Genomic DNA, 144,179 nt, shown 5'->3' on the forward strand with positions numbered 1-144,179 from the left:
AACCATATGTACTTTTACTAGATATGAAATAGATACAGAATTCTAAGTTTTATCCTTTTCACGCTTTAAACATATGATTCATTACCTTGTGGCTTCTAGTAAGAAGTCAGCTGTTTATGTATCATTGTTATCCTATCTACAATGTGCTGCTTTTTCTGGCTCTTTTAAAGATTTGTTTTACTTTCGTTTTCAGTAATTTCATTACAATTTTCCTAGATGTAGTTCTCTTTGCACTTATCCTGCTTAGAATTTGCCAAAATCACATATTTCACCAAATTCGGAAATGCTTTGGCCATTACTTCTTTAAATTTTTGGTCATTCTCTCTCTACTGGGACTCCAGTTACACATATTTAAACCTCTTAATATTGTTTAACAAGTCACTGGGACTCTGCTCATTTTCTCCCAGGCTTTCTTCTCTGTTTTCTTTTTTCAAACTGGATAACTTACATTGATCTATTTTCAAGGGTACTAATTCTTTCTTCTTTTATCTCCAATCTGCAGTTAAGCCTATCTAATGAATTTTTAAATATCAGATACTTTAATATCTAGTTCTATAATTTCCATTTGGTTCTTTTTTTTTTTTTTTTTTTTTTTTTTTTTGAGACAGTCTTGCTCTGTCACCCAGGCTGCAGTGCAGTGGCATAATCTTGGCTCACTGTCACCTCTAAATCCTGGGTTCAAGCGATTCTTGTGCCTCAGCCTTCCGAGTAGCTAGAATTGCACATGCCTGCCACTATGCCCAGCTAATTTTTGTATTTTTAGTAGAGACGGGGTTTCATCATGTAGGCCAGTGCCACCACGCCCAGCTAATTTTTGTATTTTTAGTAGAGATGGGGTTTCACCATATAGGCCAGTCTGGTGTTGAACTCCTGGCCTCAAGTGATCTGCCTGCCCTGGCCTCCCAAGGTGCTGGATTTACAGGCATGAGCCACTGTGTCCAGCCTTTTATGGGTGCAAGAAATCCTCCTGCCTCAGCCCCCAAGTTGCTGGGACTACAGTCACACACCACCATGCCCAGCTAATTTTTTGTACTTTTAGTAGAGACAGGGTTTTGCCACGTTGCCCAGTCTGGTCTCAAACTTGTGAGCTTAAGCAATCTGCCCACCCCAGTCTCCCAAAGTGCTGGGAATCACACGCATGAGCCACTGCATCCAGCCTGGTTATTTCTTTACGGTTTGTTTCTCTGCTGAGATTTCCTATATGTTTATTCATTTAAATTATGTTTTCTTTTACATCCTTAGGTATAATTAAAATAACTGCCTTAAAATCTTTGCTAATTACAATATATGAAGCATTCTGTGGTTGGTCTCTAGTGACTGTCTTTTTCTTAGAGTGTTGTTCGCATTTTCCTGTTTCTTCTTATGTCTAGTAATTTGGGGTTGTATCCTGGACATGGTCAGTGAATGATAAATTGGAGAAACTCTGGACTCTGTTATGTTCTTCTCAAGAGTATTAATTTTTGTTTTAGTAGACAGATAACTTGGCAGAACTCAAAATCCATACTCTACCCCCTCTATGTTGGGCAGTAGCTGAAATCTTTGTTCCATTCTTTTAGCCATGTATGGGCTTCTCAGGTTCTGCCCTGCACAGGGATAGTGCAGGAGTCAGCCAGATTTTCAAGCAGATTTTATATTCACAAACTGGGGCTCCTCCTCTATGGCTCTCTCCTTTCTAGAATCTTCTCCCTTACATTCCAGCTGTGGTTGCTCCAAACTCTGACTCTTAATACATAACCTGTATGATTATGAGTCTGTGAGCATTAGCTACCCTGTGCAAGGCTTGCTGGAGCCCACCCTTAGGTAAACAGTCATAAGAAATGGGAAAACTCACCCAATGTCTTTCTTTTCCTCTAAATTTGATTCCTTTCCATTTTCTGCCTACTTTGGTCCCTTCTCAATGCCTTCATATTTTATATATACATATATTTTGTTCAGAGTTTATAAGCATTACTTGTGGAATGTGGAATGGTTGGTCTGATACATGCTACTCTCCCATTAATGGAAGTAGAACCTCATTTTTTTTTTTTTTTTTTTTTTGAGACGGAGTCTCGCTCTGTCGCCCAGGCTGGAGTGCAGTGGCCGGATCTCAGCTCACTGCAAGCTCCGCCTCCCAGGTTTACGCCATTCTGCTGCCTCAGCCTCCCGAGTAGCTGGGACTACAGGCACCCGCCACCTCGCCCGGCTAGTTTTTTCTATTTTTTTTAGTAGAGACGGGGTTTCACCGTGTTAGCCAGTATGGTCTCGATCTCCTGACCTCGTGATCCGCCTGTCTCGGCCTCCCAAAGTGCTGGGATTACAGGCTTGAGCCACCGCGCCCGGCCCACTGGTCTTGAACTTCTGAGCTCAAGTGATCCACCTGCCTTGGCCTCCCAAAGTGCTGGGATTACAGGCGTGAGCCACCACGGCCGGCCAGAACCTCATTTTTTTAACCAAGAAAAATCTGCTCCATATTTAGATATTTGTATCATATTTATATATTTAAATCAACCTGATTGCTCCAGGTTATCATGTTATACTTTGGAGTTTTTTGTTTTTGTTTTTAATCTTTTTTTTTTTTTTTTTTTTTTTTTTGAGACGGAGTCTCGCTCTGTCGCCCAGGCTGGAGTACAGTGGCGCGATCTCGGCTCACAGCAAGCTCCGCCTCCTGGGTTTACGCCATTCTCCTGCCTCAGCCTCCTGAGTAGCTGGGACTACAGGCGCCCGCCACCGCGCCCGGCTAATTTTTTTTTTGTATTTTTAGTAGAGACGGGGTTTCACCGTGGTCTCGATCTCCTGACCTTGTGATCCGCCCGCCTCGGCCTCCCAAAGTGCTGGGATTACAGGCGTGAGCCACCGCGCCCGGCCTGTTTTTAATCTTTTAAAGATAAACTTTTTGGAAGGAGGACTATGTTCCCCCTCATGTTGTGGTATTCTTTTCTAACTTCTCTGCTGAAAAAAGTAACAAGGCAACCTCTTCTCCAGAACCTCCACACTAATAGGACTTTTGCTTGTTCTGACTTACCCTTCAATTCTACTCCTGTGGATAAGTGAGTAGAAACATTATAGACTAGGCATTTTTTTTCCAAGGTTAAGGACATTGCTGGGAACATTTCCAAGCATCATGTTCAATTATTCTCTTTTTATTGATGAGGATTTTGTCCAGCGTTTTTCTGGAGGTTTGAACAGTAAGTTTCTGAGTTAAGGGGATTTGAGTTCACATCCAGTGTCATAATCTGAAAGGAAAAAGGATTGTCATTCTGGGACAAATGCCAGAGGAGCTGGTAAACACTGCAGAGGGACCCAACCAGGCCACATAGTCAACTTAGTCAAGAAGCCTTTATGTGCCAAACTATGCTGGCCTCGGGGAAAAGACATGAGAGTATACTACAAATGGCTTTTATAAAACAGTTTTCTTAAGATATAATTTACATATCAAATTATATATGTTTTAACAATGAATAATATCTGAATGAATGAATAAAGAGCTCTTTAAACAACTCTCTCAGTAACTACTCAATTGCAGATAAAGAAGGAAATGGTGCCTTATCTCCTCTTCCCAAGTACAATTATTGGAGATGCCCTTGTACATATTCAAAACTGTCTGTGGTGGCATCAACATGGGTGAGTTTCAAGCCTAGAATCATGAGTTTAAAAATGAAAAGAATAGAGATTCGGCACTCAAGGAACTCATTTTGGAAGCTGTCTTTCATCAAGCCTTCTTGAGATGAGAAGAAATCATCTCTGCTTTTTTTCTGGTCAAATCTATATACAGCAGATATATACAGCAGTTATCTCTTTCTCTAACTCCAGCAGCTAAATTCCAGACCTAATCATTAATTTTCTTCATTGGCTATGCCTTTTTCTTGATATCTGGTCTTAATAACAGAGCTTCAAGAGACAAAGGAGGTCACACATGGTTGAATTCTCCATCATCAAACTACTGTTTATTTTAGAGTTTGCAAAAGAGAGGCATTTATCACATGGAACATTTGAAAAGTAACAAAATAAAATCTTACCAGATTTGGCAATCTGTAATTCACTTTTTTTTTTTTTTTTTTTTTTGGAGATGGAGTCTCACTCTGTCGCTCAGGCTGGAGTGCAGTGGCATGATCTCGGCTCACCGCAACCTCCGCCTCCCGGGTTCCAGCAATTCTCCTGCCTCAACCTCCCAAGTAGCTGGGATTATAGGTGCCAGCCACCACACCCAGCTAATTTTTGTATTTTTAGTAGAGATGAGGTTTCACCATATTGGCCAGGCTGGCCTTGAACTCCCGACCTCAGGTGATCTGCTCGCCTCAGCCTCCCAAAGTGCTGGGATTACAGGCATGAGCCACCATGCCCAGCCTTAAGTCACTTCCAATAATAATTATTCCTAATTATGTAGCTTAAATGTTTCCTTCTTCTTAACAACTTTCCTAACCCTGTTCACCTCACTCCCTGGCTCAGGCACCATTTTCTGTGCTCCCTGTGCATATTTACATTATATTACTTATGACATTACATAAAAAGTGCCTATTTACTTACCTCTCTTCCCCATTGGACAATCTGCTCCTTGAGGACATGCTCTGTCTCTCACTCGACTTTGTATGTTGGCCCTTAGGTCAGTACCTGGAATAAAATAGATACTCAATACATACTTGTTGAATAAATAAATGAATACAAGACACAACTAACATAGGAACATTAACTAACATGCTAAGCAAACAGGCCATGTCCACAAAAATTTCAAGGGAAAGATTTTAGGAGCAAATATGATTTCACGTCTCTGAAACTGACTTTCTCTTGTAATTTGTGCTTGCAATTAAAATTTGTACCTGGACTTCTAAAAGACATTTCTGTGATAAGTCATGATGACTATGGCATTTGCCATCTTTTAACAGATTAGAAATGCAAGACTTGTCCCTTAAAGGAAATCATTTTTGAACTGTGGCTTCTTCATAGTAAAAAGGATTCTACTAAAATCTTTAGAAATGTAAGAGAAAATATTTAGTCTAGTAACCCTTTCTCTAATTATTCATAATGTGCTACATAATCAACTCTATTCATTTCTCTCTCAGAATCTTGTCACTGATTAGAAAAGAGAGAGGTTGAGGCCAGGCACAGTGGCTCATAGCTGTAATCCCAGCACTTTGAGAAGTGGAAGTGAGAGGATTGTTTGAGCCCAGGAGGAGACCAGCCTGGGCAACATAGTGAGACTCCATCTCTATCTAAAAAAAATTTTTTTAAGAGGGGTTGGAATGTATTAGTGGGAACCTGTTTAACTTACTGTGAGGTTAATATTGGATACTTAGTTCTGATAATTAGCTGGTCTCGGTTATTACATCTCACTTTTCCTCATAGCAGTGCCATTCGTAAGTTATGTTTTGCTTTAGACTCTGGGGAAAAATATACTTCTGATCATCCAGCAAACCTTTATCCACTGTCACCATGTCAATGTAAAACCAGTGTTAGCAGCAGGGCCGAGAAACTGAGTTTTTAATAGTAGTGGTAGGCCGGGCACAGTGGCTCAAGCCTGTAATCCCAGCACTTTGGGAGGCCGAGATGGGCGGATCACGAGGTCAGGAGATCAAGACCATCCTGGCTAACACGGTGAAACCCCGTCTCTACTAAAAAATACAAAATATTAGCCGGGCGTGGTGGCGGGCGCCTGTAGTCCCAGCTACTCGGGAGGCTGAGGGAGGAGAATGGCGTGAACCCGGGAGTCCGAGCTTGCAGTGAGCTGAGATCCAGTCACTGCACTCCAGCCTGGGCGACAGAGCGAGACTCCGTCTCAAAAAAAAAAAAAAAAAACCTAGTAGTGGTAGTGGTTGGGCCAATAGATATGGCCTGAAAATAGGATTGTTTTCCTTTCTGGAAAGAACTTAACCCCATCCTTTCACTTCCCAAAAGGTTTACCTTTTAAAAGTGAGATGCTGGTTTTTGTCCCAGAATAGTAAGCCAACCACTTCCCACTCAATTTTCCAGCAGATAATTCTGTATTACCAGCACATTCTGTGGAGGAAATTCAGTTTCTGGGTAGAAAGGGGAGTCCTCTAGGGAAATGGGAAGGAAAGAAGTGAGATAAGAAAAATTTTTCTTTTTTTTCTCTTTTTCTTTTTATTAAATACGGACAGGGACTCACTATGTTGCCCAGACTGGTCTCGAACTCCTAGGCTCAGGGGATCCTCCCTCCTTGGCCTCCTAAAGTCCTGGGATTACAGGTATGAGCGACCATGCCCTGCCAGGTTTGTTTGTTTGTTTGTTTGTTTGTTTGTGATGGAGCCTCACTCTGTCACCCAGGCTGGAGTGCAGTGGCACGATCTTAGCTCACTGCAACTTCCGCTTCTAGGGTTCAAGCGATTCTCCTGCCTCAGCCTCCAGAGTAGCTGGAACTGCAGGTGCATGCCACCATGCCAATCCAATTTTTGTATTTTTAGTAGAGACAGGGTTTCACTATGTTGGCCAGGCTGGTCTTGAGCTCCTGACCTCAAGTGATCTGCCCCCCTCACCTTCCAGATTACTGGGATTACAGGCATAAACCACCGCACCTGGGCCAAGTTTTTTTTTCCATTTTCTTTTTGTTTCTTTGTTTGTTTGTTTTTAAGGAAATGTTGATGGAAGAAACAAATGAACTTGTATATGTTGGCAAGTAAAAAAGAAAGCAACAGGCCAGGTGCAGTGGCTCACACCTGTAATCCCAGCACTTTAGTAGGCCAAGAAGGGTGGATTACTTGAGCTCAGGAGTGCAAAACCAGCCTGAGCAACATGGCAAAACTCCATCTCTACCACAAATACAAAAATTAGCTGGGTGTGGTGGCACATTCCTGTAGTCCCAGCTATTTGGGGGGCTAAGACAGGAGGATCCCTGGAACTCAGGAGGTCAAGGCTACAGTGAGCTATGACCATGCCACAGCACTCCAGCCTAGGTGACAAAGTGAGACCCTGAGGTCGTGTCTCAAAAAAAAAAAAAAAAAAAAAGAAGGCAACAAAGAGAAGGAGAAGAAATTAGACAATAGGTATTATGTTACATAAACTGTTTAAAGATAAAGTAAAGACTTATTTTTCAATTCTCCCCACCATTAGAAGATGTATAATGTAGGGGTTCTGTAGCAATGGTATCTAGCTCAGGTGCCAGGCCATTTTAGGCTAAAATCTTCACTCTGTTGGGAGGCCAAGGCCGGCAGTTCACTTGACAGGAGTTTGAGACCAGCCTGGCCAACATGGTGAAACCGTGTCTCTATTAAAAACGCAAAAATTGGCCAGGCGTGGTTGTGCATGGCTATAATCCCAGCTCCTAGAGAGGCTGAGGCATGAGAATCGCTTGAACCCAGGAGGCACAGGTTGCAGTGAGCTGAGATCATGCCACTGCACTCCAGCCTGGGTGACAGAGGGAGACACGGTCTCAGAATAATAAATAAATAAATAAATCCTCACTCTGCCACTTGCTAGGCTTCCCAGATCCTCAATTTCTTCATTTGTAAATGGGGTGATAATAATAGTTTCTACTTTAAAGTGTTTTTTTTTGTTGTTGTCATTTTTGTTTTTTTTGAGATGGAGTCTCGCTTTGTTGCCCAGGCTGGAGTACAGTCGCACAATCTCAGCTCACTGCACCCTCCGCCTCTGGAGTTCAAAAGATTCTCCTGCCTCAGCTTCTTGAGTAGCTGGGACTACAGGCATGCACCACTACACCCGGCTAATTTTTGTATTTTTAGTAGAGACAGGGTTTCACCATGTTGGCCAGGCTGGTCTCGAACTCCTGACCTCAAGTGATCTGCCCACCTTAACCTCCCAAAGTGCTGGGATTACAGGCATCAGGCACCGTGCCTGGCCTGAAGTGTTGTTTTAAGGATTAAATGAGATAATGTACATGATGATATTTGCAAGTATTCAACAAATATTGGCCATTATTATTGTTTTTAGGTATTCTGCCATATGGTCCTTAAACATTGGTAGTCCCCTTTTTATTTCATTTCCTTGGAAGTGAAAAGACTGTAAAGGAAGAGGCATAAATCCATGAACTGAAGTTTCTTGAGAATCAGGACCATATCTAATTTATTATTGTATTTCCAGTTTCTAGCATAGTGTTTAGCACACAGACAGTAAATATTTCTTAAGGAAATGGAAGAACCACTAATATAAAACATAGCTTTGATTGTAAGTGTTATGGTTGAATTGTGTCCCCTCAAATTCCTATGTTGAAGTTCTAGCCCCCAGTACTTCAGAATGTGACCTTGTTTGGAAATAGAGTTATTGATATAATTAAGGTAAGGTCATGCTAGAATAGGATGGGCCCCTAATCTAATACGAATGGTGTTTTTATTAATTTTATTTATTTATTTGTTTTTGGGATGGAGTCTCACTCTGTCGCCCAGGCTGAAGTACAGTGGCGCTATCTCAGCTCACCACTACCTCTGCCTCACGGGTTCAAGCGATTTTTGTGCCCCAGCCTCCCGAGTAGCTGGGATTACAGGCATGTGCTGCCACACCCAGCTAATTTTTGTATTTTTAGCAGAGACGGGGTTTCGCCATGTTGGTCAGGCTGGTCTCAAACTCCCAACCTCAGGTGATCCACCTGCCTCGGCCTCCCAAAGTGTTGGGATTACAGGTGTGAGCCACCGCCACCGGCCTGCTGTTTTTATTAAAAGGGGAAATCTGGGGACAAACATGCACACTAGGGAGAATGCCGTGTGAAGATGGAGGCAGAAGGTAACGCATTTGCAAGCCAAGAAATGGGAAAGATTGTCAACAAAGCACAAGGAGCTAAGGGAGAGGCATGAAACAAATTCTTTCTCGCAGCCCTCAGAAGAAACAAACCCTGCCAACACCTTGATCTTGAATTTCTAGCCTCCAGAACTATGAGACAAACTATTTCTGTTGTTTAAGCCACCCAGTGTGTGATACTTTGTTATGGCAACCCTACCAAACTAAGACAGCAAGTCAGTACTGTCATCATCTTCATAGGCTGTCATTTTGACTGGTTTAAATCTAGTCTGAAAGAGAAGGTTTCATCTATATTATTTTATATAAGCAGGCATTATTCAAACCAAACAAAAGCAAGCACAAAGTGAAAATGCTCTTTGGTTAGGCACAATTCTAAAAGGTTATCTAAGTAAGTTTTTTGGGGACCAGCATCATATTACTAAGTTCTGTGCCAGGAACATGCTTAATTCCTGACATAAATGCTAAATTTGTAGCTACAGTAAGCAGACTGAGAACAACAACAGAACAGTTTTCATTGTTTAATTTTCCTCAAGTCAAAATTCTATAACCACCTTTAATACTATTACAAAAACATTGTAACAGGTTTACAGGGCAGTTAACACAAGTAAACAAAGCTTCTGATTATGGCAGTATTTCCTTTTAATTCTTAAGAATAACGGACTATAAATGTAACAATAAACTATAAAGGGCTGGGCACGGTGGTTCACGCCTGTAATCCCAGCACTTTGGGAGACTGAGGTGGGTGGATCACCTGAGGTCAGGAGTTGAAGACCAGCTTGGCCAACATGGTAAAACCCCATCTCTACTAATACAAAAATTAGCCAGGCATGGTGGCGGGCACCTGTAGTCCAGCTGCTCGGGAGGCTGAGGCAGGAGAATCGCTTGAACTCAGGAGGCAGAGGTTGCAGTGAGCCGAGATGGAGCCACTGCACTCTAGCCCGGGTGACACAGCCAGACTCCATCTTGAAAAAAAAAAAAAAAAAAAAAACTATAAAGAACAGACCAACTTCTTTGACTTAATCCTTTTTTTGCATCGAATCGCATTTGAATTAAGCAGATGCTTGGGTAGAGCATTATATAGGTTTGACACTGATATGAAATTAGAAAAGTTAAATTATTTTCATGAATATTCTAACTTCGAGGGGCATAATGCCAAAGAGTGCCCAGCAAGTGGTTATCTATAGAAGACAGTCAATAGGTACTGAATGAATGAATGAAAAAAATGAATGGATTAAGAGAGCAGATTACTTTAGAAAAAACTGTGTTACCTAGGAGTAATTAACAGGAATTTTTGTGGAGTAATAATTGTCCTGGAATCATGTTTGTTATTTCCATCCTTTTTAGGGCAAACTAGAAGACTCAAAGAGATAGCCAGTCAGAAAGAACATAAGAAACTTAAGAGAAGATCTGGTTAGAGATGCATTACTAAATTCAGCACTAATTCGATAGAGTCTATCATCATTGAAAAATCTTCAAACTGTTAATGCTAGAAAGGTAGAATATTCCAGCCCAATGCAGCCAATAGATTGCTGAAACAAACACAGTGGCGCAGTGTGGCTTCCTTAATACCTAAGAGACCTGCAGAGCTAGTTAGACAATAAGTTTCTGAGATTTAAAACAAGTCTTACCATGAATAGAAACTCATAATGAATGATGGATTTCCGCATTGTAGAACTCTTTAGCATTAGAAAAAGATTCAAAGTTTCTGAGAAGATTCACTTTGCAAATATTTTAGCACAACTACTCATTATATTAGCATTCTTGTCTATCATAGAAAAAAATGTGTTATTTAAAACCCAGAATGACTATAGCAGCTTCATTCTTCTCAGGTGGAGTGGCTGAATTCATATCAATGGGAAAATTCTTCTCTATGTTGTTTCTTTCCATTTGCAGAGGCAGGTAGAAGAAGAAGAAAACAGAGATTGAAATTTCAAAGTTTGGTTTTTTTTATTTGCTTTTTGTTTGTTTGTTCGTTTTGAGACAGAGCCTCACTCTGTCATCCAGGCTGGAATGCAGTGGCACAGTCTCAGTTCACTGCAGCCTCTGCCTCCCACATTAAAGCAATTTTCGTGCCTCAATCTCCCCAGTAGCTGGGATTACAGGCATGCGCCACCACACCTGGCTAATTTTTGTATTTTTAGTAGACATGAGGTTTCACGATGTTGGTCAAGTTGATCTCAAACTCCTGGCCTCAAATGATCTGCCCACCTTTGCCTTCCAACGTGCTGGGATTATAGGCGTGAGCCACTGTGCCGGGTCTAAATTTCAAAGTTTCTGCCAATAATTCTGTGCCCCAGAAAAGTAAGACCCAAAGTAGATGTCCTCTAATTTAGCAGAGCATGTGATGAGTTTCCGTTTTTGTTTTTGTTTTGTTTGTTTGTTTGAGATGGAGTCTCTCTCTGCCGCCCAGGCTAGAGTGCAGTGGTGCGATCTCGGCTCACTGCAAGCTCCGCCTCCCGAGTTCACTCCGTTCTCCTGACTCAGCCTCCCGAATAGCTGGGACTACAGGTGCCCGCCACCACGCCGGGCTAATTTTTTGTATTTTTAGCCAGGATGGTCTTGAAATCCTGACCTCGTGATCCACCCGCCTCGGCCTCCCAAAGTGCTGGGATTACAGGCGTGAGCCACCATGCCCGGCTCATGTGATGAGTTTTGATATGCAAAAGTAAACCAGAGTCCCTAAGTAGGTGGAAAAATAAATTAATTAGAAAATTAAGCAGTGGGAATTGTGTTGAAGTGCTTTTTCCTGAAGATATTAGCCTGGAGAATGAAACCAGAGATTGCTGACCATGGAAGATGACCAGTAAAAAATTCCAGTAGATGGATTTGCTGAGGATGTCAAAAACAAGAATATCTAATGATTCATTTTTAAGATGTTTCACCAGAGTAATATAAAATCTATTCCCTCAGTCTGAATCTTCAATAAAATTTAACACACACAAAGTTTAGTGTGTATTATGGGAGTGGATTTTTTTTTTAAATAAATTGAGATAAAGAAGTCATGTTCCACAGCTGGATCTGCACAGTGTTCAAGAGTTCAGTATCAGGAAGTTGGATTTGCAGGAAGTCATTCTGAGGAAATTCAAAGATATATCGGGAGGATATTAGATCTTCTAACTGTGAGATGAGGGTTAACTCAGTTTCTGATATGTTCAAGGGCAGAATCTATCAATTAAGATGACTTTGGTTGCAAGTAACAGAAAACGTTAATTCAACTTGACTTAAAGAATCAGAGAGTTTAATATCTACATAACAGGAAGTATGGAGGAAGGGCAGGAAATATGGAGGAAGGGTTGATTGACGTCAGGGACACAGGTTCTTTCAATATGTTCCTCTGACATTTCCAGCTAAGAGCAAAATGGCTATAGCTGTGCCTGTCAACACATCCACACAGAACATCCAGAGGAAGGAAAGAGGCCATTTACTAACATCTCCTTTTGAAAACTGTGGAAACCTTTTCAAGAAGCAACTCAACAGAGTTTCTTACACATCTAATTGGCCAGAGCTATATCATATGCCTGCCATTAAAACATTCTTTTAGCAAGAGGGATTGCTCCTATTCTGAAACACCTTAATTAGCTTAGAACAATCAGGATTTACTTCTTAGTGTCACCTTTACTTCTTTAGTGTCACAAGGGGGATAAGTCGAAACCTAACAAAATCAGGGCTTTAGGTATGCAGTGTGACCTCCATTGACATTTGAGTCTCAAGGAAAACAATACATTGCAGGATGATTGTGTTAATATATATGTGAAATATTATGTATCTTAGAGGAGTTTGGGAAAGCATTTATGTAAACTACTTGGATTGGACAACTTAAAATAATATTAAGGCTAGTTTAATTAGATATAATCACAAATAATGGTTTCAGTGGGTTTTTTTCAACAGAAAACTTCTTGTACTTACATGAAAATAAGAGAAGCGGAGCCACAGAGTTGATTTTTCCCTAGTATAAAGGAGTTAGAACACATTTAAAATGTGTTCAGTTTAAGATATCACATTTTATGAAAACTGACAAAACTAGAATGTGTCAAAGAAATCATATACTATGAGGATTAGAAAAATAAGCTGGGAATGTTTAACTTGGGAAAAAAGTGTTTGGAAGAATATAACAGAATCTTCATTTGCTTGAAGAGTTGGTGTGCGGAATAGAATATAGACTTATTCTGAGTAGTTCCAAAGGTTAGAAGAAGAACAAATGTCTGGAAATTACAGTGAGATACTCTTCAGTTCAAAATAACATAGCCCTATCTAAAATAATTAAAGCTGCCCCTGAGCTTTCTCACAAAATATTGATTTCCCCATTGGAAATTTTGAAGAGGACCCTATATGGCCATCTAGCAGCAATGTTGTTGAGAGATTCTTGCTTTGGGTGGGAAACCAGACCAGGTCAAAGTGACTTTGTAAGCATGGTCTGCAACCTACTATGAGGTAGGTTGTGGTTAACCTATGAGATGTGATGGTTAATTTTATGTGTCATCTTGACTGAGCCATAAAGTGCCCAAATAGTTGGTTGAATATTATTCTGGGTGTGTCTGTGAGGTTAGTGCTGGATGAGATTAACATTTGAATCAGAAGATTGAATAACGCAAGTTGTCCTATCTACTATGGGTAGCCCTTGTCCAAACAGTTGAAGGCCTGAATAGAACAAAAGACTGACCCTCCTTCAAGTGAGAGGGAACTTCTGTCTGACTGCTTTGAACTGGGACATTAATCTTTTCTTCTTCCAGTCTTGAATTGAAACATTGGCTGTTTTGGGGTCTTGAGCCAGCTGTTTTTCAGAGTGGAACTTACACCATCAGCTGTCCTGGTCCTCAGGCGCTCAGGCTCAGACAAACTACACATTGGCTCTCCTGGGTCTCCAGCTCATTGCCTACAGATCTTGGGACTTCTCAGCCTCAATTATTGCATGAGCCAAGCTTTTTTTTTCTCTCTCTCTGTTGGTTCTGTTTCTTTGCAGAACACTATGACATGGGCTGAGAACTTCTCCCAAAGCAAGTTCTTATAGGTAAACTGAGTATGTTCTCTAGATTATCCTTTTTACTTCCTGCTGGGCTTTGAGAATGACTAGAATTATGGTTCTGCTTCAATTTTTATTGTTTCATTCATCATCACAGAGTTCTTTTTCCTAGAAAATTGAAACAGGTAAGCTACAGGGTCTTTTGCCCTACCCCCAAGAATCACGGTAAACAATTTTTTTTTTTTTTTTTTTTTAGAAATTCTCTCAAGAAAACCACTTCAAAAGTCTCCTACAATTTTAAAATCTCATTATTACATTTACTTATTGCTTCCAATTGTTTTTCTTCCTTTGGGACTTCTAGCTGTACTTTTTGTGCTCAAAAAAAGTTATAGATAAAGTTTAAGCACAAAGAATCAGAAGTAGACTAGAAGGAACAGTTACAGATTGTATTTTTAAACAACAATAAAATGGTTATTTTTAAATAACCATTTCAAAAATATAGAGACATTTGGGATTTTGACTTCAAGTTTCATTTAATGAAATTTAGCAAATAAAAGAATGCTAGTGTATTAAACACCTACGTGTGGTTAAATTTTTAGTTTAACATTGAGGAACCTCATGTACATTCAAAAGGAACAGATAATTCTATTCTCATTCTCTTTGACAGTGATTAGTTTGTGGCTCATAGCAAGAACAAAGGAGAAAATGAAACTATTATTCTGTGCTTTATAAATCTACTCCACCCTGATGACTTCTGCTGAGCATGGAGGTGGAACCGGGTGAATAGTGGTACACAGATAACATTCCAGTTGCTATATTTGTGCACACACACAAGGGTGTGCCCACAATTTTCTATCTAGGTTTAAGGGCAAATTAGAAGATTCCAGACTTAATACCAAAAAAGCACTATAAAAATCAAAATCCAAGATAGCATTATGCAGTACTTATGAGAAGCCATACGGAATGAACTATTGAATAAGTTAAAATCCAAATTTCATCAAATTGTATAACTGCAGAATATAATCATTTAGTAAACTGTATTGAGCTTTAAAAATAGTACTTTCTTGTTTCAGGGTGATTTGCATAGAGTTGCCTACTGTCATTATTTTAAGTTTGAGTCTTTCAGTAGAAAAATAAAATTTTTATTCCTTTCTAAAATGTTGGTATTTATACCAGTGCAAATTGACTCTAGTGGTTTGCTTTCTATCAACAATTACATGACATATCCAATTTCTTCTCAGCCTCATGCTCTATGAAAATGTCAAGTATTCTCTGTATCATGGGCTATACTGTCTTCAATGCTTCTCTGTTATCTTCCATATCTCCAAATTATGAGGTTTACTTAATGTCATAGTCTTTCCTTTCTTTGGGATTGTCAGGATCCTCTCCTTTATTCACTGTGGTCAATAGAATAATGTTCGTTGCCCTCCCCAATGTTGTCTATGTCCTACTCCCTGGAACCTGAGACTATGTTAGATTATATAGGGAAGGAATGAATGTTGGAGATGGAATTAAGGTTGATAATCAGCTGGCTTTAAAATAGGAAGTTATCCTGGATTATCCTATAATCACAAGAATACTTAAAAGTGGAAGAGGGAATTGGAGAACCAGAGAAATGGCAGCATGGGAAGGGCTTGGCCTGGTATTGCTGGGTTTGAAGGTGAAGGAAGGAGGCCATGAGCCAAAGAAATCAGGCAGCCTCTAGGCTACACCCTGCTGACACTGATCTGAGCCCAGTAAGATTCATGTTGGACTTTTGAATTCAATAAAGAACTCTAAGATAATACACTTTTTGTTGTTTTAAGCCATTAAGTTTGTGGTAATTGATCACAGCAGCAATAGAAAACTAATATATTTGGTTTTTGTTGTTATTGTTTGTTTGCTTTTCAAGATGTAGTCTCACTCTGTTGCCCAGGCTGGAGTGCAATGACACAACCTTGGCTCACTGAAATCTCTGCCTCCTGGGTTCAAGCAATTCTCCTGCCTCAGCCTCCCGAGTAGCTGGGACTATAGGCGCGTGCCACCATGCCTGGCTAATTTTTGTATTTTTAGTGGAGACGGGGTTTTACCATGTTCGCCAGGTTGGTCCCAAACTCCTGACCTCATGTGATCCACCTGCCTCGGCCTCCCAAAGTGTTGGGATTACAGGAGTGAGCCAGGGCGCCTGGACCTAATATATTTGTTTTGTTTTTGGCCTTTCCTCTGCACTGATTCCTTTTCTGTTGAAATTCTTAATAGCCTTCAGGCCAAATCCAAGGATCATAGAACATGTTCACCCTCCCTTGACTCCTTTATTTCTGTCAAAAAAAATTAATTAAGGAAACTACTGAATAACCCTGAAATCAACAAAGGTGCCATTGTTATAAAGGTATAAAGGTATGCAACTTTTAAAAATTGCCTTAGAAACAAGGACATAAGTGAAATGCCATTTGCCTATAGTTCTAAAGCCTTTCAATAATTTCTTTAATGCCTGTAAAATATTCAGCACAGTACCCTAAGGAAGTTAAAAATTGGGACAATACATATGGCAAAGTTCTTGGGAATACACAGAAGGCACCTGCATTGATCAAGTGACTGATGACAAGAGAAGACATAGGGATTGAGAGAGACAGGAAGTGAAGAGCAGATGGAGCAGGAGATAGAGAAAGTTTCAGGGATGATTTCTGAGAAAGAAGAAAAAGAAAAGGATAGAAAACAAAGAGAGGAAGAGAATGTGCAAAGATAAGATCTCTCAGGAGATCTGGTCTCTTGACCATAATAACCACCGAACAAGTATTTACAGAATGACTGATTTGAGGGACTGTGATTTCTTCCAAGAGGAAAGCCAGGAAATTAGCTAATTCTATTTAACATACATTTTAGACATGATTAGAGTCTAAACAAAATTTTACATTTTCTAGGATTTCATTCTATATTACAGAAGTTTATTAATTATGTATGAATTCTCAGTAACTACTGATAAGGGATCTACCAATGCTTTCCTTCAGAAAGCATTCAGATTTGGAGTGTAAACAAATGCTTTTAATTACTCTTTCACTCACTACATAAAAGACTTTGGGCTTGTAACTGAAGAAGTTATATAATTAAAACAACCAATACTCATTCTGACTATTACTTGATTGTCAGAAATACTGAGTCAGTGTTCATTTTATACCAAAGTCAAGCCTGACATGAACTTAATAATTAAGTCAGATTTAAAAATCCTTCCCATCACTGTAGAACATATAGACAATTTCAGTCCAGTATGTCAGAAATCTCACTTTCAGAAAAGCTGTCACCTTTTCTATGTACTCCGGCCCTCCAGCCCCTTTAATGTGCTATCCAAGAAAGCAGTGAAGGAGAATCACAGGATCTAATTGTGCTGTAGAAGGGGAGAATAACCAGGCCAGAGATCGGAGGACTGGAGGCCCCCAGGGGAAGAGCTGCGGGAAAAGGGAGACCCCACAGATAATGTGATGAAATATTTGGAAAGCATTAGGAACATCTGGGTAGAAAATTAGATAAGTGAAACAATAAGGCAGATACCAAAGCCAAACAACAATCTTTAAAAGGAAATGCAGTCATACTTCTCTATTAAGCCGTGGAGTGAATCATATTTACATCACTATCATGTGGGAACACTGGTTATTATTTTATCAGAAAGTAATGATGTTATCAAACTGGGAGAATGGGGAAAGTTGGGGGGGGTTGTAACAGAGACAAATCTTCGTTATACGTTTATCAGAAAATAATGATGTTATCGAATTGGGAGAATGGGGAAACTTGTGGGGACAGTGATAACAGAGCCAAATCTCTGTCTGTCCAATTGTCTATCAAAACAGGAAATCAACGGATTGGAGCCTACTGGGCTTGAGAGGCCCGCTGAGGAGCCCGGAGGTTGAGATGCAACTACGGCCGCACTCCCTCCGGTCGCCGGCCACATGGCGAGCGGGGCGACGCCGAAGCAGCCCACGGAGCTTGAGCACGAGGCGACGCTGCTGCGCCCGGTTCCCCAAAGCGGCCGCGCCACTCCCCGCTTCCCTGCCCGGCTCCGGGCCCCAGGCCCGCCGCTTCAGATGCAGACCCCACCGCGACCCTGCAGCAGCCTGCCCCGCCTGGCCGCCAGAGGCACCTTCCAACTCCGAAGCACATTTTTCAACACATAATAGAATCATTATCAGAGGTGGACACATTTAGAAATTGTTCTTAATCAGAAGGCAGCTTGTGCTTAGGAAAACCAGCCTCAGTCCTCAGCACTCAGCACCCAGTGCTCCAGGTTTCTCCTGAGTGAAGATGGACCAGCCCACCTTGGCCCTCCGGCAAGCTGGAACAATATGTACACGTCTCTTTAACTATGAAGAGAAGATTTGGGAGGAGTATGAGCAAATCCTCAATACCAAACTAGCAGAGCAACACGAGTCGTTTGTGAAATTCACACATGATCAGATTATGCGACCATGTGGGACAAGCCCAACAAACTATGTGTCTTGAAGCTTTTTGTTGCAGATCTTGGTATCAGGTTTGACCTCAAGGCATGGTTGCTATACATTTTTTGCAACTGTTTGATATCACATTTCAGCTCCAATTTTGCATCCTGAGAACATTCCAACGTTTCTGCAGGTCCATTTTATACGACTTGAAAGACCTTAAAGCTTTCTGGTGCCATAAGTATGTCCTTCTCTTCTGTTCATCCAGTAAATAGCCATACCCTACTGTGACAGATTTTTCCAAACAAAAACCTGGAGCAGCAGTTTAGCAAAACACGCCTTCAGCAGCACTCAACAAATGGAGTTTCCCCAAGCACAGTTCTGTAAGAGAAATGTGTGTGAGAGTGTGTGTCTGTAAGTGTATTTCAGATTATGGTTTGTTTGTATTGTGCAGATTTTTTTGATCTTGGGCATTCTGGCTGTGGATCTGATGCAGAAAATTATGGTTAAAAACATTTGGTCTACAGAAAAACTTTAATTTTTTGTGACTATATAAATTCTAACAGTGGATTGTTTTATGTGTAGGTATTATCGTTAAATACAGGGACTGTTTCCAGGCACAAAATAGGAATCATAAATCAGGATGCAGCCTGGGTACATAGGCTCATATCTGTAATCCCAGCAATTTGGGAGGAGGCCAAGCTGGGCGGATCACTTGAGGAGAGTTGGAGACCAGCCTGGCCAACATGGAGAAACTCTGTCTATACTAAAAATACAGAAATTAGCTGGACATGGTGGCAAGTGCCTGTAATCCCAACTTCTTGGGAGACTGAGGCAGGAGAATCACTTGAACCAGGGAGGCAGAGGTTGCAGTGAGCCCATATTGTGCCACTGCACTCCAGCCTGGGTGACAGAGTAAGACCCCATCTCAAAAAAAAAAAAAAAAAAGAAAGAAAAAAGAAAAAGTGAGGATGGCCATTACCTGTGGTTATGGCAATACAGTCAAAGTCTGTTGTCTTAGATATACAAATACATAGTGAGAAATTAGAACAAACTGGAGACCGGCGTTTGACACATGGACTCTGCCTAGCTGTGTTAGAAAAATATTTCTAACCAAGCCTTAAAATTCCCAAATGGAGTTGGTGCTTACCTCATTCACACAATCAAAGAGTTCACTGGGTCCTGAACCTCTAAAGGGAAAAGGTCTCCCCTGGAGCAGGAGTATCAGGGTTTGCTCGGGGGCATAACATAGGTGAGTGCTGGGCTGAGACAGGCTTCACTGGCACTGCTAGTTGCAGGAGCACTTTACCTTTGTATCAGTTATTAAAAACAAAATTTGAATCCTTTGGTCAGGTTCCCCGAAATTATTTTGAGGTAGCCATGTTTAAGTGTTTGAGCTTTTGTGTTGGCAACCCCCTGCCCAAGGTTGCTAATAGGGTATTCTGCGCCTTGTTTCCATGGCTGAGGAACAGAAAGTAGCCTCTTTTGTGAGGAGTTGGGAGTTAAGTGTACATTTATTTTTTTACTGTGATTTGTTCAGGACCACATTTTACAAGATACCTTGTTTTCTTTATTATTGTTTCTGGAAAGTCCTATTCATATTAATTTATTTGAATATAGAACACAGTTGTTTTTTTTTTTTTTAAATGAGGGCTTATGTTGAAAAATTCTGAGCTTAATTCAAATGTATGTCAATACCTTCCCACATAAGGTAATAGTCAAAGACAGATGTTCTGATCAAATGGCTTAGAAATAGTCCTGGAATATTCGCATTCAAAGATCCCTTATTAATGAATGTCTTTAACTTAAATCTACCCAATAATTGCAACATGGGTCTTTGTACGTTTTCATTATATGGTATTAACAAGCTTCACTGCAAACAAATAAATTACTTAAGTTATTTGTTTACCTTGCCTTCTTAGAAAAACAGGAAGTCAACAGATAACTTCTAAAATTGATAAAATAGGCTGGGTGTCACAGTGCATCCCTGCAGTCCCAGTGCTGTGGGAGTTCAAGGTAGGTGGATTGCTTGAACCCAGGAGTTTGAGACCAGCCTGGGCAACATGGCTAAACTTCGTCTCTACAAAAAGTACAAAAAATTACCCAGATGTGGTGGTGTGTACCGGCAGTTCCAGGTACTTGGGAGGCTAAGATGGGAGGATTGCTTGAGTCCGGGAGGTGGAGGTTGCAGTGAGCCAAGATGGCACCACTATACTCCATCCTGGGCAACAGAGACCAACCCTGTCTCAAAAATAAAATAAAACTGGTAAAATAAGAAATGACCATGTAAGCCTATTATTGAGAAGTATGAAGATAAATACTAGAAGAAACAGATACAAAAGCCAAAAATACTTGCCTTGGAGAGAGGGATTTTTCAATATTATTTGATTTTTTAATTTATGTGCATCAATGCTGAACAATGAATACCCTCACCTAAAGACGTTTATGTCCTAAACCCCAGAACTTGTGAATATATTACTTTAAAGGCAAAAGGATTTGGCACATGTGATTAAGTTAAGGATTTTGAGATGGGGAAATTCTCCCGGATCATTTGGTAAACTCAACGTAATCACAAGAGACCTTCTATGAGGCAGACAGGACAGTCGAAGTTGGAAAGGAGATACGATGATGGAAGCAGAAGACGGAGTGATGAGACTGCTGGCCTTGGAGATGGAAGAGGGCCACAAGTCAAGGACTGAGCAGCCTCTAGAAGCTGGAAGAAGCAAAGAATAATATTCTCCCCTAGAGCAGTGGTCCCCAACCTTTTTGGCATCAGGAACTGGTTTTGTAGAAGACAATTTTTCCATGGACGGGTGGCTAGCGGGGATAGTTTTGGGATGAAACTGTTCCGCCTTAGATCATCAGGCATTAATTAGTTACATTCTCACAAGGAGTGCACAACTTAGATCCCTCACATGCCCAGTTCACGATAGGGTTTTGCTCCTATGAAAATCTAATGCCACTGCTAAACTGATGGAAGGTGGAGCTCAGGTGGTAATCCTGGCTAGCCCACTGCTCACTTCCTGCTGTACCACCTGGTTCCTAACAGGCCATAGACTTGTACAGGTTCATGGCCCAGGGGGTTGGGGACCCCTGCCCTAGAGCCTTCAGAAGGAACACTGTCATGCCAATCCATTTTAGACTTCAGCCTCTAGAGCTGTAAAATAAAACTTTTGTTGTTGTTGTTTTAAACTACTAAATTTGTGTTAATCTGCTATAGCAGCAATAGGTGACATATTTAGAAAATAAAACCACCAGTTGTAGAATGTTAAATAAGAAAAATAAAACATGGTAAGACATGAATTATAGAAAACATGCCATCTGCTGACAGAGTAATTCAAAATGAAGGAATAATCTGAATTAGAAAGGGATGGCAATTTCAATATATTCATCATGGTTTTGTGAATACTCATGATGCATTAGGACAAAGTTAGGTAACTTAGTTAGTCCCTTGTGAGTCAATGCGTAGCTACATTCTAGTATTATTTACCACATGTACTTTTTCTTATTCCCACCTCCCTTTTCTTCTTTCCCATTCCTCTGTGTATCATCTCTGTTCCTGTCACCGATATTCTGTTGGGGTAGCCACCTGGCTCGCATTACAATGATTCTGTCATATCCTGGAATTGTCCCTGTATCAGTCAGAGCTCTCCAGACACAGATACATAGATATAGCTATAGCTATAGCTATCTAGATTTATTTTAATGAATTGATTCACATAATTGTGGAGACTGGCAAATTCAAAATCCATAGATCCACAGGGCAGGTTGGAGGCTCTGCAGGAGCTGACACTGCAATCTTGAAGCAGAGTTTCTTCTTCTCCGGGAAACCTCCGTTTTTGCTTATGAGGCCTTCAACTGATTGGATGAGGTCGACCTACACTATTGTGGGTATTCTCCTTCACTTAAAGTGAACTGATTGCAGGTGTTAACCACATATACAAAATGCCTTCACGTCCATACTTAGAGTTTGATTAAATAGCTGGTTACCACAGCCCAGTCAAGTTGATGCATAAAATTAACCATCACCTGCCCTTTGAGGGGTGGGTGGCAGGCATCATGGTTGTGCCCCATGACTCTGTCTCCTGGCTCATAGATCACTAGTCTAAGAGTGGACACATGACTCCCACCAAACCATTCAGAGCCCCAACCCAGGATTTACTAAGGAAACTGGAAAAACAAAATCAAAAGACATCTAGCCCTCTCTGGTGTGGTGGCAGCCATGAGGTATGAGGATTGGGAGATATCAGTGACCATATGGACAGTCAGTCATTCTGAAATGGAGGAGACTGAAGCAAACCTACAGAAACAGAGACAAGATTTGGAGGAAGAGTCCTAGTTCCAGTTATCACTGAGGCCCAGATATACTCCCGCATTTTCAGTTGTTGAATTTTTTTCAGTTGTATGATCTGCTGTCTTATGATTCCCCTCCCCAACCCCTTTTGATTAACAGACAGTGTCTTGCTCCGTTGCCCAGGCTGGAGTGCAGTGGTGCAGTCATAGCTCACTGTAACCTTCAACTCCTAAGCTCAACCAGTCTCTCATGCCTCAACCTCCTGAGTAGCTGGGAGTACAGCTGCAGGTCGTCCTGCTTGGCTATTTTTTTTTTTTTTTAATAAATGAGGCCAGGCACTGTGGCTCACACCTGTTATCCCATCACTTTAGGAGGCCAAGGTGGGCGGATCACTTGAGGTCAGGAGTTCGATATCAGCCTGGCCAACATGATGACACTCCACCTCCACTAAAAATACGAAAATGACCTGGGCATAGTGGCGTGCGCCTGTGGTCCCAGCTACTCAGGAGGTTGAGGCAGGAGAATTGTTTGCACCCAGGAGGTGGAAGTTGCAGTGAGCCGAGATCGCACCACTGCACTCCAGCCTGGGTGACAGCGTGAGACTCCGTCTCAAAAACAAAAACAAAACGGGGTTGTGCTATGTTGCCTAGGCTGGTCTCAAATTCCTGGCCTTAAGCAATCCTCCCACTTAGCCTCCCAAAGTGCTGGAATTATAGGCATGAGCCACCACACTGGTCTTTTATTCCCTTTTTAAATTTGAAGGGATATTTTTCTCATCATCCCTTAGCTAGATAGAGCTGGTTTTATGTCCCCTGCAAGCAAGAGTCTCAACTAAGAGGGTATGATATCATTGGGTTATATACAAATGTTTATGTTTCCCTCTCCTTCCAGATATATGGTTTGATTATCCACTTTGAATAGGCATGACATGTGGCTTGCTTTGTCAATGAATTATGAATGCAAGTATGTCACTTTAATGGCCAGTGCAAGATTTGCCATGTTCTATGTACCTGGCAGTCACCTGCAGTGACTGTGAAAACACATGTCACTTGGTGCCTCCAACAGGTAAGTTCTTAGGTAACAGTGAAAAGGAGAGAATCCTAGCAAACTGTACATGTTACATGAGCAAGCAATAAGCTTTTGTGATGGTAAGCCACTGAAGTTTTGAAATTTTCTGCTACTGCAGTATAACCTAGCTTGATTAACACATAGGGCACTTGCCTTCATAATATTTTCCCATGATTCATTTTAAAAGAATTAATATTGAGCCAATATGGGGGTAATAACAGTACACAAAACAGAGTTCTTGCCCTCCTAGTAAGAACGACAAACAAGCCATTCCAGACCATCCTAAGATCAATGGAAGTATTAAAGTAGTTTAGGCAGAGAAGTTAGCATATTTGTCTCCCAGATCACAATGGTTGCACAGTGAAGACTGAGTTTAGAGCAGGAAAAGTCTGAACCCATTAATCTATGCTGCAATAATAGTAAGGAGGTAATAATGGCTTGGATTAGCGAAGTGGTGGTAGAAGCAGAGTGAAATGAATGATATTGAGATATAATGAGGAAGAAGATTTAGCACATCCTGGTAAATGAGTGGATGTGTAAGAAGTAGAGAGAAAATTCAAAGCAAACATTTAGATTTCTGGCTTTGCTCATTTGGATCATCAGTCAGTTTGGACATGCCTAGTTTGAGCTGGGTACCTACAAAACACTCAAAGAGATATCAGATAGGGAATTAAATATATAGGCTTCAAGCTTAGGAGTGACCTCACAGCTAGAAGTAACCAATATATAGAAAGTAAAGCCACAGGTATATAAAACCATGGGTTTAGATGAGATCATCCAAAAAGAATGTGGAGACTAGACTACATTGATAAGAGCCTTAGAATTCCTTGGAGTGGCAATATTTAAGCAAAGACAGAAGCATGCAGAGGACAACGAAACAGGCATGGTATCACAGAAGCCAAGAGAAAAGATTGTTTCAAAAAGGAAACAATGGTCAACAGCTTCAAATGCTGTTGAAACATTAACAACTAAGATATCTCTCACAATAGGAATGATGTTGGTAAGTTTATCAAGAGGAGTTTCACAGCAGTATTGGGGGTAAAAGTCTAATATACAGTTGAGGGTCACCTGGAGGTGAGGAACTGGTGATAAGCAAGCATAGACAATTTTCTCAAAAATTCTCTTTAGGGGAAAGGAGAATTTGAGCAGAAGCTAGAAGGAGGATATGCATGAAGAAGACACTTTAAACAAATGAGAATGCTAATGGCAAGAAACCAGTAAAGAGCGATAGGTTGAAGACACAACAGAAAGAGAATAATTGATGGACCAAGGCCTCAAGTAGACAGGAGTAGCCAAGACCTAGAATACACATTGAATGATGACCTCTATTGTAAAAAGAATGGAGGAAGGAATGAGTATAGTTCAAAACTTGTTAATTTGATTATAAGTAGTAACTAACACACACTCTCATGTTATTATTTGAATTCTTATAATAAAGTACATAAGTATAGAAATATAGAGTAATATAAATATCCTGTTTATTAGTATTATTTTCTCTGATTCTCAAGACTCAAACTACCTAGATTCATGGGACCTAGCCAGCCATTTTTTGTTTTGGTAAGTGCCTTATACAATGTCTGAAATACCGTAAATATTTCACAAGTGGTAATTTAACCCCATTTCCTTGGCTGACTCTGGATTCAAAGAGTTAGGGGCTTCATCACTGATGATATCTGATTCTTCTTCTAGCTTCTCCATTAGTATGATCTACTCTACCTGCCAGATACCTCCTGAGGTTATAAATATCTTCTTTTCTGATCTAGCCCTACTTCTACATTTTTCCAGGATAAATCTATCCATTTATGATACAATAATTTTTTTTTTTTTTTTGAGATGGAGTGGCTTTGTTGCCTAGGCTGGAGTGCGGTGGCATGATCTCGGCTCACTGCGAGCTCTGCCTCCCGGTTTCACGCCATTCTCCTGCCTCAGTCTCCAGAGTAGTTGGGACTATAGGAGCACACCACCATGCCCAGCTAATTTTTTGTATTTTTAGTAGAGACGGGGTTTCAGTGTTTTAGCCAGGATGGTCTCGATCTCCTGACCTCGTGATCCGCCCACCTAGGCCTCCCAAAGTGCTGGGATTACAGGAGCCACTAGAAATTGATGCTGGGTTTGGGGTAATCCCTCAAAAATAATACAACTTATAAAACTGAACAAAAACTAAAATTGATGTCAATTTTCATAGTGACAGGTACTGACCAAAGGCATATTTTAAGACTTTGTCCAAATGTATCAAAGAGCATTTTAAAGTATTAAATTGGGTTCTTCACTTACCAGTAATGAAAATACATACTTTTATTTATAATTAACAAGTATAAAAACTTGTTCAAGATTGAAAAACTGAAAAAACTTGCAGAGAAATAAGGGAATAAAATAGAACCACACATATCTATTACCTCATTAAGGGGAAATATTTCATCTGGAAGATCAATCCAAACAATGACTTCTAAAAACTAAATACTTAATTATATACCAATAAGAATCAATTTTGGAGCTAGTTCAGTGATAGGAAGACAATGTAAAATACCTTATATTCTAAATTAGATAATATAAAAATACTACACAGCTACACATCCACAATTTTTTAATAAGTATATCATTAATATTTTCTTAATATGTCAGAAAAGATGAAAAGAAACAATATAGAAATATTTTCAGCTATACAAATTCAGGGCTTCCATGACAAATAAAGGCTAAAGATTCCATCTTTATTTACATACACTTTTTTCTTCATAGAAAAAGTTGATATCCAATAAAATGTTACCTAATGCAACCCCAGGCAAAGTGAATGCCATGATTGGACAATGCAGACCTATTCATTGAATGGTTATATGTAATTACCATGTGCCAGATACTGTTCTAAGCACTCTATGGATGTTAGCTCATTTAATCTTAAAACCATGTATGAGAATATGGTAAAAAAATAAATATGAAAAACTAAAATTGCTACTTTTCTCCCCACCTCTTCATCCTACCCCATCATATATTGTCAGTAAAAGGACAGCAGGAGTCCAATGAAAAGATATTTAACTTGGACTCAAAAGATTTGAGTTCATTTCTGGCTCTACTTAGGGTTCCGTGTGACCTCAAACAAGTTATTGAAACCAGAACTTCCCAAACCTGACTGATCATTGGAATTCAAGGGAGAGTGTTATTACAGTTACAGATGCCTTGGACTTCACCCAAGATTTTCTAATCCTAAATCTAAATATTTTCTATGTTTAGAGTGGGACTTGAGAATCTGAATTTCCTTTGAAACTATACAGGTGATTGTGATAAGCAGTCACATTTGGGAATCACTGATACAGTACTCTTATCCTCCAATCCCTTGACAGAAAAATTATAGAAATACGTGGTCCAAAAGGGTCGTCGACATGAAGAGGAGAATTATGAAGACCTAAACTGTCATAACCCCACTCTTTACACATTCTCATTAAAGCTGTGTTTAGATATTCTAGGTGACCCTTTTGTTGTGGGTCATCCAGACCATCTAAGCCCAACAAACATATCCAGAAGCATATCATACAGGTGACTGTCATCTCCAGCACCTACTTAAGCCTATCTCTCCAAGGCATGACATCATTAAAAATGAAGTGGGAAACTGAGGCAATGGTTCCACCAATTTAAAGCATAAACCCAAACAAACTATCTTTATATGAATGTGCTGAAAATGTGTACAACCCCCTAAAAAAGTTTCTGAGGTGATTGTATCAGTTTTTTTTCCCTAATTCAACTAAACATCACAATATACTTTTTATTTATCCCCAAAATATTTTCTGAGTACTTATTTTGGACAACATGAAGGATACAAAAATGAATAAAACAAAGTGCCTGTCTTCAAGCTGGTAAAGATACAGCCATAAACATAAGAATTGTAGTTTTCAGTTTTAAAAACTTAAGTTTGGCTGAATTTTGGAGATGCTGCAGGCAATCAAAAATAAGCCAGAAATGCTCATATTATAAATACGTTCTGAAATAACAGTCATATCAAGCTGGTGACCCTGGTATAAAGTAATAAAAGAAACAATATATTTGAGAATCTCAGGATGTGTGCTTGAGTATGCTACTTGACAACTGTAGCGAGTTTTTAAGTCTTTAAAAACTAGTCTCAGAGGGCTAGTCTTTCAGCACTCTAAGCCTACTTCTTTCTTTTCTTTTCTTTTTTTTTTGAGACAGAGTTTTGCTCTTGTTGCCCAGGCTGGAGTGCAATGGCAAGATCTTGGCTCACTGCAATCTTTCTTTGAACAATTTGTATCTCATAAAATTGTGAAAACAAAATGAAATAGTACAAATGTTAAGGTGTCATGGATTTTTTTTTTCTTTTTTGAGACAGGGTTTCATTTTGTTGCCCAGGCTAGAGCACAGTGTAATGATCACAGGCACTGTAGCCTCGACCTTCTGGGCTCAAGGGATCCACCTCAGCCTCCTGAGTAACTGGGATCACAGGTGAATGCCACTATGCCTGCCTAGTTTTTTTTTTTTTTTTTTTTTTTTTAATAGAGATGAGGACTCCCTATGTTGCCCAAGCTGGTCTTGAACTCCTGTATTCAAGTGATCCTCATGCCTGGGCCTCCCAAAGTGCTGGGATTACAGGTGTGAGCCACTACACCCAGTCAAGGTGTCATGACTCTTATAGATAATGCTCTTAACTCTAATAAATAATAAAACATGACTTTGAGTTGATTTTTCATCAATGGTGACAAATGGCTATTAACCAATTACCTTTTCATCTGGCCCTAAAACACAAAGAAGTCTTGTCATTGTTGTTACCAGATGTATAGTTAATATACATTATATGATAATTTTATAAATTGGTATATAAGCAAGTATATAAAAATAAATATGCACATTATGTAGTCATGAATATATTTAAATATTTACATTATGCATACACCTTTCTAAAGGAAACACTGAAGTCACCAATTTAATGGAAAAAAATTTCATCTACTTTAGGGATAGACATTGGACGAAACTTCACAAGTCTATATATTTCATTACGTTTCTGATTAAACAGTGATGAGAATGACAGAGTCTCACAGGAATGTTCAACTTAATTGTGTCAAACATGTAACTGTATATAAATTCTATAGGGACTGCATTATTCTATGGGGACATGAGTGATGTTTTTAATACAAAATTCCAGTTAATTGACTGGAGTAGACTAATCATTAATTCTAAAACATGCTTCTGGCAAATCCCTATCTACCCTGTATTTTCCCCCAAAGCATGTATTAGCTATGAGTAGCATGAACATAAAAGTTGTAGTTACCAAAACTTCTTTTTACTTCCCTCTTTCATTAACTATATTTGTTAATACACTAGGTTTGATCATAAATAGTAAACAGTCAATTCACAAGTTAAGAAAAAAGATCTAAGTGTATTTCAAAACAGGATCCTTCATGTTCTTTGAGTAATCCAGCAGCAAAGTCAGGAATGCTCATGAGTGCTACTGGATATTAGTGCTAATTATTAATAATATGTGCTTACAATTATGCCCTTTCATCCAAGTACCTCAAAGAGCTTTCATAGCATTAATTTGTTATTTCCTATAATATCTCTGAGAGGCAGTTGATAGAAAGTTATTATTATCTCTATTTTACAGTCAGAGAAACTAGGGCATAGAGAGGTTAAGTGACATTGCTAGGGTCATACGGTGAACAACTAACAAAAAAGGGACTCAAGCTAATTATTCTCATTTCCTGTTCAGTATATTATCCATTATATGGTTGTTCAATACACCTAAATGCTTTTTTATCCAAGGCAAATTGAGAATACTGTATTTAAATAATCTACGATGTAAGTGAATGAGTTTCTCATTTTTGTGTGTTCAAAAATGCTGCTCTATAGGGATATAGAGTTAAAAACTAATAATTAGTCTTTGGTTTGCAGCTGTAGCTATTATTTATAGGGCTTTTACTATTTGTGGTTTTCTGAAGCTCTGCTCAAAATGAACTATTCTATTTCTGACTGCTTTATGCTAGGTTAGCATAGCTGTGAGCCACCGAAAAGCAGCTGAGACAGGCTGACTAATGAATCTGAGGTTGTCTTTCATTGCATTCCTATTGCTCACTCTTCTTGAAGTCATTCTCCTTCTAGTTCTCCATTGAGCAGATATTTGTGCAACCCACCATCCTCAATCCTTAACCTATGGCCAGCTTAACTGTTGTCAATGATTAAATTTAAAATATTTTATTGGAACGGAGCAATTCCTAGAGAATAAAAAAGAAAAAAATTAAAATATTAAAATATAAACATAGATAATATTTCATTTTATGAGTTAATGATGCTATACTATTAACAGTTACCACTGTTACATCTAGTTTCTGCTAAATCTGACCTTTAGGGTCCTTAGAAGACCATTAAACATTAAAGTATTGGTCTATGGATGACACATATCACCATACTGGGTTTTTTAATGCGGTATTTCAGTAATTTTCCCAAGTAAAGGCAGGGAGAAAGGAGAAGTAGTTTTGAAACTGTGCTCAATGACGTAAGACTGCAGTCAGCTTGGATGTGGTAATGTAAACCTGTGGTGTTTCCAACTTCAGCCCCGCTCCTCCCTGAGCTCTAGACCCATACAGCAACCACCATTAGACAGCACCACTCTTACTTCACTCATCAACTCCAAAACTGACTGTCCCCTCCCAGGACTCATTCTAACTCTTCCTTATCTTATTTAGTAAAATACGCCCTTATCCTGCCCCTCCCTCAAAGCAAAACAAGGCCTCATCATTGCCTCTTCCATTCTCCTATCTGGCAGCTGCCCCTAGCAACCAATTATCAGTTGATCTGGTCTCTTGAATATTTTAGGAATCCATCTCCTTTGGATGCTCACGACCACTCACACAGGATCGGGCTTCTGCAATAGCCCCCTTGTGGGCTCTCTGCTTACCCTTCTCCTCTGCCCTCCCACCTCCACCCCGCAAGTTATATCTGTTCTCTACCAACAGAAGAATAGCTTAAATTGTAATCTGTCCACTCATTGCCTCACCAGGTCATAGAGGATTCGTGATTTGGCTCCTGTTTTCTTCTCTACCCTCATCCTTTTCAGCAACCTAAGTTTGAAATTTAAGACCTGTAATTATTACTCATTCTTCTCAACACATTATTTGTCCCCGTGCTGCATCTCCTTTCTGTTCGGATCCGGATTTGCCATCCCACCCCTTTTTTGTAGTAGAAAATACCTATTTATCTTAAAAACTCTAACCTACAGTTAGTAAAGCTATCCATTCTTTACTCTGTACATCTTGATATACCATACTTTCAATAGCAATTATTTGCTTTCATGTCTGTCTGCCCACTAGACTGGACAATACTTGAATGGCTCATACCAGGAATGTAGTTGGTACTCAATTTGTCGGAAGCAAAGAGAGATAAGCGAATAAATGTCAAGACATAAGAATCTATAGTTGCTAACTTAAATTTACGGATTTAGTGAAACTACTTCTCACAAGCTACCAAATCACAGTGCCATGAGGCCGCAAGATGATCTCAGTACCACACCGACACCCGACCCGCAGAATCGCAGGGGGGGGTCCGATACCCCTCAGAAAGAACTCGCAGACCGTCCGAGGAGGCGAATTCTCCAGGGGGTCAGCAGTTAGATGAGGCCCAGGGCAGCCACGAGACCCTCCAGCCAGGGTAGGCGGCTGACCCGCCTCCTGGGATTTGGCCCGCGACAAGCCACGTCGCCAGCTCCGCTCTGAATACCTCCGGCCACGCCACCGAGCGGCCTCAACCCTGAGACGCCCAGGGAACAGGAGCTGACCCTCTAGAAGCAAGATGGCGGACTCCGCTCTCCCCTCCTTCCCCCAAGAACCCCCTCCTGGTCCCCAAAATAAAGACAAGGACACCGGGGCGACGCCGCTGAGATCCGGGAACCTCCGCGAGGCCCGCAGCCACTCCCGAGCCCCCGGGAGATGACTTCACCTCGCCGAGCTCAGAGAGCCGGGGGTGGGGCCACCGGAAAGACAGCGCAGACAGGCCTCACCATGCAGGGGGCGGAGACCGGGCAGCCTGCGCCCTCCAAGCCATTGTTCTCCTGCCCGGGCCCAAGATCACCCTCCTCTCAGCCCACGGACAGGAAGTCGCTCCCCAGCCGCCCCGCCCCTCTCCCCAGCGCCCCGGAAGTGATCTGCGGCGGCTGCTGCAGAGCCTCCAGGAGGAGGGTGGATCTCCCCAGAGCAGAGCGTTGGAGTTCTCCTCCTCCTCCTCCTCCTCCTCTTCCAGCCGCCTAGGCTCCGTCGCCACCCGTCAGACTCCTCCTTCGACCGCTCCCGGCGCGGGGCCTCGCAGGCGACAAGGACCGAGTACCCTCCGGCCGGAGCCACGCAGCCGCGGCTTCCGGAGCCTTCGGGGCGGCGGACTGGCTCGGGGTGCAGGTGAGCGATGCCCGCTCGGGCCGCCCGGGGAGGGACTGGGGCCACCGGGGCGGCGGCGGGGGTGTGTCCGGGCGGCGGCGGGCCGAGGCCCTTACGCGGATTCGGGCTGCCGAGATTGCACATCCCGCGTTCTGCCCGGGGTCGAGCTGCGAGATGAGCCCGGCTGGAATCCGGGGCACCGCGTTCGCCGCTGTGGGGCGAGTGAGCCCCCAAGAGCGGGCGGCTGCGGAGAGGTCCCCCGCGTCCGGCAGCCCCTCTGAGTTGGCCTCGTCCGAAGGTCACCCCGCACCTCTCGTCCACGGCGCCCAAGTTCCCGCCCGGGCGGTGCCCGCGACCTGGGGCAACCCGCTGCCGCCGCAGTCCCCGCGCCTCACTCCGCCCCTCTCCCCTCCTTCCCTTTCTTTCCACTCCGTGCCCGTACTGGAGCTGCTGCTTTTTAAGCATCTCCCCCAGGGTTTTTTGTTTGTTTGTTTGTTTGTTTTTTGCCAGTTAAAGGAATGTTTTTTCAGACTAAAGTCATTAGACTGCCCGAGCTGAACTGACTACCTGGCCTTGGGCGCTTGCACAGCTTTAGCCCATTTTCAGGTAATCTAGCTTCTAAAATGAGGAAGAGAATACATTTTGGGAGAGAGGTGTTTCCTCTGTGGTTCGTTTCTGAAAGATTTCTAGAAGTGGAAGATGTGATTGGCATGCTTTTAGCCTGTATATATGTGTGTAAGTAGACGGGGGTGACGGCACACGGGTGGCAGTGTTGTTTCAGGATTTAGGGAGAATTAGGGAGTTAACTGGCCTGTGCTCGGAAACCTGAATGTCCGTACTTGTAAGAGCTCATCCAAGTGTCGTTGAGCTAGTGTGAGAAGCCCCGTGCCACGCCCTACGTGTCAAGCTGAAAAGCACCTAATTTACAAATTGTGTAGTGTGTTTTGGGAACAACCTTTATAAAACATTATAAAACATGTATCATAAGTTAATGCTTTTCCAGGAAGTAAATTGCAACTTTAATGATATTCCAGAAATTGGATAACAGATTTCATTAGTAAACTCTTACAGTATGTTTATTAATGTATTTCAGTGTGTCTTATTAGCTCATGTTTTTCTGTCCCTGGAATACAATATTATTCTAAACTGACTCTTGTATTAAAATAATAACACTATTATTGTAAAATATTATCTGAAAACACCATTTTTTGACCTTGAATTTCTTCAGGGCAGGAGCCATGTCCTACTTATCACTGTTTCTATGCAGAATGCCTTGAACATGAAGCTGTTCACACATTTCTGCACTGAATGAATGAATGTATAGGTTATCTCACAGTCACCATCCAGGAGTTGCTTATTTTTGTTGGGATAGGCTGTTCGTTTTGTTTTAGGTTCTTGCCACATACAGACTTACTTCGTCTTTACATTCTTCAGCAGAGTCAAAGAATTCTTTACCTTCCAAAAAAAACTATCCTGCTCTGAAAGGTTAAAATTATATTAAAATTGTGCTGAGCATTGTAACTTGTATTCCAGTGTTAAATGCTTACTACTTGAGCATATTCAGAGTTAGTAGGAAGAGATTGCCTGGTGATACACAGCAAGTTTATGTTTGGGGTTGATAACTGTACCCTATCTTAATCAAAAAGAGGAAATTAGGAATTATCACTGTTTGGAAAACGTGGTGCTTCCCAGAATGCTTATAGTGGTTCATTCTTCGCATGAATACATGCAATCCTCTGACATCCTGATGTGACCTTGCCATGATTTACCAATAGCCTCTTTTACATTTATTTTCCAAGATCCAGATGCTGTTCTCTAGTGTGTTTGCTGAGTGTGCAATAATACGTATCATTTATTTTGAAGCAGTACTTCATTACAACACTTTCTTCACAGGACTTTCCAAAGGAAGAAAGGACTAATTATAGAAAAGAGTCTTGTCTACCATTTGTGAGGGAATATTTTTGTCTATAGATGGTTGGATTATTTTCATGTTAGGGAGGTTCAAATAAGAAGGTGCTGATGTTTTCTGTCCTCTCCAAGTATCTGGTGGTGGTCCTGCACTGTTTTTCCAAGCTTAGCTTCTACAGAACGTAAATAAATGTACCACTGTCAATTCTTGTAGATATGCATATCAGTGTAATATGCATTTGTATTCTTTAGTAGATGAGTGGCAAGGACAATTACTTTCAAAATAACTGGAATAAGAGGCTGTGAATGTTAATGAGGAAAAATATTATGATTTTGAAGTAGATAGTTTATGATTTTCATTGTTTTATAAAATGTTTTAACTCTTAGACACTAAGGAGAGGGAAACCAGCAATTTCTTATGTCAGTGACATTACCACTATACAGAAGTTAGATTTTCCTTCTTTAATTCAGTAGTCCTCTTGGTAATAAGAGTTCTCATGTGTTGATTGCCTGCCAAGCACTGTGATAAGAGCTTTGCTTAAATTATTTCTAATCTCCACAACACTTCTGCAAGACAGGTAGTTTTCCCATACTTTATTAAGGTAAATTGAAGTTATTTGCCAGAGGCTGGGCACCTAGCTTCTGTATAGTAGAGCCTAGATTTGAAAGTAACAATTGCTGAGAGCATTGAGTATTATTGCAGTTAATCCTAAATGGCTGTGGAAAAGGCAGTTCTGACTGAGCTGGGAACTGGAGCTTCAGGAAGGCAAAGATACTGATTCCTCTCTCTTGGACATCAAGTGTGGCCTGGGGTTGCCAGTGGCCCTGGCCAGGTGGCTTCAAGCAGCAGCCATTCTTCTATCTTCAGTGTGCCTACAAATACAGTGTTACCACCTTCTATGTGTGCCATGATGGAAAAATGGTTGGGCATTGTTCCTGTCAGTGTTCTGGTAAAGTATTTGGACTCAGTTCTTTTGATTAGTGCTTTTTAAAGTAACAGAATTGTCCCTGTTTGAGAGGAATACCATAAGTCTATTTGTAGTGACCTTTCCTTGAAATCACATTGTTTTTTTAGTTCTTTCTTTCACTAATGGAAATTGGGGAGAAGCTAAGGGGGACAGTAAAAGAATGGTAAAAGAAGCAGAGATGTTCTGGGTCTGTTTTTAACATTTGAGGTCGTTAATCATTTTCTCTGGGTTTAAGATGGAGGCTTAAAGGTGGCAGAAGTCTTGTAAGGGTCTAGCTGCTATTCAGTGCTGGTAGAATTCTCTTCCCTCCTTCTAAGCCTGTGCACTTTTTAAAATGCACTTTTAAATAGGCTTACTTTGAAGAATGTGTTTTTCTCTCTCTCTCTTTCTGTTTTTTTAAAGATATACCCTTAAGTAAAAAACAGCTGATTATCTGGCCCCCATAAGTAACAGTTATTCTTTTTTTTTTTTTTTTTAAAGACATCTTTCTTATTACCTTATTGCATTCATAAGGATTTGGGTTGCCATATAGAAAAAAAGAAATTAAACTTCTATGGGTTTCTATGTATGAGTAAATTTTAGATGAGAATTTGCATATTTGATTTAATTATACGTGAAGGTGTTGACTTAGTTTCTCAAAGTCAAGAGGGTAGTCTTTACAAGCCAAAAAAGGCATGCCTCCATAAAATGATACTGTTCTTAAAGCCCTTCACAGCTAGGGTCCTATATTAGATGCAATAGATGTAACACTGACATACATAATCTCCTTAAAGTCTGGGATCCAATTTTATTACTGAATTTACTTTTGAAACTAAATGTCAGGGTTTGATAATGTTATTTTGGACAACAAGACACAGTTAGATTATAAAATGGCTTATACTCCCTGATTTATTGGGAAGGTTAGCAAAGATCCCCCAGTTTCCAAAAGATTATGATTGTGATCATCTAAGCCATGGGATCTGTTTGCTTATGTAGTCGAGAAGCTAACGTAGTACTCCATTGAAAGTGGAGGTTGCCACACTGAGCGACTGAACACTGAGTTCAGCTGCCCTGTCTAGATTATTCTGGATTACTACAGCAGCCTTATAGCCTGTGGTTGGAACTCATCTGATACTTTTCCCATTCTTATGTAGAACAGTGGTGATATTCCCCTGCTTGAAATCCTCTTGTGGCTCTTTTTTGCCCATTAATAAAATTCAAACTCCATTTAGCCTTAATCTCATATACAAAATCTTCAAGATGTGCTCCTTACCTAACTCTTTTTTTCCCCTTTATCTTTCATATTTTTTCCTTTTTTTTTTTTTTTTTTGAGACGGAGTCTCGCTCTGTCACCCAGGCTGGAGTGCTGTGGCCGGATCTCAGCTCACTGCAAACTCCGCCTCCCGGGTTCCCGCCATTCTCCTGCCTCAGCCTCCCGAGTAGCCGGGACTACAGGCGCCCGCCACCTCGCCCGGCTAGTTTTTTTTTTTTTTTTTTTTTTTTTTTGTATTTTTTAGTAGAGACGGGGTTTCACCGTGTTAGCCAGGATGGTCTCGATCTCCTGACCTCGTGATCCGCCCGTCTCGGCCTCCCAAAGTGCTGGGATTACAGGCTTGAGCCACCGCGCCCGGCTCATTTTTTTCTTACCTAACCCTTTAGCCTTATCTCTCTTCTTGGATGATCTTTTGTTCTAACAATACCCAGCTTCTGGAATGCTAGTGTTTGTTTACTTAGTCCTCCATTTCCTCTTCCTGGAATTCTAGCCTCTCTTCCTTTCCCTAATTTAGTATACTCCTACTGGTCCTTCAGAATTCAGTTTAGGTTATACTTCTCCAAAAAAAAATTACAATTAGGTTCTCTCTCTGGATCCCATCCCTCAAAAAAAACCAAAAAAAACCTTCAAGACTGGGCTGGTTGCTTCTCTTATGTCCTGTCATAACATCTGTTACAGCTCTTACTACACTAGAGAGAGTACTTTCATTAGCCTATTGTAAATTTTGTTGACAACAATCCACAGTAACCTCATAACTACACACACACGCATTCTTTCTCTCTCTTAAAGGCCTTCTTCATTGGCCTTTATCAGTCAAGTGCCCAAGCTTTCTCAATTCATGGCACCCTTATTATCGCAGTAATTTTTTTCACAGCATCCCTAGGTCAAAAGAAACACCTAACAGTTTAATTTTTTTGTTTGTTTGTTCTTTTTTTTGAGATGGAGTCTCGCTCTTTCACCCACGCTGGAGTGCAGTGGCACGATTTTGGCTCACTGCGACCACCACTTCCCAGATTCAAGCAATACTTCTGCCTCAGCCTCCCGAGTAGCTGGGATTACAGGCACATGGCACTATGTCCGGCTAATTTTTTGTATTTTTCGTAGAGACGGGGTTTCACCATGCTGGCCAGGCTGGTTTCGAACTCCTGACCTCGTGATCTGCCCACCTCAGCCTCCCAAAGTGCTGGGATTACAGGCGTCAGCCACCACGCCCAGCCAGTTTAATTTATTAAGTAATTAGGTCTGAACAACTTAATAAGTATTTATCTCCTAACAACTCAGTAGCTATGTGAAAAGATAATATACATAAACTAAAATCAATAACTTTCATTCTTAACTGCTATCGTATGTACCATAGTTTTTTCAACTATGTCCTGTTTGAACATTTAAATAATATCTAATATTTTGCAATTACAAATGATGTTACAGTGAAAAACTTTGCATACGTGTATCTTTGTATTGTTGGAGATACATCTTCAGGATAATGCATATGTAGAGTTGTTAGATACTATCAAACTCCTCATCCTATGGGGTTGTACTATTTTGCGTTCCTACCAGCAGTGTATGAGAGTAGAGTGTTTATTTCCCACAGCCTCACCAGCAGTGTTTTGTCAGCTTTTGAATTTCTGCTGATCTAATAGGTAAGAAATGGTATCTCAGTGTAGTTTTCTTTTGTACTTCTATTACAAGTGAATTGAACATGTTTTCATAGATTTAAGGGCCATTTTAATATTTCTTTTTATTGTTCATAGTATTTGCCCACTTTCTTTTCTTTTTCCTTTTTGAGACGGAGTTTTGCTCTGTCGCCCAGGCTGGAGTGCAGTGGCATGATCTCTGCTCACTGCAACCTCCGTCTCCCAGGTTCAAGTGATTCTTCTGCCTCAGCTTCCTGAGTAGCTGGGATTACAGGTGTGCGCTACCATGCCTGGCTAATTTTTGTATTTATTTATTTATTTATTTATTTATTTATTTAGAGATAGAGTCTCGCTCTGCCAGGCTGGAGTGCAGTGGCGCCATCTCAGCTCACTCCTCCCAGGTTCAAGCGATTTTCCTGCCTCAGCCTCCCGAGTAGCTGGGACTGTAGGTGCGTGCCACCACGCCCAGCTAATTTTTTGTATTTTTAGTAGAGACAGGGTTTCACCGTGTTAGCCAGGATAGTCTCGCTCTCCTGACCTCGTGGTCTGCCTGCCTCAGCCTCCCAAAGTGCTAGGATTACAGGCATGAGCCACCATGCCTGGCCCTAATTTTGTATTTTTAGTAGAGATGGGATTTTACCATGTTGGTCAGGCTGGTCTCAAACTCCTGACCTCATGATCCATTCGCCTCAGCCTCCCCAAGAGCTAGGATTACAGGTGTGAGCCACTGTGCCCAGCTCTCTTTTTCTTTTTCTTTCTTTTTTTTTTTTATTTGAGACAGAGTCTTGCTGGACCCTCCCAGGCTGGAGTGCAGTGGTGCAATGGTGCGATCACAGCTCATTGCAGCCTCAGCCTCTGAGACTCAAGTGATCTTTCTACTTCAGCCTCCTGAGTAGCTGGGATTATAGGTGCATGCCACCATGCTGTGCTAATTTTTGTATTTTGTTTGTCGAGATGAGGTTTTAACATGTTGCCCAAACTGGTCTTGAACTCCTGGACTCAAGTGATCTGCCCACCTCAGCTTCCCAAAGTGCTGGGATTACAGGCAGCAGCCACCGTGCCCGACCAATTTGCCTATTTTCTATATGACTTTCAGTCTTTTTTCCCGTCAGCTTTTAAAAGTTCCTTTTATTTAAGAATATTAGCCATTTAACTTTGACATATGTTGCAGATATTTTTGCTAGTTGTCTTGGCATTGCTTGTGGTGATTTTTTGCCATGCAAGAGATTGTTTTTGTATAGTCAAATATGTGAATTTTAAATTTACTGCATCTGAAGTTTTAGTCATATTTAGGAAGCTTTTTCTTACCTTCAGGTTATAGAGGAATTCATATTACACATGCTTTCTTCTGGTACGCATATAATTTCGTTTCTCACATTTAGTTCCATTCAGAGTTTATTTCTATGTATGATATATGGAATGCATCTAATTTTATCCTTTTTCAAGTTGCTATCCAGTTGCCCCAATGACATTTATTTAAAAAAGAAAAAAAAATTCTTGTTCCTTCTATATGCAGTTGGGTGTATTTTTTTCTATTGGATTATCTCACCATTCATGTACCAGTACCACATCATTTTAATCATAGAGGCTTTGTAGTATGTTTTAATAGTTGATAGGGCTAGTCCCCTATTATAGTGCTTCCTCTTCGTTGTTTTTCTTGCCTTCTTGTATGAACTTTAGCATCGATTTGTCTTAAGTCTGTGAAACAATTCCATTGCTGTTTTTGTTTGTTTGTTTTGTTTTGAGACAGAGTCTCGCCATGTCACCCAGGCTGGAGTGCAGTGGTGCGATCTCAGCTCACTGCACCCTCTGCCTCCCAGGTTCAAGCGATTCTCCCGCCTTAGCCTCCCATATAGCTGGGACTACGCGCGTGTGCCACCATGCCCAGCTTATTTTTTTTATTTTTAGTAGAGATGGGGTTTCGCCATATTGGCCAGGCTGGTCTCAAACTCCTGGCCTCAAGTGATCCACCTGCCCCGGCCTTCTAAAGTGCTGGGATTACAAGCATGAGCCACGGTGCCCAGCCTCATTGCTGTTTTTATTAGGATCACATTAAGCTTATACTAACTTATTGAGAACTGACATCTTTTTTTTTAGAGAAAGGATCTCCCTCTGTTGCCCAGGCTGGAGTACAGTGGTGCCATCATAGCTCATTGCAGCCTTGAACTCCTGGGCTCAAGTGATCCTCCTGCCTCAGCCACCTGAGTAGATGGTAGTACAGGTGTCTGCCATCATGCCCCGCTATGGAATTGACATCTTGATGGTATTGAGACATGTTAACCTAAAACAAACAATGTCTTTTTATTTTTTAAATTCTACTTTTGTGTCTTTGAGGAATGGTTTATAGTTTTCTTCATATAAGTTTTCAACATTTCTTGCTTATTCCTAAGCTATTTTATCTTTTTTGTTGCTATTATAGTTTTCTTATAATTTATGTCTTTTAGCTGGTTATTGTCCATGAATACGAATATTGTCGATTTCTGCATATTTTCCTGCCACCTTGCCAAATTCTTATTAAGTTGACTATGTTAGCCTCTTTTGCGTTGCTATGAAAGAATACCTACGACTGTGTAATTCATAAAGGAAAGAGATTTGTTTGGCTCACGGTTCTGCAGGCTGTACTAGCATGACACCAACATCTGCTTGGCGAGGTGAGGCCTCAGGAAGTTTTTACTCATGGAAGAAGGCGAAGAGTGAGCAGGTGTGACACATGTCGAAAGAGGAGTAAGAGAGAGGAAGAGGTTCTGGGCTCTTTTAAACAACCAGCTGTCATATGAACTAATAGAGTGAGAACTTGCTCATTACTGTAAGGACAGCACCAAGCCATTCATGAGGAATCTGCCCCATGACCGACACATCCCCCACTAGGCCCACCTCCAACATTGGGAATCACATTTCAACATGAAACTTGGAAGAGACACACATCCAAATCATATCAATTACTTTCATCATTGCTTCTCTCAGACTTTCCAGATATACTATCATGTCATCTGTAAATAGAGTTTTTTTCCTTCTTTTCCAGTGTTTATGCTTTTAACTGTTTATCTTATCTAATTGCATTGACTAATATCTCCAGAACAATATTAAATAGCAGTGTAACAGTGTCTATAATAGAGGTGCTGATTGCTTCATTGTATTACATTCATCATGGATATACAAATGTGTACATTTAAACCTAGATAATAATCTGGCTATGTATATACCTTGCAAGGGTTGCACGCAGTCCTTTGCTATGTCTTTAAGAGATGCTTATGGAGATTGACTGGGCATGGGGGCTAAGACCTGTAATCCCAGTACTTTGGGAGGCTGAGGCCAGCAGGTAGCTTGAGCTCAGGAGTGTGAGACCAAGTTGAGTAACATGGTGAAACCCTGTCTCTACAAAAAGTACAAAAATTAGCTGAGCATGGTGGCGTGTGCCTGTGGTCCCAACTACTTGGGAGGCTGAGGTGGGAGGATCACTTGAGCCCAGGAGGGGAGGCTTCAGTGAGCTGAGATCATGCCACTGCACTCCAGCCTGGGTGACAGAGTGAGACTCCATCTCAATTTTTAAAAAATTAAATTTTAACAAAAGATACTTAAGGAGATGGATGTGGCAAGAGGCAGGAAAAGTCAAACTTTTAGTGCATGGTAGCAAAATACGGTGCTTAGCATGGTAACTGCTCCATGGTTTCTCAGTTTATACAACCAGTCCTGAGTTTTCTTGCTTCTCTACACAGTTTTCTGGATTTCATTGTGTTTTTTACCCAGCTAGTCATAGATGCCACAGGGTGACCTCCTTTTCTCTTCTAGGCTAAAGCTGTCATGGGTCTATGAAAATCTAGGGATTCCCTTCTAGGCTTCATAGTCTTAAGTGGTGTGTGTGCTTTGCAGATGAGCAAGGCTGGTTTTGTATTGATATGGTGCTGCCTTGACTTCTTGTATTTCTAGATCGTATAGTGAGGTAGATGTTAGTCTGTTCTCACACTGCTATAAAGACATACCCTAGAATGGGTAATTGTAAAGAAAAGAGGTTTAATTAACTCACAGTTTCACATGGCTGGGGAGGCCTCAGGAAACTTAAAATCATGGCGGAAGGTGAAGAAGGCATGTGTTACATGTCAGCAGAAAAGAGAGAGAGAATGAGAATGCCTGTGAGAGAGCAAGAGGGAGCATGTGCGCACGAGAGCAGGAAAAACTGCCTTATAAAACCATCAGATCTTGTGAGAACTCACTCACTATCACGAAAACAGCACGGAGGAAACCGCCTCCATGATCCAGTCACCTCCCACCTGGTCCCCCCCTCAACAGGTGGGGTTATGGCGATTACAATTCAAAATGAGATTTTGGTGGGGACACAGCCAAACTGTATCATCAGGTTTGTAATTAGATGAGTTTATCCATTGGGGGGTAATCCTAGAGTACATAGCTGTGGGTGGTTCTTGACAAGTGTGTAGGGCCTGGGACATCTGGCTTTGGGGCAGTTCTTTCTCCAGGTTTTATTTATGCGGATCCAGTCATCTGGCTGGAATGATTTGTTGGTGTGAAATCAGGTGTTAGCCCAGCATCCTGCACATGTTCCATCCACATGGCAATGAAGGTGGTTGCACACCAGTGCTTGGTCTCCCAAGTTCTGGAGAGTGTTTTTATTTCACTGCCATCTAATTTATCCAGAAAGTTCAAGTAGCATATTTTCTGTAGATTCTTATAATTTCAAGATTTCCAGGTCCCTTTGTGAACTCTCAGACCACATCCTATTGCCCTTTTCTGTTATTCTATTGTTTTCTCTCCCAGGAGGGCTGGGTGGTAGGATGTTTATTAATTTATTGCCCCATATGCTAATGAGTTCCTTCCTAGAACTCCTTACAATTCTCAATCCTTGGCCTGTTGTCCATCTTTGCTGTCCCTGGAGTGCTGGTAGGTGGAGTATTTAATGATCTCTTCTTGTCCTTAGGTTGAGGAGCCTTCACTCACCTTGGTCCATTCCTTGGTCCATTCCACCTATCTGTCTTCACTTTTCCTGTGACCCATGTCACCTTTTTCTCTCAGGGTCTTGCTGCCTCACTGGTATGAAAATCAGACTTGGGTGGGGCAGACTTTGGGGTTTCCTGCCTTGAAGATCCTCAGATCTTGTCCTGTGGTGCGTGCAGCTACCCTGATGTCACGCTTCAGCAGGAGGGTGATCTTTTCTGTTCTTTTTGTTGTTGTTGTCTTATTTCCTCTGCCCGCCCCCTACCATTTTTAGCCTGAGGGAAATCTGTCTTCCATCATCTTTCTGCCTAAAATATTTAGTCCATCCTCTGAAGTCTTAGGTTTCTGGGACACCAGCCCTAGTCATTTAGTGCTTGAATAATTGGTAACCTTCCCACTACCCTATTAATCTCCAAGGTCTTCCTGTTTCTTACATCTGCATAATACAGCTAAGACAATTCTGTACCCCTGCTGCTTCATTCTTACTTGCTGCTTGTGATTTTCAGTAGCTTTCTTAGTCCCTAAGAATAAAATAAAACTTGATCATTTTGTCGCTATTTGTTGTTGCTATGCTTATTTATTTTTATGTTTTGTTTTGGTCCAGTTCATAAAACCCATTTCTTTGTCTTGTTAAAGTTTCTATTTCATTGGTCATTTGTATTTCTTAGTGTGTGAATTGTCTTTATTTCCTTTGCTTATTATTTTTTTGTAGTGAGGACTTGAATCTTCTTTATAATAACAGATTTATTGAGATATAATTCACATACCATAAAATTTGCCCTTTAAAATGTACAATTTCACCAGATATGGAGGCTCATGCCTGTAATTCCAGCACTTTGGGAGGCCAAGGCGGGCAGATTGCTTGAATCTAGGAGTTCAAAACCAGTCTAGCAACATGGCAAAACCCCATCTCTACAAAAAGTACAAAAAAATTAACCAAGCATCTCTACAAAAAATACAGAAAAATTAGCCGAACATGGTGGCACATGCCTGTCTGTAGTCCTAGCTACTCAGGATGCTGAGGTGGGAGGGTCGCTTGAGCCCAGGAGGTGGAGGTTGCAGTGAGCCGAGATCATGCCACTGCACTCCAGCCTGGGCAGCGGAGCCAGACCTGTCTTGAAAAAGAAAAAAGTACAATTTAGTGGTTTTTAATAGTCAGAGTTGTGCAATTATCACCAATATCTAATTCCAGAAGATTTTCATTACCTTCAAAAAGAAAGCCATACTCATTAGTCATCAGGCTTGATTTCTTCTGCCCCTCAGCCCCTGGCAACTACTAATCTATTTTCTGTCTCCACAGCAGTGGCCCCCAGCCTTATTGGCACCAAGGACTGGTTTTGTGGAAGACAGTTTTTCCACGGACCAGGGGAGATGGGGAGGAGGATGGTGTTGGGATGAAACTGTTCTACCTTGGATCATCAGGCATTAGATTGTCATAAGGAGCACACAACCTAGATTGCTCATGTGCGCAGTTCACAATAGGGTTTGTACTCCTGTGAGAATCTGATGCCAGCACTGATCTGACAGGAGTTGGAGCTCAGGAAGTAATGCTTGCTTGCCCTCCGCTCACCTCCTGCTGTGCGGCCCAGTTCCTAACAGGCCACAGACTGCTACCAGTTTGCGGCCCAGGGGATGGGGACTCTGCTCTACAGCCTTTCCTATTCCAAACAATTTTTGGATTCCATAAATGGAATCACACAATGTGTAGTCTTTTGTGTCTGGCTACTTTCACCTAACATAATGGTTTTTTTTTTTTTTTGAGACGGAGTCTTGCTCTGTCGCCGAGACTGGAGTGCAGTGGCCGGATCTCGGCTCACTGCAAGCTCCGCCTCCCGGGTTTACGCCATTCTCCTGCCTCAGCCTCCTGAGTAGCTGGGACTACAGACACCCGCCACCTCGCCCGGCTATTTTTTTGTATTTTTTACTAGAGATGGGGTTTCACCGGGTTAGCCAGGATGGTCTTGATCTCCTGACCTCGTGATCCGCCCGTCTCGGCCTCCCAAAGTGCTGGGATTACAGGCTTGAGCCACCGCACCCGGCCTAACATAATGTTTTCAAGATCATCCATGTTGTAGCATGTGGCAATACTTCATTTGTTTTTATGGCTGAATAATGTTCCATTGTGTGGGTATGCCATAATTTATCCATTCATCAGTTGATAGACATGTGGGTGTTTCCACTTGGGGGCTTATATTGAATAATGCTGACATGAACATTGATGTATGTGTTTTTGCATGGATGTATGTTTTCATTTCTCTTGGGTGTATATACCTGGGAGTGGAATTGCTGGGTCATGTAGTAACTCCATGTTTAACATTTTGAGGACCAGCCAAACTTTTCTAAAGCAGCTGCACCATTTTACATCCCCACTGGCAGCGTATGAGAGTTCCCAGTTTTTCCGCAACTTCACTAACAGTTGTTACTGCCTTATTTTTTTTATTATAGCCATTCTAGTGAATATAATTTGTTTTCCTTCCTCTGCTAGGATACTTTGAGCTCCCCTATGTTTATGAAGTTATCTATGTTTTAGCATATCATATATGCCTTTTCTTCTTAGATCTCTAAGTTTAAGGTCCAGTCCCAAGAACACTTTCTTTATTGTAAAAACTATAAACTTGACTTTTTGTTTGAACTTCCAGGTGGACTTTTCTTTTGATTCATTAACAAAATTTCTGTTTTACATTTGTGTATTTGATGTTATACCAGTTTGTTCTCTCAGTGCTATAAAGAACTACCTGAGACTGGGTAATTTATGAAGAGAAGAGGTTTAATTGACTCAGAGTTCTGCAAACTTAATGGGAATCATGACTGGGAGGCCTCAGGAAACTTACAATCATGGCGGAAAGCAAAGGGGAAGCAAGCACATTCTCGTTAAGGTGGAGCAGGAGAGAGAGACAGCAGGCAAGGAAGTGCTACACTTTTAAACCATCAGATCTCATGAGAACTCACTATCACTAGAACAGCATGGGAGAAACCACCCCCATGATCCAGTCACCTCCTTCCAGGTCCCTCCCCTGACACATGGGGATTACAAATTGACATGAGATTTGGGTGGGGACACAGAGTCAAACCATATCAGATGAGTTTCAAGCTGTTAAAACAGTAAATTGCTAAAAGCACACTGTTAAAATTTGTGGTGTAGCAAATAGAATGTTTAAGAGTAATGAAGGGGAATTATTCATAATGAATACTGACATTGTCTAAGTGAATTGTTAGTGCAGTGTTGACTACAAAATTGAGGAGCCCCAGTTATAGCCAAAGTAACCCAAAATGATGCTAGGTTTAATCCTGTATTTCTGTCCCTGTTAACAGGAAGGTACAAAGTATGACTAATTTTTTTTTAATGGAAACTGCACTTTTGTATACATTATCTTATTTGATCTTTATTATCAGCCAAGAGATATAGAGAGGACAGCTGTTCTTCCACATGGGAACATTTATTGACCTTCATTCAACAATTGTTTCCTCTGTTTCAGTATGTTAACACAGGTAGATCAAAAAGATGACAGTATTTATACATCAACTATGTGCTTCTTTCTAAATGCACAGAGAACTTTATTGGTGATTCCTTTTACATTTGGTTAGGTTTAAAATGAGAGTGCTATTCCCTCCCAGCTTTTTGTTTTGAAACATTTAAAACCTACAGAAAAGAGTAACATAGTATATTGAATGCCTACATACCCTACACCTATATTCACCAATCACCAATTATCATTTTAGCCACATTTGCTTTTTCTGAGTATAGATGCTTTTATTGATTGATTGATTTTTGAGCTATTTGAAAGTAAGCTGGAGAAACTTCACCTTTGTGTCCTTCAGCTTGCATTTTCTGAGAATAAAGGCATTCTCCTGCATAATACTGTTGTAATACTATTGTAACACCTAAGAAAATTAGTAGTAATTCCATAACATCCTCTAATATCTAATCCAGATTCAGGTTTCCCAGTTGTCTCCTAATGTCTCTTTCTCCCTCTCTTTTTTTAAAATTTTATTTTAAAAGACAGGGTCTTACTCTGTCACTTAGGCTGAATGCTCTGTCACCTAGGCTGGAGTGCAATGGTGTGATCACAGCTCACTCTAACCTCTAACTCCTGGCCTCAAGTGATCCTGCTGCTTAAGCCTCCTGAGTAGCTGGGATTACAGGAGTGTGCCACTTGTTCATAAATTTAGAACAATATTTAGTGTCAAGTCAGTGATTTTTCTAAGGGTATAACAGGGATCTTCATAGATTTGCCCTTTCCAGATGGTACATATAAATGAAATCATACAATATGTGGTTTTTGTGTTTGACTTCTTTTACTTAGCATAGTGTCTTTCTGGTTCATTCATGTTACAGCATGTGTTTTTTTGTTTGTTTGTTTGTTTGTTTGTTTGTTTTGAGATGGAGTCTTGCTCTGTTGTCCAGGTTGGAGTGCAGTGGTGTGATCTCGGCTCACTGCAAGCTCCGCCTCCCGGATTCACACCATTCTCCTGCCTCAGCCTCCCGAGTAGCTGGAACTATAGGCGCCCACCATCACGCCTGGCTAACTTTTTTGTATTTTAGTAGAGACGGGATTTCACTGTGTTAACCAAGATGATCTCAATCTCCTGACCTCATGATCCGCCCGCCTTGGCCTCCCAAAGTGATAGTATTACAGGTGTGAGCCACGGCACCTGGCCCATGTGTCAGTAGTTCTTTTTTGTTGCTTAGTAGTATTCCATTCTATGGATATGGATATACCACATTTTATTTATCATCATGTCTCCCTGCAGTCTTGACCCTCCTGGGCTCAAGCATTCTTCCCACCTCAGCCTCCCAAGTAGCTGGGACCACAGGCACATGCTACCAGGCCTGGCTAGTTTTTAAATTTTTTTTGTAGATATGGGGTTCTCCCTGTGTTGTCCAGGATGGTCTGAAACTCCTGGGTTCAAGCAGTCCTCCCTTTTGGCCTCCCAGAATTCTGGAATAACAGGCATGAGCCACTGTGCCCAGGCCATCTTGTTTATCTATTTACAGTTGGTGTACATTTGGATTTTTTCCACTTTTTGGTTGTGAATAATCCTGCTGTGAACATTCATGTACAAGTCTTTGTGTGGACATATGTTTTCATTTCTCATGTATATACACTTGGGAGTGTAATTATTGGGCTGTATGGTACATTTATGTTTAATCTCTTAAGAAATTGCCACGCTGTTTTCCAGAGTGGCTGCACATTATTTTGCATCCTCACCAGCAGTGTTTGAGGGCTTCTATTTCTCTGCATCTTTATGGACAGTTGTTACACAGTAAGTCCTCACTTAATGTCTTAGGTAGGTTCTTGGAAAATGTGACTTTAAGTGAAATGGTGTATAACAAAAACAATTTTACCATAGGTTAATTGACATAAACAAGAGTTAAGTTTCTGCAGCATATTTCTGGTCACAAAAACATCACAAACTTCTAAATCAATACCCAAAACACTTCTAAACATTGAAATAATTGTGAGCTATACATACCTTTCAGAAAGATTGATACAAACAAGTAAGATTATTACCCAATTTTTGGTGAATCAGTGAGTGACAGCAGTTGCATTAGTGATTGGTCAAATCAAAGAAGAAATCTTTACAAAGCGAAAAATGTAAGGAGCACTTTCTGCCACCACACAGTTCAGAAAGAAATGGCGGTGATGTGCGCATGTAGTCCCAGCTCCATAAGAGGCTGAGATAAGAGGATCTCTTGAGCCCAAGAGTTTGAGGCTGTAGTGCACTATGGTTAAGACTGAATAGTCATTGCAGTCTTAACCATGACAACATAGTGAGACCCTGTTCCTTTCAAAAAATAGAGGGAGAGAAATAATCACAAATATGACAGACTTTCTGAGCACTTTTATATCATATCCTGTGTTTTCATACATTTGTCCGATTATCATAGACTTTATAGATTTTTATTTTCTAATAATTTGTATTCATCCATTCATTTTCCAACCCGCTTTTTCCAGTTCAGGCTCTTGGATGGCCAGAGCCCATTCCAGCAACTTAGGGAACCAGGCTGGAACCAGCCTTGAACAGGACGCCATCCTGTTGCAGGATGCCCTCATGCACACACCCACACTCACTCAGGCATGGACAATTTAGACATGCCTGTGAACCTCTTGTACACATCTTTGGAATGTGGGGTTTTTTCCTCCTATTTCATTAAAACCAAATGATGTTGAACCAAACAACATTATTTGAGGACCTGCTGTAGTCTTTTTTGATGTTAGTGTTTTTTCTGTATTATAACCATTCTAGTGGGTATGAAATGGTATCTGGTTTTTGTTTTGTTTGTTTGTTTTGAGACAGGGCCTTGCTCTGTTGTTCAGGCTGGAGTGCAGTGGTGAGATCTTGGCACACTGGAGCTCAACCTCACAGGCTCAAGCAATCCTGCCACCTCAGCCTCCCCAACAGCTGGGACTACAGGTGCATGGCACCACTCCTGGTTAATTTTTGTATTTTTGTAGAAACGAGGTTTTGCTGTGTTGCCCAGGCTTGTCTCAAACTCCTGAGCTCGAGGGATCCACCTGCCTTGGCCTCCCAAAGTGGTGGGATTACAGGCATGAGCCACTGTACCCAGCCTGAAATGGTATCTTATTGTGGTATTCATTTGCATTTCCTTAATAACTGATGATGTTCAGCATCTTTTCATGTGCTTCTTAGCCATTCACATATCTTCTTTGGTGAGATGTTTAGTCAAATCTTTTTCCTGTTTCTTTTTTAATTGGGTTATTTTCTTGTTACTGAGTTGTAAGAGTTTGTGTATTACAGATACAAATCTTTTATCAGATATATATGATTGGCAGATATTTTCTCTCAGAGAGTGCTGTGTTTTTTGGTAATGATGTTGACCATGAGCCTTTCTTAATGTTTTCTAATTTCCCATGTGACTTTCTTGGAGGGTTGGGAGAAAAGCTACATCTTCTGGTCATAATTCTTCCATGTATCTATTAATAGTATTAAAGCAGAGTCAGTTAAAGAAAGAATAGTCACCTTCATCTTCATTCAACAATTAAGCAGTGAGAAACTCTTCCGCTTTGAACCATGTGAAGCAGATACTCATACTGTGGGTATTAGGACTCTACCCACAGTTGTAAGAGCCAGAAAACCAGTTCAGCAAAACAGAGTTTTGCCATTTTTTTCTCTCTTCCTCTACTTCTCCATTTTACTGGCAGACTCTCTTCATGTGGTCAGGAAGATAGCCACCTTTATCTCCAGATTCAGTTCTTCCTCACTAGCCCTACTAGAAGAGCCCAAGAAATGGAGCGCTTTGGCCAGCTTGGGTCTCATGCCTTGCTTTTGAGGGAAGTGGCGCATGCTAATTTAGTCCTGTTGTGATGGGGTAAGGAGAGGAAGGGGTGCTGGAGGGGTGCTGGGCAGACAAATCATATGTCTACTTCTTTACGGGTGTTATATCAGTTTTGCCCATTTTTATGAGGTTAAACCAAAAGTAATGAATAGAAGGTTAATACCTGTACTGTTTTCTAAAACTCACATTTATTTTCTGATTAATTTTAGCATTACTAATAGAACCATTTTTGTATTGAAACAAACACATATGATACTTGGTTTATGCTAAAATATTCCACATACATCTTCCCACCTCCCAGGGAAGGGAGGGGACCTATCTCAACATTGATAACAACTTGATAATTGTGGCTGACCTCCCCACTTCTTGTGGACTTTCTTTTACGTAGTTTTCTTTACCTCTCTGAGTGGGGTTATGACCATCTTGGAGTTCCTACATTCCTACAGATTGCTGAAATCAATTTTTTAAAACTGGTTTGCTTCCCCTCTGTGTTCATATATTTGGATTCCCAAGCTCTGTCAGTGTCCATATGTTATATGATTCATCTTTGAAGTGATTTTTGTTTTAAGTAAGGATAATTTTTTTAAGTAAGCATAATTCCCAGTTCATTTTCATGACGTTGGGTATATGATGTGGATGGTGATGGTGATGGTGTTATTGATGTAGTTTTAGTGATTTTCTTGCTCAAAAAAGGAAATCATGTTTATCACTTGAAGTGCTTCTTATCTAAACCTTTAGTAGATAGATACAACTGGAATTTGTTCATGTAGTTGAACAGATATCTTTGGATACTGTGTGGAACTTACATTTCTTCCATATAGTACTTTTTGGGATTTATTTTAGTATGAAAATTAAATGCAGAATTGAAAAATTCTGGCTTCAGATTATCTGTATAAAATGTATTATCTGTCAGAGTTGAAACAGACCTTAAGGGGTCATCTTGTGTATTTTTATACCCAAGAGGAAGGCTAAAGATCACCTCTACCCATCTTAGTTCCTCAGTTGGAACAACGGCTATAACAAAAGGCAGTTTAACAATAGAAAAGCAAGTTTATTAACATGTGCAGCATACAACACATGGGAGAAACCGCAGTGAAAACAAACTCAGAGCACAGTGGCTTGCAGCTCTGGTTTATATAGCATCTTCAACAAAGGGCAGTAAATGTGTGGGTAAATGACAGGACAAAGGAAAGGATTTTAGGCTTCCAGGAGTGGGAAACTGTGGAAAGGTAAAGATAAGGGGGGAAAGTAAAGGAGTAAGATTTGTTTGCAGATTCCTCTGGTGCTGTCTCTGGGCTGATGAGTCTAGAGTTGTCTCTAGTAACAGAGGATTTATAACCTATATCCGGCCTTTAGGTAGAAAAGGAAGAGGATAGAGATTTTCCTTGGTTTGCTATCTCTCAGTTGTCTTCAGCTAAAAAGTAATTTTTACATCAGAGAAGCATATTTGGGGGTTATATATTCTGATTTCCTTCACACTCTTTACAAAAATCCTCTCAAAGCTATCTGGCTATTAGCCATTTGTAAACCCCTGTAGTGATATTGTGGAAATCTGCTTCATTTTTGGATGTTTATATTTAAAAATATGTCCTCTTTGAACTGAAGACTGTTGTGACTTCTCGTTCCTTGGTTTGCTCTCCGGAGCAGCATTTAGTAGACATATTTTTGAGCACTTGTTAAATAGCGCAACTGTTGACAGAATTGAGAGTAATCATTTTACATATACCTTTAATCAAATAATTGAAGCTGGCTGTCGTAAAACTTTCCCACTGGTTTCCCAAGTGGTCTGCCTGTTCAGGCCACACATCATTCATTTCTTTAGTTAGTTTCTAACCATCCTGATCACAAACTTCTGAAAATAACACTGTAACATTCACTTACTTGGAGCTCAAGTTTTACAACTTACATATGGAACACATAAGGCAGGAGGAAGTGACTAGAATCTGTAGATTTCCTTCTGTTCCCATGCCCTGACCTAAGCAATTTCAGATTCATTATTTACATCTAATTATCCAGTAAAACCTGTGAGGTAGAAGATGAGGAAACTTAAGACTATACCATTAAGAATTAGAAAGTAAAGTTCAAACAAACAAAGAACACCTTTGAGCATCCATATAAATGCCAAAGTCCTAGCACTAAAGACTCTTATGTATCTGATGCACAAGAGAATAATTAGGTTATCACCCAGAACCTACTTACCCTTACTTTATACCTAGTAATAAACTTGATAGTTTATTTCCAAACAATTTTTAGGGGTGAAAGGATGTTGCTGCCGGCAGGCACATAGGCAGTAGTGATCAGCGGGGGACAACTGTGCAAGGGAAGAAAGAGGCAGAAAAACGGCCAGGTGCAGTGGTTCATGCCTGTAATCCCAGCACTTTGAGAAGCTGAGGCAGGCGGATAACTTGAGGTCAGGAGTTCGAGACCAGTCTGGCCGACATGGCAAAATCCCCTCTCTACTGAAAATACAAAAATTAGCCAGGCATGGTGGCTCACGCCTGTAATCCCAGCGCTTTGGGAGGCAGACGCAGGTGGATCACTTGAGATCAGGAGTTCGAGACCACCCTGACCTACATAGCAAAACCTCGGCTCTACTAAAAATAAAAAAATTAGCCAGGCGTGGTGGCACATGCCTGTAATCCCAGTCATCTCAGGAGGCTGAGGCAGGAGAATCGCTTGAACCGGGGAGGTGGAGATTGCAGTGAGCCGAGATCCATGCCACCTGCACTCCAGCCTGGGTGACAGAGTTGAGACTTCATCTCAAAAAAAAAAAAAAAAAAAAAAGAGGCAGAAGGACTATGCAGAGTTCCACATTCCAGGGCTATTGAATTCAAGGAATACTGCCCAGAATTCATAATACCCTCTGAGAGCGGGTTAATAATATACATAATGACTCCAGGTCCTCAGAAATCTTTTAAAAAGTTATTCAGTTAAATTGAGGAATTTATGAGAGAGAGAAAATTCTGAACTGAAAATATTTATTGAATATAACTCAGAAATTAAAATACTATTCTACCTGACTACTACTTCTGGTGGCTAAATTGATTGTTTCTTTTTGTTGTTGTTGTTGTTGAGATGGAGTCTTGCTCTGTCGCCCAGACTGGAGTGCAGTGATGCAATCTCGGCTCACTACGATCTCTTCCTCCCAGCTTCACGCCATTCTCCTGCCTCAGCCTCCCAAATAGCTGGAACTACAGGTGCCTGCCACCACACCCGGCTAATTTTTTGTATTTTTTAGTAGAGACAGGATTTCACCGTGTTAGCCAGGATGGTCTCGATCTGACCTCGTGATCCACCTGCCTTGGCCTCTCAAAGTGCTGGGATTACAGGCGTGAGTCACCACACCCAGCAAATTGATTGTTACTTATGGTCTTGCTGGGAAATTCCAATTTTTTTTTTTTTATTTGTATGTGTTAAGAGTTAAGTGTAATAAGATACTCAGTAGGTATTCACTCATTGGTGCTTATTTTGGGAGCTAATTCATACAGTTAGAATGTATCTTGGTTATAACCTTGGTTGAATCATCAAAGTCTTCCCATCTTGACTATGTCAAGGTTTATCCCAGCTTGACTTCCCTTGTGTCTTAGCACATCCTGGTCCACTTTCCCTGCTGTCAGTTGTTAAGTATTTACAGAATGCTGTTATTATTAGCCTGAGTGAAACATAGTTTAATTTTTCATATAAATATGTATGTGAGTACTTTTAAAATTATCTACATAACAGTTACTTTCTTGTAGACTTGGAAAGAAAAGAATAAGTTTGCATTACTACTGAAATACTTTGTTTCATCCTTCATCTCTTTTTCCTTCAAACCCCAGCTGTTAATTTGGTTACTGTTTTGCCATAGAGTACTGCCCTTTATTCTTAGTGGATTTAAACTGTCTAATTTCATTAGATCTTTAAATCTTTGATGCAAATATTGACAGTTTGTTCTTCAACCAAAAAAGATTAGGTAAATATATAGTCCAGAATATTTATGCTGTTATTTCTTGATTATTTAAAACCCAGAAGTAATGTTTGTCAGAGGGTTGCTACCATTGAGACTAAAAAGTAGTAAACTTTTCTATGCTTTCAGGGAAATTTTAGGTACTTCATCTTAAAGAGTTTTGTTGTGCAGTATACAATACAATACATTTCATCACATGACAGATTTGTACAAAATTGTAGGAAACCCAAGTTCTGCTTATAAATTACTTTTTCCTCTTTCTTTACACTGATGGATTAAGCAGGTTTGATGCAATCAGACTTTTTGATGACTTTCCTAGATGTTAAAAGTGTGAAGTGTCCTTTGGCTTAAAATATTGAGATTATAATTGTAACATCATCCAGGTTCAGAACTGAGTACTCATTTTTTTTTTTTCCAGTTTAATGTCAGTATAAAGTATCCTATCACTTAACATTAAAATTCTTGGGACAAGAATTTTACCAGCAGGGTTTTGTAGCTTATTTTTGTTATATTAGCCAATAAACCTATTTTGTAAATCCTGTGTGACAGTGTGGGAGGTGAGGGCAGAAGGGTTCAGAAAGAACATTTCCTTTTTATGGCAGTAATATGAAAATATTTTGAGATGAAAGTTGTTAGTAATGTGAGTTTTCTTAATTCTTAAACTGAGACACATTGACAATTATGGCCTCATAAATGAAATGAGAAAGGGAATAATGATAGTAATTGAGGGTTTTTTTCTTTAGAAATTATAGATTGTTTTTCCTTTAATATTTGAAGCTGACAAAAGTCCATTTATTGTCAGTAAAGTGTAAAGGAAGCATATAACCTTTTAGGGAAGACAGTATGGTATAGTGACATGAGCATAGGTCTTGTTTAATAAAATGCTCTTGAATGAATAAACACCTACTATGTCCCAGGTACTGTACTAGGCAAATAATAGGGACTGGCGCTTAACCTAGGCTTAAGGAACAAGGAAAGCTTTCCATAAGTGACCACAGGAGAAAATAGGAATTTGATAATGGAGATGCATCAGGTTGAGCTGGACATTGAATGTTCAAAACTGGGAAATAAAATTCGTGCCATGAATTCAGAGCAAGAGTATATTCCTAAGGGGTGAAGAAGGGTGGGAAAAGAGACTGATTAGAGGGGTCAGGAGGTTATAGGCAAATCATAAAGCACCTTAGGTCACTGGGGAGTCAAAAAAACAATTTAAGAAGCATTATAAAATTTGCCTTTAGACAGACTTGGGCCATTCTCTACTTCAGAGCTCTCAAAATTTTCTCTGGTGAAGGGCTATTTAAAAAATTTTTATTAAGTGGCCAACTGATACTTTTGGAAAATACAACCACAGTGAATTACTAGAAGAATGAAATGTTTAAAAGACAAAACTGTGCTGGCTCATGCATGTAGTCCTAACTACTTGGGAGGCTGAGGTGGGAGGATCACTTGAGCCTGAGAGGTCAAGGCCGCAATGAACCATGATCATGCCACTGCACTCCAGTCTGGATGACAGAGCAAGACCCTGTCCCCGCACCCCCCCAAAAATAAAAAATAAATACAAGCCCACTTTTAAATTAGATAGAACAGACTGGGCACAGTGGCTCACACCTGTAATCTCAGCACTTTGGGAGGCTAAGGTGGGAGGATTGCTTGAGATCAGCCAGGGCAACATGGTGAGACCCCCATTTCTACAAAAAATTTTTTTAAATGAGCCAGATGTGGCAGCACACATCTGTGGTCCCAGCTGCTCAGGAGGCTGAGGCAGGAGGATCACTTGAGCCCAGAGGTCAAGGCTGCAGTGAGCCATGTTCTCACCATACACTACAGCCTGAGTAACAGAGCAAGACCCTGTCTCAAAAAAAAAAAAAAAAAAAGATTGAACGTTGAATAGACATAAAATTGCTCTAAGTTTCTCTATAAAAATTTCTAAGTGTGTACTCTCAAATTTATTCTGTTCTAGTCATTAACTACTTCACTTTGAGTACCTCTGTTACAGAGGAGTAATGTTTTTTTGGTCCTGCATGCTCTCACTACAGAACTCTAGAGCCTCCCATGTATATATTTGCTTTTTAGCCTTATCCATGTACTGCTGTGTAGTTATATGATTTCTATTATAAACCATAAAATAATAAACTATAAAAAGTAAGAAAATGAGAGGTTGGATAAGCTATTATAAAATGTAAAATTTTATTTTTAATCATATGTAAATATTGTGTTGACACTAAACCATTGTTTAGTGAGATCAGTATAACTAAGAACTCCTATTAGCTTATGAACAGATTCTTATTTATTTATTTTGGAGACAGGGTCTCACTGTGTCACCCAGGCTGGAGTGCAGTGGCACAGTCATGGCTCGTTGTAGCCTTGACCTCCCGGGCTCGAGCAGTCCTCCCACCTCAGCCTCCCAAGTAGCTAGGACTACAGGCATGTGCCACCATGCCCAGCTAATTTTTGTATTTTTTGTAGACAGAGTTTTGCCATATTGCCCAGACTGGTCTCGAACTCCTGCGCTCAAGCATTGTGCCTTCCTTATCTCCCAAAGTGCTAGGATTACAGGCATGAGCCACCATGCCTGGCTGCAGATTCTTTCTAGTGGAAATCTACATAGCTTCTGCACTCATGAGGCTTACTCTGTGATTATTTCTGATCAAAAGGTTCCTTAAGTATCTGTGTCTGTTCCTTAAATATAGGTGTATTGTGTATCCTGTAACTGAAACTTGAGGTATTGTTGGAAACATTGGAAACAGTGTAGGTCTGGAGTTTCGTAGTCCTGCATTTGAGTTCCAGCTTACTGTTGTGTGATCCTGGACATGTTTGCACTGGACTGAATGTTTATGTTCCCCCCAAATTCGTACGTTGAAATCCTAGACAGCAAGGTGATGGTATTAGGAGTTGGGGCCTTCAGGAGGTAATTAGGTCATGAGGGAAGAGACCTCATGAATGCAATTAGTGGCCTTACTGAAAACAACCCCAAAGAGAGCCCTTGCCCCTTCTGTGAGGTTACAGTGAGAAGACAGCCATCTAGGAGGAAATGGGTCCTCACCAGACACCGAATCTGCTAGCACCTTGATCTTGAACTCCCCAGATCCCAGAACTGTAAGAAATAAATTTTTGTTGTTTAAAGAAAGAGTGAAAATTTCTTCCTACTTTTCAGTGTTATTATTGAAAACAAAGATAACTTTTTCAAGTATCTATCAAAAAGTCTTAGATCTATTTTAAGCCCTTAAATAAGTGTTTGTTTCATTTTGTTTCACCAACCACATAAGCTTGTAGGCCACTTCTATAGGGTGTAACATTTTTCTCAGGAAGTCAGATTTATACTTCCGTATTAACACACCTTTATAGAGGCTTGTAAACTTCTAAAGTCATATAAAAAATTTTGGAATTTTGTAGATTTTAAAGGGGCCCAGGGGCATGGGTTCAATCCTCTCATTTTACATGTCTGAAAACCATGGTCTTCAGAAGTTTGTAGTGGCAGAAAACCAAAATCTTTAGAGGCTATGAGGTAGTAGAACCTAGGCCCATTGACTCATACTCTAGTCCTCTTTCTGCTATCATGTGTAATCCAGAGCTTTATGTTTAAAAACACTGTGAAAATGAAAAAGGAGTTAATATATACAGGTTTTTTTGCCAGTAGTTTTCCATCAACTTAATAACTTTTTTGGGGGGGAGTCTCTTTTCACAGTTAACTCTTTCATCCAGCAGATATTAAGGATCTCATGTGTCAGGTAGCGGAGATATAACAGTAAATAAAATGGGCAAAATTCCTGCCCTCATGGATCTTAGGTTTTGCAGAGGGGAATCCTAAAGGATGTGAGGGAGCGAGTAATCTGCTAATCTTCCAGTTGAAGGAATGGCAAAGTAATTTAGGATCTCTTAGACCTCATAAGGCTTTTATTCCCAGTGATATGAGAAGTCTTCTTAGGAATGACTATATTTTGAGAGTAGAGGTGACAGATTTGCCAGAAAATCAGATGTGGGCTGTGAAAGAAGAGTTAAGAATGACTCCAAGGGGCTGGGTGCAGTGGCTCACCCCTGTAATCCCAGCATTTTGGGAGGTCGAGGCAAGCTAATCACTTGAGCCCAAGAGTTTGAGACAGAAGAGGCAATAAGTCAAAACCCAGTCTCTACAAAAAAAAATACAAAAATTAGCTGGGCATGGTGACATGCGCCTGTAATCCCAGCTACTCAGGAGGCTTGAGGTGGGAGGATCGCTTAAGCCCAGGAGACTGAGGCTGTACTGAGCTGCGATCACGCCATTGCACCCCAGCCTGTGTGACAGAGCGAGACCCTGTCTCAATAAAAATAAAAGAATGACTCCAGGGGTTTTGGCATGAGTATCCTGAAGAATCGGGTTGCCATTTACTGATAGAGGGAGAGCTAAGAGAGAGGCGGGTTGGAGTAGGTTAAACCAGGTGTGGAGTTTTAGACAGTTTGGAATTTGGACAGTTAAGTTGCCTGTTAGACAACTAGTTTTATGTTTTAAGTAGGTAGTTACATGTGAATCTGATGTTCAGGGGAGAGATGAAATCTAAAGATATAAATTTGGATGTCATTCCCATGTAGATTCTATACTGAGTATTATGGTTTGAATGTTTGTGTTGCCTCCAAAATTCATGTTGGAACTCAATCCTTAATACAACAATATTAAGAAATGGTGCCAATAGGAGGTGATTAGTCCACGAGGGCAGTCCTCATGAATGGGATTAGCAACTTTATAAAAAGGCTAAAGGAACTAGCTAGGCCCTTTTTTGCTTTTCAGCTCCTTTTCCTAGGGAGGACACAGCATTGGTCCCCTCTGGAGGATGCAGCAACAAGGTGCCATCTTGGAGCAGATGATGGTCCTCACCAGATACCGAACCTACTGGTACTTCGATTTGGATTTCTAGGCCACAGAACTATGAGAAATAAATTTATGTTCTTTATAAAATTACCCAGGCTTACATGTTTTGTTGCAGCAACTCAAACAGCCTAAGTGAACTCATGAAAGGAATGAATGTAGATGGAAAAAAGAGGCCCAAAAAGAGATGGATGGAAAAAGAGAAGCCATAATGACTTTGGAAAACCAGGTGATTGTGGTATCCTGGAAACCAAACAAAGAAAATGTTTTAAGAAAGAGAGAGTCATGGTCTGCTGCTACTGATAAGTGAGGTATAACGGAGATTGAAAATTGACCATTGGATTTAGCAGTGTGGAGGTGACCTTAACAAAAACTTGGTATGAGTAGGCTTGGGAGAGGATAAAAGGAAAAAAATTGGAGACAGTGAGTTTGAGAAATGGAAGTAGGGTAGAGAGTTTTTGTTTTGTTTTTAAGATAGAAAAAAACACATTTGAATCCAGTAGAGAGGAACAAATTCATGGATGAAAGGGAGAGAATTTCTGGAGCAGTCTCTGTTGAGTTGGCTAGAGGGAATGAGATTGACATGAGCGGAAGCATCAGGCTTACTAGGATCTCGATCAGTTTCATTTATAGCAGGGGTTGGCAAACCCCAGCTCTGGAGGCAAATTCAGCCTGCTGCCTGTTTTTAAAATAAAGTTTTATTGGAACATAACCTTGTGCATTTATTTAGGTATTGTCTGTGGCTGCTTTCAAACTATGGCAGCAGAATTGAGTAGTGCTACAGAGAAACCTAAAATATTTACTAGAAAGAGCTTGCCAACCCTTAGATTTACAGTAACTGAAGAAAGATAGGATGAAATATGAGTGGGAGAGGGGAAGAAATAGGTATCAAATCTAGGGGAATTGAACATTTTGAAGAAGGTATTAAGACACCTTTTCTGGTTTTGATCAAACCACATAGAAAATCAGAACTTTGCATTTAGAGCAAAATGACTTGCAGCCTCGGTGCTTTTTCCTAAGGCGGGTTCTTGGGAGGGCCTCTGGTCTCAAACTGTAAGCTAACTATATAGTTATCTCTTGGGGCTGTGTTATAAATTACCAATATCTTAGCTGCTTAACACAACAAACATTTATTATCACAGTTCCTGTGGGTCAGCAATGTGGAAGCAGCTTAGCTGGATGGTTCTGACTTAGAATCTCCCATGAGGCTGCAATCAAAGTGTCAGCCAGGGCTGCAGACTTCTGAGACTTGGCTCGGTTGTATCGGCTTCATATCTCATTCATGGCTATTGGCAGGAGGCTTCAGTTCCTTGCCACATTGGCCTCTCCTTTGGACTAGTCACAATGTGGTTTCCCCCATAGAAAGTAATGAAGGAGAGTGCCCAGGACGGAAGCCTCAGCCTTTTATACCCTAATCTTTGGAATTGACATGCATAGACAGTCCCTGACTTAGGATTTTTCAACTTTACAATGGTATACCATCATTATGTTTTTCACTCTCAACCCAGTATTCAATAAATTACATGAGATAGTCAACACTTTATTATAAAATAGGCTTTGTGTTAGTTGGTTTTGCCCAACTGTAAGCTAATATAAGTCTTCTGAGCATGTTCAGGTTAGGCTAGGTGTATTAAATGCATTTTCGACTTACGATGTTTTCAATCTAACAGTGGTTTTATTGGGATGTAACTCTATTGTATGTCAAGGAACATCTGTATATTTGTCACACAGACCTACCCTGGTACAACATAGAAGCCTACATAAGAACGTGAATACTAGGGGTGTGGGGATTGTTGGAAGCCATCTTGGAGGCTCCTCACCACACTGACCCACTTGAATGTCTGCAAAACTCTGTGTCATGTGACCAGTGTTTCCACAATTGCCAAAGCAGCTATTTGTGACAGTTTGATTATATTGGAGCCTAGCCACAAATATTTTAAATATTTTTCCTTTTTCACTAAACCTTTTTTTTTCTGATTACAAAAGTAACATTTGTGGTAGAAAACTGGAATACAGTTAAGCAAAAAGCCCTGGAAGTTAAACATTTTTCATATTCCCTTGTTCAGATTACTCTTAGTGAAATTTTATTTTGCTATCCAATCTTTTCATGTTTGTAGTAATACATATCTGTTCAAAATAAAGTTAATATATAAATAGTCTTTGTAAGCAGCTTTTATTTTCTGAACGTTGTCCAGTGTCGTTCAGTATTCAGTGTCATTTTAAAATGACTGTTTTATGGTTCGTGGCTATCCATAATTCTTTTTTATTATGATGAATAATGTTACAATAAATATTCTTATCACTAATTTTCTATGCATAGTCATGACCCTGACAGCCATTGTCTCAGTCCATTTCCTGCTGCTAGAGCAAAGTACTGCAGACGGGGTAATTTGTTTTTTTAATTGCCCTTTTTTTTTTTTGAGATGGAGTCTTCGTCTTCGCTCTGTCACCCAGGCTGGAGTGCAGTAGCACAGTCTCGGCTTACTGCAAGCTCCGCCTCCAGACTGGGTAATTTGTAAAGAACAGAAATTTCCTTCTTATATTCTGGAGCCTGGGAGGTTTAAGATCAAAGTATCAGCAGGTTCAGTCTCTGGTTCCAAGATGGTCCCTTATTGCTGCATCCTCTAGGGAGGAGGAGGAATATGGTGTCCTCCTATGGCAGTACAGCAAGAGAGGTTGAAAGGGCAAGGTGAAGGGTGATGAACCTGTCTTTTTATAAGGGCACCAATCCCACCCATGAGGGTGGGCCTCTTACGGCCTACTCAGCTCTTCAAGGTCCCACATCTTAATACTGTTAACAATGACAGTTAAATTTCAACATGAGTTGGGACAAACATTCAAACTGGAATAGCCATTTCCCCCCCAATGTAAGTTCTTGCTAATAATTCACATACAAATTCACCAAAAGCAATAATTGTAAGTATAAGTTTTATAATATTTGTATTAGTTTTTAAACAGGACCATAGTAGGGCTTCTAGGATGAAGGTCCATTGGTTTTATTGGGTTCTCAAGGATGACTAGGATATTCAAATCCTCAGTTAATTTGCAAAAATTGTTCAGTTGCTGTAATCAGATGTTAATAAACCTGTTGGAGTAGATATAAGAATATAGCAATTCTAACATTCCTCAGACTCCTAAACTTCATAATACCTGTATAAGGTAAGAAGCAAGAAAAGTTTTACAGAGGTTTGCTACTTTGCTAGAGTGATTTTAGTAAACGACTATCCTATCAGAGGATTTGAATTTCTTTGTAGTCAAATCATGATGTAGTTGAATTAATTTTATTATTATTATTATTTGAGATAGAGTCTTGCTCTATTGCCCAGGCTGGAGTGCAGTGGTGTGATCTTGACTCATTGCCACCTCTGCCTCCCAGGTGCCAGCAATTCTCCCACCTCAGCTTCTCAAGTAGCTGGAATTACAGGCATGCACCACCATATGTGGCTAACTTTTTAGTACAGATGGGGTTTTGCCATGTTAGCCAGGCTTGTCTCAAACTATTATTATTGTTAGCCAGGCTGGTCTCAAACTATTATTATTGTTAGCCAGTATGGTCTCAAGCTGTTATTTATTTATTTATTTATTTATTTATTTATTTTTGAGATGGAGTCTCGCTCTGTTGCCCAGGCTGGAGTGCAGTGGTGCGATCTCGGCTCACTGCAACCTCCACCTCCCAGGTTAAAGTGATTTTCCTGCCTCAGCCTCCTGAGTAGCTGGGATTACAGGCATGTGCCACCACGCCTGGCTAATTTTGTGTTTTTAGTAGAGACAGGGTTTCACCATGTTGGTCAGGCTGGTCTCAAACTCCTGACCTCATCATCTGCCCACATCAGCCTTCTGAAGTGCTGGGATTACAGGCGTGAGCTACCACACCCAGCCTATTATTATTATTTTTTGAGATAGGGTCTTGCTCTGTTGCCCAGGCTGAAGTGCAGTGGCACAATCATGGCTCACTGCAGCCTTGACTACCTGGCTTAAGCCATCCTCCTACCTCAGCCTTCTGAGTAACTGAGACCACAGATGTGTGCCACCATGACTGGCCAATTTTTAAAACATTTTTAATAGAGATGAGACCTTGCTATGTTGCCCAGGCTGGTCTTGAACTCCTGAGCTCCTACAATCCTCCCACCTAGTTGTAATAATTTATTTAGAATAATTTATTTAGAATTTATCTATTTAGAATAATTATATAAAGTGTCACCTCAGCTCAGCAGAATTATCTCTCAAAATTCCATTTTATTTTTTAGGACCTTTTTGAACATTAGTCTTGTAGTAGCTTATAGCTTCCAAGACCAGCGTTTAATTTTTGTGTAGTACATCGTACTTCCAGGTGATAAAACAGCGTTAAGTAGGGTTCCTGTTCCTCCTGAGTGGATGTCTTAGTATTTTTCCAATACTGATTAACTGTTCTCTAAAATCATCTTCTCGAGTTTAGGGTTTTTTTCCATCTGAATATGTACTGAATATGTACTAGTTATTTTCACATACTGTGCTAGATGCTGAGATTACAGAACTGAAAAAGACAGCTCTCAGCTCCCAATAATTAATTTGGTGAGCAGCACTGATAGAAGTTGCATCCAGAGTACTATGGAACAGTGAAACAATTAGCCCATTGAAGGCTGGAGAGCAATTGGAAGGTGGAGGATACTGCACAGGGGGTTCTATTTGAACAACTTTCTTTACCTTTATGTACACAGTCACATCACCCTGGCAGGTAAAAATGTTTTAATTGAAAACATTTTTAGCCGGGCGCGGTGGCTCACGCCTGTAATCCCAGCACTTTGGGAGGCCGAGGCGGGCGGATCACAAGGTCAGGAGATCGAGACCACGGTGAAACCCCGTCTCTACTAAAAATACAAAAAATTAGCCGGGCGCGGTTGTGGGCGCCTGTAGTCCCAGCTACTCGGGAGGCTGAGGCAGGAGAATGGCGTGAACCCGGGAGGCGGAGCTTGCAGTGAGCCGAGATCGCGCCACTGCACTCCAGCCTGGGCGACAGAGCGAGACTCCGTCTCAAAAAAAAAAAAAAAAATTTTTATTGAATTGTATGAATCAAGAACATAATTGCTTCTTTCACCATTGAATAATATGATATCAAATATGCATTAAATTGATCTTCTTAGAAATAGCTAAAATATGTATTTATAGAATAAGAAATTTGAATTTAATCAGCTCAGTCTCCAATCCTCTTTCTTTATCTGTTGGAATTCTTTGATGGGGCTTACAGTTTATTCCAATTTTTAGAGTAATAAGTAATTGGAAAGATCTTGCTAGTGAGCCATAGCTGCCTCTTTTTGTCTTCTCCTCAGTAATTTTAGTTTTAAATTCTAAAAATTATCTCCCAGTCTGTGACTTATCCTTTCATTTTCTTAACCTTTAAAGACTGGAAGTTTTTTATTTTGATGTCCAATTTATCAATTTGATAGATTTTGCATTTGACCTTCTATCTAAGAAATCATTGAATGCCTAACCCAAGGTCACATGCCTAACTCTATGCTTTCTTCTAGAAGTTTTGTGGCTTTAGGTTTTACATTTAGAAACAATCCATTTTGAGTTATTTTTTTTGTATATGGTATAATATATGAATCTAAATTTTGGTTTGTTTTTTTGAGACAGGATCTCGCTCTGTCACCATGGCTGGAGTGCAATGGTGTGATCATGGCTCACTGCAGCCTCGCTTTCCCAGGCTCAAGCAGTTCTCCCATCTCAGCCTCCCAAGCAGCTGGGGCTACAGGCGTATGCCACTATACCCAGCTAATTTCTTTTATTTTTTGTAGAGACTGTATCTGACTGTGTTGCCCAGGCTAGTCTTGAAGTCCTGAGCTCAAGCAATCCTCCTGCCTCGGCCTCCCAAAAATGCAGGATTATAGTCATGAGCTACCACGCCCAGCCTCTAAATTCTCTTTTTGCCATTCTATTTTTGCATCTAATTGTTCTAGCATCATTGTTTTAAAAAAGTGATTCTTTACTGAATTGCCTTTTGCACCCTTGTCAGCAGATGCTGAAAACTACAAACTACTCAAATGTCCATCAACAGGTGAATGAATAAACAAATTGTAATATATCCATACCATGGAATACTACTCAGCAATAAAAGGAAATGAGCTATAGATACAAGCAACAGGGATAAATGTCAAAATTATGCTTACTGAAAGAAGCCAGATAAAACAGAGTACATATTGCATAATTCCTTTTATGTGAAACTGAAGAAAGTACTAACTAATCTATATGTACAGAAAGCAGATCGGTGTGAGGAGGGGAGATGGAGGGAAAGGAAGGAGAGGGATTACAGTTGAACAGACTTAAATATGTGCAGTTTATCATATGTTGTACCTCAATAAAGCTGTTCCAAATAAAATTCTGAAATTTATATAGTATAACATAGTGGTTAGATAAGCTTCTGATAACCAAGGTTTTTCTTTCCCCATTTCTTAATTTTTTTTTATACTGTAACTCCAGTTTATTTTTCCTCTTAAAAAGGTATGTAGATCTGAATATAGCATTTGGAAAATAATTGTGATTGTTGTAAACTCACTTCAAGTATATCTTCTGTTTCTTTGAGTTATGTCATGCCAATCCCTTCAGAGTCTATTAACCTTACTTAGTACCATTGTTTCACTTTACTTATTATAATTTAACCCAAACTTCCCCAGATTTTCCACAATTATTAATAGAAATTACAGAATACATCAGGATCAAGGCATATAAGGATTAAGGGGAGAGGAATAAAAAAAGAAATGAGCAGGGGCAGAATTAAGGAATTTAGATTTTCACCTATGAGCAATGTGGAGTCTGAAGAATTTTAAGTAAGTTGTGTCAAACTAATTTCACTTTTTATTGTGATCAGCTGAACTTACATAAAAAAGCTGGCAGTATTTATATAAGGGGCTTTGCATCAGTCTCTTTGGTGTTTTACTTAGTATATAGTTTTTTGTACTGGCAGAGTCAAAACCCCTATTCTGATATCTTAAATTTATTCCCATGCCTTGTACATTATAGTTGCATCCTGTCAAGTGAACTGTAACTAGCAATTCAAAATTCAGAGTTATCTGAATTTTCTTGCTTCTCAGTATTTCTTGGGTTTATGAGATTGACAACTCTATTTAGGCCAAAGTATTTAGTCTACTGGAATTAAGCAAATACAGGTTTCATCTATTCATGTTTGCTATTTCTCAATTTAAAATCCTGTAGCATGTAAGAGCTTTAGTATTTTATTTGTCTTTCTTTCAGTCCTTTAGAGTTAAGACTCACTGATTTGGGATTAGTTATGACTCTTTTGATAGGAACACGAACCCAGGAAAGAAAAAAAAGGTAATTTATGAACTGTAGCCAATTATCTGGCAACCAGAATGCCTTGTTGTTAAGAGTCTATTGTAACAAGTCTCTTTGTCTTCATGCAGCATCTGTTACTGTGCAACAAGACCATGTTTTTGAACACCTAGCATAACATGAAACTGTTAGGTTATATTGTGGCTAATCCTGAAGGAAGTTAGTTAAAGTCTGGCTCATGTATTTAAACTCAGTCCTCCAGTATGACAGATTGGTGAATGTGGAAGTGAGTACCAGTTACTAAGTAAAACAAACATTCTCAGCCCATCTCTTGATCTGGACCCTGAATTTTGGGATAAAGTGAAGGGATGAGAGTGAGGGATGCTTTGCTTCAAAAGTCATTTGGGAGTTTCCAGTGATGCCACATCTGACTACACTGGCATGGATATATAGAATCTCTTGGATCATACCATCTTGGCTCAGTTCCAGTTTGTTTGTTTTGTTTTGTTTTCTTGGGATGGACTCTTGCTCGGTCACCCAGGCTGGAGTGCAGTGGCGCAACCTCGACTCACTGCAACCTCCACCTCCCGGGTTTAAGCGATTCTCCCGTTCAGTCTCCCAAGTAGCTGGGATTACAGGCACCTGCCATCATGCCCAGCTAATTTTTGTATTTTTGTAGTGACAGGGTTTCACCATGTTGGTGGAGCTGGTCTGGAACTCCTGACCTCAGGTGATCTGCCCACCTCGGCCTCCCAGAGTGCTGGGATTACAGGCATGAGCCACCATGCCCAGCCCAGTTCAGTTTTAACTCCACTACAACTCTCTGGAACTTCATGCCAGTGATGTAACTCTTGTTGAACCCTTATTTCCTTATATAAAAAATGGAGGATTTGAATTGTTTTAAGGCTTCCTTCTGTGATTCTTCAGTTTAATTATATTTACTTTTAAAAACTGTTCAGTGAAACTTCTAGGTAAACATAAAAGCAACTTGTTAAAAAATCATATCAAATTGTAAAATGGAAAGAAACAGACTAGTATACTGAAGTATTAGAGACGGTCCCAGGAAAGCCTTACTTTCTGTGGGGTCTGGACCTTCTAAACATTATCTTTTTGGTCATTAACCTGTCCTCTGTATTAGTTGAGGCCTGTAAGCCTTAAGTGATAATGAAATGCAGCCACACATGGTGGCTGACACCTGTAATCCCAGCGCTTTGGAAGGCTGGGGCAGGAGGATTGCTTGAGCCTAGGAGTTAAAGATCAGCCTGGGCAACATAGCAAGAGCCTATCTCCACAAAAAAAGAAAAAAAATTTGATAATGAAATGCTACAATTCTGTTTCCAACCACTAGTTTGAATGTAGGTGCATGTGTTTACTATTTCAATTTTAAATATGATTGTCTTTTAATGATAGTTTTAAAAGATTGGAGGTTTGCTTGTGCATGGGCCTGATGCCCAGCCTGTGTGATACTAGTTCATTCCTGATGAGCTGTGACTGTACCCACTAAGCCCCATAAACAGAGGGTACTCTTCCCCCAACTTCTCTTTCTGTGAGTTAAGAGTATTAACAGCACATGCATTCTTGTCCGTATTCTTGATGTTAGATGTGTTGGAAATGACTGAGGAGCGTTGTCCCTTTCTTGAGCACACAGACAGTTGCTAAATGCAGGCCTTGTCTTAAATTAATGTTCTCTGGTGTCTTCTATTACCTTCTCACTCCATCATTAACCCCAGTGGTCTTCATTTCAGACATAACAGTGGTTTGCACTGTGGCATCCATGACTTTGCTCCTTTTCTCCTTCAGCCACCTCTCCAACCCTCTCACCTCCCCATACAAAGTCAAGGTATATTTTTGCCCATTTCTTGCCTAGTGTTATGAATACTTTGAATAACTAGTATAAAGAAGTTAGTAAAGCACGCCTGGTACAAAGTAGTATGTTCAGTCTGTTGGGTATTTTTATCCCCCAGCCACTTTCTATTAGATAAACCATATAAAACTGCTGTTTTTGTATGTATATATATAATGTTTGCAGTTTCATATGGTTTCACTTTATAAATATACACCGTGATGATTTTTCACCAGAGATATAAACTACAGTTATCTAGGCAGTTAAAATATATATACACACACACTATCTGCATCCTTGACCAGTGAGTTAGGATCTTCATGGATGGGTCTAGGGTAAATGTATTTTTTAAAAAGCTGATTCTGAGTCATACTCCTGGTTAAAAACACCTGTAAGCGAATCTTCCCTTTAGGGTGTTTTTAATTTTTTTAATTCTAATTTTTTTTAGAGATGGAGTCTTACTATGTTGCCCAGATTGGCCTCAGAATCCTGGGATCAAGCAATCCTCCCACCCTAGCCTCCTGAGTAGCTGGAACTACAGGCATGTGCCACCGCGCCTGCCTCAAGCAGACTTTGCATACAGATGCATTTTTGGTGCAATCAGTTGTCTGATATGAACTGAAACATTAAGTCTATGACTTCATAAATTACTATTATTTAAAATTTTAAGATATGGACTGGGTGTGATGGCTCATACCTGTAATCCCTGCACTTTGAGAGGTCGAGGCAGGCAGATCACTTGAGCCCAGAAGTTCTAGACCAACCTGGCGCAAAATGGCAGAACCCCTCTAGAAAAAAACACAACAAAAAAATTAGCCGGGTGTGGTGGTGCTGCTGTGGTGGGGATGAAAAGGGCTGAGGCAGGAGGCTCACTTGACCCCAGGAGGTCAAGGCTGCAGTGAGCTGAGATCATATCGCACCACTACCCCCAGCCTGGGCAAGGGAGAGAGACTCTGTCTCAAAACAATAAATTTAAAAAAAATATGATCAAATCTTACATTTAGATTTTTCAGTACTCAATCTTAGGAAGAAAAATATAAGTGCTACAAGATGTTTTATGATTTTCAGGGAATTGTCAAGTCTTTTTTTTTCCTAGTTTGTAACTTCACATTATGTTTTGTATAACTTCAACTTAAGATTTTGTACTTTTCAAGTATGCTTTTGTCTTTCATGAAAAAGGGAGTTAACAGTAGTGAGCAGGCTGTAGTTGGTTATCAACTTAATCATGACTCACAATGCAGCTTACCTACCTAATTCATAATTTTACTGTAGCCGAGAGAAAATGGAGTTTCTTTGAACAGCATCTGTCTCCCTTCACTGATGGTAATTTGTGTGTTATGCCATTATTATTAATCACTGCTTTTGGAATCTCTGGGTAAGTAGGCTCTAAATAAGCCCAAAATTATGAGCAAAAGTTGTCTCTTAATTCATTGGCCACTGCAGAAAGGAGTACTAAAACCCAGAAAAGAGTTCTGAGCTTCCTTCTACCTCTCCCTAGCGTGTTCTCTCTAATTTTGCATTCCTTAAAAATGAGTTGGGCTTGCTTTAGTGGCATGTATATTTTTAAAAAATACAGATAAGTTTAGTGTGGCTCCTTTATAAAAATGACTCTCAAAAAATAATAATAAAAGGAACATGCTGTCCAAGGGGGCTATGCGCAGCTCTGGGCCCTTGGATGCCTGTGACTGGGAGTCTGAACCTGGTCTGCCCATGGCCCCCTCTTTAAAAAAAAATTTTTTTTTAATTAAAAACAATTTAAGGCCAGACGCAGTGGCATGACTGTAATCCCAGCACTTTGGGAGGCCCAGGTGGGAGGATCACAAAGTCAGGAGTTCAAGACCAGCCTGGCCAATATGGTGAAACCCCATCTCTACTTAAAAAGTACAAAAATTAGCCTGGTGTGGTGGCGTGCACCTGTAGTCCCAGCTCCTTGGGAGGCTGAGGCAGGAGAATTGCTTGAACCTAGGAGGCAGAGGTTGCAGTGAGCCAAGATCACACCACTGAACTCCAGCTGGGGTGACCAAGACTCCATCTCAAAAAAAAAAAAAAATCGTAAAATGACTCCTACTTGTGATCCATTTCTTTAGAAATACATAACACTTATAAGAGGCAGTCTCTAGTGCTTAACTCAGAAGAATTTTTATCAGGAAGGAATATTGAATTTTATCCAATGCTTATTTCTTTTCTCTCTCTTTGTTTTTAAATGGATTTGCCTTCTCTGCATCACTTTTTCTTTTCACTTGCATTGATTATATTGATTTTCTCACTGGGCCTATTCATGTGATTGTATTTTCATGCTTACTATTAATCTAATATTGCATTTTTGGAATACAGTTGACCCTTGAACAACACAGGTTTGAACCACAATGGTTTACTTATGGAGATTTTTTCAATAAATATATTGGAAATTTTTTTACAGATTTACAACAATTTGAAAAAACTTGCAGTTGAGCTGTATAACCTAGAAATATCGAAAACAAGATAGGTATATCATGAATGCATTAAATATATGCAGATACTAGTTTATTATTTACTATCATATAATGTACACAAATCTTATAAAAAGTTAAAATTTATCAAAATACATGCATCTTATATTAGTCTGTTTTCATGCTGCTGACATGAAAGACATACCCAAGAGTGGGTAATTTATAAAGAAAAAGAGGTTTAACTGACTCACACTTTTCCTGTGGCTGGAGAGACTTCACAATCATGGTGGAAGGTGAAAGGCCTGTCTTACATGGTGGCAGACAAGAGAATGAGAGAGCCAAGCTAAAAGGTAAACTCCTTATAAAACAATCAGATCTCATGAGACTTACTCACTACCAAAAGAATAGTATGGGGGAAACTGCCCCCATGATTCAGTTGTCTCCCAATAGGTCCCTACCACAACATGTGGGAATCATGGGAGCTACAATTCAAGTTGAGATTTGGGTAGGGATACAACCAAACCGTATCATTCTGCCCCAGCCCCTCCCAAATCTCATGTCCTCACATTTCAAAACCAATAATGCCTTCCCAACAGTCCCCCAAAGTCTTAACTCATTTCAGCATTAATTCAAAAGTCCACAGTTCAAAATCACATCTAGACAAGGCAAGTCCCTTATGCCTATGAGTCTGTAAAATCAAAAGCAAGTTAGTTACTTCCTAGATACAATGGGGGTGCAGGCATTGGGTAAATGCACCCATTCCAAATGGGAGAAATTGGCCAAAACAAAGGGGCCAGAGGCCCTATGCAAGTCCAAAATCCAGCAGGGCAGTCAAATCCAAGTTCCAAAATGATCTCCTTTGACTCCATGTCTCACATCCAGGTCACTCTGATGCAAGAGGTGGGTTCCCATGGTCTTGGGCAGCTCTGCCTCTGTGGCTTTGCCAGGTACAGCCTCCCTCCTGGCTGCTTTCGTGAACTGATGTTGAGTGTCACTTTTCCAGGCTCACGGTGCAAGCTGTCAGTGGATTTACCATTCTAGGGTCTGGAGGACAGTGGCCCTCTTCTCTCAGCTCCAGTAGACAGTGCTCCAGTGGGGACTTTGTGGGGGTGCTTCAACCCCACATTTCCCTTCTGCACAGCCTTAACAGAAGTTCTCCATGAGGGCCCTGCCCCTGCCTGGACATCCAGGCATTTCCACACATTCTCTGAAATCTATGCAGAGGTTCCCAAACCTCAGTTCTTGACTTCTTTGCACTCGCAGGCTCAGTACCACGTGGAAGCAGCTGCCAAGTCTTGGGGCTTGTACCCTCTGAAACCACAACCTGACCTGTGCCCTGGCCCCTTTTAGCCTTAGCTGGAGTGACTGGGAGGTAGGGCACCAAGTCCCTAGGCTGCACACAGCAGGGAGGCCCTGAGCCCAGCTCAGGAAACCATTTTTTCCTCCTAGGCCTCAGGCCTGTGATGGGAGGGGCTGCCGCAAAGATCTCTGACATGCCCTGGAGACATTTTCCCCATTGTCTTGGTGATTGACATTCCCGCTGGGCTCATCATTACTTATGCAGATTTGTATAGCCAGCTTGAATTTCTCCTCAGATAGCTGGCTTGTTTTTCCTGTTGCATTGTCGGGCTGCAAATTTGTCAAACTTCTATGCTCTGTTTCCCTTTTAAAACTGAATGCTTTTAACAGCACTGAAGTCACCTTTTCAGTGCTTTGCTACTTAGAAACTTCTTCCACCAGATGCTCTAAATCATCTCCCTCAAGTTCAGAGTTCCGCAGATCTCTAGTTCAGGGGCAAAATTCTGTCAGGCTCTTTGCTAAAACATAGCAAGAGTCACCTTTACTCCAATTCCCAACAAGTTCCTCATCTACATCTGAGACCACCTTAGCCTGGATTTCATTGTCTATATCATTATCAGCATTTCAGTCCAAGCTATTCAAGTCTCTAGGAAATTCCAGACTTTCCCACATTTTCCTGTCTTCTTTGGAGCCCTCCAGACTGTTCCAATCTCTGTCCATTACCCAGTTCCAAGGTTGCTTCCACATTTTTGGATCTTTACAATAGCACCTCGCTCTACCAGTACCAGTTTCCTGTATTGGTCTGTTTTCATGCTGCTGATAAAGACACACCCTAGACTGGGTAATTTATAAAGAAAAGGAGGTTTAACAGACTCACAGTTTCCTGGGGCTGGAAAGGCCTCACAATCATGGCAGACGGTGAAAGGCACATCTTACATGGTGGCAGATGAGAGAGTGAGAGAGCCAAGCTAAGTGAGACTTATTCACTACCATGAGAATAGTGTGGGGGAACCACCCCCATGATTCAGTTGTCTCCCCCGAGTCCCTCTCACAACATGTAGGAATCATAGGAGCTACAATTCAAGATGAGATTTGGGTGGGGACACATCCAAATCATATCCCATACAAACACAACTATATGTGGCGCCATTTGCAGTCAAGAGAAATGTAAACCAATGTAAAGATTCAGTATTAAATTATAACTGCATGAAATTAACTGTAGTGCATATGATACTACTGTAATAATTTTATAACTACCTCCTGTTGCTATTGGTGAGCTCAAGTGTTGCAGATATCTGCTTCAAATGCCATGTGACACTGATTATCTCTGTGTGAGCAGTTCATCTCTCCAGTAAATGTAGTGTTTGTACAACACTGCAAACTTTGAATAACACCATGGGACCCATAGGAAATGTTACTAGTGATGCTGGAAGTGCTCCCAAGAAGCAGAGAAGAGTCAACATTAGAAGAAAAAAGTTTAATTGCCTGATAATGTAACATAGATTGAGCTGTGATTGTCCATCATTTCAAGATGAATGAATCCAGAGTAAGGGACATTGTAAAAAAAAAGAAAAGAAAATATATGAAGCCTTCACTGTAGTTACAGCAGCAGGCACAAAAACTTTGCATTTGTTGCAAAATACCTTTTTATCATATTGAAAATTCAGTTTTTATGAGGGTGCAGGGTTGCTGTAAGAAAGGCATACCTTTCCAACCAATCTGTCCCTGCGTCTAAGGAAAAAAAGCTGTACCTGTAGACTCTAATGTGATTCCAGAAAAAGCAAAGTCATTATATGACAACTTAAAGCAAAAGGAAGGTGAAGGATCTAAAGCTGGAGAATTTAATGCCAGCAAAGGATGGTTTGATAATTTTAGAAAGAGGTTTGGCTTTTTAAATGTCAAGATAACATGAGAAGCAGCATCTGCCAACCAAGAGGCAGCAGATGAATTCCCAGAAGCCATTAAAAAAACATTGAGGAGAAAGGATATCTGCTTGAACAGATTTTTAATGCAGACAAAATTGCCCTATTCTGGAAAAAATTTTAAAAGCCACAAGGTACTTCTGTTAGTAAGGAAGAAAAGCAAGCACCAGGATTTAAGGCAGGAAGGAATAGGTTAACTACTATTTTGTGCAAGTGCAGTCGGGTTTATGATCAGGGCCGCCCTTATCTGTAAAGCTGCTAATCCTCAAGTCTTAAAGAGATAAACAGCAGCTGCCAGTCTTTAGGTTGTTGTACAACAAGAAGTCATGGACAAGAACCCTTTTTCTGGATTGCTTTCATCAGTGCTTTGTCCCTGAAGTCAGAAAGTATCTTGCCAGTAAAGGATTGGTTTTTAAAGTTCTTTTGATATTGAATAATGCCCCTGGCCACTCCAAACCCTATGAGGTCAAAACTGAAGGCATTGAAGTGGTCTACTTGCCACCAAACACAACATCTGTAATTTAACTTCTAGATTGGGGGTTGTAAGGACCTGGAAGGCTCATTATACACAGCACTCTGTGGAAAGGATGTCAGTGCTATGGAGGACCCCAATAGAAGGAACATCATGAAAGCCTAGAAGGCTTACACTATTGAATATGCCATCATTGTTACAGAAAAAACTGTGAAAGCCATTAATCCCCAAACAATAAATTCCTGCTGGAGAAAACTGTGTCCAAATATTGTGTATGACTTCACAAGATTTATGACATAGCCAATCAAGGAAATCTTGAAAGAGTTTGTGGATGTGCCAAAAAAAAAAAAAAAAAAAAGGGTCGAGGGGGCACAAAAATCTGCTTGATAGAGATCAGTGCATCTGAACTGGTGCCAGGTGATGAGAAAGGAGTCCTGGAAGAAGCAAACCCATAAAAGGAAATGACGTTAGATAATCTAGCAGAAGGATTCTTATTATTCAAGACTGCTTTTGACTTCATTTACAACATAGACTCTTTCATGATACAAGCACTAAAACTAAAGCAAATGGCGGAAGAAGGATTGGTACCATATAGAAACATTTTTAGAAAAATGAAAGAGCAAAATAGTCTAATTATGGTGCATTTCTTTAGCTACATTGAGTGTGCCTGCTTTTTCTGCCTCCCTTCCACCTCCTCCACCTCTTTTTCCTCTGCTACCCCTGAGACAGCGGGACCAATCCTTCCTCTTCCTCCTCCTCTTCAGCCTACTCAACATGAAAATGATGAGAATGAAGACCTGTATGATGATCCGCTTTCACTTAATGACTAGTAAGTGTATTTTTCCTTCCTTACAATTTTTAACATTATCTTTTTTCTAGCTTACTTTATTGTAAGAATACAGTATATAATACATATAACATGTGTTAATCGACTGTTATGTTATTGGCAAGGCTTCCAGTCAAGTAGGCATTTGTAGTTAAGTTTTGGAGGAGTCAAAAGTTGGATTTTCGACTGCACACAGTGAGGTTGGGGGAGTTGGTTCAGTACCCCAATCCCTGTGTTGTCCAAGGGTCGACTGTATAACACACTGTGCTGTAATGGATTATTTGTGTGCTGAGAGGTAAATTTCAGGTGTTGGTATTTTATGGAATTTCTCTGTTCATAAATGAGATTGCAATGTAGTTTTTTTGGTGTGATGATTGCTATTTTGTACCACTGACCTTATAAAATGATTTGGGTAGCTTTTCTGTGCCACCCGTGAGAATTATCTTTTTATGTTTAAAAGAAATTGCCTCTAACCTTTGTATAAGGTCATTCTTACTAGTTTCTTCCATAGTGGTAATAAAGTTTAGATGGCTTAGGATGTGAAATTTTTTTTTTTTAAATCCTGGCTTCACATCAATAGTGTATCCTAGGGCATATTTTTAAAGCTTGATATGGCTCAATTTTCTCACCTATAAGATGTGAATGATAGGTCTAAAGTTGTTTTGAGGGTTTCATGAGATAATTAAGTACGTAGTTGAAAAAGTGTCTGATACAGAATAAGCACTCAATAAATAGGAAGATTATTTACTTTTCCCCAAGATTTCCCCAAGATTTTTGTCCTATCCAGGTATTTGGATTTTTTAATCTCCCTTTTTTCCCTTTCTTTTTCCTGCTTTCCCTGGAATTTTCCTCTTAGCTTCCTGAACTTTGTGACTGGTTGACTACTTTGTGTAAGATAGTCCTAGAAGACAGTAAAAATTCAAAAAAATGTATACTCGGTGTCAGGGCCACAAAGGTGACATTTTCTTACTTTACTTTCTAGTTGTATGTAATGAATATATGTTACTTTTATAGTCATGAAAAAACACTGAGGATAGAAGGAGCTCAGGTCCCACCCGTGCCCGTGTGTGTTGGGAGGTGATGAACACAAGTGGTAGGATTAGGCGTATTCAGCAGCATTCAAGATCACCTGTGGAAGGAAGCCTGTGCTGAACAGATTTGTGTTGGAGAATGTAACTGATAGTACTCAGTTGTCATTAAACATAATTTCAGGTAATATATTTTTATATTCAGTGCCAGAGGGGTTCTTTAAATTTAAAAAGTGACATTCGCAAAGCCTTACTTTTATAGGAAGGATCTTGCAGTGCATACTAAGAGGTTAACCTGACTGGATGGATGTGGGGTGCCACATATAGCAAGTCAGAATTTAAAAGATTACTAGTTTATATTTTCTTTCTTTCTTTTTAACTGGTCTCTGTTACTCCGTAAAAAGAATTGGCTATTCACCCACAGTTCCACAGAGTAAGAATTCAGCAGGTGGTCTGTAAAAGAGCTGTAGTAAAGGTTAATTGGCACAAAGGGAATCTTTGTTGCTGTAGAGACAGTCTTTACATTCCTGGTGTGTAAAAATAATGTCAGTGTTTAATTTTCAAGGCTTTGACCGATCAATACATCTTCTTAAAAATTTTGAGTTTTAGCCCACTTGTCCCAATGTTGTGAAGAAAGAAACATTTTTGGGAAAAACAATCACTTCATCCCTTCTCTGTAGCAGTTGAGACCATTAGCTTTCCTTTCTCTTCTCTCCCATTTGTGCCTCACTCCCAGTCTTTTTGATGCCAAGTATTGCCCCATCTTAAACTTTTGTGTTTATGTATGATTCTTTGGTCATCCATATGAGGAAACTGATTTGCTCTTGAAGTTGGTACTGAAAAATAGTATTCTTTAAAATTCAGGCTAATTTTAATTGAATGTCTTGGAATTTTTTTATATAGTGTCTAAATTTGAAATATTTTGGGGTTCCAAATCATGTCACCTCAGGATTTTAACTCAAGTTCATAGTAGTGAAAGCCAGTAGACTAAATATATGTGTCTACCTCCTCTTATCCCCAACTCTCTGTGAAAAGACAGGAAAAAGAATTTACAGACAGAAATGTGTAATTCTGTCATAGCACTGAGAATGGGAACAGATGGAGTGACCATCAGCAAAGCAGAGACTTTCTAGGTTGTAGAAGACAGAAAACAGATGGTGCTGATGGATGAAGCAGGGCGAAGGAAGGGCTACCCAGCATCCTCATGAGGGAGGCCTGCAAGGGAAATCTATTCTTCCCCACTGAGTCCTGAAGAGACTTTAAGCAATGAGTCAGTAGGAACAGAGGGCAGAAGAGATGATAGGACATGCTATTAATTAAAGGAATATACATGAAAAGCTAGCTTGATATCCTGCCCACACACCCAGCCCATACAAAGATTGCAGCAACATCTGTTCCATGCTAATTTTGGAAATCTACTTCGAAAAACATTTCTTTTTGAACTCACAGCCTGGGAGGACTAGGAGTTCTAATGAACATGTTAACAACCCAGGGTAAACTCTCTTTTTTTGATATTTGGAGAAGGAGCCAATTTGTCAGCCTGTTTCTTGCCCATGAACCTAAAGTGAAACTTTAAAATACTCCATGAATTTAAAGCCTCTTCCTGATCTGTTGTGAGAAACAGGTCTACCCAACAACAGAGGAAACTTACTATAGTGGACTGGGAGAGCAAGATAAAAGAAAGTCTAGCCAGTGGTGACATGAAATTACACAAAATGTGATACGAGATATTATTACCAGATGAGTAAAGGATAAGAACTAGCAATTCACAAAATAAATGTTACATAGAAAAAATATTCACCCTCTTTAAGAAATCAGAGATGTAATTAGAAATAACAATGAGATATTTTTCACAGTATACAAGTAGCAGGTTTTTTAAAAGAATACTCAATGCCAGTAGGGATACTAACAATACTAGCATAGTTACATGTGCTAGAATATAGCACTTTAAGAAAGCAGTTGGACAATGTGCATGATAAACCTTAAACAGTCAGTTTGTTAATTTTCCATTTCTTAGATTCTGTCTCATGGAAAGTACTTTAAATGTAGAAATAGATGGTCATCCATTATAATTTTGAAGAATTCAAAACAGCTCTTATATTATGGTATATGGTAAGTAAATTGCTTTGTGTCCACAGGATGATATGTTACATAGCCATTAAAAATTACAGCTATGAAGTCAGTAAAACAACATAAGGCTGGGTGTGGTGACTCATGCCTGTAACCCCAGCGCTTTGGGAGGCTGAGGTGGGCGGATCACCTGAGGTCAGGAGTTTGAAACCAGCTTGACCAACATGGAGAAACCCTGTCTCTACTAAAAATACAAAAATTAACTGGGCATGGTGGCGCATGCCTGTAATCCCAGCTACTCGGGAGGCTGAGGCAGGAGAATTGCTTGAACCCAGGAGGCAGAGATTGCGGTGAGCCGAGATCGCACCATTGCACTCCAGCCTGAGCAACAAGAGCGAAATTCCATCTCAAAAAATAAAAAGGAAAGGCCGGGTGCAGTGGCTAACGCCTGTAATCCTAGCACTTTGGGAGGCCAAGGCGGGCAGATCATGAGGTCAAGAGATTGAGACCATCCAGGCCGACACGGTGAAACCCCATCTCTACTAAAAATACAAAAATTATCTGGGCATGGTGGTGCTCGCCTATAATCCCAGCTACTCGGAGGCTGAGGCAGGAGAATTTCTTGAACCTGGGAGGCAGAGGTTGCAGTGAGCTGAGATCGCACCATTGCACTTCAGCCTAGTGACAGAGCAAGACTCTGTCTAAAAAAAAAATAATTAATTAATTAATAAAATAAAAACACAAGTGTGACGTAAGTGGTAAGGAATGCAAAAGGCAAAATGATGTATAAGAATTTAATACATTCTTTCCCTCCCGCTCTTGCTCCATCTCTGTACTTGATTTTAAGATCTTTGAAGTCAAGGATCTTGACTTGCTCATCTATGAACCTATCCCCCACCCTCTCCCAATGCCTAGCATAGTACCTGACTCAATAAATGTATGTTGGTGCAGAATATAGGCATAGGAAAAAGGAAAAGGAAATCCAGAATAATACCAAAAGATCAGAGAAGCAGCAATACAAAGAGAGAGCCAACTTACTGATGAAATGTGTATTAAAGAGTAGGATTTAACAGATGTCTTCATGTAAACCAGAGGCTATGCTTAGATTTTTCTTTTAAAATATTTCATTTGTGGGCCCAGGCACGGTGGCTTATGCCTGTAATATCAGCACTTTGGGAAGCCAAGGTGAGAAGTTCACTTGAGGCCAGGAGTTCAGGACCAGCCTGGGCAATATAGTGAGACCCTGTCTGTACAAAGAAAATAGAAAAAATTAACCAGACATGCCTGTAGTCCCAACTAACTACTCAGGAGGATTACTTGAGCCCGGGAGTTCAGGGCTGTAGTAAGGTATGATAGCACCACTGCACTCCAGCCTGGGTGACAGACCGAGATTCTGTCTCTTAACAAAAAGAAAAAAAAAAGCCTGCTAGTAAACTTTCTGTCACTATTCTAATACATGGTTTGATGTAAGTCTTAATCAGTTAAGCAAGTGCCCTACTCATTTTTAAACTGGATCATTCAGGCATGGTTAATTCCGTTATTTTTTCTGGCTGCATTTTTTGAAATTAACAAAGGTCTCATAGACAATATCAAGTTCATAAGTAAATCAATAAGAGAAACTCAAAACTACCAGGCTATATATATGCTTAATTTGTAGTAGCTCATACATAGAACCTAAAGCAGGTATAAATTACATAAATTATACTTTTAAAAATTAGATCTATTAAGCGTCTAAGCCTGCATTATTATTATTTTGTAGAGACAGAGTCTTGCTGTCTTGCCCAGTTGTGCAATCTTAGCTCACTGCAGCCTCGAATTCCTCAGCTTAAGTGATCCTCCCACCTCAGCCTCCTGAGTAGCTAGGACTGCAGTCCTGTAGCTAGGACTACAGGCATGTGCCACCACATCCAGCTAATTTTTATTATTTTTTGTAGAGACAAAATCTCACTGTGTTGCCTAGGCTGGTCTCAAAACTCCTGGTCTCAAGCGATCCTCCCACCTCAGCCTCCCAAAATGCTGGGATTACAGGTGTGTGCCACCATGCTCAGCTGAACATTATTTCTTTATTCAATTTTGTAGGCTGTTAAATTCAGTAAATAAAAACATGTATGTATTTAATTTCCAAATATGTAATACATTCACATGGATCAAAATTCAGAAGGTGATGTATTCTTCCAGAATTAGCATAGGAATATGGAAGCACACATATATCTTTGCAATTAATTATTGTTTTCTAAACTACATAATCTTATTTTGAAAACACAGGGGTTTAAAAACAAATATTAAAATATAAATAGCAGTTTATGAGTCTTTTATTTCCTTTTCCGCCTTTCAGGTTCTACTCTGTTACTTATTTCTCAGTATTGCTGAAAACATTCAGGTCATAGTCTCGTAGCAAAACCACTGGGGCTGGGGCAAGAAAACTGCTTATTCTTAGGCTACTCTCAGATTTTTCTTATTAAATATTTTGATCTTTTAATAGATCAATATTGATTTCCATCATTTCCTTGCACTAACTCTTCTCTCTCCTCCTACTCCCACCTGGTCCCACAGAAGCTGCTTGTTCCCCTTGTTTTCCTGACCATAGTCACTGAAGCTAGGAAGTTTGTTATTTTGGCTTAAATTCTCAATTTCCTTTACCACTCACGTCTAATCTAGTTCATTTGACTCTTTTTTTCTAAATATCTTTTAGATCCATCCATCCCACCTCCTTAGTCCTAACTCAAGTCATCATTGACTTGTAGCCTTCCACCTGTTCTTCCTGCCTTCTGAGTCCCAGTGTCTCATTTTTTAAAACTCCTGGTGGTTCTCCATTGCTCTGAGGATAAAAATCTAAAGACTTGGTTTATAAAGTCCCTCTTTGGCCCTTTTACTTTTTATAGCTTGCTTTCTTACTGTCACCCCAAGGTTCACTTGATTTGCTAATGCTTTGTCTCAAGTCTCATCCATCACTTTCTCATGTGTGTTAGAAATTTTTTGTAAGTTTTAACTGTGGTAAGTGCTTTGCCTTTGTGCTGCTGGTAATGATTTTGCACTGACTGCGGACTGAGTATATGTGGCATATAAAGTTGTGGTCTTCTAAAAAGATGCCTGAATATTTGTTACCCTTTATTGAATACGTATTTATGCATATTAGATATCTTACATATGTTGTTTTATTAATGTCAACCTTAGTGTTACAAATAAGCTGAAACCCAGGAAGATAAAACTTGACCCTTCATGATGTTAATGTTAAGATTCTATGCTTTGATGTCTGACAACATGTCTGGCAAGTCTTATAAATAAATTTTATTTTGCAGACAAGGCAAAAATGTTAAACCATCTTTAAGCCATCAACTACTGTACCCTTAAAACAGAATATTACTTTTCTTAGTTCAGTCTTTATTATTTTGTGTTCTCCTTATTCAGCACAGTTAGAGTAACGTGAAAATATTGAGTTCGTTATGTTTCAATAGTAGAAAAATGCCTCAGGGATTTTCTTTGAATGTTGTTCCTAGGGAGCTTGATTGCATATTTTAAATGGAGGGTTTAACTGTTTAGGGTGTCAGTTATAACTAATGTCATTTTTTTGACTAGACTTCCTTCCATCTCTTATAATAAATTATTAACTAAATAATAAGGCTTTATTTATAAATATTCAAAACGTAGTTACTTTGCAACTTAAAATTTGTCAAACATTTTTGAGACACCAAAAGCATAAAGAAAAATACCCATCAAAAAATATAAATGAAAAGATAAGCCACAAACTGGAAGAAAGTATTTTCAAAATACATCTCTGGAAAGGATTTAATTCAGAATATATAAAGAACTCTTAAAACTCACTTAAAAGACAATTTTTAATTTTTAATGGACAAAAGGTTTGAACACCAGAGTCATACGGATGGCAAGTAACTACATGAAAAGAGCTCAACATGATTAGTTATTAGGAAAATGCAAATTAAAACTATAATGAAATATCACTACACATTCACTAGACTGCCTAAAATTAAAAGCCTGGGACAGTACTAGGATGTGAAAGCAACTGGAAATCTCATATGTTGTTAGTGGAAATGCAAAAAGGTACAGCCACTTTGGAAAACATTTAAACACACACCATACAACCTACCAGTTCTGCACCTGTTGTTTACCCAAGAATAATGAAAATGTATAGACCTGTACACAAAAGTTCATAACAGCTCTACTTATAAAATTTTTAAAAATGGAAACAACATAAATGAATCATGATACATCCAGACAATGGAATACTATTCAGTCGTTAAAAAAAAAAAAAAAAAAAAAGGTGCATGCACTGATATGTGCAACAATATTTGTGTGTCTCAAAAGCCTTGTCTAAAAGAAGCCAGGCATAAAAAGCTATATACGTTGTGATCCAAAAGGCAGAACAGTAAGGCTTGAAATCCTGTCAGTGGCTGCCAGGGTGATGGAGATTATCTGCAAAGGGGCAAGAGGAAACTTTTTGGGGTAATGGAAATGTTTTGTACCTTGATTGTGATGGTAGTTACATGACTGTATACATTTATCAGAACTCATTGAACTATACGCTTAACAGGGTGAATTTTATTGTATGTAAATCAACCTTCCCTGAAAAAGTTCAAGTCAGTTTTCAACATACGGCAATACCCTTTCTCTACTAAAAATACAAAAATTAGCTGACTGTGGTGGTGCATGCCAGCTACTCAGGAGGCCAAGGTGGGAGGATTGCTTAAGCTTGAGAGACAGAGGCTGCAGTGAGCCGAGATCACGCCACTGCACTCCAGCCTGGGCAACAGAGCAAGACTCTGTCTCAAAAAAAAAAAAAAAAAAAGAGAGAGAGAGAGAGAAATTATCTTCACAAATTTTATGGTGAAGAAAACTTTAGGAGACAGGTCAGATGACTTCTGAGTCAGGTATTTTGTGTTTTGATGTAGTACGTTTTTTCTAACCATGAAGATATTTTTAATTTTCATAATTAATAGTCTTTTTTTTACTGTCAGGGTTTTGTACCTTTACCAAAGTACACTCTTTATGTCCCAAGAACAGGTTGTCTTTATTTATTCAAGTCATCCTTTATGTTACTTAAGTATTATTATTAAACTGTCTTCATGTATATCTTACACAGATAGTGGTAGTTTTATTCTTATATACTCTTTGTGAGTGAGGTTGTAAATTGGGTCTTTCATTATATATTCTGTTATTTGAGAAGAAATTTAATTGTATATGTTATATTGCTTATATAACCATTTACCCTTTGAAATCTCTTATTTGTAGTAATTTTGCAGTTGATTCCTTTGGTCTTTCTAGGTATGAAATCATATTATCAGTTAATAATGATCATATGCCTCTTTCTTTCCTTTTCTAATATGGTACCACTTCCAGAACAGTGCCAAGTAAGAGTGATGCTAGCAGCCACCCTTATCTTACTCCTGATGTTAATGGAAGTGCTTTTATTTTGTCATTAAAAATGATTTGTAAGAGACAGGGTCTCCCTTAAGAGGGTTGGCCAGACCCAGTGGCTCAAACCTGTAATCCCAGCACTTTGGGAGGCCGAGGCAGGTGGATTGCTTGAGCTCAGCAGTTCAAGACCAGCCCAGGCAACATAGTGAGACCTCGTCTGTACTGAAAATTCAACAACAAAGAAAATTAGCCTGGAAGTAATTACCTGGAACTACAGGCATACATTGCAAAAAAAAAAAAAAAGAAGGTGTCTCACTATGTAGCCCAGGCTGTAATGCAGTGACAAAATCATATCTCACTGTAACCTCAAACTCATGGGCTCAAGCCATCCTCCTACCGTAGCCTCCTAAAGCACTGGGATTACAGGTTAGAGCTGCTGCACTGGGCCTGATTTGGGTTTTAAGACCATCAGTTCCTGTGTGATTAAGTGAACACTAATCTATTTCTACTTTTTTTATGAGCAATTTTATCAAATATTCTAGAACCTGTAGAGATACTCATGATTTTTTTTTCACCTATTAATATCAGAAATTATTACTTCCTAAAATTCTAAGCCATTCTTGTATCTGGTTTGAATCACACCTGGTCACTTTGGTTTATTCTTTTAATGTGCCAGATTCTATCTGTTAACATTTTTTACTTAGAATTTTTTGCCCCATATTCATGTGATAGTCCAATCATTCTATTTTGTCTTTATTCTATTTTTGTCAGTACTTTGCATCACTGTTAGGCTAGCTTGCTAAAAAGAATTTGGAAGCTTTCCCTGTGCTCTGAGACGTTAAATAGTACAGATTGAGTATCCTTTATCCTAAATGCTTGGGACCAGAAGTGTTGCAAGATTTTTTTGGATTTTGGAATATTTGCAAATGCATATTGAGATATCTTGGGGATGGGACCCAAGTCTAAACATGAAATGCGTTTATGTATATACACTTTATACATATAGCAGCCTGAATGTAATTTTATACAATTTTTTTTTTTTTTTTGAGTCAAAGTCTCCCTCTGTTGCCCAGGCTGGAGTACAGTGGTATGATCTCAGCTCACTGCAACCTCCACCTCCTGGGTTCAAGCGATTCTCCTGCCTCAGTCACCTGCATAGCTGGGATTACAGGCGCACACTACCACGCCCCACTGATTTTGTTGTATTTTCAGTAGAAACGGGGTTTAACCATTTTGGCCAGGCTGGTCTCGAACTCCTTACCTCAGGTGCTCTGGCTGCCTTGGCCTCCCAAAGTGCTGTGATTACAGGCATGAGCCAATTTTTAATAATTATGTGTGTGAAACAAAGTTTGTATACATGGAACCATTTTGCTACCCTTTGTGGGAATGCTTGCATGAGAGAATCTGGGCATGTGCAGAAAAGATACATTGCGGCCGAAGAGGGCTAGGAGGGTCTTGGGGATGCTGAATAAACTGTATTGTGCACTTGTGTTTTGACTGCAACCCACATGAGGTCACATGAGGTCAGGTGTGGAATATTCTACTTGTGGCATCTTGTCAATGCTCAGAAAGTTTCAGATTTTGGAGCATGTCCGATCTTCAGGTTAGAGATGCTCAACCTGTATTGATGATACTTGTTCTTCTGTCAGTTAGGAAAATGTACTTGTGGGCCTGGCGCAGTGGCTCAGCCGGTAATCCTAACACGGAGGCCTAGGCGGAAGGATCGCTTGAGCCCAGGCGTTCAAGACCAGCCTGGGTAACACAGACCCTGTCTCTACAAAATATTTTTAAAATTAGCTGAGAGTGGTGGCGGTAGCGCGTGCCTGTAGTTCTAGTTACTCAGGTGGCTGAGATGGGAGGATCATTGAAGCCCTGCAGGTCAAGGCTGCAGTGAGCTGTGATGGTACCATTGCACCCTAGCCTGGGCAACAGATTGAGACCATGTCCAGGAAATTACAAAAAAAAAAACTGTGTATCTCCTTTTCTTGGTCATGTATATTCTACCTCTTCTGAAATTGTTCATTTTATATTACCTGTGTTTTTTTAATTGAGCAAACATTCTTAATGCAGATAGGGAGTATCATGTGTGAGTTGTTTATATGAAATACTTTCCATTCACTAATATGGCCTGTACCTCCTTGTGATTTGTAATGATTTGATAGGGGCAGAACTTTAATGATCATAAGTCTTTGTTTGTTTTGTTTTGTTTGTTTTTGAGACAGTCTCGCTCTGTCGCCCAGGCTGAAGTACAGTGGCCTGATCTCGGCTCATTGCAAGCTCCGCCTTCCGGGTTCACGCCATTCTCCTGCCTCAGCCTCCCTAGTAGCTGGGACTACAGGCACCCGCCACTACGCCTGGCTAATTTTTTGTATTTTTAGTAGAGACGGGGTTTCACTGTGTTAGCCAGGATTGTCTTGATCTCCTGACCTTGTGATCCACCCATTTCGGCCTCCCAAAGTACTGGGATTACAGGCGTGAGCCACTGCGCCCGGCCAATCATAAGTCTTTAATGCACCATTCAGATCAGAGGCAAGGGAAATGCTTCCTTGAATCTCTTTATTAAAAAGGACTCTCACAACTTTTACCAGCCAATATTATTATTAGACTGAAGCCTAAAACAGGTTGTGTATCCTTGATCCGAAACGCTTGGGATCAGAAGTGTTTGGGATTTTGGATTTTCTTCAGCTTTTAGAATATCTGCATTATACTTAACCGGTTCAGCATCCCTAATCCAAAAATCCCAAATGCTCCTATGAGCGTTTCCTTCAAGGGTCATGTCATCACTAAAAAAGTGTTGAATTTGGGAGCATTTCACATTCTGGATTTTTGGATTAGCTATGCTTATCCTGTAATGAGCTTCTCTATCGAAAGTCTAAAGAAGATAATAATGAATTCTGGGCATACAAAGATCACTGGGGTTTTTGTTTTGGCAGGCATAGGGTATTTGACACCTTACTTGGTAGAGTATTCCTTAGTAAGTATTGAAAAACCCGAGTTGATTGTTTTTTAGAAAAATTTTTAAAGTTTAAAATAGAGAGTTTAGAGTCTGGATTGAAGGTTTGTGGTCCGAAGCTCCTTGACCCACTTTCCTGTGTGTGGTAAGCAGTAGGCTGAGTAATGGCCCCACAAAATATCCATGTCCTAACTCCTAGAACCCGTGAATGTTGCCCTATGTGGCAAAAAGGAATTTTGCCAGCATAATTAAGGATTTTGAGGTGAGGAGATTATTCTGGATCATCTGAGTGGGCCAAATGAATCACAAGTGTCTTATAAAAGGGAATTAAAGGGAGGTTTGAGTTTGACTAAAGTAGAGGAGAAGGCAGTGTGACCACAGAAGCAGAGCAGTGCTTCTGTGATGGCGGCCAGGGGCCAAGGAATGCCCCAGGCTATAGAAGCGAAAGAGGCAGGGAGCACATTCTCCCCTGAAGCCCCCTCAAGGAACCAACTTGACATCTTCTTTTTAGCCCTTTAAGATTCTTTTTGGGCTTCTGGCGTCCAGTACTGTAACAGAATAAATGTGTGTTGTTTTAGGCCACTAATTTTGTGGTAATTTGCTGCAGCAGCAACAGGAAACTAATACATTGTGGGACCTGTTAATTAAACATACAAGGGCAAGATTCCATAGCTCCAGCACTTAGCACAGTGCCTTATGTAATAAGGTAGGCCCTGGGTGTATTTTTGGAGAGAAGGAAAAATGGAGGAAAGAAGAAAGGAAGTAACTTAAGTAGCTCGTATGAGCATGGTGTAGGTGTCTACTTTCTGGATGAAGCAGAGAAAAACAGTGAACTTGAAAACTTGAAGCCCACCCATCACCCCAAATAGGTTCTATAGTATTATTCTAGGACATCACTTTAAAAAGTTGAACAGTGAGAGTCAGAAAATAATTGAGGAGCCAAAAAAGTCACACAATTTGAAATTCAAGAATCCCTGCTCATTTGAAGGGGAAAAATACAAAGCTGTGTACATGTGGGTAAGTTATATTTTAATTAAAATTCAAGCTCACATCTCTAATTTCTAGTTTATATAAGGTACCAAGAACATAGTTAATTGCAGTTTTGCCAAGTACAATAAATAACTGGACTTTGTTGATTTATGACTAGTTTTAATTATATTTTTTAAATAAGTTATACATTTACATGATATGAAAATCAAATGTACAAAATGGTGTACTCTCTCACCTCTGTGGTGACTTAGTTTCCGTTTTCACAGACAAACTTGTGTTACCGTTTAAAAAAAAAGTCCTTCCAAATATATGAACAGTCAAATCCTGAATGTTCCTTTTTTGTTTTAATGTTTTTAGGCAATGTATAGCATACGGGATGTGTTGTTCTGCATCTTTTTTTTTTTTTTTTTTCTCATTTTAACTCTGCGTTGGAGTTCCTTCTATATCAGTGCATAAAGAGCTTCCTCATTTTTTGTGGTTGCATATTATTCCGTGTATCAGATTTACAGTTCCACCAGCAATCATTGAATATGCCTATTTCTCTACACCAGGGATAGATAAAAATTTTCTGTAAAGGGCCGACAAAATATTTTAGGCTTGCAAGCCACATTCTCTGTTGCATATTCTTCTTGGTTTGGTTTGATTTTAATTACAACCCTTCAAAAACATAAAAACCATTCTTAACTTACAGGCCGTATGAAAACAATTCAAGGGGGGCTGTGGTTTGCTAGCCCTTGCAAACATATAGTTATTAATTTGATGGATAAAACATTATTCCAATATAGTTTTATTTGTATTATTTATCAGTGAGGTCAAGTATACTTAGAGTCATTTGTATATCCTTTTCTGTGACTACTCATATTTTTTGCCCAATTTCCTACAGTTTTTTATTTTATTTATGGTAACTACTTTAAAGACTAGTCAAGTGCAGTAGTGAGAAGTGGGGTATAGCTTTTTATATAGAGAAATCATCTCTTATCTGTAAAATGAATTGCAGATGTTTTCCACAGTTTTATCTTTTTACTTCGCTTTCAGAAGATTTTGCCATGCAGAATTTTTTTTTTTAGATGGACTCTCCCTCTGTTGCCCAGGCTGGAGTGCAGTGGTACAGTCTCGGCTCACTGCAACCTCTGCCTCCCAGTTTTAAGCGAGTTTCCTGCCTCAGCCTCCTGAGTATCTGGGACTACAGCCGTGCACCACCATGCCTGGCTAATTTTTATATTTTTAGTAGAGATGGGGTTTCACTGTGTTGGCAAGGCTGGTCTCGAACTCGACCTCATGATCACCCACCTCGGCCTCCCAAAGTGCTGGGATTACAGGCATGAGCCACCGCACCTGGCCAGAAATTTTTTCAGTAGTAAAATTTTTCAAACTTATGACTTGGGTTTTATGTAATACTTTAGACCTTCCCCACTTAAGGTTATGAAACAGGCCGGGCACTGTGACTCATGCCTGTAGTCCCAACACTGGGAGGCCAAGGCGGGCGGATCACCTGAGGTCGGGAGTTTAAGACCAGCCTGACAAACATGGAGAAACCCCATCTCTACTAAAAATACAAAATTAGCTGGATGTGGTGGCGTGCACCTGTAGTCCCAGCTACTCGGGAGGCTGAGGCAGGAGAATTGCTCGAACCAGGGGTTGCACTCCAGCCTGGGAAACAAGAGTGAAACTCTGTCTCAAAAAAAAAGATTAAAAAAAAAAGATTATCAAACAATTCAATTCTTTCATGTTTTTTTTCTTGTGCCTTTGTGATTTCATTTTGTCACTTAAATCTTTGATCCTCTTAGGCTTTATATTAGTATCAGGAGAATAGATCCAACTTTTATTTTTTTCCAGTTGGCTCAACAGTTGTCCAAACACTACCTGTTGAATTGTTCTCCGTCTTCCCCCACCCCCATTTGAAGTGCCACCGTTTATTACACACTACACTACAATATGTATTTGAATCTAGTGTGTATATTCTGTTCTATTGATCTATCTAGACAGGCTTGCTTTTGAATTCTGACTCCCTCACAAAATTATCTGTGGTTGTATTTCATTGAAGAAATACAGATACAGTCAAATATATCTACCTACAGCCGGCACCTATGCCCCTATTCTTTGCATTGCCTCACCTCCCATTACGAAGGAAGAGATGTCCCTGCTCCTGTTATGTTCCAGGTCCTAATTCTTCTGGTTCACTCCAGAACTTTGCTCCTAGAGTTCACCCTGCCTTCTAGATCATTAATTTATGCCTGTCTTGGATGATTGTCATGCACACATCCCTTAATAATATTTAAAAAGCAGCCAAACAAAAAGCCCTTTTCCTAACAACACCTTCCCCGTATGATTGCATTTCTCCATTCATCTTGAGAGTAAAAATCCAATTCTCTACCTTCTGTTTCTCTTCAACCCAAATCCACCCTATTCCTTTTTTTTTTTTTTTTTTTTTTTCAGACGGAGTCTGTCTAGCTCAGGCTGGCGTGCAGTAGTGCAATCTTGGATCTTGGCTCACTGCAGCCTCCAACTCCCGGGTTCAAGCGATTCTCATGCCTCAGTCTCCCAAGTAGCTGGGATTACAGGCATGCACTGTCCACCCCATTCTTACCTCAACTGGTGAAATGACTCTTCCCAAAATTACCAACAACCTCCATCTTGCACAGAATTAGCTCTCTTTTTGTCTCTCCTCATATCTCACCTCAGTCTGTCAGCAGGATTTAAGTCAGCCAGCCTCAGTGACTGTGCGATCACTTGATCTCCTGCTGGCCTAGCCTGTTGAGTTGTTTCAGGGCTCTTTCCTTTGCCGCTTTCTCATATCTATCTTCCTCTTGTCCCTAAGAAAGCTCATTCCAGTCTTGTGACTTTAAATATCATCTGTAAACTGACATGCGATTTTTTTTTCCATCTCTACCCTCATCCCTGAACTCCAGACTAAAACATTCAGTTTTTCTTGTTCAACTCTAGTTGAAATGTCTAATGTGCAAGCAGAGCTTGGGATTTCTTTCCCAGACCTATTCCTTCTTGGTCCTTCTCCATCTTAGATAGAGGTGCCTAACATTCAGATATTTGGGACAAAAACTTAAAGGTTAGTCTTGTTTTCTCCCATCCAATCTATCAGGAAGTCCTATCAACTGTTTCTTCAAAGTGTATCCCAAATAACATAGTGGTTAGGAGAGCCAGGTTGCCTCAGTCTGAATTCTGGCTTAGTCTTGAGCAAGTCGACATCTGTGACCCAGATTCCTCATCTGTTAAATGAAGTTAAAATAGTACATACCACCTAGGATTGTAAATATCTGAAATGTAGTACTCAGCTGAATTAGTATGTGCAGAGTGCTCAGAACAGTGCCTCACACTTAGTGAGCGGTCAGTAAATGTTCGTTGTCCCCAGTGTAGTTGGTATTAGTAGTTATACGGGAACTAGTAATACGGTTACTGCTGCTGCTGCTGCCGTACCCCAAGCCTCTATCCTCTCTTGCGTAGATTAATGGTATAGCCTCCTATACTTTCAACTCTTGCCACTTCACTGTCCATTCTCTACACACCAACCAGGGTAATCTTTTTAAAAACCCAAATTTTGCCACTATCCTTAAAAACTCCAGAGGCTTCCTGTTGCAGTTCTAGTAAAATCCAAACACTTCCGGGGTCTTCAAGGTTTTTTGTGATTCGCCCTCTGCCTACCTGTCAATTTTAGCTCCTCTTACTCTCCAGTCATTCACTAAATGCTGTGGTTTAAATGTGTCCTGCAAATTTCATGTGTTGGAAATTTTTTTTTTCTTTCTAAGACAGTCTCACTCTGTTGCCCAGGCTGGAGTGCAGTGGCACGGTCTTGGCTCACTGCAACCTCCATCTCCTGGGTTCAAGCGATTCTCCTGCCTCAGCCTCCCGTGTAGCTAGGATTATAGGCGCCTGCCACCATGCCCCACTACTTTTTTTGTATTTTTAGTAGAGATGGGGTTTCACCGTGTTGCCGGCTGGTCTCCTGACCTCAACTGATGCACCCGCCTTAGCCTCCTACAGGGCTGGGATTATAGGCATGAGCCACTGCACCTGGCCATGTGTTGGAAATTTAATTCCCAAATTCATATGTTGATTGGCAGTGAGGCTTTGGGAGGTAATTAGGATTAAATAAGGTTATCAGGGTAGGGCCCCCATGATGGGACTGGTGGCTTTATAAGAGGCAGCAAACTTGCCCATTTGCCATATGATGTCTTCCACCAGAAGCCATGTAGATGCTGCCACCATGCTCTTGGGATTCCCAGCCTTCAGAACTGTAAGAAATAAATTTCTTTTTAAAAAATAAATTACCCAGTCTCAGATATTCTGTTATAGCAACAAGAAACAGACTGACACTAGGCTTCATCTACTTTGGCCTTCTCCTGGTCCCTAGAACAGGCTCCCCACTCCCACCCCCTTCTAAGTTCTTTGTACTTGTTATTCCCTGTGTCTGGAACACTCTCCCCTCAGAGCTGACTGGTTTCTTCAAAACATTCAGGTCTCAGCTCAAATGCCACCTCTTCAGAGGAGTCATCCTTGAACATCTGGTTAAAGTAGCTCCTCCCCCCATTGCTGCCTTATTTTTTTTTTCATTGCACTTTGCACTAATGGTATTTGCTTATTTGTGTATGTGTTTGTCTTAAGTTCCACATAGGCAGGGTCTTTGGCTTGTTTATCATTCGAAACAACATCTCGACTAGGGCTTGGGAATTAAGTGGTGGAGTTCCAAGTCTTTTAATACGGGGGTCGAGTAGTTTTTCCTTGGCAGGAGCTTCTTTTCCTGGATAGCCTCTTAATAGTCTGGAGTGCGCAGCTCATAGTTATTAGGAAATGTTTGCACTTTGGAAAAATGTCCTTGGAAATCTCTGCCTTTTCTGAGTCACAGGTTGTATTTTAAATTGTTCTAGAAGGAAAGGTGTTTTAACCCAGTTGTAGTGACTGATAAGTGTTTTCTTTTGAGCACATACACACACACAACTCTTAGAGTATTAATTGATATGGTAATGCCCTGAGCTCATGTGATATGAACTGTTTTAAAAATAAAACAGTAGATATATTAGCTGCGACATGATTATAACTGCCAGCAAGTAAGGATCATAATAAAGAAGTGACTTCCTGACGTGTTTAGGAACACCAGCAACAGCATACTTCATAAACTGGCTTAGATTTGGTATCTTTCAGACTTTTAGTTACCTGCAGTGTACTGTAATTTTCATTGTTTTTGAGCAGTGATAAGCACTCACAATTGAATGGTCATGTTCTCCATACCCAAGTCAAAGAGCGGCTGAATTCATGTTTGTTGAATTAAATTGAACTCTTAGCCTGTAAGTGTAAATTTTTTGCCATACACTTAACAGTTCAAACTGCTTCTGCTAAAATGCTTTTGATACAATGGTAAGAACAGGATGAAAAAAATGCATTTATGTATACGTGATCTCAGTTATGTTAAGTGTAGATTGAAAGCAGTCTCCAAGGAGGTATGTTAGCCTGTTCATATTGTTAAATGGACAAGAGGATTATGGCGGATTTTTCTTAATACTTTTCTGTATTGGGCAAACAGGCATATGGGAATGATTTATGGTTGGGGCCTGAAGCTGTGCCCAGCTCTTGGGTGCCCTGTACATCCCGTATGTGAGGCACAGACCCATGGCAGATTGTCCTGGCCCCTGCTTGTGATTGAACCTCTAGTAGGAAGAGCTACTTTACACCAGTACAGCCTAAAAGCAGAGGTCCAATCTTTTGGCTTCCCTGGGCCACATTGGAAGAAGAATTGTCTTGGGCCAGACATCAAATACACTAATGATAGCTGATGAGCAAAAAAAAAAAAAAAAGTTGCATAATGTTTTAAGAAAGTTTTCAAATTTGTGTTGGGCATTCAAAGGGCTGCATGTGGCCCATGGGCCACAGGTTGGACAAGCTTGGCCTAAAGTATTCCTCAGGGTTAAGTCAGACTGCAAACATTTGTGTATTCATTCATTCATTCATTCATTCAACACTTTTGCACTAAGTGGCTGATTTTGCCAGCCATATTAGTTACATTAAGCAGACTATTAACCAAAATGGACACGGCCCTGAACTCACTGTTTCTGGTATACTAGAGAAATACTTATACTATTAAGTTGGTGCAAAAGTAATTGTGATTTTGCCATTGAAAGTAATGGTCAAAACTGCAATTACATTCACGCCAACCTAATACATATTCAGGCAATTTCAACTTGTGATAAGGGTTATGAAGGAAAAGTAGCAGATGCTATCTGAGAGCACAGAGCAGAGAAGAACCTAATTTAGGTTGAGAGTTTCAGGTAAGGCTAAGACCCAAAAACCAAGAGGAGTTAGCCAGATAGAATAAGAATATACCAGACAGAGGAAGCTGCATGGCAAAGGCCAAGAGGCATAGAAGAGTGAAGAACAGAAGGAGACCATTGTGGGTCTGATGCAGCTGAGCTAGGAAGTATTGGCCCAAGATAGAAAGGTAAACAGGAGGGGGCATGGTTCTGGGAGCTGCAACTTAGAAAGCTGTTTGTGTCCAAAACAGGTCAAAGAGTTGCTGAGGACAAGGGGTGCAACCCCCTAATAACAAAAAGTCTCCTTGCTTGGATCTCCACACACATTCAGAGTGTTTGTTGTGGCCTCACAGGATTTTTTCTAAGGCTAAGTAAGCGTGGCCAGAGGTAACTGGATGCCATTAGTGCACATCACCACTACAACTTCTGTAAAAACCTGGCCTCTCCACACTGAATGTCAAAATGTATTAAACAGTGCATGCTCTGAGAAAAGTGAAGGCATGCTAGATCCAAGCATTTAAGTTAGATTGGCCATCCACCCCAAGAAACAAATGTTCCAGTAATCTGTTAGTTGGGGTATACAGTGTTGTATTCTGTTTATAATTCTACCACCAAGTTTTTGGGATGGGGTGTCTTCTTCTATAAAATAGCATTAAGTAAGCATTTCAATGAGGTCCTTAATGTGAGGCATGATGTAGTAAACACATTAGCAGTCTTTTTTTTGGTCACTTGTTTCTTACTCAAGAGAAACATCTTGGTTGAGGGCGTGGTGGCTCACGCCTGTAATCCCAACACTTTGCAAGGCCAAGGCAGGTGGATCATTTGAGGCCAGGAGTTTGAGACCAGCCTGGCCAACATGGCGAAACCCTGTCTCTACTAAAAATGCAAAAGCTAGCCAAGCGTGGTGGTGCGCGCTTGTAGTCCCAGCTACTCAGGAGGCTGAGGCACGAGAATCGCTTGAACCTGGGAGGTGGAGGCTGCAGTAAGCCAAGATCACGCCACTGCACTCTAGCCTGAGTGACAGAGCAAGACTCCGTCTCGGAAAAAAAAAAAAAAAAAAAGGAAGAAACATCTCTTTAATTATTGCCAGTGTAAATTAGTGTGAAAACGGAGATCCTGTAGCTGCTTTCATGTCTGTGTGGACATACTGCAGTGCAGCTGATACCTCATTATTGTCAGCATGCAGTTGTACTAGGAAATTTTCACATGTGATCATAGCTCATTACTGAAACCCAACTATTTTAAAAGAAATGCCCTTGAGTCATAGGCTTGATTTATTGCCATGGTATTCTCTGATAAATGGTTAATGGTTCTTCCCCTAAGTGAGCATACTTCATTTGCCATCTGTTTAAAATCACTACAGATTGAAAAGTAGTATATTGAACTCTAAGGACGTAATCTCTTTCTTACACTGGAATTCTGAAGAAGAATGTACTGAGCATTACTTACTCTTTCTTTCTTCTTAGATTCTTCTTAATCCTTTGGTGAAAACTGAGACACAAGATGGCCGCAAATAAGCCCAAGGGTCAGAATTCTTTGGCCTTACACAAAGTCATCATGGTGGGCAGTGGTGGTGTGGGCAAGTCAGCTCTGACTCTACAGTTCATGTACGATGAGGTAAGTGTTAATTTTATAATGGATCAAAGTTTAGGCTTTCAGAGAATATTTCCCTAGCTTAGTTTTGGTGCTATTTTGTATGGATTCTTTGAATCCTCGAAACTATTAATAATTTTTTTTCATTTTTGTGTTTAGAGCCATCTGTACATGACTTGATTTTACAAATCAGGAACTTACGGTCCTTAAAATCCTCATGCTTTAAACACAAAACTAAACTAAAAGCAGTGCCTCTTTTTTTAGTAATCTAACTTTAGCTTTTTTGTTTTTAGGTTTTATTGGAGATTCCTACCTTTAATTAATGGAAGTGGTGGGTATAGTACTTTATAGGTTAACATATATAAAGTATCTTTTAGGCCAGGCGTGGTGGACCATGCCTGTAATCCCAGCACTTTGGGAGGCCAAGACGGGTGGATCACAAGGTCAGGAGATTGAGACCGTCCAGGCTAACACGGTGAAACCCTGACTCTACTAAAAATACAAAAAAGTAGCTGGGCGCCGTGGCAGGCACCTGTAGTCTCAGCTGCTCAGGAGGCTGAGGCAGGAGAAGGGCATGAACCCGGGAGGCGGAGCTTGCAGTGAGCTGAGATCACACCACTGCACTCCAGCCTGGGCAACAGAGCGAGACTCTGTCTCAAAAAATATATATATATATTTTAATAAACTTGATGAAAAAGTCATTATTGCATGTTTGGCATGGCACTACCCTCATCATTAAACAGGCTGTGTCTCTAAAATTTATAATTACTACACAGGTTACAGATTTGTATGCCTGTATTCATTATCAGACTTCATCATCCCTGAGTTAAGGTGTAGCCTCTATACAGCAATGTAGTCTTTCCCTGGAGGACTGTTATCAAGTCTTAATGATGATTTAAGAGTTGGTAATCCAATGTGAGCATTTATCCTCACTTCTGTTTTCTCCCAATAAAAGCCAGGTTTTATGGTTGCAGAGAACTTAGTCCTCGTAACAATCTTGTGTGGGAGATGGTGGTATCCCCATTTTACAGATGTGAAAACAGAACCTCAGAGAGTTACCCAACTTGCCCAAGAAAAGTGACCTGTGATGAGCAACAAAGTATTAAACCTGGTCTTTTGATTAAAAATACCTCTACAGACTTTTTCCCACCCCATGTCTTTATCTCTTTTTTTACCTTTTATTTTTTTTTAAATAGAGACCAGGGTCTCGCTCTGTTGCCCAGCGTGATCCTCCCACCTTGGACTCCCAGAGCTGAGATTACAGGTGTGAGCCAGTGCACCCAACCCCCCATGTCTTTTTCTATTGCCTGTGTCCCACCATTCTTTTTACATACATACATAAAACCCTTAAATCTATCAGTTGCCACGCTTGTTAGTGAGCGGATTAAAAAGTTTAGGGAAGGCGTAGGCAGGAGAATCACTTGAGCCTAGGAGCTTGAACCAGCTGGCAACAAAGTGAGACTCTGTCTCTATAAAAAAATTTAAAAATTAATTGGGCATGGTGCTGCACACCTGTTTTCCTAGCTACTTAGGAGACTAAGGCAGGAGGATCATTTGCATTGGAGGTCACAGTGAGCAATGACTGTGCCACTGCACTCCAGCCTAGAAAACAGAGCAAAACCTCTGTCTCTTTTAAAAAAAAGTTTATGGAGAGAGGATTGAAGTTGTACTTTAAATGAAATTACTGATGTATTCATTCAATTCTGTTTTTCATACTGTTTATTTAAGAGCTAATCTTCTCTCAGACTAACCCTTAAATCAGTCTCCTCTTGACAATAAGGAAGCCAAAAGTAAGAATATTCACATGCCTAACCTTTTTTTTGTTTTTTTTTTTTAAGGTAATGTCTGTCGCCCTTGCGGTGGTGCAGTCTCAGCTCACTGCAACCTCTGCCTCCCAGGCTCAAGCAATCCTCCCATTTCAGCCTTCCAAGTAGTTGAGACTACAGGCATATGCCACTATGCCCAGCTAATTGTTGTATATTTTTGTAGAGACGGGGTGTATCCATCTGTTCTCACAGTACTATAAAGAATTACCTGACACTGGGGTAATTTATGAAGAAAAGAGGTTTAATTGACTCACAGTTCCGCAGGCTTAACAGGAAGCATGACTAGGAGGCTTCAGGAAACCTACAATTGTGGCAGAGGGTGAAGGGAAAGCAAGTACATCCTCACATGTTGGAGTGGGGGTGGGAGTGGAGAGAGAGAGCAAGAGAGAGAGATGTGCACACTTCAGAAACCATCAGATCTCATGAGAATTCACTATCGTGAGAACAGCATGAGGGAAATCTGCCCCCATGATCCAGTCACCTCCCACCTAGTCCCTCCCCCAACATGGGGAATTACAGTTCAGCATGAGATTTGGGTGGGGACACAGAGCCAAACCATATCACAGGGTTTTGCCATGTTATCCAGTCTGGTCTTGAACTCCTGGGCTCAAGTGATCCACTCACCTCAGCCTCCCTGACTGCTGGCATTACAGGCATGCACCACCACACCCAGCCCACATGCCTAACTTTTAATGAATGACTAAGCCCATTAATAGCATGTAAATGTGGTGGAATGTTATTTAACTTTTACAGTTACAAATACACTGTGTCCATTTTTTAAATAATTATTTATTATCTACCATATACCAGGCACTGTTGTAGGCTTTAGAGATACAATGATGAGTAGCATATGCTAGGTCCCTGCTCTGAGGGGTTAAATTCTAATGACAGGATATAGTCATAGCAAATAAATAAGAACATATCAGATAATGAAAATATTTACAGGAACTAATAAAAAATCCACAAATATCTGTCTATAAATGAACACGTGCTAACAATGATATCAAAAGATAGGCCAGGCATGGTGACTTACACCTGTGATCCCAACACTTTAGGAGACCAAGGCAGTAGGACTGTTTAAGCCCAGGAGTTCAAGACCAGCCTGGGCAACATAGTAAGGCCTTGTCTACGTACATACACATGTACTTATCATCTGTCTGCCTGCCTACCTACATACTGGTTTATCAGGGTATATTAAAGTGAGATTTATGGGGCTGCCGATAGGAGTGGGAATGTAAAGTTGTTTAATTGTACTATTTAAAAAATCAAAAGTTTGGGAAGAAGTCTCATAAAGTTTAAGGTTTGACTTTTATTGAGTAGTATAAATCACTTTATTTACTTGGCTCATTTTAGAAAAAGAAAGGATTTAATGATACTTTCAGTGCTTACCAAAATATTGACTTTTAAGTTATTTCCACAATTCTAGCATGAAAATTTATATTCAGAGTCACATAGAAAAAAGATTCTTACAAATTTGGTAAAATATATGTGTAACAGTTTTTGCAGGTATTGTGTTTTAAGGAAGAAAAGCTGTTTTCAAGCTGTAAAAAGCCTAGAGGTAATAATTCAGCCCTCTCTTTTTGCAAATGAGGAAACCTACAGATTGTCTAAAATTAAAATTAATGTAGTTTTTACCAATGGAGGAATCTGGGAAAAGGGTATACAGAACTCTTCTTGTACTATTTTGGCAGCTTCACATGAATTTATAATTATTTCAAAATAAGCAGTTTTGAAACGTAAAAATAACAATTAAAAAATTGGTGTGTTTTTATCTTTTCTAGTTTGTGGAGGACTATGAGCCTACCAAAGCGGACAGCTATCGGAAGAAGGTAGTGCTAGATGGGGAGGAAGTACAGATCGATATCTTAGATACAGCTGGGCAGGAGGACTACGCTGCAATTAGAGACAACTACTTCCGAAGCGGGGAGGGGTTCCTCTGTGTTTTCTCTATTACAGAAATGGAATCCTTTGCAGCTACAGCTGACTTCAGGTATGTCCTAGAGTAATGTTGCTTGTGACATACCATACAACAATTTCTTCCCCACACACAAGTAGACAACTAGAGGTTCTAACTTGTTAGTCTTTTACTCTAATTGTGTTTATTCCCTTTTTGATATTAGTATATGACTCTCTCTACTGTGTTATGTACACACGGTTAGGATACTTTGCATAGTCTTACAGCTATTCCAGTGTCACCTGTATTAGAGTTTGATCTTGTGACAGCTTCACTTACCCAGAGTCTCTATGAGTTACTGAAGTATTTCTCTTTAGTGTAAACTACTACTGCCATAATAGTTCATACTTGAAGCACATAGTGGAGCTTACCCAGGTGTTACAGCTTTCTCTGTTAGTCACGGTTTCTCAGCACCTATGTAATGTTCAGCAGACACTTTGCCATCCTTCTCAAAATATAGATGCCCTAATAGCACAGGCTAATTTTGTTTGTTTGTTTTTCTTATTACATGGGAACCTTCAGAATGAATGAATTTTTGAATAGAAATAATATCTCTGTAGATGGGCACACTAGATTGTTATATAATATTTTTAATATTTATTGTTTAATCAAAATCTGGAACCCATTTGGTTTTAGAGGAGGTGGTTTTGGTGAAGGGGAAAGAGGTACTCCTCTATAAGAGAAATTTGGCATAGAGTTCTTGTGTGGTCTTGCAAATACTACATGCATAAATGAAGTGTTCTTTAATTAAATGATACGTATTTTTATTTCTGTGTTAAGTGTCTACTTGATTATGGAGGACAGAAAAGAAGCATGTAATGTATCCACTATTTTCAAGATTCACACAGCCTAAATGAATATATAAGGCATTTAACCAAGAGCAAGTTAGTGACAAAGTAGGAAACATGGGCAGTGGTTAGTACAGAGGATCTGGGAGGGGAAAGAAACTGGGAAACCTTCATGAAATAGATGAGCTTGAAGAAAAGAAGGATTTTCACATATAAGGAAAGAGGGCATTTCAGGTGGTTGAGCAAAAAACTAAACCAAGGCTTATACAAAGCATTCCTTTTTATGCACACTTGAAAATCTCAAGAACTTATTCTAATAGAGAATAATAGGTAAATACTTTGTAAACATGTCCAAGTTAAAGACACAGAGAAGTGACTCACCAGTTTGCTAATCCACAGGAGACTGAGAGATTGTGTCTGTGCCTGTGTGCAAAGCATTTTAAAGAATCAGTTGCAATGTCCATTTCATGGCTCTTTTTACTAAATAGGAAAATCCACTTACTAAAAGTACAAAAAGTAAGTAATTGAGAAACTCTGAAGTATAGATTTATTTATAAAATAAAGTGTGTTGGTTTCTGTGAGGAAGGAATTTCATATATGATGACATGCAAAGGGTGGCAGACCCTGGTAACTTGTAATTGGGAGACATGTTGAAAGTTATGTAAATGCCAATGCTTATTCATTCAGCAGATATTTGAGTGCTTATAATATAGCAAGTCGTGTTCTAAGTAATGGAATAAATGTTAATCACCATAGTCACCAAAGTCAAAGTGGTATCTCAGGAGAATAAGGTATTTTCATGCCAAGAATCTTGGGCGATTATTATTACAGAAAATAAGGATGATTCATTACTCTTATGGCATACCTCCAGTGCCCCTGCCATAAATAAAAATGACCCTACTGACTCACCAACAATATGAAAGACTTTTTTGAAAAGGTCTGAATGGTTATAGTAGGCACTCCATGTGGTCTAAACTACAAGAGTAGCATAAATATCAGCTCCTCCCTTTAACCTTCCTGGTCATCTCTATGATCCACAAAATCCATTACTTCCTTGTCTATATATGCGATGTCCTTGATACAACTCCAGTATCACACTTAACACCCATTCCTTGCCTGTCTCAGTATCCCCAGTACCTATATATGACATAGTTGCTAGCATATAATCTATAGTAAGTACATGTTTAGTAAACATTTGTTGTGATTCAAAAACCGTTACCTTTTGGTTTTTACTTTCCTATATCAAAATGAAGTTGGACCAGATTGTACTTCCCTATTCTGAAATTCTGTAATAGCCTCTAAAACTGTATTTAAAGGGAGTATTGTATTAAGCAAAATGTATATGAAGTTTATACCATAGGATTACCTTTCTCTGACATCCAGTAAAGTTGCTAATAAAACCAATCTATTAACTCTGAAAAAAAATAACATCTTCTTACCTCAGAACCCAGTAGGTCCAGGTTTTCTACAGCCTTGTTTCTGCCAGCATCAGTCACACTATAGTTTTTCAGCATTGGTTTCCCTGCAGCGCCTGACTCAGAGTAGCTTAGTAGGTATTTATTAAGAAATAAATTAATGACTATATATACACACATATAACCAGAGGTGCTAGAGTTAAAAACACCTGAGTCAGTCTCACCTTCCAAGTGGTGAGACTGAGTGGCAGGTTAGTTGTTGTTAACAACTTCATTCAGTGGCAATCATTAAGTCAGGAAACAACAGATGCTGGAGAGGATGTGGAGAAATAGGGATGCTTTTACACTGTTGGTGGGAGTGCAAATTAGTTTAACCATTGTGGAAGACAGTGTGATGATTCCTCAAGGATCTAGAACTAGAAATACCATTTAACCCAGTGATCCCATTGCTGGATATATACCCAAAGGATTATAAATCATGCTACTATGAAGACACATGCACATGTATGTTTATTGCAGCACTACTCACAATAGCAAAGACTTGGAACCAACCCAAATGTCCATCAATGATAGACTGGATTAAGAAAATGTGGCACATATACACCATGGAATACTATGCAGCTATAAAAAAGGATGAGTTCATGTCCTTTGCAGGGACATGGATGATGCTGGAAGCCATCATTCTGAGCAAACTATCACAAGGACAGAAACCAAACACCGCATGTTTTCACTCATAGGTGGGAACTGAACAATGAGAACACTTGGACACAGGGCGGGACACATCACACACTTGGGCCTGTCTTGGGGTGGGGGTCTGCGGGAGGGATAGCATTGGGAGAAGTACCTAATGTAAATGATGAGTTGATGGGTGCAGCAAACCAACATGGCACATGTATCCCTATGTAACAAACCTGCACGTTGTGCACATGTACCCTAGAACTTAAAGTATAATTAAAAAAAAAAAAAAAGATGAAGAAGAACAGCATTCAGGTCCTCATTCACAAAGGAAACTGGTTAAGAAAGTCACAGCACGCCCTAGAAAAAGAGTGTGATTGGCCAAAATCCTCTTCACAAGTACTGCATATATTTAATAGTAATCATGGTGAAAGTTGACATAGTTTTTGCAAGAAATCATGTGAGTGGTAGGAAGCATCATAGCACTATGTAGTGCTGTACATCTTAGCCTGCATCACCCAGATACCATGCTTATTTGGCATTTTGTTTTCTAAAAGGATGTTTAAGACAAATACAAATCAGTGAAGAATGGCGTTTACTTTCTCTGTGACCCATAGTCTGTGCAGCCTATAGTCTATTCACGTTAGAAGAACTGAGAGTTCAGTTCCAAAGAACTTCCTTTGAGTGTTGAATGTATTCGAATGTTTGCTACATCATGAGTAATCAAGTGAATGAAGTAATAATAATAGTAGCACTACCTCATACTCATGCAACACTTACCAGGAGCCAGACTGTTCTAAGCATTCACATATATAAACTAGTTTCTCAAACAACACTGTGAGGTAGATACTACTGGATTTCATAGATTATAAGATGTACATTTTAACAGCTCTCAGGGCTATGTCTTATGATATGGCACCATACAGTTATAATTGCCAGCATTTTTTCTTGGAGTCTATAAAATAAGATTGAGAACAGTGATGTCTTAAATTTGACTTTATTTTAAAAAGCGACATCCAAATTTATAAATGAAGAAGCTGAAATGCAGGGAGGTTAAGTGGCTTGCCCCAGGTCGTGCAGTCAGGAATAGCATAGAGTTAAAATCCAGGAGGTCTGCCTTTGTATTCTCGTGGTATCTAATGTACAAGTTCATTGTGTGCTTTGGAGTTGGATTTCTCAGACCTGGTTCTACTTAAGTGTGACTCTGAGCAAGTTAACATAATTTCTCTGTGTATCAGATTCCTCATCTGTAGGACAAGAATAATAATGATACTAACTTCATAGGTTTAGGTAAGGATTAAATGAGAAAATATGTAAAGTCCTGAAAGTGGTGTTTGGCACATTGTGAACACTGAGTAAAATGTTAGTGGTAGTAGTGTGGTGGTGGTATTTAGGAAACATTGTCTAAGAAGCACAGAATAGAATAATCTGAAAATAAGGGAAGAAGGTTTTTCCCAATTTCTCAAGCATCACTATAGAATGCCTGCAGCCAGGTGCAGTGGCTCACTGCAGTAATCCCAGCACTTTGGGAGGGCGAGGCAGACAGATCACTTGAGCTCAGGCGTTCAAGACCAGTCTGGACAACACGGTGAAACCCCGTCTCTATGGAAAAAAGAAAAAAAAAATTAGCTGGGTATGGTGGTGCGTGCCTGTGGTATAGTTGTGCTACTTGGGAAGTTGAGGTGGGAGAATTGCTTGATTCCGGGAGGTTGAGGCTGCAGCGAGCCATGATCATGCCACTGCACTCCAGCCTGGGTGTCAGGGAAAAAAAAAAAAAAAAAAGACCTGCAAAACCAAGTGTACTTTGCTGATTTTTGCCATTCTAATATCCCTTTAATTTTCTCATTTTCTCTTATTGTAAAATATAGTCATCCCTCAGTATGGGGTGGGGGGGGATTGGTTCCAGGACCCCTTGTGGATACCAGCATCCATGGATGTTCAAGTCTCTTCTATAAAATGGTGTGGTATTTGCAGATAGCCTATGCACATCCTCCCATGTACGTTAAGTCATCTCTAGATTATTTTTAATAGCTAATACAGTGTAATTGGTAGGTAAATAGTTGTTATTCTGCATTTTAAATTTTGTTTTACTTTTTGTTGTGGCATTTTTTTGGTTTTTGATTTTTTTTTTTTTTTTTTTTTTTTTGAGACAGGGTCTTACTCTGTCATCCAGGCTAGAGTACAGTGATGTAATTGTGGCTCACTGCAGCCTTGAATTCCTGGGCTCAAGTGATCTTCCTGAGTGGCTAGGACTATAGGTGCACACTACTACACCCAGCCAATTTTTTTTTTCTATTCTTTATAGATATGGGGTCTCACTGTGTTGCCTGGGCTGGTATTGAACTCCTAGCCTCAAGCAATCCTCCTGCCTCAGCCTCCCAAAGTGCTGGGTTTACAGGTATGAGCCACTGCACCTGGCTGTTTTGGGGGTTTTAAAAGATATTTTTTATTTGCAGTTAGTTGAGTCTGTGGATACAGAGGGCTGACTGTACTTATGTTCCTATAGCTTCAACAGCTCTTAATAATTTCAAAGGAGAGACATTTTTAAGGTAGCAAATTAGTGAACCTAAATCTTACAGATTTCCTTTTGTTCGTTGATTTTATAAGAAAACATTTCTTCCAGTAGATTAATGAGATAACATTTTTTTAATATTTACACTGTTCCATGCAGTTATAAGCACTTCACATTTAACCCTCATAGCAACTTTATAAGGAATGTATCATTGTTAGCTCCATTTTATAGATGAGGAAACTGAGGTAAGAAGTACTTTGCTCAGACTTACATGACTAGGAAGAGCAGAACCATGGTACTTTAAAGTTGATGACACTTTCACAGTGGATAACTTACCTCTCAATGCAAAATTTATGCTCGAGGTCTGACTTCCAGTAATTTCTGGCACATTTGGGTTTTAAAAAACAGTTGGCAGGACCCTTGATATGATGCAATAAGAATAGCACTCTCTTGTTATCTTCCTCCCAAGAACCAATAACCCTGGTTTAATCATGAGAAAAACATCTGACAAATCCCAGTTGAGAGACATTCAACAAACTGCCTGCCAGCAGTCCTCAAAACTATCAAGGTCATTAAAAACAAGGAAAGTCTGAGAACTACCATGGCCAACTCGAGGCTAAAGAGACATGACAAAACTCAATGTCATGTGGCAACCTGGATGGGATCCTGGAACAGAAAAAGGATGTCAGGCAAAAAGCAAGCACATTTGAATAAAGTTTGGACCTTAGTTGCTAATACTGTATCAAATTGGTTCATTAATTGTGATTCGTGTACCATAGTAGTAGAAGATGTTAACAATAGGGAAAACTAGATACGGGGTAAACAAGAACTTTCTGTACTATCCTTATAATGTTATTATTTCTTTTTCATTTTCTTTTATCCAGGGAGCAGATTTTAAGAGTAAAAGAAGATGAGAATGTTCCCTTTCTACTGGTTGGTAACAAATCAGATTTAGAAGATAAAAGGCAGGTTTCTGTAGAAGAGGCAAAAAACAGAGCTGAGCAGTGGAATGTTAACTACGTGGAAACATCTGCTAAAACACGAGCTAATGTTGACAAGGTAACACGTGACTCTCTTTACTACTGCATCATGTTAAAATAGGTTGGTTTGCTTTAACTTGGCTCTCTTTTGTCTGGAGAGTCAATGAAACTTTCAAATAGAGATGTAAAGTATGTTGATTTTTATCATCCCTGAATGCTCAGATACATGTTAGGAATTTTAGTTCACCTTCTCCTTAGCTTCCCAAGAGACGTTAAAACACAAGACACTGCAGCTAAATGTACCTTTTTTTTTTTTTTTTTTTTTTTTAGCACTGATGGCATTCTTGACCTTTTTCCCCCCTTATCCTATTGAGTCTTTGAATAATTTAGAAGGAATTGTGTGAGTCCCAAGATTCCAGCACTGAGCATTCTTACCTCTGACCTGACGCCTACCCAACCCCACTTAAGTTCTTAAAAATAAGGATACCGCCCAAGATGAAGAAGCCCCCAGATAAGATCGTTTTAAAAAATCTCTCCTGCCACTCTCCACTCCCCACCCTCAACTTTTGTTTTCTCCTGAAAGAGAAAGAAAGAAAAGGAAACCCTCTGACCTCCTTTCTTGTCTTCTCACTTTGTTCAGAGTGGCCCTTCCTGAAGACCAGATGTGGAACACCCACAAGTACATTTCATCCCACTACCCTAGACCAGGTCCAGTATCTAGAAAGACTGTCCACTGGGCTGAGGTAGCACAGGATCTTAAAGGCCTCCAAGTGTGGTCTCTCTTTAGCCTGCAAGTATCTAGGCTCTACAGTAGTGCCACTCAAGCTCTAATAGGCAAAAGAACTGCCAGTAAATCTTGATAAACACACATTCTTGGGTCTTATCCCCAGAGATTTGGATTCATTTGGTCTGGAATGGGGCCTGAGAATTTACACTTGTAGCAAGTGCTGCGTGTGCCTGTAGATTTATAACCCTGATCCAGAAAGTACTAGGTTAAAAAAAAAGTTCAAGATTTGCTCTGTCATTTTGCTGTAGGTCTTAAGACAGTGTCATTGCTATCTTAAACTTACTAACTTTTTAGCACATTGTCAGATTCCTTTAGGTCTAACATATCTGTACAAAGTGAGTACTACAGATTTTTATTCAGGATACTAGTTTTTTCTAAGGTTGGGGCTAGAGCAAGTGTGTGTGTGTGTGTGTGTGTGTGTGTGTGTTTTGCTTAAATAACAAAGTTATTTCCCACAGTTCTGGAGGCTGGTAAGTCTAAGATCAAGGTCTTAGACAATATGATTCTGGAGAGGGCTTTCTTCCTGATTTGCAGGATTTCCTTATACCTTCCTGCTGTATCCTCACATGACAGAGAGAGAGAGATAGCTCTCCTCATTCTTAGAAGGATACTAATTCCATCATGAAAACCCTACCCTAGTGACAGAATTACCAAAAGGCCCCATCTCTTATTGTCATCACATAAGGAATTAGGGTTTCAGTATATGAATTTTGGGGTGACACAAGCATTCAGTCCATAGCATGCCCTTTCATAGTTTCCTGGAAACCATGGTTTCTGAACACAGTAAGTAGAGCTTGGGTATTTCAGTTAGCTTCCGTTTGGAAATGGGAACAAGAATACCTGCTTCATAGGATTATTGTAAAGATGAAATGAAATCACATATGTAAAATGCCCCAGCCTGTGCCTGACCTATAGTAAGTCATTACAAAATTATAGATTTGAAGAGACAATATGTAGGGCAAATATTTTTAAAGTGCTAATGAAAATATATTTTAAAATTGAGGGTGTTTGAGGTTTTAAAAGGCAACATTGAACATTCTCATAGCATATATATATACTTTCCTAATTGATGTCTCGAGTAGGTTGTAGAACACACTATAAAAACTATTTAAACCTAAGGGGAGTGGGGAAGACATGCTGACACTGGCAGTTCAAGATAGAAAGCTGTATTGTAACAGTCCTTGTGATCATCTGTTGGCATCAGAGGCCCTGGGAAGTATGGTGTCTGCATTAGCACAGCTCTTACGGACAGTGAGAGAAAGACCAAAAACCTAGGAAAAATGCCCCAAAAACAGCAACAGGCATGTCGTAGAAAGGAAACACAAATGGCCTTTGAACTGGAAGAGAGGTTCGGTCTCTTATAAAACGGGAAGTACAACTTAAAAATATAGTGGAATGTCCTTTTTTTACCCGTCACTTTGGGAGAAAAAAAGCAAAGAGGTTGAGAATAGAATATACTGTCGGCAAGAGTATAGAAAAATAGGAACCTCTCATTTTGGTGGAAGGACAGTTTTGTGATATCCATCAGAATTATGACCCAACAATTTAAGTGCTAAAAATGTATTATACAGAACAAATTATGCACTCACGTATACATGTATGTTCAGTAGTAGTCAGTGAAGCATTAGTTTTAGAAGCAAAAGACTGGAAATATCCAAGTGTTCAATAATGGACTGGTTTAAATAATGGAGTATTGCCCAACCATTAAAAAGAAATGAAGATAGAACTAAATGTGCTGATATCAAATGATCTTCAATTATAAAGTAAGTGAAACAAAGTACAGAGTGGGGTCTGTAGCTTGCTGCCATGTGTTTTAAACACACATACATACACATTATCTATGTACACATCATAAGGATATGTAAGACTCTGGTACCTGTGGTTGTCTCCAGAGAATTAAGTCACAGTTTATGCACTTTTCACTGTAAATACCCTTGTGAACTTTTTGCCATATTCATGGACACTTGGCCCTCAACACCGATTTCAGCTGCGCAGATTTTTTTTCACAGATGCAGTCTGCCCTCCATGTCATTGGGCTCTGCGTCTACAACTAGATACAAACAGAATACAGCAGGATGTGAAACCTGCATATGCGGAGGGCTGGCTTTTTGTATCCATGGGTTCCGCAGGGCCAGCTGCGGGACTTGAGTAGGTACAGATTTTGGTATCCGCAGGCATCCTGGAACCAATCCCCCACAGATACTGAGGTACGACTGTATCAGTTTTTCAAAAAAATAAAAGTATAAGACTGTTTTAGTTACTATGGCTGTATAACAAAGTACACCCCAAAACCTTTCTGGGTAAAACAGTCATTTATTCTGCTTATACATTCTGTGGCCAAGAATTTGAACAGGGCACAGTGGAAATGGCTTGGCTCTGCTCTACAGTGTCTGCTGCCTCAGCTGAAAGCTTCAAGTCTAGGCACTGGAAATACCTAAAGTTAGGTTCTGAAGGCTTGTTCGCACATGTCTGGCTCAGCCAGATAATGCTGGCTGTTATCCAAGGATGCCTCAGTTCCTCTCCAGGTGGGCTTCTCCATGTGGCCTTTTCCACATGTGCTAGTTTAGGCTTCCTCACAGCACAGTGGGCAGAGTCTCCAAGGGCAAGTGTCACAAGAGAAGAAGAACCAGGCAAAAACCATACAGCCTTTAATGACATAGTCTCTGAAGTTACGCAGCATTATTTCTACCTCATTCTACAGGTTGGAGGTAGTCACAAAGTCTCACCTAGGTTGAGAAGGAAGGGCAGTTAGACTTCACCTCTTGATGAAAAGTGGCAGGATTCTGGAAAAGCACATAGGAAGCATTGCTGTGGCCAGTTTCAGATAATACAGTCTGCAGTCAGTGGTCACCTGTCCAAAACAGAATTACATTAAACGAGGCTGCTTGTAAAGTGAGGTGGAAATCCATACTGAAGAATGTAATTTCGTGTACTGCTACATCCTGCGGAGTGGCTACCAGATAAAGTACCTCAGTGGCTACGTAAAAGTCATTTGCAGCAACTATTCAATTTCCGGGATTAGGTTATACTTGTGTTCGTGGTTGTTCTCCTGAGAAAATAATCTGATAATCAGAAAAGCTAATATTTGTTTGTACTTATAAGAGCCAGGCACTGTGATAAGTACCAACCATTTAATCCTTAATTATGTGAGGCATAAATACTCTTCCGATGCTCACTTTTTAGACGAGGAAGCTGAGTTGTGGGAAGATTACATAACTGGCTCAAGGTCACGGGGTTTGTGGTGGCATCTGCAGCCTCTGGGTCTGGCCAACTCTGGTTATAACATGCTCACATTCTTTCCTTACTGTTTTACTCAGAAAAATGGTTGGGGCCAGGTGCGGTGGCTCACACCTATAATGCCTGCACTCTGGTAGACTGAGGCAGGCAGATTACTTGAGCCCAGGAGTTCGAGACCAGCCTGGGCAACATGGCAAAACCCTATCTCTACAAAAAATACAAAAATTAGCCAGGTGTGGTGGCGAATGTCTCTGTAGTCCCAGTTACTTGGGAGGCTGAGACAGGAGGATTGCTTGACCCTGGGAGGCGGAGGCTACAGTGAGCTGAGATCACACCACTACCCTCCAGCCTGGGTAATGGAGCTAGACCCTATCTCAAAAACAAAACAAAACAATGGTTGGAATAGCTAGTGTATCTCCCATTTCTTATGTCATCCACTACTAGAAGACTGATCACAAATTTTCAGGAATAGGAAGTGTTATTCCCTTTTATTAAATTGTGACGTGTCGTGCTTTGTCGCAGAACAAATGCTAGCTCTCCGTAAGATCATTGGCTCATGCCTTATCCTCATCTGGATGCCAAATAGACCATTAGGTGGAAGTTTCAAAGATGCAGATTTAAAATCTACTTATGAAAAAGTGTCATAGCCACCAGAGATGGGGCATGGCATATCTCAGGAGGCCATGCTTGTCACAGAGGAATCACCCCAAGGCTCGAGGAACATCTGGGCAAACCTACTTGTGTAGTCATTGGATTCATTCAATGACCTTGTTAGTATCCTAGCTAAATGCTCTGGTTCTTAATTCACGACTCCAAGGTTGCTCTTGATTTTAAGGAACATTCTGGCAGAACAGAAAGAAGTTGAGCAAATATTAACAGATGTCCAAAGAGGGAGTGTGATTTATTATGTCAAGAGAATCAGTTTTATGTTGAGGGAAGAATGTTGGTAGAAATACACTGTATTTTTTGGAAAAGATATTTGGGTTTTTTCATTGTACAAGTAATACATGGATACATGCTTATTATATAAAGAAAAATTCATAATACAGAAACATAAGGAGGAAAAATGAGTCACTTTTCTCCCATATTTCATTCCCTTCCCCTGCCTTTCAGTAGCCAGTGCTAACACGGGTGTGTCTTTCCAGACGTTAAAAGCAGGCATACACATCTCTAAGGGAAAGTTTGCATTTGCTTGTTTTTCCCCCTGTATTAATAGGATTTGTGCATATTTATACACACACATATTTTATATCTGTATATATAGTGCATATTTCTGTGGTGTGCTTTTAAAATTTTATGACAAATCTTATAACTCTTCCATGTCACCGCATATAGATGTATCCACATTCCTTTCAAAACCACAAAGTATTCCATGGTTAGGCTTTTCCATCATACAGCTGTTTTCCTATTAATGACATTTGTTACAGCACTGTTCACAATAGCCAAGATACGGAGCTAACCCAAGTGCCAACAACAGATGAATGGATAAAGAAAATATGATATATACACACTATAAAATACTATTCAACCATTGAAAAGGATGAAATCCTGTCATTCAAGGCAATATGGATAGAACTGGAGAAAATTAAGTGAAATAAGCCAGGAACAGGCAATTAAACACTGCATGTTCTCATTCATATGTAAAAGCTTAGAAAAGTTGATCTCACAGAAGTAAAAAATAGAACAGAATACTAGAGGCGGGAATGGGAGGGATAGGTAGAGATTTGTTAAATTATACAGAATTACAGCTAGATATGAGGAATGAGCTCTGGTGTACTACACTACTGTAGATGACTATACTTAACAATAATATATAGTTTCAAATAACCTGAAAGGAGGATAATGAATGTTCCCAACACAAATAATAAATGATTGAGATGATGGCTGTGCTAATTACCCTGGTCTTATAACTGTACATTATATGTATCAAAACATCACGGTATACTCTGTGAATATGTGTCAGTTAAACAGACAAAATTCAATTGAAAATAAAATCAGAAATTAAACCTTCATCCAGTTTCCTTTTCATAGTGATTTATCTGCATTAGAAAGCAATACTGGGAGTATTGCAATGATTACATTTAGTTAGAATTGAGACCTCCTGTCCTAGCTAGTTAGCCAGAGACTTGAAAAAGAGGTCTTCTGAAATTCCTAGTCTCTGGGGAAATAGAATCACAACCAGTCGGGGCAGGAATTCATGGGTTTTATGTCATCGTTGTGTTTCATTCTGTTGCGTACTGTGTGTGTGTGTGTGTGTGTGTGTGTGTGTGTGTGTTTTATGCTCAGTTTTTCCCTTTAACCATTTATGCTCCTTCATGTTGGTCGTATGTCCATTTGACTCAGTCCATTCATCTCTGGTAGTTTCCTTGCTTTCTGACTTAAATTTTATGCTTCTTGCTGCAGATCAGAAATCAGCCATTCATCTGAGGAGCTCAGGTTCTGTTTAGGAGGAGTGGTTTCTGGCAGCCACAGCATAGTTACTTAATTTGCTTGCTGGTATTGTGTTGTCATTTTTTAGTGAATAGTGCTAGGAAATAGGTATTATTAAAAGAAAAAAAATGTGATCATGTTGTTATTTCCAATTCAAATTTAACGTTATAAATGTTTACATCTTTGATTTTGTATTTATATCTTTTCTCTTACACTGAAAATCTTGGTTCCTAAATTACATTAACATTAACATAATTCCTCCCTTGCATTAGTCTTCAGTGTATATAAAATAGTTCCAAAAGAGCAACATTGCTGTCACAAACAAACTACAAAATGAAGTTTGGCTGGGTGTGGTGGCTCACGTCTGTAATCCCAGCACATTCAGAGGCTGAGGCAGGCAGGTCACCTGAGGTCAGGAGTTTGAGACCAGCCTGGCCAACATGGCAAAACCCTGTCTCTACCAAAAATACAAAAATTAGCCGGGCATGGTGGCGCACATCTGTAATCCCAACTACTCGGGAGGCTGAGGCAGAAGAATCTCTTGAACCCGGGGGGCGGAGATTGCAGTGAGCTGAGATCGCATCATCGCACTCCAGCCTGGGGCACTCCAGCCTGGGCAACAGAGTCTCTCAAAAAAAAAAAAAGTTTAAGATTTGTCTTTGTATTGTTTTGTTGGAATTTTGTTTCTATTTTTATCCTTAGCATCTATTCTAAAATAGGTACTTTCTATGCTATGTCTTGTAGACCTTTGAAATAATTCCTCTGTCACCATCTTGGAATATAGTCAGTCTTACTTGTTTGTGTTTTGTTTGTTTGTTTGTTTGTTTTTTGAAACGGAATCTCACTCTGTTGCCCAGGCTGGAGTTTAGTGGCATGATCTCAGCTCACTGCAACCTTCACCTCCTGAATTCAAGTGATCTGCCTCAGCCTCTCTAGTAGCTGGGATTACAGGCATATGTCACCATACCTGGCTAATTTTTTGTATTTTTAGAAGAGATGAGGTTTCTGTATGTTGGCCAGGCTGGTCTTGAACTCCTGACCTCAGGTGATCTACCCACCTCAACCTCCCAGAGTGCTGGATTTTAGGCGTGAGCCACCATGCCCAGCTAGTCTTACTTGTTTAAATTTGATTTTCAATTTTTAGGATTTGCTATTTTATTTTTTTATTTGTTTTTTTAAGACTAAGTCTTGCTCTGTCACCCAGGCAGGAATGCAGTGGCACGATCTTGGCTCAGTGCAACCTCCACCTCCCGGGTTCAAGCAATTCTTGTGCCTCAGCCTCCCGAGTAGCTGGGATTACAGGTGCCCTCCACCACACCCAGCTAATTTTTGTATTTTTAGTAGAGATAGTGTTTTGCCATGTTGGCCAGGGTATTCTAGAACTCCTGACCTCAGGTGATCTGCCCGCCTCGGCCTCCGAGAGTGCTGAGATTACAGGCGTGAGTCACTGCCCCGGCCTAATTTTATTTTTGAGTATGTAAACCACCTGTGTCTCTAAAGTAGAAATTCTATAACAAGATATACTCAGAGATGCCTCACTCTTCCTTGTACCCTCCTCCCTTCTTCTTGAAAATAAAATTGATTATTGGGGTTTGGTTTATTATTTCATTGTTCTTTGTCCAAGGGCAAACAAATACAGGTGTACTCCTACCCTACACACACGCACACAGGTAGTGCTCTATCTGCTATTGTGTATGTTGCTTTTTTCAGAGATGCGTTAGGAAAGGCCACATCAGTCATGACATACGCACACTTTACTCACAGCACTCGTTATCGCTTTCATATTTCTTGCTTATCTTTAGTCTTACTGGGTTTTGTAATTCTATACGTAAAAACTTATTTTTTAAATCCAGAATTCAAAAGTGATCATAAAAGTTATTCCTCCTTTTATTATATACTCTCAGCTGTTTATGTGGAGTGTGAGTGTGTAGCCTTCCAGACCCTTCTGTGTTACAGAACAGAGGAATTTCTTACTGAAATTTAACTTTGAATTGTTATACTCATAATTTTTTTAGTTACTATGCTAATATCTCATTATTTACCAGTTCCTAGACATCAGACAAAAACTGATAAATTCGCACATATAGAGTAACAGACAAAGCTTTTTCTCCATTTTTAGAAATGAAGCTGAGGAAACCAAGTTATGAAATACCAAATTATTAAATATATTAAATATTAAGCATATATTGTTAAATATAAATTAATAAAATACATTTATTGATTATTAAAGTACTTCAGTATAATCCATTGAGTTTTATCTTTGGGGCTATCGTCACCTTGTAGCACTTGATAGATTTTCATCTCAAAAACTGGAACAGAAAGATCAGGTTTTATTACATATGAACATTTTTACCATAAAGTGTAATTCAGAAAACTTCCTAGTTTCCTCCTTTTTTCAAGATACTGGGAGAATCAGGCTTTAGTTGTATGCTTTCCACTCTCTACTCCAAACAAGAGCTCTTAAATATTTATACTTCTGTTATCCCCAAAGTTTACTGCTGTGATTTGGAGAAGTACTAAGTTCATATATCTGTTTGCTTTATTGATCCTATTTTTTTTCTTTCTAGGTATTTTTTGATTTAATGAGAGAAATTCGAGCGAGAAAGATGGAAGACAGCAAAGAAAAGAATGGAAAAAAGAAGAGGAAAAGTTTAGCCAAGAGAATCAGAGAAAGATGCTGCATTTTATAATCAAAGCCCAAACTCCTTTCTTATCTTGACCATACTAATAAATATAATTTATAAGCATTGCCATTGAAGGCTTAATTGACTGAAATTACTTTAACATTTTGGAAATTGTTGTATATCACTAAAAGCATGAATTGGAACTGCAATGAAAGTCAAATTTACTTAAAAAAGAAATTAATGTGGCTTCACCAAGGAGCAAAGTTCAACTTATTTCATAATTGCCTACATTTATCATGGTCCTGAATGTAGCGTGTGAGCTTGTGTTTCTCGGCAGTCTTTCTTGAAATATTAAATAAAGAGGTGAGATGGGGGTGGGGAGTGGGAGGAAAGGCGACTTCCTCTGGTGTTTATTATAAAGCTTAAATTTTATATCATTTTAAAATGTCTTGGTCTTCTGCCTTGAAAAATGACAATTGTGAACATGATAGTTAAACTGTACCACTTTTTTTAACCATTATTATGCAAAATTTAGAAGAAAAGTTATTGGCATGGTTGTTGCATATAGTTAAACTGAGTAATTCATCTGTGAATCTGCTTTAGTTACCTGGTGAGTAACTTAGAAAAGTGGTGTAAACTTGTACATGGAATTTTTTGAATATGCCTTAATTTAGAAACTGAAAAATACCCGGTTATATCATTCTGGGTGTGTTAACTGACACCAGGGGTCCACTGCCCCGTGTGTACTGGTGAGAAAATATATGCCTAGCATGGAGTACAGCTTTTGTATAGAAAATTCTTGAGAAGTAACTGTCTGCTAGGAGTCTGTCCAAATTTAAAATGTGTGCCATACTCTGGTTCTTGAAAATAAGATTCCAGAGCTCTTTGATCGCTTTTAATAAACTGCAAGGTCATTTTAAGTGAAGGGCCAGCCTATACTTGTAAGATAATTTTCAACTGCGAGGATTCAGCACATTATGTTTGAATGAACCCTCCTCTTCTTGAAGATGCTGGTCCCGGGAAATCACTTTCTGCCAGTGGTGAGCATGTAAGTGTTAAGTTTTTAATCTGGGAGCAGGGCGCAGGAAGAAAATGTCAGTAGTGCTAATGCATTTTGCACTAGAACACTTCGGGAAAATATTCATGCTTGCCATCTGTTCATTTCTAAATTTATACTCATGAAGTTACAATTTGATACAGGAATTATTAGTAGTAATTCTTGTCTGTTCATGTACAATGAAGAACACTAGCTACATTTTCAGAAGTTAACATCAAGCCGTCAAACCTGGGTATAGTGCAGAAAACGTGTGGCACACACTGACCACACATTAGGCTGTGTCACCATGGTGTGGTGTTCCTGCTGGAAGAATTCTGGCACACTACTTGGGGACATAATTTCAGTCGGAAATACGCCACTGTCAGAATTTTTCCCCCCTCTTTGCAGTGGGGCTAGGACAGTTGATTCAGCAAAGTATTTTTTTCTTTTTTCTCAGTCCTAATTTCAACAGGTCAAAGATGTGTTCAGGCATTCCAGGTAACAGGTGTGTATGTAAAGTTAGGAACTCACTCTTTAGATATTACATCCAGCTTCTCATGTTAAATATTTGTCCTTAAAGGGTTTGAGATGTACATCTTTCATTTCGTATTTCTCATAGGCTGTGCCATGTGCGGAATTCAAGTTACCAATGTAACACTGGCCAGCGGGCCCAGCAATCTCCATGTGTACTCATTGCAGTCTTATTTAACCAGGGGTCCTAACCACTAACATTGTGACTTTTCTTTGAGACCTTTCCTCTCCTGGGTACTGAGGTGCTATGAAGCCAACTGACAAAGATGCATCACGTGTCTTAGGCTGATGCCACTACCCGATTTGTTTATTTGCAATTTGAGCCATTTAAAGACCAATAAACTTCCTTTTTTAAAATGTTTGTGGTGTTACTTGATGTTTATAATATAACATGTAATATTCAAATGTATCAACGCGGGTGTTTTTACCAAACAACTACATCTTTTGAGCTCTCGGTTCGGAGACTTCTTTTGTGTAATGCCAGATTTCCTAAATAATAGTGTCAGCATTGCTAAGATTTAATCAAGGCTCAGAAATGGAGGGACTCGTGTACAACTGCATGGAAGATGTTCTATGCGGCCATGAAATGACAAATGTGTACATTACTTTTAGAATGCTCCAAACTCTAGAATGAATAGGTGACAGCTTTATATTCATTTTCCGATCAGAATGACCCCCAGAGACAATTTACAAATTGTGGGAGGAATGACACCCTGTACCATTTCACCAAGCTTTGGGCCAACATTTGATGTCTGGAGGGAAGCGTGGCCTATTAACTATCGAATAGCCTGCAAGTTAGAAACAATCTGGCCCAATATTGAGCACAACCTTTCAAAATCCAGTTCATTTTAATTGCGTAACTTTCATAAGCAGTGCTAGAATGAGCACATTTAAGTTATAATTGGCATAATTTTAAATCTCATTGTGTGTACACATTCTTAACTCCAATATGGAGTATGATGTTAAATACTGTGCTCTGGTTGGGCACCGTGGCTCATACCTGTAATTCCAGCGCTTTGAGAGGCCAAGGCAGGAGGATTGCTTGAGCCCAGGAGTTTGAGACCAGCCTGGACAACATAGCCCCATTTACAAAAAAAATTTAAAAATTAGCCAGACATGGTCTTGCTCACCTGAATGAGTTAGAAAGTCATGTCTCAAAATTTTGTGAGAACGTAAAAATTTGGCAGCTTTGCATTACTACCTTAAGCTATCAAAGCATTTACTAAAATTTCTGTAGAGGTTTCAGAGTAATCCAGTGTTAGAAGTCTCCTTTAGGCGAAGTCTGTAATCCCAGCACTTTGGGAGGCCGTAGTGGGCAGATTGCTTGAGCCCAAGAGTTGAAGACTAGCCTGGGCAACATGGTGAGACCTCATCTCTACAAAAAAATCAAAAAATTAGCCAGGCATACTGACATGCGCCTGTAATCCCAGCTACGAGGGAGGCTGAGGCAGGAGGATCGATTGAGCCCAGGATTTTGAAACAGCAGTGAGCTATGATCAAGTCACTTCAATCCAGCCATCGGGAACAAAGTGAGACCACAACTGTATTTAAAAAACAAAAACCAAAAAAAAAAAACCTCCTTTGGTGTCGGAAGTCAAGAATGGCAGGTCAGTAGAGGTCTTTGTGCCTTTAGTGTTCAATAGATTTTGATGAACTGCCTGCTCTGGGTTCGGCTGGGAATATGCAGGTGAAGGACAAACAGGCATAAGGGACAATTGCAGAGATTCATACTGAAGAAAGTACCCCATGTATAAGGAGAGGAGGTGAAGTTTCAAAAAGATTAGAGTTTGTCTCATTCTCCTTATGCTGAACTAGGCCCCCTATTTCTTAATGTTCGTCAATCCATATAATATTAGCAAACAGTACACCTGACATGCAAGATACTGTATTTTTGTATATCTAAATTTAATACTTAACCCAAAGAGGTAGATAGTGCCATTAACCCTTATTTTGCAGATGTTGGAACTGAGGCATAGAGAATTTGAATAACTTGCCCAAGGCCACAGAACTGGTCATTATTAACTGAGATTGGAAGCAAAGTAGTCTGGCCCTGAGTCCATGCTCTTATTAGTCACTGCACAGTGGAGAAGCAACAGAATGGAGCTCAGATTACAGTTAGTTATTGCCTATACTAAAGTAGGAAACACCCAAGATTTCCCCAGGGCCGCAGCCTGTTGAATGACTGAAAGCTTGCAGATGTTGCTGTGTGAATGGGAAAGAGGCTTCCTGTGCTTGCAGCCTGGTTGCTAAGAGGATCAAGAGCCAAGAGGCAAAACCTTGTGCAGAGCTCAGCTGTGGAGCCAGGCCTGACTCTGCTTTTTCCATAATATCAGTAAAAAGGCAGCATTCCTTTGGCAGCCCAGAGCTTTCCTCCCATATTTTTTTAACTGCAAAATTGTTTTAGTCCTCTACTCTAGCAGTTCTGCATGTAGCTACTGTAGACAATGCCTGTGGATGCATGGCAAATGGGGAGGAAGTGAGGTTTGGTCATCTATTCTCGATCAGGACCCAGACACCATTGATGGGGATGGGGAGAGGGTGGAGGAACAGTTAACATCTGTTTAAGAGAGAATATGAGACACATGAAATTTTGCAAGGCTAATCTGATAGAAAAACTGTCAGATATCTGATAAAAGATTGCTCGCATCAAAAGCCCCAAGGAAAATAAGCAGAAAAGCATTTAGGTGCTTGCAAGCAGATAGTACCTAGAAAATATTCCTAAAGACAGTTTTGTGCTTGTTGAATTGGAAGCAGGTATGAGAGCTAACTTGTGAGCCTCTGCTGACAGGTAACTCGTCTCTGAAGGATGTGAAGTGGATTTCAGGTTACAGCCCTGAGAGCTGCATCATCACATGCCAGCTATTTTATTTGTTTATGGACTGGTCTTTGTAAAGAATGCCAGATTGGGCTGGGCATGGTGGCTCCCACCTGTAATCCCAGCACTTTGGGAGGCCAAAGCAGGTGGATCACCGAAAGTCAGGAGTTTGAGACCAGCCTAGCCAACATGGTGAAACCCTGTCTCTACTAAAATTACAAAAATCAGTCGGGCGTGGTGGTGCACACCTGTAATCCCAGCTACTTGGGAGCCTGAGGCAAGTGCATTGCTTGAACCTGGGAGGTGGAGGTTGGCTGTGGGCAGAGATTGCGCCACTGCACTCCAGCCTGGGTGATAGAGCGAGACTCCATTTCAAAAACAACAACAACAAAAAAGAATGTCAGATTCAACGGATTCAATGGGTAGCTATTTAGATGGTTTTCCTAGAATCCTAGAAGTTGGCCTAAAAGGCACCTTAAAAGCCGTTCCCTCAGTTTACAGATCAGAAGAAAGATACTTTGCACAAGATCACAGGAGTAACATAAGAACCAAAATTAGAATGCAGAGCTTCAATTAAAAAAGGAAAAAGAAAAAGAAAGGCGTGGTGGCTTATGCCTATGGAGGGTGAGATATGAGGATCGCTCGAGCCCAGGAGTTCCAGACTAGCCTGGGCAACAAAGTGAGACTCCATCGAAAAAAAAAAAGCATCTGTCATCTTTGTCTTTTTTTTTTTTTTTTTTAGAGACAGGGTCTCACTCTGTTGCCCAGGCTGGAGTGCAGTGGCGTGATCATAGCTCACTGCAGCCTCGACCTCCTGAACTCTAGTGATCCTCCTACTTCAGCCTCCTGAGTAGCTGAGACTAGAGGCGTAAGCCACCACATCCAGCCGAGTCATCAGTCTTCTAATTCCACGCTCTTCCCACTTACCTTTCCAAGTTCTGGGTGGGGGCTGAGGGTGCTTATATGGAGACAGCACAATAGTCTGAGGGTTCCCAGTGCATGATGAACTGAAATTCAAATTTGGCCTCCATCCCTTCTCATTTGCCTTGAGGAACTTCCTTGAACCCTGGGTTCTTCGCTGTAAAACTCCTAGTCAGTGCCTAAATCCTGGGGTTATTGTGAGGATTTTACAAAGAGTAAGATATTTTTAGTACAGGGTATACATATTTTAAATGCAGAGAAAAGTTCTTCCTGTGGCTGGCCCCTGTTCTCTGTAAAAAGCAGTTTCTGTGTGACATTCTGCTTGGCACCAATTAAACCATTGACAATACCCCTCAAGTCCATGCTTTATGTTGGAAAGAAGAAACTGGGAGACTCTAGTTTAAGGAACCAGAGATTCAGGTTGCCACACCTTTGTATTCACTAAGTCTTAGCACTGAAAATACCCTCAGATGGCAAGTCATGGAAACAAAGAAGTGAAGTCTGCGGAGACCAGGCAGCCTGTGCAAGGTCATAGCTAGAAAGACTTAATCCTGCACTGCTGGCCGAGTCTTTCATGTTCTTTCTACCCCACTCTAGTATCTTTCATCAATATCTGGAGTTCCTGCCAAGGAGATGGGGCTTTGGAGCATAAGGACACTAGAAGGAAGGACGGGTCAGAGATACCTGACTAGTTACAGAGAAGGCTCCTCTCTCAGCCTCACTGAAGGCCTGGAGCACTGCGATAGAGGCAAACTCGAGAGACCGTTAACGTGGAGATGAATATTCTCTTTGGCCGCTGATACGGAAGTTCTGACTTAGAAGAGGCCTTCAATACACTTTTACTCATTGACTGAGAGACTGGAGAGATTGACTCATTCAACATTTTGACCCTTGGTTTATAGAGAGCACATGGTTAAGCACTGATGAAGAATTTCATTCTCAAAGAATTTTTTAGAGCAACCCGAGATACCAGCTCCAAGAGTTTGTGGGGTTTGACTTTCAGGCCCCATTACATTGGATGTGAGCGAGGCTGCATTTTGGGAATTATGAAGTGGTTCACTGATTGAAACCACTAAACTAAAGCGGCCTGCCTTCACCTTGATTCTCTATTTTGGGGGTCAGCTGGCATCACCAAAGGCAAATCTTCTTGAGAGGGCCAATAGCATAAGTGAAGCATGGAGGTGAAGGGGCACAGGCACCTGCATATACATCACATCTTGTGTCTCTCTTATCCTGCCCCCAGCACACCACACTCCCACAGTCCCAGAAAGAAAATACAGTATTTCTCAGGAAAGTGATAGTAAATGAGAATGATAACACATGATGAAATCAGCAAAATACATTGTGAAGCCTATGTCACGGTTGTATTTATTCTGAGACACATTAACATCAAGAGCTTGTATTAACACAGGATTTTTAAACAATAGAAAAAGGAAAACAGGAAAATGCTGAGCAGCAGCTGCAGCCTCTGGTGAAAAGGCTGGCCAGTAGCATATCTAAGTAATCCCCCTGTCCCACTGCGTATCTGCCAAAGAGAGAAGGAAGCATTCGATTCCAGGAAATCAGCAACTGCTTTGTGAGTTTGCTCCACTGCTGGGAGGAGGCTTCAAATGAAGCACTGTCCTTATGTCAAAGGTCAATATCCATTTCCAAGAGAGAAGTCACAAACCTTCTGACAAGTTATCATGACAAATGAGCCTTAAAAGGACAGCTAGTGATTGTCAGGGTATGCAGGGCTCAGCAGGTGATATATTTTGGATATTTGTCCCCTCTCAAACCTCATGTTGAATTGAAATCCCCAATGCTGGAGGTGGGCCCTTGTGGGAGGTGTTTGGGTCATGGCAGGAGGTGGATCACTCATGGCTTGGTGCTGTCTTTATGATGGTGACTTCTCATGAAATCTGGTATTTAAAAAGTGTGTGGTACCTCCCCCTCCATCTCACTTGCTCCTGCTTTCACCATGTGACATGTCCATCCCTGTTTTCTGCCATGATTGTAAGCTTCCTGAGGCCTCCCAAGAAACTGAGCTGATGTTGGCATCATGCTTCCTGTATAGCCTGCAAAACCATGAGCCAATTAAACCTCTTTTCTTTATAGATTACTTAGTTTCAGGTAGTTCTTCATAGCAATGCAAGAACAAACTAATACAGAAAATTGGTACCAGGAGGGGATATTGCTATAAGGAGACCTGAAAATGTGGAAGCAACTTTAGAATTGGGTATCAGGCCAAGGTTGGAAGAGTTTGGAGGGCTCAGAAAACAGGAAGATGAGGGAAAGTTTGGAACTCCTTAGAGATGGGTTAAATGGTTGTGACCAAAATGGTGATAGTGATATGGAAAATGAAGTCCAGGCTTCTGAGGTCTTAGATAGAAATGGCAAACTTATTGGGAAGTGGTGGAAAGGTCATGCATGTTATACCTTAGCAAAGAGCTTGGCTACATTGTGACCATGCTCTAAGGATCTTTGGAAGTTTGAACTAAAGTGTGATGATTGATTTAGGGTATCTGGTAGAAGACATTTCTAAGCAGAAAAGCATTCAATACATGACCTGGCTGCTTCTAACAGCCTATGCTCAAATGCAGGAGCAAAGAAATGATATAAAGGTGGAATTTATATTTATTTTTTAATAAGCCTTATTAAATTTTTTGAGACAAGGTCTCACTCTGTCACCCAGGCTGAAGTGCAATGCCATGATCTTGGCTCACTGCAACCTCCACCTCCTGAGTTCAAGAAATTTTCCTGCCTTCACCTGCTGACTAGTTGGGACTACAGGCATGCACCACCACACCCCGCTAACGTCTTTTGTTTTTGCTTTTAGTAGATACAAGGTTTTGCCATGTTGCCCATGCTGGTCTCAAACTCCTAGACTCAAGAGATCCATCTGCCTTGGCCCTCTAAAGTGTTGGAATTACAGGCATGAGCAGCTGGAATTTATATTTAAAAGGGAAGAAGAGCATAAAAATTTGGAAAATTTGCAGCCTGGCCATGTGGCAGAGGAAGGAAAAGCTTTTTTAGGATAGGAATTCAAGCAGATTGTGGAGCAACCATTTGCTAGAGAAATTTGCATAACTGAAAGGGAGGCAAGTGCTGATAACCAAGATAATGGGGAAAAGGCCTCAAAGGCATTTCAGAGAACATTGTGGCAGCCCCTCCCATAAAAGGCCCAGAGGCCAAGGAGGAAAGAATGGTTTCATGGACCAGACCCATGGCCCTGCTGTCCTGTACAGCTTGGGACATTGTTCCCTGCATCCTGGCCATTCCAGCTCCAGCCAGGGCACAAAGAGGCCCAGGTTCAGCTTGAGCTACCACTTGGGAGAATGTACGCCTTAAGCCTTGACAACTTCTACTTTGTGTTAAGCCTGCAGGCACACAGAATGCAAAAGTGAAGTCGGCTTGGGAGCCTCTGCTTAGATTTCAGTATGGAGAAGCCTGGGTGTCCAGGCAGCAGCCTGCTACAAGGGTGGAGCCCTCAAAAAGGACTTCTATTTAGGGTAGTACCAAGGGAAAATGTGGGGTTGGAGCCCCCATATAGAGTCCCAACTGGGACACCTTCCAGAGGAGCTGTGAGAAGTACGCACCACCCTCCAGATCAGAGAATGGTAGATAGACCAGCAACTTGCATCCTGCACTTGGAAATGCCACAGGCACTCAACAATCTGTGAGAGCAGTCTTTTTAAGATAAATACAGGACTCCAAAAATAGTGTGGTGAGCTGCAAAATGGCCCCCCAAAGACATCCATGTCCTAATTCCCAGAACTTGTGGATATGTTATTATCTTATATGGCAAAAGGGACTTTGCAGGTGTGATTAAGTTAAGGATTTTGAGAGAAGAGTACTATCCTGGATTATCTCGGTGGGTCCAGTGTAATCTTAAGGGTCCTTCTAAGATGGAAGCAGGGTCTGAGAAGAAGATGGGAATATGCAAGCAGAGAATGAGGGTTGTGATGCCAGAACCCCAGGAATGCAGGCAGCCTCTAGAAGTGGGAAATGCCAAAAAGCAGATTCCCCACTAGAGCCTCCAGAAGGAACACATGTGGCTCTGCTGACACCTTGATTTTAGCTCCATAAAACCCATTTTGGGTTTCTGATCTTCAGGACTGCAAGATAAGTCTGTGCTGTTTCAAGTCATTAAATTTGAGATAATATGTCATGGCAGCAACAGGAAACTAATGCACAAGACTCACTGGGCCCTGCAAGCTCTCCCCATCTTATGCTGTGCTCCCTTCCCCTGGCACTCCATGTTTCAGTCACACTCGTTTCTTATAGCCCTTCCCAATTCAGAGCCTTTGCACATGCTAGTCCCACTGCTGGAAAACCTCTTTCACATTCCTCTTTGTCAAGCATAGCAAACAACATTGGTTCCTACCCCAAATTTATTCTTCCACCACCCCTTTTCCTTTCTGGTACAGCCCAGTTTTGTTCAGGAATCCATTCTTTTCTGTATGAAAAGAGGCCAAAAGCTCAATTCTAGCTCAGGGAATAAATCATGTTTGATTGGTCTAAGCAAATAGGATGGTTCCAGTCCCCTTGCCACTGACTGGACTAGGCATCATGTGATTCTAGCCAATAAGACTTGGGATGCTGCCTCAAGACTTCATGGGAAGATTTTCTGCTAAAAGTAGATGCACAGGGAGTAGTGGCTCCTCTTCTGTTGGTCACGTTTGCCTTTGCACATAACATCTGGAACTGTGAAATCCATTTCTGCAATGTGAGGGGAAATGAGCTGACACTGACAATAGCAAGAGGAAGATGAAGGGGCCTTTTTTTTTTTTTTTTTTTTTTGCTGTTTGTTTGTTTAATTATTGACAAGGTCTTGCTCTGTCAACCAGGCTGGAGTGCAGTAATGCAATCATAGCTCAGTGCCACCTCAAACTCCTGGGTAAAGTTATACTTTCACCTCAGCCTCCCAATTAGCTGGGACTATAGGCACATGCCACCATGCCTGGCTAATTTTTAAAATATTTGTAGAGATGAGGTCTTGCTACGTTGTCCAGGCTGGTCTCAAGCTCCTTGCCTTAAGCAATCCTCCAACCTCAGCTTCCCAAGGGACCCGGGTTCTTGATGACATTGTTGAACTACTGAGTTGTCCAATGTGGAAGTTTCTTTTATTTCTGGGCATCTTATATTGGATGATCCATTTTCTTTATTGTTGAGTCAACTAAGTTAGGGTTTTCAATACTTGAAGCCAAAAGCATCCTACCTGATAAACAAAGTTAATTCCTTCTCATCCTTCAGACTGAAGATTCTTATCCCTCAGGCTGATTGTTACTTTCTATGGGAGGCCTCCCTGAGCTCCCTGACTAATAGAGTCCCTACCTGTTAACTCTATGTATTCTCCGAATGCAACACTTAGGAGCAATTGTACATTTATGGACACAACTATTTAATTAATGATTGAGAGTTCCTCTAAATTCTGAGTTCTATGATTTGGCAACCATGTCTGCTTTTACACAACATCATGTCCCCAGGACATGTATTTTACATCATTATGTATTTGTTGGAGTGAGTGGGGTTGTTGCAGAGATAAGACTGTGAACAGGACACAGTTCCTGCCCACCAGGACACTTCAGAAGAAAGAGAGGCAGACTCTATGAGCAGTGTAAAACAACATAAAAAGTGTCATTGAAGATGACAGAAAGAAGAAAGAAATGCAGAGTCACTAAGCCATTAACTTTCATTGAGCAGTGTTAAAAATTTAACTTTTTATTATGGAAAATCTTGGATCCATTCATAAGAGTAGAGAGAACAGGCTAGGCTTGGTGGTTCATGCCTGTAATCCCAATGCTTTGGGAAGCTGATGGGGGAAGATCACTTTAGGCCAGAAGTTTGAGACCAGCCTAGGTAACATAGTGAGAACCCTGTCTTTAAAAGAAACAAAATTGGCCAGGTGCAGTGGCTCACACCTGTAGTCCTGCACTTTGGGAGGCCAAGGCAGGTGGATTGCCTAAGCTCAGCCTGAGCAACAACAGTGAAACTGTCTCTACTAAATACAAAAAATTAGTTGGGCATGGCAGCATGCGCCTGTAGTCCCAGCTACTCGGGAGACTGAGGCAGGAGAATCACTTGAACCCAGGACGGGGAGGTTGCAGTGAGCCAAGCTCGCACCACTGCACTTCAGCCTGGGCATCAAAGCGAGACTCCATCTCCAAAAAAAAAAAAAAAGAAACAAAATTAAAATTAAAAATAGGGCTGGGCACGGTGGGTCATACCTGTAATCCCAGTGCTTTGGGAGGCCATGGTGGGAGGATGTCTTGAGCCAGGGAGGATGGCTTGAGCCCAGGAGTTTGAGACCAGCCTGGGCAAGATGGTGAGACACCATCTCTACAAAAACATTATAAAATTAATTATCTATGACCTGGGTAGCAGACATATTCAGTGGGTGAATATCCCTGAGGTCATAGAGTCAATTGCACATGGCTTGCCTATGAAGTGAATCAGCTGCCTCATCTGGAGTGTCCATTGTCCTTTATAGGTGAAGTTAAACAGTTTCCCTTCCCAGGGTTAACAGACCTCACAGAGGTTTTTATCCAGTGCACCAGGCTGGCTGTTCCCTCAGGCATAACCTCCTGTGTGTCCAGATCATATATACCCATGTGCGACTGTTCAATAGCGAGCTATGGGTCCTGCATCAACCCAAACATGCTCTTCCACTCTCAGCATTTAAAACCAAAGATACTGCTCCTAAATTAGTTATTCCCATGATCCATTTTTGTAAAGATGCCTTGGGAAGCTGATGATACCACTCTACAAAATGAAACAATTCCTTCACACTATTCCCTCTGGCTTCAGTCGTTACTTGGTTTTGTCCTTCTCCCACATTGAATACCTTCTTGGTAACCACAGTTCTTAGAGGTACTTTCTGTTGTCCTGGCATAATGTTCCCACTTGTGGGTAGCATTGAGGCTGGTGGCCTGAGCTTTGACCTACATCTGAGCTTGGTCCAGCCTCAACAGCCTCAAGACCCAACTTCACACTCTCTTTTACTTTCTTTTTTTTTTTTTTTTTTTTTTTTTTTTGAGACGGAGTCTCGCTCTGTCACCCAGGCTGGCGCAATCTCGGCTCACTGCAAGCTCTGCCTCCCAGGTTCATGCCATCCTCCTGCCTCAGCCTTCCGAGTAGGTGGGACCACAGGCGCCCGCCACCACATCCGGCTATCTTTTTTTTTGTTGTTGTATTTTTTAGTGGAGACAGGGTTTCACCCTGTTAGCCAGGATGGTCTCAATCTCCTGACCTCATGATCTGCCCGCCTCGGCCTCCCAAAGTGCTGGGATTACAGGCATGAGCCACTGCACCCAGCCTCTTTTACTTTCGTTTTAGCTATTATAGATAACAGTAGCCGAGAGATTGAATATTTTAATTTTTTCTTATTAGTTTGCATTTCCTTATGCCTCCAGTGACCCAACTCCCTGGGAGTTGGATCCATCTTTAAATTTCACTGGAAATGTTCACCTTATTGATGAAAAAAGACAAATTCTAAAATTTTTAATATTCTGAGCCAAATATGAGCGGCCATGGCCTGAGGCACAGTCTCAAGAGGTCCTGAGAACATGTGCTCAAGGTGATTGAGTTATGGCTTGATTTTATACAATTTAGGGGGACTTAAGACATCAATTGATACCTCATATATATGCATTAATTCTGTCTTGAAAGGCAGGACAACTTGAAGCTGGGGAAGTGGGGAAGCGGGCTTTCAGGTTATAGATGGATTCAAAGATTTTCTGATTGGTAATTAGTTGAAAGAGTTATTACCTAAAGACCTGAAGTCAATAGAAAGAAGTGTCTAGGTTAAGATAAGGGGTTGTGGAGAGCAAGGTTACTATTATGTAGATGAAGTATCATAGGTAGCAACCTTAGAGATAACAGATGGCAAATGTTTCCTATTTAGACCTTTAAAAGGTGCCAGACTTTCGGTTAATCTCTTCAGGATTGGGAGCACCTGGAAGGGGAAAGATCAATTATGTTAATAGAGACTCTTTACATATGCAACTTTTCTCCCAGAGAAAAGAGAAAAGCTTTTTTTTTTTTTTTTTTTCTTCAGGTCCTGCTATCTGTCATGTGATGCTATATTAGCATTGGTTTGAAATTTGGTATATTATTACTAGTCAGTCTGTTTTGTCAGTCTTAAGATCTCTGTTTTAATGTTAATGTTGGTCAATTGTGCCTGAATTCTAAAGGGAGGAGAGTATAATGAGGCACATCTGTACTGGCAGTGTGAATCCAATGGGTCTGCAGCAAACTTGATTCTTGCCTCCTCAGAGGAAAGAATTCAGCCAAAGGGCATAAGGCAGAGTGAGAGAATAAGGCAAGTTTTAGGGCAGGAGTGAGAGTTTATTAAAAAGCTTTAGAGCAAGAACAAAAGGAAGCAAAGTACACTTGGAAGAAGGCCAAGCACCAAGCAGGTGACTTGAGAGATCTAAGTGCCCCATCCAATCCTTGAATTTTTTTTTTTTTCTTTTTTTTTTGAGAAGAAGTCTGGCTCTGTCACCAAGCTGGAGTGCAGTGGTGCAATGTTGGCTCACTGCAATCTCTGCCTCCCAGGTTCAAGCAATTCTCCTGCCTCAGCCTCCCGAGTAGCTAGGACTACAGGCACATGCCATCAGGCCCAGCTAACCTATGTATTTTTAGTACAGACAGGGTTTCACCATGTTGGCCAGGATGGTCTCGATCTCTTGACCTTTTGATCCACCAACTTCGGCCTCCCAAAGTGCTGGGATTACAGGTTTAAGCCACCACACCTGGCCAAATAGGAGTTTTATACACTGGCATGGTTCCAGGGTTTGTGTTTCCTCTCCCTTGATTCTTTCTTTGGGGTGGCCTGTCAGCACTTAGGAGGGGCCACATGAGCAGGGTGTTCACTGAAGTTGTGCATGTGCTCATCTGAGGCATTTTTTTTCCCACACCAGTCAAGTGTTTCTAGAAAAAAGTCATATACCAGTGAAACTTCGCCATTTTGCCCCTTAGTGCGCATGATTGAGCCTGCCTGCCCAACTCCTCAGATCTTTTTAGGAAGCTACTGATCACCAGCTTCAGGTGTTTTCTATCTATTGGGAGACTATCAATTATTATTTTAGACATACAGTATAACAACCACCTTCACCTGATGGTTGCCTGACATTGCTGGCGATTGGGCAGGGGAAACCTCCTCTCCTGCCCTGCTCATGTCTGCCTAGCTACCTACTCTAACATCTGCTCCCTCATTCCTGTCATGGCCTGAACTAGTTTTTCAGGTTTTAGGCGTGATCTCCTTAGCCAAGAGGAAGTAGGCCCATTCAGTCGGTTTTATGTTCGGTTTACAATCTCAACACAGCTGCAGCCTCATACCATGGGCGACCACGTGGCCACCCAGGAATCAAAGGTTTCTCACCACTGCCCCACCCCCTGCCCACCCTTTTTTTCTTTCTTTTCCCAAACCACGTGTTTCTGTTGTCAGGGCCTTTCCAGCAAATCCCAATTCACTGACACAAATTCTGTCAGGAAAAACTCTCTCAAACCACGTTTTTCCTCTACTCTTACACCACAACAATAATATCTATCTAGAAGAAGACTTCTGTGACAAAATTTTAGGAGTTTCTCCCTACTAATCAAGCAGGGGACACCAGCTGGTTGTCCTCCAGTTCAAGTCTGACACTATTTATCTGGAGATAGCATCAGATTCCACTGGTTGAATACTCTGTCCCCAAGACTAGCCCTGCTCCACAGACATCAACCACAAACTTGGGCCTCCAGAACTTCTGACCACTGGGTTTGGGTCGGGGTTCCCACCACCTCCTCTTTGGGTTTAAATAATTTGCTGGAGCAGCTCACAGAACTCAGGAAACACATTTACCAGTTTATTATAAAGGATATGACAAAGGATACAGATGAAGCGATACATGGGGCAAAGTGTAAGGGAACGGGCTCAGGGATTCCATGCCCTCTCTGGGGCACTGCCCTCCAGGAACCTCCACATTTTCAGCCATTTGAAAACTCCTGAACCCAATTCTCTTGGATTTCTATGGAAGCTTCAGCAAGTCAGCATTCCTTCCCCCAGGGTATGAGGCAGGATCCTCTCAGGGGAGAGTTGTAAGACTCACAATCAGAAAGGTGGGAAGAATAGAGTCCTGCTTTGGGGCAGGTGAAAGGAGGGCAGGCAAGAGATTCTGTTTCCTGAGGCCTAATACACCCAACATTATAACAAGAGACTATAAAAGACTATGGGCCAGGAACCACGGACAAAAACCTATATATATATAAAATAACACCACAGGAAGAGAGAAATAAAATTCTGTTTGCAGATGACATGATGCTGTGTACAGAAAATCCTAAAGAATCCATTAAAAATTAATTGAACTCATAAATGAGTTCAGTATGATTGCGGAGTAGAAGATCAATATACAAAAGTCAATTGCATTTCTATACACTAGCTATAAACAACCCAACAAAAGTGATTTTTAAAACATCATAATTCTGAAGTGGCTACGTTGTCTGGGGTATATACCCTGGGGTTTGTCGTCTCGTGCCAGGGAAATTTAGGACACAGACACATACCAGGAGTTTAGGAACGGACGTTTAATAGGCAGAAGAGAAAATAAAGAAAAACAACTCTTTCTGCTTATAGAGTAGGGTCTTCTGAGCAGAAAAGACTGGCTGGATGCAAATGCACCATATTTTATAGTCCGGCTTGAGGAGGTGGTGTCTGATTTACATAGGACTCACAAATTGGTTTGATCAGGTGTGATATTTACATAGCATGGGGCGGGGGTGGGGGTGGGAGTGGGGGTGGCAGAGAGTGGGGGAAGGCTGGTTGCCCCACTCTAATCTTATTAGGTAAATGAATTCTCCTTGGACAGTGCCATCTTGGCTGCTCCTTACTGTATGCGTGTCTGGCTGAGAAGGGAAGATGGAGCTGCCATCTTGAACATGTCTAGTCCCTACTTTCTGCCAGCATTCTCGGCTGCAAAGCTCCCAGCTTGCTTGTCTATGTCTGCAGCTCAACTTTACAGGCTGCTCATTGTTAGAAAATGATTTGGGCTACTTTTCATTAAAGAGAAAAGCCTTGTCGAGGACTGCATAGTCTTACTATCTGCCTAAGTGATTTCTTCTTAAGTCGTATTATCAATTCCTCTTATAATTGTTTCAAAAGAATAAAATACTTAGGAATAAATTTAACAAAAGAATTGGAAAACTTGGCCAGGTGCAGTGGCTCACACCTGTAATCCCAGCACTTTGGGAGGCCAAGGAGGTTGGATCACGATGTCAGGAGTTCAGGACCAGCCTGGCCAACATGGGGAAATCCTGTCTCTACTAAAAATACAAAAACTAGCTGGGCGTGGTGAGGCATGCCTGTAATCCCAGCTACTCAGGAGGCTGAGGCAGGAGAATGGCTTGAACCTGAAAGGACACAAAGATACAAAAATGCATACCCTCCCTTCCCCCCCACCCCGATGTTGCCAAACTCTTTGTTCTGCTTTCTAATCTCTGCACGTACCAGAGGTTTTATAAGTTCTGTAAGTACATGTTTTTCTTTCTGAGGCCAGGTCACAAGAATGTTTAAGTAAGACAGCCAGGTCACAAGGTGTGTTTAAGCAAGATAGCCATAAACTGGTCGTGCAACCTGATGCAATATAATTAACTGCCTTTGTGTAAAACTGCTCTTCCGCCTCAAGGGTTGTACTGAAATATCAGAAATGGCGGGAACCAATCATAGTTTGCCAAATCGCTTTGTTCAAACTCCAGCCAATCATACCTCTAATTTGTATAATGATTCTATGCCTACTTTCCTTAGACTATATAACATTGTTCAGAGCTCAGTGGGGGAGCTCTCCTGCCCGTCTCGTTTTACGAGCGAGGGAGAGTTCCAGGTTCGAACCTGTAATAAAGATCCTTGCTGCTTAGCTTTGACTCTGGACTCTGGTGGTCTTCTTCGGGGAATAAACGGTCTGGGCATAACAAATGGGGGCTCGTCCGGGATTTCCCCCAAGCCCACCAGACCCCCAAGTCAATGGATCTTAATCTGTAGGTAAGCCGGCTTTGTCACTGTCTCTGTCTTTGTCTCTGTCTGTCTCCCTGAAATTTCGCGAAATCCGTAATCTGTAATCTGTATTGGTCTGTTTTATAAGTGGCATGGTCTTGGCGGATGCGCTAAAAGACAGCCACTCGGGACTGGTGGGAGACGTCCCCCAGTGCCCATCTGGGGGCCTCCATCCTTGGTTGCCCCGTCTGACTCAGGTCGGAAGTCCGACACGCGCTCGCGAAGGCTCATCGTTTCTCACTGTCTGTCCGTTATTGTTAAGTGTTAAGTGTAAGTCCAAAACGAAACATAAAACCTTTTCTTCCCCTTCCAGGACCAGACCTGTCGGATACTCCCCTCTGCTTCACACTCATTTTTGTCCCTCCTTCTCTTTGTAGGAGCAGTCCAAAGATGGGCAACAACCAGAGCATGCCGCTCTCACTCCTTGTTACCAATTTTAAGGATGTGAAGGCTCGGGGGCGTAACTTAAGCGTAGAACTAAAGAAGGGAAAGCTAGTTACTTTCTGCCGTTCAGAGTGGCCCTCTTTTGGCGTAGGGTGGCCCTCCGAAGGAACTTTCTGTCTCTCTATTATTACTAAGGTAAAAACTAAGATTTTCCTGCCAGGGCAGTCAGGACATCCTAATCAAATTCCTTATATTCTAGTGTGGCAAAATCTTGTGGAAGACCCACCGCCCTGGATAACTCCATTCATCCTTGAGCCTTGCAAGGTCCTAGTAATGCGACCTACAAGACAAAGGACTCCCTCTGCTCCCTCGGCCCCTGTGCTGCCGGACAGCCAGGACCCCCTAACGTTAGAACCCACATTTCCCCCACCATATCCGCACCTTATCCCACAGGACCCAGTCCCCCAGGGTGGTGCTTCCGTAGAGGGAAACCGAGAAGCGGAAGCAGCCGAGAGCGAAAGTAACCTGGGGGGGCCGGCCGGCCGAACACGAGGCCGCGTACAGCGGGACAAAGCTTCCCGACTCCCTGACTCCACTGTAGCCCTGCCTCTCAGAGAAATAGGATCGCTCGATGATACCGGGCTCTCCCGTCTCATGTATTGGCCTTTTTCCACCAGTGATTTATACAATTGGAAGTCCCAAAATGCTCGGTTCTCAGATAATCCGAAAGATCTAACCTCGTTGTTAGACAGTGTCATGTTTACTCACCAGCCGACCTGGGATGACTGTCAACAGCTCCTCCGAATCCTGTTCACAACAGAGGAGCGGGAAAGAATCCAAGTTGAGGCCAGAAAACTGGTTCCAGGAGATGACGGCCAGCCAACTGCAAATCCTGACCTCATTAATGCGGCTTTCCCTTTGACCCGGCCCAGATGGGACTACAACACGGCAGAAGGTAGGGGACGACTGCTCATTTATCGCCAGACTCTAATGGCGGGTCTCCGGGCTGCAGCTCGCAAGCCCACCAATTTGGCTAAAGTATATTCTGTGTTACAAGGTAAGACAGAAAGCCCCGCTGTGTATTTAGAGAGATTAATGGAAGCCTTCAGACAGTTTACCCCTATGGACCCGGAAGCACCGGAAAATCAGGCAGCGGTAGTAATGTCCTTTGTAAACCAGGCAACACCAGATATTAAAAGAAAACTCCAGAAATTAGAAGGTTTAGAGGGAAAGCAGATTCAGGACCTCCTTCAGATGGCCCAGCGAGTTTATAATAATAGGGACACTCCAGAAGAAAAACAGTTCAAGGCAACCAAAGAAATGACCAAAGTCTTAGTAGCAGCTTTCCCCCAGGCAGGAAATGGCCAAAACAGAAAGCAGAAAAAGCAAGGCCCTAGGCAAGGATTAGAAAAAGATCAGTGTGCTTATTGCAAGGAACGTGGCCACTGGATTAAAGACTGCCCAAAGAAACGGAGACCAGCTAACCCTACCTCCGTACTCGTTACCCAGGACTCTGACTAGGGAGGATGGGGTTCGGACCCCCTCCCCGAACCCAGGGTAACTTTGCAAGTGGAGGGGTCCCCAGTTCGCTTCTTGGTCGATACTGGGGCGGAACGCTCAGTCCTAACCAAACCAATTGGAAAAATGTCTAAGAAAACATCCTGGGTGCACGGGGCCACAGGCATCAAAAAATACCCCTGGACAACCCAGAGGACTGTAGACTTAGGAACGGGAAAAGTCTCCCATTCCTTCCTAGTCATCCCAGAGAGCCCCTGCCCTCTACTAGGGAGGGACTTGCTGACAAAGATGGGGGCCCAAATCCACTTTGAGCCAGAAGGGCCCAAGATAACTGATTCCCAAAACAGGCCAATATCTATCCTGACTGTCACCTTAGAAGATGAGTACCGACTCCATCAAGAGCAAAAGCCCCCCGATCAGGAAATTGACTCTTGGCTCCAGCGTTTCCCTGAAGCGTGGGCAGAAACTGAGGGCTTGGGGCTAGCTAAACATCAACCTGCCATATTTGTGGAAGTTAAGCCAGGGACGGACCCGGTTCGGGTTCGGCAATATCCTATGCCCCTGGAGGCAAGAGAAGGAATTACGCCCCATATCCGCCGACTCCTAGACCAGGGAGTCCTACGGGCTTGCCACTCATCCTGGAATACTCCACTGTTACCTGTTCGTAAACCCAACAGTACGGACTACAGGCCAGTACAGGATTTAAGAGAAGTTAATAAAAGGGTCATGGACATACATCCCACTGTGCCCAATCCATACACCCTTCTGAGTGCCTTACATCCCGAAAAACAGTGGTATACCGTTCTTGATCTAAAAGACGCTTTCTTCAGCCTTCCTCTGGCTCCCAAAAGTCAAGAACTCTTTGCATTTCAATGGACGGATCCTGAGAGGGGCATCAACGGTCAGCTAACATGGACCAGACTGCCACAAGGGTTCAAGAACTCGCCAACCCTGTTCGATGAAGCCCTTCATGAAGATCTGGGTGAGTACCGGTGGCAACACCCTGAAATAACTCTTTTGCAATATGTTGATGATCTCTTAATAGCGGCCAGGTCCCCGGAAACTTGTGTGCAAGGGACTGAGGACCTCCTGAAGACTCTGGGGGAGCTAGGCTACCGAGCCTCAGCAACAAAGGCTCAGATCTGCAAGTCGGAGGTAACTTATCTGGGGTACCTATTAAAAGGGGAGCAACGCTGGCTAACCAAAGCCCGAAAGGAAACAGTCCTACGCATCCCTAGACCCCAGTCAACACGGCAAGTGAGAGAATTCCTGGGGTCGGCAGGGTTCTGTAGGTTATGGATACCCGGATTTGCTGAGTTAGCCAAGCCCCTATACCAGGCAACAAAGGAACGGCAGCCCTTCAATTGGATGGAAGAGGCTGAGCTGGCCTTTCAGCAAATCAAAACTGCCTTGTTATCAGCCCCCGCGCTGGGGCTCCCTGATGTCTCCAAGCCCTTCCACTTATATGTGGATGAAAATAAGGGTGTTGCAAAAGCCGTGTTAACACAGTACCTAGGCCCCTGGCAGAGGCCAGTTGCCTATTTGTCAAAAAAATTAGATTCAGTGGCTGCTGGCTGGCCACCCTGCCTCCGGATAATCGCGGCGACCGCCCTAATGGTCCGAGACGCTGATAAACTTATCATGGGGCAAGAGTTGCGCGTTATAACCCCGCATGCCATTGAAGGCATCCTCCGGCAGCCGCCGGACCGATGGATGAGTAACGCCCGGCTCACCCACTATCAAGGACTGCTATTAAACCCCCTCAGAATAACTTTTCTGCCCTCAACCTCTCTAAACCCTGCTTCACTGCTGCCAAATCCAGACTTGGACGCCCCATCCCATGAGTGCACTGAGATACTGGCTCAGGTGCATGGGGTGCGGGAGGACCTGCAAGATCGTCCGCTCCCCGACACAGAACTCATCTGGTTCACTGATGGCAGCAGCTACGTCCACCAAGGCCAGCGGTATGCAGGAGCAGCTGTAACGTCAGAGACTGAGGTAATCTGGGCGGAACCCTTGCCTCCAGGGACATCGGCCCAAAGAGCCGAGCTGATAGCACTCACACAGGCCCTCACCCTAGGGGCAGAGAAAAAACTAACAGTATACACGGATAGCCGCTATGCTTTCGCTACTGCGCACATACATGGGGCCATCTACAGAGAGAGGGGACTATTAACAGCTGAAGGCAAAGAAATAAAAAACAAGCAAGAGATCCTAGCTCTATTAACTGCTTTGTGGAAACCAAAGAAATTGGCTATTGTACACTGCCCTGGGCATCAGAAACCAACTACGCCAATTGCTCGAGGCAACTTCTTAGCCGACCAAACCGCAAAGAGCATAGCAAAAGCTCCCAGTCAGCTCCTTGCGCTCCAGCTCCCTGATCCTGGCCCGCAAAATTTGCCATGTTTTCCCGACTATACCGAACAGGATCGCGAATGGATGGACACGCTTCCCCTAAAACAGGCTCAAAATGGGTGGTGGACTGATATAAATGACCAAACCATCCTACCAGAAAAATTAGGACGGCAGGTGTTGGAACATATCCACCGGACAACCCACCTGGGTGCCCGGCGAATGATAGACTTAATCAGGCACGCCAAGTTCAGAATCAGACGCATAGCTGAACTGGCCAGCGATGTGACAACAAATTGCAAAGCCTGCCAACTGAACAACGCTTGCCCCCAAACCCAGACCGCCACAGGAATCAGGTGTAGAGGAACTAGGCCTGGTATCTATTGGGAAATAGACTTTACTGAGATAAAGCCTGGAAAATATGGGTATCAGTACTTACTTGTCTTTGTAGATACTTTTTCGGGATGGACAGAAGCGTTCCCAACTAAGAGAGAAACTGCTCAGGTTGTAGCAAAGAAAATTTTGGAAGAAATCCTCCCCAGGTATGGCTTTCCCGTCCAAATAGGGTCAGACAATGGACCAGCCTTCGTTGCTAAGGTAAGTCAGAATTTGGCTTCCATTCTTGGGGCAAATTGGAAATTACATTGTGCTTATAGGCCCCAAAGCTCAGGACAGGTAGAAAGGATGAATCGGACTCTAAAGGAGACCTTAACTAAATTGACCATGGAGACTGGCGCTAATTGGGTAGTACTTCTCCCCTACGCTCTGTTCCGGGCCCGAAATACCCCTTACAGACTGGGCCTCACACCATATGAAATCATGTATGGCAGACCCCCACCCCTGGTCCCCAGTCTAAAAGATGACTTACTCAAATCTGAAACTGAAAATGTCTCTGAGCTCTTGTTCTCCTTACAAGCCTTACAGAAAATTCACCAGGAAATTTGGCCCAGACTACGAGAACTGTACGAGGCAGGACCTCCGCCGACGCCTCATCCGTTCCAGCCGGGAGACTGGGTCCTAGTCAAGCGCCACCGGCAAGAAACTCTTCAACCCAGGTGGAAAGGACCACTGCAAGTACTCCTGACTACTCCCACCGCTCTCAAGGTAGAAGGCATCGCTTCGTGGATCCACTACACACACGTCAAACCAGTGGACCCAGCATCCGACCTTCTCGGGCCGTCTGGAGCACCGGTTACATGGACTGTAGACAAAGCTAAGAACAATCCCTTAAAGCTAACCCTGCGCCGTCATCCCCATAGCCGTAACCATGTCTAGCTTACCTATGCTTTTATGCCTTATGCATCTGACTCTCCTCACTGCTGTGCCGTCTAATCCCTATGTCTGGAGGTTCTGGCTCTATGAGAACAAAACTCACCCCGGGGAAACCCCCCAAGCGGGTAAACTGCTAGCTAGCGCAGACTGCCCCCCCTCAGGGTGTAATACTATAGTTTACCTCAATTTCACTAGGTTCCAGATTGCCCAGCCAGCAATACCCATGATCTGTTTTGAATATGATCAAACTGAATATAATTGTAAAAATTATTGGTGGCACCAGAGTGCAGGTTGCCCATATAGCTACTGTAAGACGCACTCTGTCCGATACTGGAGAGAACAACAAGGGTGGTATTTTTACAAAACTGAGTCTCCCGTCACTTACACTTGGATAATTAGAGTCCCATGGGACTCTCGGTGGACAACCCCACAACATGGGGGAGTATATTACTCATCAACTAGTACCTGGCCCAGTAGCCATTTATATCTGTGGAGAAGTCTAGTCCAGATTCAACCCTTAATCCATACACAAATCCACAGGCAAGAAACCAAGCTATCACAAGACTTGCAGCCCTTCTCCTGGCTAACTCTATTACAGGAAGGGCTAGCATTCACCAACCTCACTGGTTTAGGCGACCTGTCCTCTTGCTTTATGTGTGCAACCCTAGGAAGACCACCATTAACGGCTGTTCCTCTATCCTCCCCTCCCACAAACTATACAGGTTTTAACTCATCGATAGTCACGATACCCGATGTGGCCCTGTACCGTGACCCATACCAAGAGAAATACCCCTATTGTTATTCGGCATTTAGCAACAGCCTCTGTAACCAATCGGCTACATACTCTAATAGTCCCATATATGCTCCCCCTGGTGTGTTCTTCTGGTGTAATATGACTCTGTTAAAAACTCTGTCCAAAAGCATCTCTGACGGACAGTTGTGTATCCCTGTTACCCTAGTTCCCCGACTGACACTGCTAACCCCGGCAGAGTTCATAGGCTGAGCAGGGACCGCCCCAACTAAAACTGCGCGACATAGACGAGCAGTTTTTCTACCACTAATTGCCGGAATATCCTTAACCACCTCTGTCGTCGCAGCGGGGTTAGCAGGAGGGGCCCTACAACACCCCATGATAGAAAACGACAAGCTGTTACAACAATTCTCTGTTGCTATGGAAGACTCCGCCTATTCCCTAGCCTCCCTTCAGCGGCAGCTCACCTCCCTAGCACAGGTCACCCTTCAAAACCGCAGAGCCTTAGACTTACTCACGGCTGAGAAAGGAGGTACCTGTATGTTCCTCAAAGGAGAATGCTGTTTCTATATAAATGAGTCAGGGTTAGTTGAGGAAAGGGTCCAACACCTACACAAACTAAGCTTAGATATGAAAAAGCAACAATTCACTACAGCCGCTAACAATTGGTGGAGCTCTTCAATGTTTTCCCTTCTGGCACCCCTTTTAGGCCCCCTAATGTCTTTACTACTTCTATTCACTATAGGCCCCTGTGTGGTAAATAAAATTTTACAATTTGTCAGAGAAAGGTTTGATACCATCCAACTAATGGTCCTCCGTAGCCATCACCAGCCTCTCCTGCATCCAGAAAGTGAGGCTACATTATAAGACTCTGGAAATCCAAGATTGGACATCCAGTTACTTATGGGAGGGGGAAATGAAAGGACACAAAGATACAAAAATGCGTACCCTCCCTTCCCCCCCACCCCGATGTTGCCAAACTCTTTGTTCTGCTTTCTAATCTCTGCACGTACCAGAGGTTTTATAAGTTCTGTAAGTACATGTTTTTCTTTCTGAGGCCAGGTCACAAGGAATGTTTAAGTAAGACAGCCAGGTCACAAGGTGTGTTTAAGCAAGATAGCCATAAACTGGTCGTGCAACCTGATGCAATATAATTAACTGCCTTTGTGTAAAACTGCTCTTCCGCCTCAAGGGTTGTACTGAAATATCAGAAATGGCAGGAACCAATCATAGTTTGCCAAATCGCTTTGTTCAAACTCCAGCCAATCATACCTCTAATTTGTATAATGATTCTATGCCTACTTTCCTTAGACTATATAACATTGTTCAGAGCTCAGTGGGGGAGCTCTCCTGCCCGTCTCGTTTTACGAGCGAGGGAGAGTTCCAGGTTCGAACCTGTAATAAAGATCCTTGCTGCTTAGCTTTGACTCTGGACTCTGGTGGTCTTCTTCGGGGAATAAACGGTCTGGGCATAACAAACCCAGGAGGCAGAGGTTGCAGTGAGCCCAGACTGTGCCACTGCACTCCAGCCTGGGTGACAGAGCAAGACACTGTCTCAAAAAAAAAAAAAAAAAAAAAAAAGATTTGGAAAACCTATAGCCTGAAAATTACAAAAATTTGCAGAAAGAAGTTACAGAAGACTTACATAAATAGAAAACATACTGGTTTGGAAGGCTTAATATAGTATTGCTAAGACAGCAATACTCCCTTAAATGATCTACATATTTTATGGAATTCTTATCAAAACTCTGCTGATTTTTTCATGAAAATTGACAAGCTGATTCTAAAATTCATATGGAAATTCAGGGGATCCAGAACAGTCAAATCAATCTTAGAAAATAACAAAGTTGGAGCAGTCACACCTCATGATTTCAAAACTTATTACAAAGCTAGAGTAATCACGACTGTGTGGTACTGACATCAGAATAGACAAATAGATCAGTGAAATAGACTTGAAAGTCTAGAAACAAACCCTTGCATTTATGGTTAATTGATTTTTGACAAGGGTGCCAAAATAATTCAAAAGGGGAAGAAAGTCTTTTTAACAAAATGGCACTGGGACAACTGAATATCCACATGCAAATAAAATTGAACTTCTTCCTCAAACTATATGTGAACATTATATAATGTGAAATTATATACCAAACTATATGTGAAATATTATATACCAAACTATATGTGAAAATTATATAATGTGAAAATTATAAACCAAAAATAAAATTCTAAGCCCCGCAATCAACTGATGGACCCCCCCTCAACCAAGGGCATTCCAATGTAAACTTGAACATCTAGTTAAGGCCACGATGGGAAGGAGGGGTCCAAGATGCCTCATTGTACCTCCCTCCCTTTGGAATTCAGAACAGCTGACCAACATTAACATTAAAACAGATCTTAAGACTGACAAGGGTGGGTGTGGTGGCTCAAGCCTGTAATCCCAGCATTTTGGGAGGCCGAGGCAGGTGGATTGCCTAAGGTTGGGAGTTCGAAACCAGCCTGACCAAGATGGAGAAACCCTGTCTCTACTAAAAATACAAAAAAAAAAAAAAAAAAAAAAACCTAGCTAGGCATGGTGGTGCACGCTGGGAGGTGGAGGTCCTGGTGGCACATTCCTGTAATCCTAGCTACTGAGGAGGCTGAGGCAGGAGAATCCCTTGAACCTGGGAGGTGGAGGTTGCAGTGAGTCAAGATCGTGCCATTGCACTCCAGCCTGGGCAACAAGAGTGAAACTCCATCTCAAAACAAAAACAAAAACAAAAACAAAAAACACCTGACAAAACAGACTCTTTTGGGCCAGGTGTAATGGCTCATGCCTGTAATCCCATCACTTTGGGAGGCTGAAGTGGGCAGATCACTTGATATCAGGAATTCAAGACCAGTCTGGCCAACATGATGAAATCCCATCTCTACTGAAAATATAAAAATTAGACAGGCGTGGTGGCTTACAACTGTAATCCCAGCACTTTGGGAGGCCAAGGTGGGTGGACCACTTGAGGTCAGGAGTTTGAGACCAACCTGGCCAACATGGTGAAATCCTGTCTCTACTAAAAATTCAAAAATTAGCCGGGCATGGTGGCAGGTGCCTGTAATCCCAGCTACTCGGGAGGCTGCAGCAGGAGAATTGCTTGAACCAAGAGGCAGAGGTTGCAGTGAGTGGAGATCGTACCACTGCACTCCAGCCTGGGCGACAGAGCAAGACTCTGTCTCATAAACAGAGACAAAAACAAAATTAAAAACTTTTGTACTTCAAGAGATACCATGAAGAAAGCATAAAGACAACTCATGGAATGGAAGAGAATATTTTCAAACTTATATCTGATAAAGGACTTATATCTAGCATATATTAAAAAACTCTTCCAACTCAATAATAAAAAGACTAATAATTCGATTTTTAAATGGGCAAAGAATCTGAATAAATATTTCTCCAAAGAATATAGGCAAATGGCTAATAAGAGAATGAAAATATCCTCAACATCATTAGTCATTAGTGAAATTGCAAATTAAAACCACAGTGAGCTCCTACTTCACACCTAGTAGGATGGCTATAATCAGGACAGATGGCTCTTGATTATAGCCATCCTATAATCAAGGCTCATGCCTGTAATCCCAGCACTTTGGGAGGCCAAGGCAAAAGGATTGCTAGAGCCCAGGAGTTTGAGACCAATCTGGGCAACATAATGAGATCTCATCTCTACAAAAAATTTTAAAATTAGCCAGGTGTGGGGGCATCCTCCTTTAGTCCCAGCTACTCAGGAAGCTGAGGCAAGAGGATCATTTGAACCTGGGAGGTTAAGGCTGTAGCGAGCCATGCATACGCCACTGCACTCCATCCTAGGCGACAGAGCAAGACCCTGTCTCAAAAAAAAAAAAAAAAATAGATGATAATAAGTGTTGGTAAGGTTGTGGAAAAATTGGAACCCTCATATGCTGCTGGTGGGATGGTAGTTTGACAGCTCCTGAAAAAGTTAAACATAGAGTTGTCATATGATCTGGCATTCCACTCCCTGGTGTATACCTAAGAGAAATGAAAACACTGTGTCCACATAAAAGCTTGTATGCAAATGTTCATAGCAGCATAATTCATAACAGCCAAAAAATTGAAACATCCAAATGTTCATCAGCTGATAAATAGGTAAACAAAATGTGATCTATCCATCCACTGGATTATTATTCAGCTATAAAAAATAATGAGGTATGTGTTGCAACATACGTGAACTTGGAAAACATTATGGTAAGTGAAAGAAGCCAGTCACAAAAGACCACATATTGTGTGATTCTACTTATATGAAATGCCCAGAATAGACAAATCTATCAGTACAGAAAGCAAATTAAGAGTTCAGCACACAGTCAAAAGGTAAATAAAAAGGAAAGTGGATTAGTGGTTGCCTAAGATTGAGAGTTTGGGAGAAATAGGGAGTGACTGCTAATGGATATAAGGTTTCCTTTTTCAGTGATGAAAAAGCTCTAAAATTGTGGTGATAGTTGCATGACTCTTTCAATAGATTAAAAACCACTGAATTGTACAATTTTAATGGAGGAATTACATGTTATATTAATTATATCTCAATAAAGCTGTTATATTTAAAGATTGCATCCTGAATTATTCCATTTATATAACATTGTCTATGTAGAGATGGAGAAAAAAGATAAGTGGTTTCCAGGGGAGGGGTGGGGAGTGAAGGAGTGGGTGTGAATAGAAAGAAGTAGCAGGAGAGAGGTCTTTTGCAGTGACGGAACAGTTCTGCATCTTAATTGTGGTGGTGGTTACACAAATTTCTACATGGGATAAAATTGCATTGAAGAATATACATACACACAAAATGCATGAAGGATTTTTTTACTGGTGAGATAAAACCTGTAGTCTAAAACAGTAATATGCCAATGCAAATTTCCTAGCTTTGATATTGCACTATACCCATGGAAGATGTCACTATGTGGGGAAAGGACTCTGTACTAATTTTGTAATTTTCTCTGAGCTTGTAATTATTTCCAATAGAAAGTTTGAGATAAAATAAAATTAGAGTAGTCCAAAACTGACAAGCTCTCTTCCCTGAAATGGTGATTTCTCCATCTGGTGGAGTTTAAAATAGAAACTGGGTGATTCTATATCTGAGATGCTTTTAAAAAAAAAAAAATGTGGTTAGAGGTCTGGCAAGTGGAAAAGCTTTTTTAGGGCAAAATCCGAGAGCCACTGCTATTCAAGCTGACCCCCTCCTGAACTTCCTAGGCCTGAGAATGTCACCTGGATGTAGAACGCCCTGCAGTGTCTGGAAGGACCAGGCTGCCTTCAGGGTTGCAGGTGACCCAAAGCTCTTTAGCTTCCTAGGCTGACGTAATAAGCTCCTTTTAGCCATTTTCTGGGCAAGCCCATCTCTGGCCTCGCTTTGATGCCAAGCCCTTCCCTAGCACATACACAATGGCGCTGGGCTCAATGGGTGCAGAAAAGGCTCTTTCTGGACACATCTTTGATAAGAAACCGAGTGACTTCCATCTCCATGAGCCATTTGAGGATAGAGACTGAGTCTCACTTTAAAATTTCCCATGTCTAATACCTTGTCTAGTACAAGGGAAATGGCTGAGTGAGGACCTCTCAAAGATCTCTCTAAATCCCAATAGGTCTCAACTCCAACTGCACATTACAGCTTCAAAAAAAAATTCAGTAGCGTCAGTTCCATACCACCCTAGTCAAATTCATTTTTTTGTTTTTATTTTTCTTGCTTCTTATTTTATAGCATCTTCAATGCCATTCTTGAAAAGTTCAATGAAAAGTTTCTGAGAGACATTTCTCTTCATTTTTCATTTTATTTTATTTTTAGCTGACAATAATAACCATATATATGTATGGTGTACGCTGTGATGTTTCAATATGTGTATGTTGTGGAGTAATCGATTCAGGCTTATTAGCATATCCATCACCTCAGATACTCATCTTTTCTTTGTGATGAGAACATTTCAAATCCATGCTTTTGGCTATTTTGAAATATACAATACACTGTCTATAGTCACCATGCTGTAGATAATTAGGTCAGGGTTAGGATTAAGGTTGTAGAATAGATTACCAGAACCTAGTCTTCCTGTCTAACTGAAATGTTGTATCCTTTGACCAACATCCCCCGTTTTCCCATCCACATTCCCCACTACTCCCACTGGCCCAGCCTCTGGCAACTACTATTCTACTTTCTACTTCTGAGTTCAACTTTTTTAGATTCCACCTGTAAATGAGATCATTTGGTATTTGTCTCTCTGTGCCTCTCTTATTTCTCTTGGGTCCTTTAAGGCCCATTCGTGCTGTTACAGAAGACAGAATTTCCTGCTGTTTAAAGGCTGAATAGTATCCCATTGTGTATATTTGCCCCTTTAAAAAATCCATTCACCCGTTGATGGGCACTGTGGTTGTTGCCGTATCTTAGTTATTGTGAGTAACACAGCAATGGACATGGGAGTGCGGGCATCTCATTGGCACACTGATTTCAGTTCCTTT

At 40.9% G+C, this 144,179-nt stretch overlaps 1 protein-coding gene and 1 pseudogene across 2 annotated transcripts; both read left to right on the forward strand.

The window, feature by feature from the left end:
* The first annotated feature begins 17,505 nt into the window (after positions 1-17,505).
* LOC126950134 (akirin-1-like) lies at positions 17,506-18,198 on the forward strand (annotated as a pseudogene).
* Positions 18,199-31,456: 13,258 nt separating this feature from the next.
* On the forward strand, positions 31,457-116,035 carry RALA (RAS like proto-oncogene A). 2 transcript variants are annotated; one of them, XM_050783336.1, is made up of 5 exons: positions 31,457-31,788; positions 94,757-94,907; positions 98,491-98,699; positions 104,938-105,112; positions 114,055-116,035. In XM_050783336.1, exons 2-5 carry the CDS (start codon positions 94,794-94,796, stop codon positions 114,175-114,177), a joined length of 621 nt encoding a protein of 206 aa, XP_050639293.1. In that variant the 5' UTR covers positions 31,457-31,788; positions 94,757-94,793; the 3' UTR covers positions 114,178-116,035. The 2 variants fall into 2 exon arrangements, with proteins under 2 accessions (XP_050639293.1, XP_050639294.1); XM_050783337.1 differs by lacking the exon at positions 31,457-31,788 and adding an exon at positions 73,546-74,622.
* The last annotated feature ends 28,144 nt before the right edge of the window (positions 116,036-144,179 follow it).

Source organism: Macaca thibetana, chromosome 3 (assembly GCF_024542745.1).
Source record: "Macaca thibetana thibetana isolate TM-01 chromosome 3, ASM2454274v1, whole genome shotgun sequence".
In the NCBI taxonomy this organism is placed as follows: domain Eukaryota; kingdom Metazoa; phylum Chordata; class Mammalia; order Primates; family Cercopithecidae; genus Macaca; species Macaca thibetana.

What these genes read in the sequence shown, in the direction of transcription:
- RALA (XM_050783336.1), top strand. Translation starts at nt 94,794, where the DNA reads ATGGCCGCAAATAAGCCCAAGGGTCAGAATTCTTTGGCCTTACACAAA. An exon ending in TACAGTTCATGTACGATGAG is followed by an intron (nt 94,908 to 98,490) that starts GTAAGTGTTAAT and finishes TATCTTTTCTAG; the next exon opens with TTTGTGGAGGACTATGAGCC. An exon ending in GCAGCTACAGCTGACTTCAG is followed by an intron (nt 98,700 to 104,937) that starts GTATGTCCTAGA and finishes TCTTTTATCCAG; the next exon opens with GGAGCAGATTTTAAGAGTAA.